Below are 144,179 nucleotides of genomic sequence, written 5' to 3'. Positions count from 1 at the left end.
AGAGACAAAGCCTTCCCTAACCCTCTAGGTGTCAACAAGACCATGGAAGTACCACGAACCAAGCCCAATTTCTTACTGTATGATGCAAGAAACTCATCACAAAGGGCTGGAACATCTGGAATCAGAGAGAGTGGAGTAGCCATAAAAGATGCAAGGCCAGCTTTTGCAGTAGGCTCAAAAGTCAGTAGGAAAGAATAATCCCTACTAACTAATGGAACATACTGAACAAGAGGAGGAGCTTGAGGTGCCATTCAGATGGAATATATACACACACCACACACAGACAATCACAATGAATGCTTGCAAAACAACATAATATCTATAAAAAAGAAATCAACCAGAATAAACACACACAGACGTGACTAACCAATTGACCACCCTAAACAATCCACATTCTAGAAAAATTCGGCATGACCCCTACACATATGCAACCGAAAGCGTCATGCTATGCAACAAGCATGCACCCAAGACCCCGTATCAGGCAGAAAAGAAAACTATAGACCGCACCCGTAATCGTATCATACAATGAAACCAGAATACCTCAATAACCCTCTCAAGACATAACCATGACTTCTATAAGCAATGACAGCTCAAAAGATTGCACATGCCCATCCCACGAAACGTATTGATTGAAAAGGGAAAAAAAGTGGAGTAAGGGAAATAATTTTAGTGAAGGGTTTGTTTTAATAAATTATTAACAATGGTGGAAATTTCATTAGGTTGTAAACCTTAATAAGAAAACGGTGATTCATTTCTAAATTTTTAGTTACAATTTATTAATGTGGAATGGTGCTTTTAACGAATCCCAGACTTTGATACCCAGACTCAGGTCTCTAAATGCATATTCATTGATTAAAAATTAAGTACGTGTTTAGCACTTTTTGTGTAGTGCGTGCACTTGTAACGGCGTGTTTATTTTTATTAAACTTAAATGTGTCTGTAATGCACGAAGTGCGTGCTAAGTGAAAGGCAAGTTTATTTTAATTTATTAGAAAAATGTGATGTTTGGTGCGAGTGCGCGTGCCATGATGGTGTTTAGGATTCATTTTAAGAATTAATCGTCAATTTTGGGGTAGCAAAAAATAAAAAATAGGAAGGAAAAAAGAAAAATACCTGGAAGTGGGTATGTGTGTATGCAATGAAATGGAATGTGTACGTCTCAATCTCAAGATGCAAGTTAGCAGTCCAAAAAGGAAAAAAACCACAAACTGAAAATGATGTGACAAGTCAAGGTAAAGTTAGTGGAGGTATATTTATTTGGTGTGTGTAGTTTATTTTTTTAAATTTTTTTAATTGTGTTTTTGGGTTGTTTAAAAACAACATATATTCTAAAGGTGATATCCGATGTTTGTTTGTTTTTAAAAAAAATGATTAAAATGGGATAAATGGGACACATGAATATATTGTAAATTTTTATGGTGAGGTTTAAGCAGTCCACCATGAGTGAAAACTAGACCATCAAGTATCAACAATGTTTCTAGATTTATCCGGTATTTTTCAGCTTATTTTTGGAATTGAAATTGATTTTTCCATGAATTTAGGTATTGAATTTAGCATTTTTGCCTTAAAATAATAGTTGAACCATTTGATAAAGCAATTTTAGCTTATGAAACATTCTAAAAATATTCAAATAAGTTGGTGGAAATTTTTAAATTTTTTTGGAATTTTTCTTTGATTTTTATTGATTTTTTAATGAATTTGTTCAATTTTCAATGGATTTCGAAGGATTTTTAATATTCGTACTTTGTTTGTAACTAATTTTCCGCATTTTAACCAGGAAAATAAACAAAAAAATTTCCCAATTTGGCAATGAATTGTTCAGATATTTTTTTGTTTTTAAATTGAATTTTTATGATTTTTAAGGAATTTTTAGAATTTTAGGTTTTTTTTTGTTGGGTTTTTAGGTTGTGTTGGTTTGTTTGTTTGTTGTTGTTGTTTTTTTTTTTTTTTTTTTTGGGGTTTTGTTTTTATTTTGGTTTTTGTTTTTGTGTATTTTGTTGTTGTTTTTGTTGTTTTTGTTTTGTTGAAAATGAAAGAAAAGAAAGGCCCGAAAAAAAAGGAATACGCCCCAATCTCGTGCATATGCACAGTGGGGGTAAACAAAATTTGCAGTTACGGGATTGAACATGGCCGGGACGTTGGGACGAAAGGGGTGAAGAGAACGAGGCGTCTCGAAGCGCGCAAATTCAGAAATGTGTGCGTTAATGCGCGAGGGAAAGCACGCGGGAATACGACAAATAATACACAGACCGTTCATTGGAACACAATGTTGTAAAAAGAAAAACTAGGCTGGAAGGCGAGGGGGAGGGGGAGGCTATGGAAAAGGACAACAGGGTGTCCGAGATCAAATCAAGGGGTTCCCATGAAAAAAATGTAAAAAATAGGCGCGAAAACCCATACAACAATTAATAGTAAGGAATCCATTTGCCAAAATGAAACACGGAAAAAAGGAAAATGGTGAGAAAAGTCAGAACATAGTTCTGACGGAGATAAGGCCCGTTCACATGGAAAAAAAAATCTAAAAATCGACCCCCATACGGAATACAGAAATATGGTCACCGGAACGAAGGGCATTAAAAAGGAAAAATATTCACGAGAAGGGGATTCACAGGGCTAGCATAATAAAACACATGGCCAAGGGAATAAGGAGAGGTTTGCATGTGAAAAAGGCGACCATTGACCCCGAAAATGCATACAGGAATTAATAGCGAAAAATCCATTAGCTAGAACGAAGTGAGGGAAGAAGGAAAAATGTGCAAAAAATTATGCCTGACAATCCTATAATATCAGAATACAGTGCTGAGCAAAAGATCCCCCGTTCGCATGGGAAAAACCCCAAAATTGTATCCGAAACGGGATTCAAAAATTAATAGTGAATGATCCGTGCACTAGAATGGAGGGCAAGAAAAAGAAAAATTGTCAGGACATATAAAATCTTCAGGATTGTCACATCAAATCTCAGTTCGGATGGGGTTAGGAGGTGTTCACATGGAAAAAAACCATAAATTAAAGCTCGATAACACCAATAAAAATTAATAACAAAAAATCAAGAGGTCAAAACAGGGCAGAGGAAAAAGAAGAATTGTGCAAAAAAGGTGGCCGGACAAGGTAAGCCAGTGAAAATTAAATTCTGAGGAGATTAGGGCAGGTTCACATGGAAAAATGTAAAAAACATACACGAGAAAGGCACGAAACCTCACAATAATTAATTACGGACAAACCGTAAGTAAAAAATGACAGTTGATTAAAAGAACAAATATCCAAAGGAAAGCATAGGATAGGGCTCGTATGTTAGATCACTGGTTCGAAGCGATAACGACGCGTTCGCATGGAAATACATCCAATTGTGTGGGAAAAACTTAAAAAATAAAGAACGCAAAAACGGTAAACCAGAACATGGAGATGTAAAAAGTAAAAGTGTGTCACTCAAAGGGACGAACTGGGCTATAAGGTTGAATGAGGAGTTTGGTGAACGTAGGGAATGTTTACATAGAAAAGGGAAAAATTAAGCAACAAAAGCAACCACAAGGAAAACGACCTCGACGACAGGGGGTATGAGGGTGGGTGGGTGAGGAAGGGACCCCATCAGAACAGAACTAGTACGAGGTAGACACACATGATTGGGTAATGACATATGCAGGGGATATGCACATTAGACGCGTAGGGACATGTCTCCACACTTAAGACCTTACCGGTTAGAGTAGATTGATCAACACGGCCACGGACTTGTTAACCGACTGGACGCTGGCGTCCCCACACTTAAAACATAACATACACTTGCAAATAGAAAAGTAGGGTTAGGAACACTTGGTCCATTTCGTAGATGGTTGAAGGGAACCGCCGTTGTTGATGCAAAAAGATTAAAGCCGTCGTCGGGTGGCAAGAGGGACCAAGGCGCACCATAGAACATGTCCAACACAATAGGGACCATGCAACAACACCTAAGGAGGTAGTTTTGTCAATAAAGTCTGTCGATTCAAGTGTCGATGATGAAGAATAGAACTCTCAGCTCATGGGCACTCAAGAGGATGATAGAACAGTCGCTCACCCCATGATGCACATCACTCAATGAATAAGCATGAAATCCCATAACTCATGGCCAATTTAGAATTGAACAAGGGAAAAGTGATTAGGAGGGAGTATGCCAGTGTGCACAATTGATAGTGCATCCGTGCGTTCCACCCATATGGCATAGGTGCAAGGAGGAAGGCCAGGGAGCCTTGTAGTGTAGTGCACAGAACAAGGTGACATGTCTCGTGCTGATGGCAGAGACCCGTCCCATGTGTGCATAGGGAAACGGAAACGTACTTGACTCCAATTGTCGTAATGTCCATCAATCTCACCTCTTAGAATAGATTGAGGAGAAATACCAGTCATACTCAGCCCACCCTCTGTCTCACACTTTGTTGAAAGATATAGAGGGCAGCCCATTCCTGAAACCCATTGATGTAATCCTCACATTCACTTTGCAAAGGTTGTATGCCTTATGCGCATTTGATGGTGCAACAGTGCATTCCGCCCTGTGCCGGCATATAGTGCAAGAAGGAAGGCCAGGGAGCCTTATGGCACAGTGCACAGGAACAGATCGTGTGTTGTGCATTGAGAGGCCCAACTCGTGTGTGCAACACTCCATTCACACATCTCATCTCTCATTTGATTTGAAGGGAAAGACAAGTCACTCACCCCGCCCTCTGTCTCACAATCTTTTGATAGATACAGAGGGTAGCCTATACTCACATCCCCATCCTGCTAGGATGAAAGCTCACATCACTCAAGGGGTTGGTGTTGAAGATCGCTCGACTGTTGTTGTCACCAGAGTGTTGAAGATGATGCACACCCAGGGAGGTAGCTAACACGTCTGGTACTTTAATGATTTGTATGGAAGGTCGTCTGTTAAGGAGGGCAGACGACCTTACAGAGACAACACACTAAGGGAGGTGGCTTCAAATTGCTTGCGGAAAGTGGTACTGATGAATCGGCTATTCTGAACTGCAGGGTGTTACCACGTTTTCCACAGTCAGCTTCTCGCCCAAGGGTGTTTTCACCTTTTCTTGGAACGAGGCCTGCTATGATAGGGAATTTCTTCCTTTTCTCCCATAACAAATTTTCTCTTTTTTTTTCCCCTCAGAAGGGAAATGGTAGAAACACCATTTGTCAGAACCATCCTCTCCACCGCAGCTGATTGAAAATAGAGGATAAGAGATCAGGGGCAGAAGGTGGACCAGAGGGGACAGAGGGTTGCATGTACCTCTTGAGGAGTGGCAAAAGAACGGCTATCAGAAGAAGTAGCATAAGAAGAATTACAGTGCCATGCCAATGGGGGAAAGGATGGGGTGATTGTGATTGTCAAGATCCCCAAGGAGAGAAGTGCTTCTTTAAGCGATAGCCATTAATCAGGAAGGGATCATCAGAGGCATCAATAGTCTACACATGGACAGAGCCATTATGGTTGACAGCAAGTACCTTGTATGGGCCCATCCACCATTGTTGAAGCTTGTCAGGAAACTTGCCAAATCTTGAATCATAGGCCAGAACCAGATCACCTTCTTTGAACTCCTTGTGCTTGATGAAACTGTCATGATAGGCCTTACGTCGCGCTTGAGTGGTTTCCATGCACTACAAGGCCATCCACCGAATCTCATCTAAACATTCCAAGTGTAGGAGGCGGCATTGCAGTGACTCATAATCTCCCAAGCGTTCTTTAACAGCCACTCGCAAAGAGGACAATTCCAGTACAACCGAAAACATAGCTTTTGTACCATACACCAGTTGGAAAGGAGTTTGTCATGTAGTAGTCTTATGGGAGGTTCTGTATGTCCAGAGGGCCTTTGTAAGTCGATCGTTCCAATCACAATGATGTGCGACAATCGTTCTTGTAAAGATCGAGGAGAGGATGCGGTTGGTGACTTCAACTTAGCCATTGGCTATGGGGTAGTAAGGAGTGGAATTACGATGGCGGATCTTATATAGCTATGTCAGCTCTTCCATGATTTTGTTATGGAAATGAGTACCTCTGTCACTTATCAGCTTGAGGGGACTGCCAAAACAGATAATAATATTCTCTACATGAACAGGGCTACGCTGTTACCATCGTCCTGCTTCAGAGCTTTAGCTTTACACCACTTTGTGACATAATCTGTACATACTAAGATGTATTTGTTCTGCTTCCATTTGGTAGGCGAATCAATGGGACCCATGAAATCAATCCCCCACTTCTCAAACGGCTTTAGGGGAAGAATAGCTTGCAGTGGCATGGCACTTGTTTTGGTGGGTTTCCCCATTCGTTACTAAGCGTCGCATCTCTTGCAGTAGTCATATGCATTCTTGTGGAGGATCGGCCACTAGTATTATGCTAACAGAGCCTTCCTGGCTGTTACTTCTCCTGTGAAGTGTCCACCACATGGTTCGTCATGGGATGCTTTCAATACTATGCTGATTTCGTCTCCTGCAACACATCTTCGCAACACTTCATCTTTGCCTTTCTTGTACAGTGCACCGCTTAGCAGGGTGTAGGGGGCTGATTCTAATAGAAGCTTCTTCTTCTCACGGCTTGAGATGCCAAGAGGATACTGTTGAGTTGCCAGGAGGTTGGCTATGTCTGTATACCAGGGAGTAATTGTTTCGACTAGAAACAAGGAAGCATTAGGAAGGTTTGGATCATCCTGTTCCTCTTCTGCAATTTGAGGGATCCGTGACATATGATCGACCGAGCTTAGTGACTACTTTAAAATCAAACTCCTGGAACAGGAGCAACCATCTCATCAGTCATCTTTTGACATATGCTTTGTTCATCAGGAAGGACAAGTCTTCATGATCCACATAGAACTTGAAATGCATTAACAGTAGATAGTGTTGAAACTTCTCCAGTACAAATACCATTGCCAAGCACTCAAGCTCTGTCACTATGTAGTTCCACTCTCTATCAATGACCTTTCAACTTGCATAATATATTGGTTGATCTAATTTAGAAGGGCCCTTTTGACATACGACAGCACCTAGATGTTGAGAAATACGGATCTAGAGCTAGTTAGCTATGGTGGACGCAAATCAAACACACGATACATTATCAAAATGAGAGATTGTAACTCAAGTGAATTAGGTTCCAAGATAGATTAGCTTGGACTCATAAACACAATCATGAGTGAATCAAATTGATAGTGCTATATATGAAATGAGTGTCAAGTACATGCCTTTATAGCTTTTTGGATAGTACCACTGTACCTCACTATGCATATGGGATTTTGGACATCTCTTCCTAGAGCTTCTAGAGCATACATCTTTGTCATATCTCTCATACAAAGCCACTTATGGGCAAGCCTCTTTTGGGCACACATTCAGCCTCTATGGGCATACATCATTTGCTATTCTCAACACCCCCCCTCAAATGATGAGTCTCTACCCTTGCTGGCTTTTGCCTCCCCTACATGTAGACATGGACCAGGAGACTAGCTCTTTGGCAGCCTAGTCAAGTTAAGGCTTGAAACTTTACATTTTTGGTAAGGGTTTTAAATCTACTATGGGAAACAAATCCACTATGGGATTTTTTTATTTTTTTTTTGCAAAAACATTTTGTTGGTTTGCAGCAGCGGAAAAATATTTTCTTCATCCTTTTTGTTTTGTTGCTTCATTGGCAACCTTTGATCTTTTTCGTCTTTTTGGACTTCTTTTTCTTCATGCTCCTTGGATTTTGTAGTGCTTCTTATCCCTTTTTCCGATGTGTGGTACTTCTCTTTTTGCTTCAATAGTCGTTTTGCTTCATGCTTTTGCACATGAGTACATTGATGGATATATGAGCTTTGTTTCTCACACATGAGATGAATTTCGGAATACATGGTTTTTGGGTTTTCATTTGGCATTGACTTTCCTTTTGAGCACTTGTGCAAGCAAATCATTTCATGCGGGAAGGTCTTACCGTGAGTATACTCGACAGTGTCTAGTCCCTTACAAGGATAGGAGTTCAATAGAGACTCTAATCACAAGTAACCTCTTAGGATTTTTGATACCTAATTATCAAGAGTATTAACAATCCGTTCTTTTAGTTCAAGCCAAGTTGAACCACATATAGTGTGAAGGCTAGTTAAATGTGAAGGCAATTTGATGATGGAGTGGTTTTGGAGAAGGAGGTGTGAATGGGCTTTATAAGCTAAGGCTTAGATTACTAAGGCCTTTATAAATTTAAATTAAAAAAAAAAAACGAAGGCAATAGCTTATTGGCGCCAATTTCCATCAATGATGCGTTGACTTGCCAAGAGACCCGCTAGATCTGGACTTCTTTCCCAGGCTTCTCTCTGGTTCGCTTTCTCGTTCTCTGTGGCTTTGCAGACTTCATCTCCCACGTAGAAGGTCTGAGAGGCAGCCCAAACAGTGTAGTTGAGGTTGACTTGAGGGCCAGCATTGGCTGGGATCTGCCAGCCATGGTTGGCTCCCAAATGTGATCGGTGGCGCTAACGAGGGGGATCAGAATTAGGAGAGAGACCGCGAAACAGAGGAAGAATACCCTACCTCCTCATTCAGCCGATGCTCTATGGAGCTCCATGGTGGTAATGGAGAGTGGAGAATAGAGTTTCTTTGCCTTGTCCATAGCAATCTTTGACCTATCCAGCAGGTTGTGCAGCTCTTTTGGCCGAGCTACATGGAGACCTGAAAATGCTGCTGGCTATCAGAGGCACATGCTGTTTGATGGATCTAAGAGTGGCCGCCCTGGTCAAAAGCTTTCAAAATTGACCTGCTACCTACGAAGATGGTCAAAAATTGTCTGCGCAGAAAGGGAAATTGCATGTTATTGCTAGAAATGTGCCATGAGCAGTAGAAGAGAAGTTGCCTATTGTAGATGAGCAATCCTTCTAGCGGAGAGCTGAAGGCCAGTAGCACCCTTTGAATCTTCCTTTATGGCTATTGCTTATTTTTTAACACAAGCTAGCCTTCAATGGCTGTAGCCTTTCTCTCTTTTCTCCCAAATGACAACTTCAGGATATGGAAATGATAATGGATCTTAATGCCTCCAATGTGAACTCCAAACAGATCTTCTTGAACAACACTGCAACACTTTCTTAAGCTTCTTCACCTCCTACACAGCAATGGATCTTGAATGGCTTGTATAGGGAGAACAAAATGAGGAGGAAATGTTGAAAGACTATTCCCACTAACTACCTAGCTCAGCCATGGCTCTGATACCATATTGAGAAACACGGATCTAGAGCTAGTTAGCTATGGTGGACACAAATCAAACACACGATACATTATCAAAATGAGAGATTGTAACTCAAGTGAATTAGGTTCCAAGATAGATTAGCTTTGACTCATAAACACAATCTTGAGTGAATCAAATTGATAGTGCTATATATGAAATGAGTGTCAAGTACATGCCTTTATAGCTTTTTGGATAGTACCACTGTACCTCACTATGCATATGGGATTTTGGACATCTCCTCATAGAGCTTCTAGAGCATACATCTTTGTCATATCTCTCATACAAAGCCACTTATGGGCAAGCCTCTTTTGGGCACACATTCAGCCTCTATGGGCATACATCATTTGCTATTCTCAACACTAGCCCTTCAACTGATGCATCTGTGTGCACATGGAAATTCTTCGTCCAGACAGGAGGCTGCAAGATAGGTGCTTGGATGAGGCATTGTTTTAGGGTATTAAAGGCTTCTTCACAGTCATCAATCCAAAGGAAATCCGCATCTTTTCTTAGTAGCTTGTGCAGAGGAGCTGCCTTGGTTGCAAAATGTGCAATAAATCATCTGTAGTAGCCCACATGGCCAAGAAATCCTCTCAGTTGCTTGAGGTTTAATGGTGCTGTCAAGGCAACAATCTTCACTCGGTTTGTTGCAATCTCTTGTGCAGAGACAATATGGCCCAAAAGAACTCCCGATGAGATGCTAAAGACACATTTGTCGAGGTTGAGAGAAATCCCATACGTGAGCTATAGGTGTCCCCAATGCTCACGTATTAAGCTATAGACACAGAAGTCATCAAGATACACCTCAATGAAATCCTGTAGATGATTTTGGAAGGTAGCCATTATTACTCGTTGGAAGGTGGCAGGAGCATTACAGAGCCCAAACGGCATCACTCTATAGGCATAGGTCCCCCATTCTGTGGTGAAGGTTGTTTTGGATTGGTCCTCTTCTGCAATTTGGACTTGGTTATATCCGTTAAATCCATCCAAGAGGGAATAGAGCTCATGGCCTGCCACTATGTCCAACAGCTGGTCTGTGAAAGGAACAGGAAAATGATCCTTCTTCATCTTCGAGTTTAGCTTACGAAAGTCCACACATATTCAAAGTTTCCCGTTCTTATTGGATACTACCACAATGGGCGAAACCCATTCACTGTTAGCCACGCGATAAATGAGCTCGGCTTCAAGAAGCTTCAATAATTTAGCCTTCACCATAGCAAAATAATTAGGATTCATATGCCTTTGTCTCTGCCTCACAGGTTTGGCATCAGGCTCTAGATCAATGTGATGTTGACATACTGTGGGATCAATCCCCTTTAGATCTTTATACGACTAAGCAAACACGTCTAAGTTCTTCTTTAGTAGGTCTTGCAGGACCACTAGTTCTTCTTCTGGAAGATTGAGACCCAGTTTCAAGTGACGTTCAGTATCGTCAGTATCCAAGAATGTCACTTGCCTTTTACCTTCTACTTTGCGGATAAATGTCCCATGGATTGCTTCTAGATAAAGGTCTAACTCCTTTAAGGGAGTAGTGTCATCGTCTGATGTTTCACTAGAACCAGTGTCCTCCTTCTGAACAGATGACTCATTTGTTTGTTGAGATTGCTGAAAGGATATCAGAGCTTTGTTTGTTTCTGTATGAGTTTCAGGTGACGTTCAGTATCGTCAGTATCCAAGAACGTTACTTGCCTTTCACCTTCTACTTTGCAGATAAATGTCCCATGGATTGCTTCTAGATAAAGGTCTAACTCCTTCAAGGGAGTAGTGTCATCGTTTGTTGTTTCACTAGAACCAGTGTCCTCCTTCTGAACAAATGACTCATTTGTTTGTTAAGATTGCTGAAAGGATATCAAAGCTTTGTTCGTTTCTATGTGAGTGGTGATTTCTTTTAGACTTAGGGATTCATCTTCAAAGGATGCGTCCAGGAATGTCACATAGCATGGACCTTCTATAAGCCATGGCTCTGATGGCTCTGGCTTTTGTTGACAAGGGGCATCATCATCATCTTTTCTCTAGAATAAATGATTAGGGCAATATGAGCCATTAGTGAACCTAATTTTTATACCTTTGATCCATTGCTTATGTAGATTCTGCATACTTTGTGATCCATTGGTCAACCCAAATGGAACCATGGCCATTCCATCCAACACCTCGAGATCTTCAGTCTCTGAGGTCTTTGTTGGGACATAAAAAAGATCATCCGCTATCAGAGAAACTTCTTCATCTGCACTTTCATAACTTGCTTCATTTTTTTTCTCATCATTTTCATCCTCTTCTTCTAGAGGCTCTGTCTTTGCTTTTGTCGAGGCTTTGTAGGAGAAGAACAGGTCCTCCGTCTCTGTGTCTGCTTCTGCTTCTGCCTCTATCTCTGGCTCTGGCTCTACTTCGACTCGGTCTCTGACTCTGCGACTGCCATGGAATAGGGAGAACAATACATCCATGCTTCTATTTCGCTGTCACAAGTGATTTCAGAAGTCACTTTGAGTTGAGGCAGGAGGTATTCTCCCATGGACAAAGACTTTGCTTCCTTTGGTAGTTGGCTTACAGTGCCCACTATTAGAGACAATGTCTTTGTTTTCTTGGGAAAGATCTATTTAATAGCTTCTTCATCTCCTGATATGCCATTTGTTACTTCATTGGAGGAGTCTGTTATGACTTCGATGGATGTGGATCCATTGCCTTTTTGTGATCCATACAATTTCAACACCACTTTGTTGGTCCTTCGCCTAGGGTTAGAGTGCCTTTGAACCATTACGTCCTGGCTCTTGCTTTGAAAAGCGAAGGTCTTCCCAAGAGCAAAGGGCATGAGGTCCCATAAGAATTTGGTTTAACCACCAAATATGTCAGCCAATAGTCTCTTTCTGCAAGGGTTGTTTTTACGTATGGGAGGATGCCCAATGGTTTAATTCTACTTTGTTTTGCCAATCTGATAAGCCACTGTGTAGGTTGAATTCCTTGTAAACCTAGATCTTTCATTGTCACATCCGTCATTATGTTTACTGATGAGTCTCCATCAATCAATGCATCTGAAATAAAGCATCCTTCTATCCATACACTAATCTTTGGAGTTCTAGGATCTAGGAAGGTGTTAGCCACATCCACTTCCTTCGCAGATTCTGAGGCTCTGTTGGACTTTGTTGTTTTTGGGGGAGCAATCCTTAGTCTGCATCTTCTTGTCAAGATGCTTTTGAATCTTTTTCGGCAACTAGGGGACAACATCAGCAACTGTTGGAATGTTAGGTTTGGTTTAAAGTGTTTAGGTCTTTTACCAAGTCATATTCTTTGATAGGATCCGCGGGCTTCTCCAGCCTGCTAGGAAATGGGGCTACATCCATTTTCATCTTTTCTTTTTCTTCTAGCAATGGCAGCATCGGCATTTCCTCTGTTTCTGGAGGTGCTTTTGTATCGTCTATCTCCTGGACCTTTGGTTCTGTTTCTGGGACTGTCTCTATGACTCTTTGTGGCATTGCAGTGCTCTGTACTGCACTGTTCTGTCATGTACTGCTCTATCCCTCTGTTGGCAAGTTGAACTTCACAGTCTTGGGAGGGGAGTTGTTCTCTTCCTGGACAACTGGTTCCTTTTTCTTGGCGCGCGTGATAGTGACAACTTCCAACTCTACCAAATTGGAGGCAGTCTCTTGTGCCTTTTACTGGCTATCAATGGCATTGGCCTTGACAGGGGCTGGACTTGGATAGTCCTTTGTAGTGTCGCCTTCTCCTTTGCATGGGCTGCATAAGGGCTTGTAATCCACATATCTTCTAGGGTTTGGACAATTCAGGGAGATACGACCATTTTCTCCACATCTGTAACATTCCACCTCTGATCTCTGACCACCGCTAGACTGTTGTCCTCTGTAACTTTGAGAGGGAAACCTCCTTGGACCAAAATTAGGACCAAACACCCTAGGCTTTGGTCCAATGTCTTGTGTTGTCATTTTGGATTCTAGCAAGTTGAATCTTGCATTTTCATCTTTTTGTCTTCGTTTGTGCATCTCTTTCAAAGAGTAGATATCCTCTGTATGGTTCTTTCACAAACAATAGGAATAGAAGGCTCTAGGAATGGTTGGTTTTTGGGTACATTCAGTGGCTAAATATCCCGATTGATGGCACTTTCCGCATCATGTATTAGAACGCATCACATCTCTCCCACCTCCCGCAGGAGTGGATATATTGGCGGTATTCACCTTCAGCGTCTGTAGTTGGATAAGTAGTCCTTCAGATTTTTACCTCTTGAAGTACTTGTCGTAGGGTTTTGGGAAGCTTCTGTAACTACTGCATAAACTAGTTGGGTTGATCCACAGGGTCCTCTATTCTAGTTCTGATTCAGAGCTCCTTTTGAGACTTGGGGTTGTTGATTCCAGTTGGTAGGGTTCCATTGTTGTTGAGTCACCATTGGAGGAATTGTTTGAGGCCACTGTTGTTGTGGTTGAACCATCATTTGAGGCACTGTCATCTGTGGCAACCACTGTGGATTAGATGCATTGTACTGCGGCACTGTTTGCATATGGGGATAGGAATAGGGAACTATCCCTGGGACTACATTTGGTGGGTGTACCATTCCCAGCAAGAAAATCTATCATATAACATCAACAAGCTTTTATTTCATTCTTTAGAGAACCACAACAAGGAAAGCATAAAATCTTCACGCAGCATCATAGTAGATATCTCCCATGGATTTGATAGAATCAACCATAATCTTCAAAACCTTCACAAAATCCATCAATAGAACAAGGAACATAAAAGAATACACCATTTTTTAATGGAAATCAATCACATAGTATTCATCTTCAATGTCTTCATAGTTTTCTCTCTCAATCTCTCATAGATGGATACATTGTTTTAATAGAATTAGCTATCTCTCTCTCTCTCTCTCTCTCTCTCTCTCTCTCTCTCTCTCTCTCTCTCTCTCTCTCAATAGCACATCATCTCCTCACTACAATACCCAAGAATGGCACTTAATAATCCTTCTTAGGTCCTGGAAGCACCTCCCAAGAGGTATGGGAGGTATGAAAGGGCACTAGAGCCACTACAGTGTCTCTTCATAGCTCACTACTATCACTGTCACTTCAGTCTTCTCTTCAGTCTTTAGCAAGCTGCTTCTTCCATTTGTTTTAGCTCTTTTAAACTTATATTCATCCTTTCCAAAAATTAGAAAACTTTTCCAAAGTCACACATACATTCTACAAAATAGTTACAGAAGATCTACATAGCAGAATAGAAATAGAGTAGAGACAAAGGCTCTACAGAAGGTCTACAGAGGGTTACAGAAGGTCACTAGAGAAAAACAGATCCTCATAACTCATACTAAAACTATTCCAAACTATCAAAAACTATTAGATAAGCTTTCAAAAGATTTCAACCTTCATCAATCATCAATCCATGCTTCATACAGAAGAAAATCAAAACAAAACAGAAGCTAAACAGAAGGTTTCAGAATCTCAACAGAACCTATCAGAACATCACAAAGCCTCATATTTCCACTAAGAATCATCATGAGCTTCCAAAACATAATCAACATCATCCAAAACACTCTCAAACACTTCCAAAAACAACCAAACGTCACTCAAAACCCATAAAAAATCAACCATTCAGACCTCAAAAACAACAAAAATCAGTCAAAAATTTAGTCTTTTTCCACTCTCAACATGCTTGTCTTTTTCTTCAACTCGAGTCCCATCCTTACTGATAAAATCACCGAGTAAACACTCAGATCAGAGTGATAGAATTTGCCTTTCCAAATGAAGGAAGAATGAGGCAAAGAAAGAAGCCTTGGTGTTGATGCTACTGCTTGAGATCTTCAAGACTTAAAAGGAATCTTCAAAGTATCCCAATTCTTGTTGAACCTTTCAAATTCAGTGCAATTAGAGTGGCAATACTCTTAGTGTACTGCAGACAATGAGAGAGTGAGATGAGAATGAGCTTGTAGTTGAAGTGGCTATGGTGGAATCAGGGTTCATCAGATAGGCAACTAAGCTTCCAAAGTCCTATGGTTGAAGGGCATCCCACAATGCATACAGGAAGCTTCGACTATACGACAATCTACTGTGGTATTTCAGGCAGTGAGCTACAATCTTTGCAATGCCGGGTGCTGTGACGCACAACATTAACATTTGATGTGACAAGGAGGAGCACTTGAAAGTAGGGAACAACTTCCTTGAAGAGAGTACGTTGAGATAGGCTTTGGTTGAGGAGATCCAAGAGCTCAAACAGAGGTGGGTGCAGATTAGCTATGGCAATCACAATGTCAAGCTGAAGGTGAAGCTAGAACTGGAGTCATGGGCTAGGTGTGAAGGAGATAGATATGACCAGAGGTGAGGAGGGACTAGGAGAGTAGTGTACGGAGCTATGCCATGCTTAGCTGAGCTCTGATACCATGTTAAAAATACGAATCTAGAGCATGGCAGGAGCTATGATTGATTACTACACTCATTGGGTCTCCTTCCTGGCGGCTATAGCCGACTCTCTTGAGCTCTTGTCACTCCTTGGCTTTCTGAGAGCACCTACCCGACCCATTTGGGCACCCTCAGGTCATTCCTTCAAAGGCATTGGAGCTCTCTTTTGTTATTTTATTTCAGTCCACATGTTTTGTGAAGCAGGGCAACCATGTCCTCTTGCTTCTTGTGATGCCTACTCTTTACCGGTGACTTTGCCCTTCAAGAGGGAGCTCCTGGGGGTCCTTGACTACTCCCCCAACCTTTCCTTGACCTTGCCCAGCCCTTCCACAGGTCCTAGATCAGTTTGGGCCAACTTGAAGACCTACAAAAAAATCGTTTTTTACTTCAGCCCTCCCTTGGCATTCATTGGCAGCTTGAAAACACTTCATTTTTGACACTTGGGAACACCCCCTTGATGCTTAACATTGGTGGTTATCATTGGCATTGATTTGTGGTTTGATTTACCTCAATCTAAGACTATTTTCCATGGTCCACAGGCAGCCACAAATAGTGTTGCATTAGCACTTTATGTTTATGCTTGGTTGGCACTGACATTAGTTGCTCGATTGGTGTGCCCCGAATGCTAAGGGAACGTATGCCTATGATATGAGATGATTTTGGGGCTGAATTTACTCAGTCATTGATTGTTTTACATAGTCCACAAGCAGCTCAAAATAGGGCAGCCCTTTGTCATTACATTTTATGCTCATGCTACATGGTCATTTGATGCCCGATTATGCCCGGTTGGTGCCTATACATATGGGAAAGTATGCCTATGGTTTGTCTATGGTTTTGAGCTTGGATTGAGACACTATTTACTTAGTTTTGGATGTTTATTTACTGTTGGAATATTCAAGGATGAAGCTTATTTGCTTATGTTTGCATATGCCTGTTGGATTCGGGCTATGTCTTGGATGTATACATTGATGTAGTGAGTCTTGGGGATCGACATAGAGCTTGGATTTGCTCTCGAAACACTGGTTGAGATTGAGCTCACTTCGCATAGCATTTGGATCTTCATATCTACTGTACTTATGGCATGTACTTTGCTTACGGTCTTGACATGCTTGGCCTATGCCACTACTACATGCCCATTACATTGTTTGGAGGTGGTTTGGAGTTGGATGCTATGGAGCCTTGCTTTGTCTTGACATTTGATTGCTTGGAGCTTACTTTGGCTATTTCTCGGCTTACTAGAGTTACATTTTGGATGTACTTGATGTCTATGGATGCTATGTATGGATGCATGGCCTATATACTCATGAGGTTTTATTGATGCTTGATCTTGGATCTTCTAGCACTAGTGCTATCATATGCCCTTGTTGAGCTTCTTTGCTTGATATTTATTGCTTTTGTGCTAGTGGGAGCGTCTTGATATGCTTGACAGACATTGAGCAAGCGGTTTATGCTATTTGAGCATTCGGATACTTGAGACCCCGACCTTCACTTGGATGTTGCATGGTTGATATGTCGTGGTCCTCACAGATGTACTTGGGCTGATTTGGGTTTTGCACTCTCTGAGCATCACTTCTTTGTGTCAGGTCTTACCAGTGTTGTGTATGCTTTGCCCTTTTAGATAGGGGGTGTACTAGCTTACTGACGGATTCATTTGACATTCTTGGGTGCTTGCTCGATGTTCATATGAGTGTCACATGCTAATTTATGCCCGCTTGATGCCGGTTATACTTTGACAGTCATTGGTTGACTTGGTGCATTCATTTTGCCTACAGCTTTCTCTCATTGTACCTAGCTATAATTTATTATAGCAAGCAGTTATGCATGGACTGATGTGGAATTTTCATGCTGAATCATCATGACTTTATATACTTTTGATGGTACTTGTGGGTAGCATCATTAGCTATCAGTTTGTGGTCATTTTGCCTTGGTTTTGGTGGTATTATGGTTGTTTACAGCAAAAAACAAGCAGTTTTGAACTGTCTGCACCGTTTTTGACTGTAGTATGGCATCTTCTTCCACTGATAATGCTATCTTCAACATCACTAAGCTTGATGGTACGAATTATGCCTATTGGAAGAGCCAAGTTTGACAGGTATTGGTGAAAAAGTCTCAGATCAAGCCATTCAGGATACATGGCGAGCAGCCTGAAACTATGACTGATGATGAATGGGATGAGGCTAATGAGTTATGCAAGTCCACCCTCATCTTGTCTCTCACTAATTAGGTGCATTACAATGTGGTTGAGGAAGCACAGAGTGCTTGGCAGCTTTGGGATAAAATTAAGAACCTCTATGTGGTTGATGCATTACAATGTGGTTGAGGAAGCAGAGAGTGCTTGGCATCTTTGGGATAAAATCAAGAACCTCTATGACAATAAAAGTCCAGTACGTTAGATGTATTGACTGAAGCAGCTTATGGACCTATGCATGAAGGATAATATGACAATGTCTGCTCACTTGAGCTAGTTCCATGCTATTCTCAAGAACTTGAGTTCGCAAGGTATTACCTTTAATGATGAGGTTACTCCATTGTTTTTCCTTGGGACTCTGAGTGAGTCATGGGATGTATTCTGGACTGCCTTATATGCTCTTGCTACTATTTTGAACTTTCTTGATGTAGAGAATGCTCTTTTATAGGAAGAGATCAAACGTAAGAACTTGGATGCCTCTCGTGTGTTGCATGCTTTGACTGTTAGAGGCAGAGATGGTAATGGTAAGAATGACCGTGGGAATGGTCGTGGCCGAGACTCGTAGAAGTATAGGTCTAAGTTGCGTGGTAAGTCATGCATCAAGTCTTGTGGAAGAAATGCTAATATGACATGTCATTATTGTGGCAAGGTCATATACGCCCACAGTGTCATGTGTTGCACAATGAGAAGCGCAAAGACAAGGGGAAGGAAAAAGTATAGGAAAAGTCTGTTGATCGCAACATGGTACCTGCAAAATCTAGTGTGAAAATCAAGGAGATAAATGTCATTCAAATTGATGACTCCGATGGGGACTACATACTTGCAACTAGTTCTTTTGATGCTACACCATTGATTGAGGTTCACTCTATGTATACACAGTGCTGGCTTTTGGATTCTGGTGCTTCATTTCATGTTACACCATGACATGAGTGATTCCATTCCTACTGCATTGTCTCTGGTTCAGTTCACTTGGGTGATGACAAGTCACTTGCTATTGTTGGTATTGGGGATGTATGGCTATAGTTCTCTACTAACATCACTTTTCTATTACAGGATGTATGTCATGTACCTGCGCTTACACGTAGTCTTATGTCTACAGGGCAGCTCGATGATAATGGATTTCATGTTTCATTTGAGGATTATACTTGGAAGATCACCCATGGTAGACTTGTGCTTGTTAGAGGTGCCAAGGCTGGCAGCCTCTATCCTCTTGTAGTTGATGGGTCCTTTGTTAGCCATGTTTTGTCAGATCAATTCCATCCCACATGTACCTCTTTGGCATGCCCATTTGGGCCATATGTCCTTGAAGAGAATGAAAATGCTTTCTGGTTTGCAGTACTTACCGCCCCTTGACTATTCATGTTTTGATTCATGTGAGCATTGTCTTTATGGTAGATAGACTAGGAATAGACATAAGAAGTCTGGTCAGACACGTATGGGTGAGCCCTTGGTATTAGTACATTCGGATGTCTGTGGGCCCATGCCTTGTCAGTCTATGGATAGTGCAAAGTATTTTGTGACATTCATTGACGATGTTTCGCGTAAATTTTGGGCTTACCCCATTAAGCTTAAGTCAAATGTATTGGCAGTGTTTTCAGTGATGGCTTACATTGGTTGAGAACCAGATTGGGCATAGGCTGAAATGCCTTAGGATTGACAATGGAAAAGAATATGTGTCACGTGCCTTTGAGTAGCTATGTGAAGAGAGGGGTATTAAGTGTTAGTTGACCGCCCCCTATATCCCACCCCAGAATGGTTTGGCTGAGCAAATGAATAGAACCATCTAGGAATGTGTACACGATATGCTTAGCCATGCAGGCCTACCACAAAACTTTTGGGCTGAGGCAGTCAATACAGTTGTGCATGCCATAAATAGATTACCTTCCAGCGGTTTGGATTTTCAGGTTGCAGAGGAGGTATGGACTAGGAAACCTCTGTCTTATGCACATCTACGTGTCTTTGGATGTGAGGCATTTTGCCATGTGCCCAAGGATAAGCAGACTAAGTTGGATCCTAAGAGTGTCAAATGCATTTTCATTGGCTATGGAGATGTAGGCAAGATGGGTTATCGCCACTGGGATTTGCAGGCATAGAAAGTCATCTGCAGCCATGATATAGTCTTCCATGAAGACAAGATGCATAGGCAGCCTGAGAAGGTGGTAGAGATACGCATAGTTATATTCTAGGAGGAGCCCCATGCTCCTGCATAGCCAATTGGACAGCCTGCAGCAGCAATTGGTACACATGGCCAGGGTGTTGGACAGGATGCTAGACATGTAGCAGAGCCTGCATTGAGACGATCTACTAGAGCTAGACGTTCACCTGATAAATTTGAGTCCTCGATGTATTATGTCTTGGTTATAGATGTAGGAGAGCCTCTCACCTATGATGAGGCTATGCATAGGGGCAACAGTCACTCCTGGGAGAGGGCTATGCAGTCTGAGATGGATTCCTTGCATAAGAATATGACTTGGGATTTGGTTGCAATACCTAACGGAAAGAAGGCTTTACCAAAGTACCCCTAGACACCCCAAGCCGGCTTATAAGGCAAGACTTGTTGCTAAGGGTTTTAAACACGACCATGGAGTTGACTTTGATGAAGTCTTTTCTCCTGTGGTCAAGATGACCATCCTACACTTGGTTTTGGCCTTAGTCGATTGGTGTTCCCATTTGGTTTCTCTCTCTTTCTTGCTCTTGCTCTCCTGCCATAGCTCTTTCAAGCAAGCTTCGATCCTTCTCACCTTTCACAAGTCTCACAGTGTTCGGTGATTGGGATACTTGGCCCCTCTTCAATGTTTGGGATCTCCTCCTACTAGTGGGTTCATTCATCTTATCTTATCTTATGTGAATTCCTTGATATTAAAAACAATCCTTAATGTTACGAGCACTTAGATGCTAGTGGTGTGCTCCTTAAAGTGTGTTGTGTGAAATCAGGCTTTCAAGTTTTCATGTGCATTTCTAATGATTAAATATTGTGATGTGCAAATACAACAAATTCAATGCAAGTCTCACTCCCCCCCTTCATTTAGTTTTTTGGCCTAATATGGCTCTAAGGCATGGATTGTGGCTGCCCTCTTGGTCTGCTCAAGGTGTCTATTTGGGCGGAGTTAGCGGTTGCTGTCACTTTTGGACTACCGAGCTCCAAGTCTTTGGGAGAATCCACTCTTTGTCCTATCTACTTGTTTGGGAGTGCACTGGGGTATCCTACGGCTAGGGTTTGGCCCCTATCTAGGTTTGGTGAGATTAGAGCAGGTCAAAATTTGTGTTCTGTTCATCTGTCCGATTTTGATAGTTTTTTTTTGTTCGATTCCCAGAAAAGGCCATCTGATTTTAGATTTCAGATTTTTGATTTTGTTGTCCGATTTCCAATTTTGATTCTGGTTTCCGATTTTGGTGTGAATGTTTGATCGGACAGATGGCTTATTCCGATTTGGATTTTGAAAATCGGATGTTCTTGATTGGATTGGACCATCTGCCCAATCTTCTGTGCAAACACACATCGCGACACTAAATCAATGCGTTTGGTTTCAATTCTCAACCCCAAGGTTCTGCAAAATCCAGACACTATCTATGACATATAAAAAATTGAGTTAGATCACTTGTAGGCATCGTATGCACTCAAATCGTGCGAATCAATGCGATCTCCACTCCCTTGGTTGGTCTCCTGCAACAACCTGTAAGCTCTCTCTCTCTGTCAAACCTTGCAAGTGAAAATGAGCTCTCTCTCCCTTTCTTAGGGTCTTAAACCCCCCTTTCCAATGCTTTGTCGATGCCCCTTTCTCTTTCTTCTCGGATTCCAACCCCGTTTTCCTCTTTTGCACCCTGATTTAGGTGTGATGTTACATCAAAATCTTAATGTGTTTTTCTTTTTTCTCCCCTTATTTTTCCTACCTAAGTGCCTATAAATGCCTACAAATCACAAGCAAATACTAAACTTCAAGAATCTAAAACACTTATTTTCAATGAAGATCAAACACTCTTTCTTCCTACCTATCTACCTCAAGCATTGGTTCAGGGAAAACCCTACTTCAATGCTCGATTCTGGCATGCAAGCACTCAAGGCTCGAATCCATTGGTCTCGACAAATGGAACCAAAATGTTAGAGCTTTTGCTAGACCGCCAAGACCCACAGACTACTTATTGCTCAAGTGTTTTGAGTCAAATGCTAATGACTAGCTCTCACATAGCCATGTGCATCCTCTACCCTACGAGTGCAGTGAGCTTATCTCCATGCTTAATCGAGTACCCTTCTCTCTTGAACCTTCCAGTAGCTCCACAATCTAAGATGCGAGCTCAAGCAACTCCAGCTTCAAGCTCCATGCTCTAGAGCCGCGTGAGACAAGAGATGAGAAGAAGAAATGAAGAAGAAGAAGAGAGGAGAAGATGGAGAGTTTCTCCACCATGGTTCCTCACCTGCATACCCTCACTCTCTCACACCCTCACTCTCTCAAGCACAAGCAAGAACAAGAAGAAGAGAAGAAGAGAAGAAGAAGAGGAAAGCCACTTTTTTCCACACACCAAGAATGAGCTTCTCTATTCACTTTTTGGCTTTTATACATGCCCTAATACCTTTTGGACACCCATCTCCCTTTTTACATGACCGACCATCTTACCTAGGTCCTCTTTTACTATTTCCTTCTATTTACACTGTCCCTTCATCTATGCCCATCTACATGTTACAAATTGCATAGGAGGGAGCTTGGCACTCTTTTACAAAAATTTAGGGGCGCTTTTGCATTTTAAAATGCACATTTTCCCTTTTGCATTGCCTTGAACTTTTAAGGTTGCCTTTGTGCTTTTGGCATTTTCTCCTCTTATTCCTTCTGTCAGTGGGCCACATTTTTCTGTATTTTTGAAATTTCTTTGCTTTTTTTTCACCATCTTGCACTAGGGCTAACAAAGAGACATATAAATTATTCGTCACTTGGATCAAGTATCTATATGACCAAATTACTAGTATTGAGATACAAAAGACTAATGAGAGGAGCTGTCTCAAAGGTGTGTTTAGATTTATCTACTAAAGTTTGATGGACTAATAATCATCTTGAATATTCAAGTGAGACCCCAAGCTTTGATGTTCAAGAAATTTTATGCACTACTAAATGGAGGAGGAGTTGCAGCTTAAAGCTTGAGAAGGCAGCAGTAGTGGAGATAATGCACTCTTTGGAAATGCGAAAGATAAAGGTGGTTCCTTTACCAATGATGACAAAAAGAAGAAGGTTGGGAAGAAAAGTTTCAAGGAGAGTGCTTCTAATACAAGGAGAAAGGCCATGCAATTAGAGGTTGTCATGTCAAAGGCTGATGAAAAGAATGGCACTGTGAAGACTAAAGGGAAGGAGACAGCCAATATGGTTGAATCAGAGAGTTGGAGTTATTCATGGTGACCATTGAGGAAGTGTTTTTCTTGGTACAAGAAATATCTACCACTAACTAATGGGTATTGGATAGTGATACCTCATGTCACATAACTAGCAAGAAATGTCCATATAGTTCTACAAAGCCTCTATAAGAATCTATCATCGTGATGATTGGGAATGGTGCAAAATGCCATGTTGAGGACATATGTACTATTTCCTTTGTTGTTGCAAATGGTGAATTAAAAAATAATTCAAATGTATTGGATGTTCAAGAGATTAAGAGAAATTTACTATTAGTTTCTTTTATAATTGATCTTGCCTATGAGGTGAGGTTCACTAAGGTGTAGAAATCATCGATAGTGCTAGCAAAGTTGTTGGTAAAGAAAAAGAAGAAACAACCTACATAAGTGCTCTTATAGCAACCGTTGGTGTGGGCACAAGGAAACTTTGGCATGAAAGATTTGGTCACATTGGTTTTATAGTGCTAAAGGAGATGCATAAGCAAGATATGGTAGCTCACCTACATGCAATAACTGAAATGAAGGAACCATGCGAAGCTTGTATGATGGGCAAGCAATAGAGAAAGACATTTGCATAAGAAAGCAAGAATAGAGTGAAGACTCCTCTAGAGTTGGTGCATGATGAATGATGCCGTAAAATGCCTACACAAGCCTTGTGAGGATTTTTTAAATCTTAAAAGTTGGTGTATTTTGTGATAAGACTCAGGCTTTTGGTAACTTTTAAGGATGGCTAAAACTTGTTAAGAATGAAATGGGGCAAAGTGTGAAGAAGTTTAGAACAAATGGCAGTAGTGAGTTCAACTCCAAGGAGTTTGAAATCTTTTGCAAGAGCAAACTGATTAAATGCCAATTGATGACACCTCATACACCTCAACATGATGGTATTGTTGAACGTTGAAATCAAATCACTTTGAAAATGGCAAGCTACATGCTTAAGGGCAAGGGATTGCCTAATTAGTTTTGGGTAGAAGCTGTTAATACTATAGTCTACATTCTCAATTAGAGTTACACAAAGTCTCTTAAGGGCAAAACTTGTCATGAGACCTATTTTAGTAAGAAACCATCTTTCTCACATTTTGGAACTTTTGGATGTGAATGTTATGTACATGTTCCAAAGGATAAGAGAAACAATTTAAAAGCAAAAAGGATAAAATGTATCTTATTGGGTTATAGTGATTAGAAAAAGGATTACAAATTGTATGACCAAGAGGCAAATAAGATCATAGTGAGTCATGATGTGTGTTCAAGGAGTAGCCACATATAGTGAAGGAGGAGAATATAAATTCTTCCACTTTATCATCCATCAAAGAAGTAGTCTCCTATGAACTTGTCCCAAGAGTTATCCCTACCCTCAAGAAGGAGGAAGCATCATCTTTGGGTGATAATAAAAAAGTTCACCAACTTGCAATCACGACACCGCTATGGTGGGTGAAGCAGCTCTATGATCGTAGTAATCCTATCCCTATCACTAATGAGAAAAATGCAGATGGACTAAGGAGGTTTTTGAGAATAGAGGAGCAAAGAAAGGATTTTGGTCACATAATAAATATGGCTGTATTGCTGAGGCTATGAGAGAAGTAAAGAAGCCAGCAAACTTGAAAGAAGTGCTTGCCGATCTAGTTGGAGAGCAGCTATGCAAGCTGAGTATAATATCATAATGAAGAATAATACTTGGGAGGTAGTGGATCGGCCAGAAAAGAGAAAGCTTACTCGCACCAAGTGGGTCTAGAAGGTAAAGTACAAGGTTGATGGAAACTTAGAAAAGTACAAAGCTAGATTAGCTGCACATGATTTTTAATAAATTGAAGGATTCGATTTCCAAGAATCATTTGCTTCAATTGCTAGAATGACCACTATTCACACAATGAATAAAGACCTCAAGGAGGAGGTGTATGTGGCTCAGTCACCTTTAGGGTTTGCGGCTCCCTACTCTAAGAACAAAGTTTGTAAGCTAAAGAAGGCATTGTATGGGTTGAAACAAGCCCATAGAACATGGTACCAATGGAGAGAGAAATCCTTTTTAAGCTTGAATTTCAAAAAATATGCCTCAAATGCTAACTTGTATATTTACAAGGATGGTGAAAATTATGTAATGGTTATTCTATGTGTGAACGACCTTCTTATTATAGGTGACTATGAAGATATGATCCATTAGACTTGAAAGGCTTTGAACTCCAAGTTTGAAATGATAGACTTGGATTGAAGCCTGTAAAAATCTTCATCTCTCAAAAGAAGTATGCTTGGGAGATCTGAAAAGCATTTGGTATAACCGAGTGTAAGGGGATACCTTCACCTATGGAGGTTAATGTTAAGTTATTTATTGAGGATACATCAACACTAATAGACATTGGGAGGTATAGGAGGTTAGTTGAAAGCCTCATCTACTTGTTTAACACCAAGCCAAATATCCGTTTTGCTGTTGATGTTTTGAGTAGGTTCTCAAACAAACCATGAGAAAGTCATTAGAAAGTTGGGATGCAAGTGCTTAGATGCTCGAAGGGAACTCTTGACTATGGTATCACATATAGTTCTAGAAGTGCTCTTATGGAAAACTATGACTTAGATTGGGTAGGTGATAGTGATACCAAAAAATTAGTTTTTGGATATTGTTTCTCTTTAGGTTTAGGAATCTTCTCTTGGATCAGTAAATAAGAAGCAACCAACTGTGCCATTGCAAAATAGAGTACAAGGTAGCTTGTTTTGCTACATATGAAGTAATATGGTTAAGGAGGAACCTATGGCATGTGGGAGTACATGATGAAGATCCAATAGTGTTAAGATATGACAGTTGGAGTTGCATCACCATTGCGAAAAATCGAGTTTTTCATGCATGTACCAAACACATTGAGATCCAATGTCACTATGTATGTGACTTGATCAAGGATGGATAATAGAGCTTATTTGTTTTCCAATAGAGGAGAATGGAGTAGATATCTTTACCAATGCTCTTACAAAGTATTTGCTTTACGTTCATCTTCAGAGACTTGATATTGAGCTAAGGATGTTATTCACTTGTGGTTGGACATTGGGGGGGGGGGGTGTTAGATATGCTCAATGCCCCACCCTTGTAAGATGCCACCAATGATTCATGGTGCTCTAAGGTTGTAAGGGCCCCAATATGAGGAGAAGCTATGTGTGAGTATGGACATTGGTAGGGGACATTGATTAGGTCTTGAATTGTATGTTAAATGAGGTCTATGTGATTGGATGGCAAAAAAGATGAACTTTGTGGATCTAGCCTTTAGGTTAGATAGAGTAGTTATGCTAGTAGCAATTTGAGGCACAATGCATCAAGTTGCAAGATACGAGAGTTATTAGGGACCCCTGGGTATTTAGGAGGCCCTTGTTTGGGGGGTCTCAAGGCGCCCTCACACACACCGGACTAGGGAATGTTCATAATATAGTCAGATACACCAACTAGACTACCTTCTTGAGCCATAAAAGGAAGACCCCTCCAAAGCAATCATTGATCTATCTTTAACCCAATCAAAGTTTTTCTAGCTAGCCTTAAGCACTTTGGCTATCATCTGTATGGATTGCCAAGCTTCACAATGGAAGCGCATGCATGGATAGAGTCATCTTTGCATTACTTTGTTTGAATTAAAATAGTTTTTGTTCTTCTTATATTTGTTGTGTATTCTCTACTCTTTGCTTAGATTTATGTCCCCACTGCACCATGCAAATTCTACAGAAAAGATGGGGGGAGAGAGAGGAAGCCTAGGGTAATAGTCTAAAAAGAATACAAGAAAGTATAATATACATAATATACAAGCAATCCATAGTGTGAACACGATAAGTAGAAAGATGACTAGATAGATAACTTGGAACTTGGGTAGGACTAACTGATGTCTAGCTGTAAAGTATCATTGGAATGGTATGCCGATGTAGGTACCAACCACATCAATGATATAAATGTGGAAATAGTCATTCAGGTATATGAGTGTTAGCTTGTGGTGAGATTGATATCTCAATAATTAATGGTGTTCTTCATATTGTACACATATGTCTCAAGGCAGTTCCTTGCATTCACTCTCTCTCTTACTTTCTTGTCTTCCTCTAGGAACTCCTTAGCCTCCTCCACCATTTTCTGAGGGTCTTGGCGGTTGAGTGAAAGCTCCCACATTTTGGTTCCATTTTGCCGGGACAAACAGATTCAAGCCTTGAGCACTTGCGCACTTCGAATCGAGCATTGAAGTAGGGTTTTCCCTGAATCGGTGCTTGAGGTAGATAGGTAAGGAGCGAGGGAGTTTGAAGAGGTATTCGATCTCCTTAGCAAGTAGGTTTTTGGTTTTTTGGATTTGGAAAAGCATGTTGGAGTAGTGTAGGTGATTGCTTTGTGATTTGTATGCATTTAGGGTAGGAAAAAACAAAGAAAAAGAAGCAAATAATAGGGTTTTCTGTTGATGTATAACATGCTAAAACAGGAAAATAGGGGCACAGATCCTTGGAGTGCCGTTTGATTCGAGCACCACAGTGATTCCAGGCATGTCTGGCATTTCCTTGTAGTGTTTTGTACCTATCTGGAAGGCGCTGGATGATTTGGTGGAGTAGACGTTGACCTAGAGGCATCACGCACAACTCGCGGGCCGTCGTCCGCGCCGTCGGACCAGGCCGTCCAAGTCCCAGAATTGGACCTCTCCGAAAATCGGACCACTTTTCCGATCCGATTCCCAAAATCGGACCAGTCCCAGAGTTGAACCGTCCGACTACTAGAATCGGACCACCTTGTCCGATCCGATTCCTAGAATCGGACCACTGCAAGAATCAGACGTGACCAAAATCGAACCACTGGGCTGATCGGACCAACCCGAAATCGGACATCCGATTTTGATAATCGGACTCCTGAAAATTGGACATCTGAGAATCAGACAGAAAACTGTCAAAATCGGATAGGTATCTAAAACACAAATTTTGACGCATCTAAATCCCGAAATTGACCCCAAAGGCTACGTAGAGCTAAAGGCACATCACAGATCCATCATTGGGCTGAAACTTAGAGCAAGTAGTTCAAAATTTGGCTATAAACGGTCCTCTAAATTGCGCATGGTGTTTACTGTAACGGCCCCCTCCGCACCTCCCCCAAGTAGGTTGGAGAGAAAACACACGCCATGATAGGTCCTCCAAATTGGACCCTAGTGTAGTAATGGCTCTACACGAGCATGGATTCTCACTTGCAAAAGAGCAACCAAAAGCCCATACCCAAACAAAGAGAAACAGAGACCCTAGAACATCAATGGGCCAATCTAGCCAATCAAGGGCAAAAAGGCCACACCACGAGAACACAAAGACATTGTGTTCAAACTGCGTCTAGTCAGAGCAAAATGCAACATCAGCAAGCTACAAATGCGAAGATGACTAGACATGACACTCTTGACGAGAGATGTACCTTGAGCAGCACTGCACAGAAGACCCAAGATATCGGTGGAGATTCCACATCTGGTCGTGCAATTGGGGACTCAAGGGCATTTGTCAGAAGGCTTAAATTTACAAGCCAAGACCCGGAAGACGAGGACATAGTACCACCTGCTTATCTTAGGGTCAAACTCACTGCGAAAAGAGAGCATACTATCGATGCTCTGATTGATGAAGGAGCAGATTTCAATATCTTGACTTACGAAGCATAGACTCTACTAGGTCAACCAGAGCTCAAACCAACTGATGCAACTCTTAATCCTTACGGGGAACACCCACAAGCACTTCTAAGGAAGTGTAGAATCCTTGTAACTATTGAAACAGAAAGCTTGTCAGTCTTGTTCTATGTTCCTCCAAATGGCGAGAATTGTGGAAAGGAAATCCTCCTAGGAAGGCCCTTCAAAAAGGCAACAAAGTGTAAAGCCGACTATATAGCACAGAGGATACACCTAACACTACCAGGTGTGAGGATAATCATGACTTTTAGCAAGGGTGGCCTCATCAAACCTCGAGGGAAGGGCAAGGAGCATTCTGACATATCAAGCAAGCCTAGTAATGAGAGTAAGGAGTTGTTGAAAGAGTTGATACAAGCGCAGGTTGAACGGAGAGAACCAGTGAGTGAAACCATACTTGAAACAAAAGGGTTAGGAGACAAGGACAAGGATAGGGTTTGGACTTACAAATATAGTAGAAGACCACGAAAGAAGCCCAAGCCTTATGGACGAAGCCATCAATGGAGAGCTACCACAACGCCGTGATGGATATCCAAGGTGTTGCTTCGCGCTCAAAGGTATTATGCAGGCAACCGAGGGATTTGGGTACCAAAACCCCCTGCTAAACCACCTCTATCGGAAGCCCAAATTATGTCAAAAGCAAAGAGGCGTAGGAGGAACCCTAAACGAGAATCCAAGTCTCGAACCAAAAATATTGGAGTGATTGATCTCCTCACAATTGAAATCAAGAAACCAAACATGACCTATCAAGAAGTAGATCCTCAGCCTAGCATGCTTAGCAAGCAGATATCAGAGGTAATTGTCGAGCATGCACAAGGTCCATTAGTGCCCAAGGAGCCTTTGACTTCCTAAGAGGATAATGAGCACCACAGCCACACCATTGCTCATGATAAGGCTGATTGCTCAACAAAGCTAATGATAGAATCGTCTAACAATCACGAGCAAATTCTCCAGTCAGTGCCAAGTCCACCTAGGAGTCCCAAATCTCCTACATCCTCTTCACCTAAATGGACACAAGAAGCACAGCAGCAGCCTCATGCCACTGCTCAACTTGCACAAGTGAATGCACAAAGGGCAAAAAAAGACACAACCACTTTTGATCTGCCTAAGGACTTGACACCACAGTCTACCGATAGTAGCCAGTCCACTGAACTAGCCACCACTACTTCCAATCAGGGACCACAGCAGTCACAACCTTTGGCCGTGACAACACCCATTGCGGAACATGTCCTTAGCAATTCACCTTTGGAAGAGATGTCGCAATAAACATCCTTGACACCTCCAATCCTTCCAAAGCACCTAAAGCCTAGGCTTGAGGATAAATCTCTCAAAGACTTGGACAAAGAAATGGTGCATCTAACCAATGAACCAGAGATGAAGTGCATAGTGAAGCTTGATCACAAGTTGATAGCCATCATATGTGCATACGTCCATGTGGAGATCGAAAGGCCAACACCAGAGCACACAAATCTCATAGCTAAACCACTGACTTGGTATGAGCAGCAACATGTTTGTTTCTACTATGCAGCTATTGTTGAAGAAGTCATGAAGGACATCCCAAAAGCCACAGCTAGAGAATTGCGCTTGACACCCTCATTTTATACAGCTCTATGTGAAACAAACAAGGAAAAGCTTGAAGCAATCAAACGAAAAGGGGAAGGACAAGGTACCTTTGCACAAAATTGGTACTCCAACCAAAGTTTGGCAGCCAAAATTGGCCACCGACTAATGACACTTGCTGAGCAAAGGAAAGCCCTTTGAACATCAATGCATGATTCCACGTACGTTGCCCCGACCTCATTGAGAGTGTTGGCAACTGTCCATGATGTCCAGCTTTCTACCACTGTCCAAAAACATCCCTTGTATGATAAAGTTCTTCTAGAAGAAGATCTACACGTGGCTAGTAGGCTAGGAGTAGGGAGCATGGTACTTGATGTCAGCGCATATGTCTTCTGCCTCACTCAAGACCCTCCAATCCTAGATCTCTATGCTTCCCATCAATACAACCCTGACTTCTTCAATTGGTTTCTTCCAAGCCTACATGATAAAAACCCTAGGCCGTCTCATGGTTCTACACTAGAGTCACCCAAACCTCCAGAGCAAGAGAACAACAGCTCTAAACACAGCAGTCACCTTGACAAGAAGCAGTGGAGACAGGTTCTAATAGATAAGGACAAAAATCTAGAGCAAATGCCTAACCAAGAGCAACTATCAACGCAATCGAATGCGGGGCTGAACAGAGGAGAATTAGCTCGACAGCTAGACTCTCCAAAAAGAGAGGTAGTTGAACCCTCGCAACCTAGCAAGGCTGTTCAGCAAAATCCCATGACGGCATGCCACAGAAGAGAATGCTAAGGCCCAACCAAGCACATCAACTACTGACCTAATTCCGGATCCTGAGTCCTTAAAGGATACACCTGTAGTGCCCAAGACAAAGAGAAGAAAACAACAAAAACAACGACAGTTGCAAGCTACTCCAGATGACAAGAAGATTGGGACCAAGAGTACTGAAGATATGATGAACAAAGCGTCTAGTTCATCCATTGATAAACCCATTGCCATCTCTCCTAACAGTGGTGAAATCTCAAACACATCCATGTGTTCTAATAAATCAAAGCAACAATTACCGTCAACTGTTACTTGCGACACTCAATCCACTGATAGAGAAACTCGCATTGATCAATCAAGAGTGGATACAACACTGTCAAAACAGGATGCTAAGACCACACCGGTCACTTCCGAGGAGAACCATGACACAACTACCATAAAGCCTCAAGAGAAATGTGAAAACCTCGAAGGCATAAGCAATCCTGGCATTGATCAATCTTGCTCATCTAGTCCTGAGCCCCCAGCTATGCTAAAGCCTAAGGAAACCCTTAGAACTTTGCATGAGATAGCAACCGAGCAAGCCCTCATAGAACATAGAGATGTCGTAGAGTGCTTGACTGAGTGAGACACTAAATTGAAATTATTCGCACGTGTCTATGTTCATGCAGACATGGGCACATTCCCTAGGGAGCAGCTTGAGGAATAATTTGCCTTATCCGCTAGCGTGGGAAGAGCAAGAATACCTTGACGGACATTATGACAAGCTCTTACATGAACGCATGCGACTCATCTCTGACAAGGAGACTGACGAACTACGCTTAACAATGACATTTAATGAAATGCTCTGCCAGCCAAATCTCTTAGAGATAGAGCAACTAAAGTGACAATCAGAGGGTAGAAGCCAATTTAAAAAACGTTGGTTTGAAAACCCCGCTACAATGGCCGAACTTAGAGCCCAAATCATGACAGTCTCAGCGGAGTGACTGGCCAAATGGCGGTCCCAAAGAGACCTAACCTATGTGGCACCAACTTCATTTTGAGTTCTAGCTACAGTTCGAGGTATGGACCTAGCTGGAACTAGCCTAGAGAGCCCTTTGATTGATAAAGTTCTCACTGAGGAGGAGCTACATGTTTCCAGTAGACTTGGACAAGGCACCATGCTACTCAATGTTGCCAAATATTTATTATTGCTAAGTAGACTACCATAGAAGTTAGATATGTGTGCCACACTTGAGTACAATCCTGAGTTCTACAATTGGTTTTTATCCTCACAGAGTGGCATGGTTTCATGAACATGTACATAAATAAACAACGTGTTTTGTGACTGTGTAAATAATACCAAAAGAAGCAAAGGCCAACACACCCCATGAGCAATGATGACCAAGTGCAAGTGATACACATCAAGTCAAAACTAAGGGATTCAGGTTGGCGATGTCTTATTTAGCTAGACATTTTCATTATAGTTGAAGCATGTGACTTACATGTGCTCTCACGCCTTTCCAAGTGACTGCAGAATGACACAGGTAAATGTCTAGAAGTGTTTAATATCCAAGTCACCACAAGACCACCAACCCCACAAAGAACCATTATGGAGGAAGTGACAGGAATACCAAGAAACAAAAGCCATGATGGAAGCGCCACTGGATGAGAACCCAAGGACACCTCTACAGAAAGCACATATTGCAACTGAGCATGGCCAAAGCATAATCATTGATTACCTCCTCCTTCTTGGCCAAACTCTATGTTTGGGCAGGAGCCACGCTCTCAACAAGGGCGAACATCTCTTCATCATCCAGGATTCAATTCGCAAGATGCTCTGCCCTTGTCCTACACAGCTCACTCCAAGTGCTACCTCAATTGTTCGATGTCTCACATGTTACAAAGAGTTTTGAAAAATCTTAAGTGTATCTCTTCATCTCAACAACGGTTCCTCTAGCATCAAGGCTGGTGACACAATCATCTCTGTAATATCCATTCTTCATAGCCTTTGGATCCCAACATTTCTCAATCCAAATGAAAGGCTAACAGCCTCAATATATGGCATTGATTGTATTCATTTTTTCCACCAAAAATAAAATAAAATAAAATAAAATAAAATAAAATAAAAAGAGAAAGAAAGAAAGAAAGAAAAAATGCACACACGATCACAGCACCGCACCTAGGGGTCCTCAAATTAGGTACGTCCAGTGACCTTGGTTGGCTGGCTCCGTCCCTAATCCCCTTGCCCTTTGCACATCCCCCACAATTTTTCAGGGCACATCAAGGGCAGGACATACCTAGGGAGCTCGCCTCGCCTATGGTTAGACCTGTCACCCTGAACCACTTGCACAATTCTTTTGCACTCCATCTCAATGCCATTACAATCAACTGTGGTAAGCAAGGCATGAAAGACAATGGAAAAGTACACCATACTTTTCAAGCACTACAAGTAGCCACTAGCTACCAGAGGCTAAGACATCAAGGAGCTCAATTATGCTACATTGCCTTGACAAGACCATAATGATGTCTCAGGCAATCTTCAAGTGTACTCCCCGTCTTCATCGACAAATTTTTCCATCAACTTAGCCCCTTGCTTCACTAACCCATTGCTATACAAGGAACCAGGCCGACAGTCTCAGTAATACCTAAATACGCACGTGTATTCACTTAATATTCACACTATAACCTATACATGGTTTGGGTCCTCAAGTGTAGGACCATACTCCAGGCTTGCTTAGAGTTCGACCTGTCTCCCAAACTAATCAAAATATGTTTTGTGCACAATAAGAAGACTAGTGCTACCCCTTAGGGAGACACCACATGAGAGGTTTTCAAATTGTAGGTATTAAAGACTCCAACGAAAGCGTCGTCAACTCTACATCAATACTCAACTCTGAACTCTTGTCCTTTACTTCATCATGCAAGACCACTAGAGAATCATCACGAGCAGAATCCACCATGAGCATCCCGAGAACACCAACACCCGTGCCAGCTATGAGTGACCATTCCCAACAAAGAGTAGCCCTATCACCACCTACAACAATCATATCACCAACCAATCAGAATAGCAAAGTACCACCAATGACCTTCATCTGCACCAATATCAAAACCCCTCCAAGGCAAACCAAAACAGTCCCTTCTACCCACGTCTTCGGTGCAAGCTCCGCATGCTACCTTTGACGAAGAGTGCCATGGGACTCGCACTTGTCTAGAAGGGGGGTAATGTTAACCCCAACATGAAGAAAGCAAAAGGAAATAAAAAAGACGTCGGGCAAAGGCGAAAAAAAGGTAGCCCGACTGAAGAAAGAAGAGGAGAAAAGGCCAAAAGCGCAAGGGAAACCTTAAACGTTCAAGGCAAATGCAAAAGGGAAAAGGTGCATTTTAAAATACAAAGGCGCACCCTGAAATCTTGTAAAAGAGTGCCAGGCTCTCTCCTGTGCAAATTGTAAAGATAGACTGGCGGTGGAGAAGAAGCAAGAAGGATAGGAAGGAAATAGGAAAAGAGGACCTGGGCCAATGGCCGGTCATGTAAAAAGGGGAAGACCACCCAAGGAGGAGTAGGGCATGTATAAAAGCCGAAAGTGGAATGAGAAGCTCATTCTTGTGTGTGGCCAAAAGTGGCTCTCCTCTTCTTCTTCTTCTTCTTCTTCTTCTTGCTTGCTTGAGCTTGTGCTTGAGAGAGGGAGTGTGAGAGTGTGAGAGAGTGAGTGTGTGAGGGTGAGGGACCGGGGAGGAGAAGCTCTCCATCTTCTCCTCTCTTCTTCTCTTCTCTTCTCTTCTCTTGTCTTACTCACGGCAATGGAGCTTGGAGCGTGGAGCTTGAGGATGGAGCGCGCTTAAAGCTTGCACTTGGATTGTGGAGCTACCGGAGTGCACGGGAGAGGAGGTAACTCGATCGGCATGGAGGTAAGCTCACTACACCCATAGATATGGATGGCGCGTCGGCTATGTGAGAGGTAGCCATTAGTGCTCAGCTTGGAACGCTTGAAACAATAAGCGGTCCGAGGGTCTTGACGGTTGAGCAAAAGCTCCCACATAAACATCAAATGCTTCATCTCCCAAGTTGTATTTCAAACCATAGGTGGTTGTTGCGATAGTAGGCAGATGATGTAGCCACATTCAATCCAATGATAACTCCTATATCCGTACTAGCTTTTCTTTGAACATAATTCAAATTAGCTCTACAAAAGTAGACAAGAGATTTAGTTCATAGATGCCTAGCTTGTCATGCAACATTTACCAGGTCACTAGATAATCACATGGAAGAGTGAACATAGCATCCTTGATGTTCTCTTAGAGAAAATCCTCCATAGGATGACACATTTGAGTTTATCTTTCTCAATATACTGTTCTTCATGGAAATAATCATCAAACTGACTGATAAAAGCAAGAATAGTTTTTTTGTCACGTAGCCGATTAAAAGTACGGAATTTCTTTTTCTGATACACTGTGCTTTGCGTGTTGCATCGATCGTACATTGAATAACATCTTCGAGTTGCGCTCCATCTTGATTGTTAATAGTGAATCATTGAAGAGTAGCCAGTTGAGCTTGCAAATTTTGACGTGCTCTTTGTTCCTCTTGAAGTTGCATCATAATTAGGTCCAATTTTTACTCCATCATTGGTTTCGATAAATCACCTTCGGCCATAAAATCTTCCATGGTTTGATCGGACATCCTGCAAAATCTCAAACAACCTCACATACTTGAAATATTGTTAGAGGGATAAGCGTAGCTCAAGTTTGGGTCTACAAGGCTTGCTTTTTTTTAAAAAAAAATGGCTTTTTATGATCTTGCTTCTTTTGCGGGTATGGTAATTGATGTCGGTCGTCTTCCAACGAATACTTCTTCCATGTAGACTGCATATGACAATTTGCTTGCTGAAAATTGTCTCTGTCAGGGTGCAGGTACGAACAGGGGCTTGTTGAAGTTACAAAGCGGATTCGGGGTTAGTTCTGTGTGAACTTCCACTATGGAGATTTAAGAATTAAATCTTTAAGTTTTAGAAAGCTTAACTTTAAGCTTTGGGAATAAAAGCTTAACAATTTGTCAAGTAAGCGTGCATGATGACGACATGTTCTTGACAATGTCGACTACAGCGAGTGTATGCTTCTGCCGCAAATGATTGAATTTGGAAGCCTTAGCTCTTTCTTAAGCTTTTATTAAGCTTAAAAGCTAATCTTAATGAAGTTTTTCTTCTATGTGTCTTCTGGAAAAAAAAATGTCTTGATACAAGAACTTGGGAAGTGGTCCTCCGTTTGCCAAAGAATGGTCCTTCGCGATCCAACAATACAGCAGGGGGTTCTTCACCGCCAGGAACACGCTTGTATTGACGATTCATTGAGAGCCTATAGAGCCCATTCGTTCTAGGAGTTTCGCCTTCACGCAAGATGATAAGCAATTGGAAGCCCTTGATCTCAGCTTCACTCTAATACCATTGATGCGCAAATTGGATGCTGGATGCATACGTAGCGAGCACCGGAAGGTCCCTAGGAACAAAGAACTCTACATGAACTCATAAAGTGAGAAGAAGGTTTTCCATGACATGAAGCAAAAATATACATTGGGTACAATCTCCCCCCATGCCTTATGTGAGTGCTTCACAAGGCATGTATTTATAATTTTATTCATCTCAAAGCTAAAAAATAACCCAATTTACAATTAGCATGCTTTTAGATTTTGTGTTTGCTTTTGTCCAAATAAAGAATAAAGCAGTTGGGTGCCCCAAAAGTCGGGGATGTGGCCAAATACAATGTCCAATAATGAAATATTTAAATCGAGCACCTATGCACATACAAAATAATAAATATTTATCAAGCACTTCAATAAATAAGCGTGCCTAAATAAATATTAGCCCCACACCTTGAATGATAATGTGTGCGCCCATCAAAAATGATAATTTCTTCTAGGTAATTTGAATGCATACTGTCGCCCAATGCTTCCCAGTGCCACCGTTGTCTGCTCTACACATCAATTGAAGCATTCACAATTGTTAGAAAATAATAAAATTAAACCGACAAAAGTGAATACCTAGCAGTCTTTAGTTATAAAATAATAAAATAGGTTAGAAATCTATCCTAACCTTAATTTAATATGAGTGTACTCTAAACTCATGAATGTCCATTAATTTAAATATGTATTTTGTAGAATCACCTGCTGTGAAATCACCCACGTGCACATTAAATTAATCCGATGCCCAAAAAGGACATGCATCCCCGTCAACCTCTCACACAAGGAATCCACCTTGTGTACAAGCCCCGGCAAATAAATATAGTTATACGAAATCCACCACAAAACCTCATGGAATCCACCGTGGAATAAAAACCTCATGAAATCCATTGTGAATTAGTAAATAGAAATTTATAAATTCTATTCAAACAAAAAAGTTGATAAGTATAAGGAAAACATAACACTAAAATATATTGCAATCATTATAGGTTAAGAGATCATGCCATTAAGAATTGTCCTAAAATAGTTATGAAAGAGGCTAAGAAACAAGATGCTAGTATGGTTGTTGCAAATACCTCTCCTTCTTGTTATGCAAGATATAGAGTGGATACTTAGTGCACAATTCAATTATGACCCTTCTTTACATGATTTTTGCCTATCTTTTGCCAATTTAGATATGTAGTGCTTTGATAGTGGTGCCACTCAATATATTACTTCTCAACATTGTCTATTCAGTTCTATTGAGCTTGCCTCTAAGGGTAGTATTGTCACACTGCCAAAAACTCTACCTATCCTATTAAAGAAGCTAGCAAAATTACATTGAATGCTACTAATGAAGTACTTTCACATTCAGAGTTGCTTTGTATGTATACAAAATCTTGGTTTGATTGTCAAATTTTTGGATGATAGATGTACCATTTGTGATCACTCATGCATTGATAAATTATTACATTTGGCTCACTATCTCATGGGCTATGATAGCTCAATAATTATGATAAATGTGTGGAAGTATGGCAAGTACAGTTGTGTTCGATAAAATGGGTAATATTGACCATAAAAGTGGAAAGATGTAGATAGCAGAACCAACATACAAAGGTAGGCAAGGTAGCAAAAGCAAAGAGAAGTACAAATCAAGCAAAAGGTGCAAGACATGCAATAACTTTTGGTCAATTTTTATCATTAATTCTAATATTATTATGAGCTGGGCATAGTGCCTATGCAAGTTGTAACTTCAAGTTGTAACTTTTCTTACTAGGAAGTAAGACCCACAACTCCACAAGGGTGTGAGCACTAGCTTTCATTCACTTTTGTGATGGTTGGTATAATCTAAATATACATATGTGAATAAGGAAATAACGACCTAGAACTAAATAGGAAAGACAGATTCCCAACTTGAGTTGAAGCCCAAACTCAAAGCCCAATGTATAAAAGCTAGAAAGTGAATGGATAAGATAATTCTTGTTTTGTGCAAACCTAAGAGCATGCTTCTCCTTCTTGCTACTACTCTATCTTCTCATGGTCTATCTTGAGAGCAAAGGAGAGTGAGAGTGAGGGACTTGAGAGCTAAAGCTTCTTCATTGTGTGCCGCTTCTCTCTTCTTTCCCTTCTATCGGATTGGAAGTTATGGAGTAGAGAAAGCAGATCAAGTAATGTTGCATGGATCGTGGAGCCACCACTAAGCTTTTCCTTCAAGGCATACTCCGAAACAGATTAGGAGTGGAGCTCGAAACGAGTGTGAAGTAGTATAAGGTGGATGAAGTAAGAGAGACAATATGATTTTGGGTTGAAAGTTTGTGTTTGAAGTAGAGTAGTGATTTATTATAACCTAATTAGGTATACTCAGTGGCTTCAATTGGTCTAATCCCCTAGCCTTGCTTTCTATACATAAACTGATGGCATATCAAGGGCAAGAAATCAAAAAGCAAATGATTCATTGTTTTTAATTTTTTGTTAAACTTGTATAAACACAATCATATTCGCATATATTAGTTATGGTTGCTATTCTTATGAAAGACAACCCCTAGGCTTAGTCTCATAGCAACAAGTAGTAAACTATCATTCCCACACCTAGGGAGTCTCAGCTTGTTGACCTGTCTCCCTAAGTCACTAATACAAGTTCTTTCAAAAATGTCCAATCTCTCATTGCCATGGAAACAATACAGGGAGGAGCATGGCAATAAATAAGTCAATTATGAATTATGCAATGTTGTAATCCTACTCAACACTGTAGTATTTGTGCATTGTTAAATTGTAAAAGAATCTTTGCCACATCACATCCATGATTGTGAGGCCAATGTATCTCATAGTAGCTCAAAGTTCTCCTCACGATTCCCCCTTGACTGCCCTATCCCTAACAAATGAACATTTGCCATCGCATCCATGATTGTGAGGCCAATGTATCTCATAGTAGCTCAAAATTCTCCTCATGATTCCCCCTTAACTCCCCTATCCCTAACAAATGATAATACTTCCCATCACCTATCCATCAACTAGTGCCCTACCACATAGATGATTGACAAATGGAAGCCATCATGCTACCTTAACTATGTAACAACTTATCTAGGCATGTGCGCTCACATAGTAATTACACCACAATCTATACATGGATTCAGTCCTCAAGTATAGGACAATACTCTAGGTTTTTTTTGAAGTACAACCCATCTTCCAATCCATAAATATGTCCTATGCACTCAAAAAAAGCTAGCACTCCTTTATTATAGAGAGAGCACCGGAGGTTTTCCCTTGTAGGTACAAGTGAATTTGATAGCTTGCAATTTTATCTTGAGGTAACATCATATATGTTGACCAGCTTTGACCATTCCACTTAGATATAGACAATCTACAGCTAGAAGATCCTAATCTTAAGAGCCCCATCTAATCCCGATTACTACTTGCTTGATGTTCAATGCTCAAAAACAGCTTTAACCCCTACATCAAGCTCCAAGAATCTTTAACATCCAAATCGACATCCAATGACAACCACTACTCTCCTCACAATAGCCTTGCAACTATCTGCAACATTCCTTACTTTGGTGAAAGCTAACACATGCTTCCTTCAACGAAGAGTGCCATGGGTCTGACATTCACAGTTGGGGGAGTAATGTTAACTGTAAAATGCGTAATATTGACCATATAATTGGAAAGATGCAAATAGTAAAAACCAACTTGCAAAGGTAGGCAAGTAGCAAAAGCAAAGAGAAGTACAAATCAAGAAAAAGGTGCGAGGCATGCAATAACTTTTGGTTAATGTCTGTAGTTAATTCTAATATTATTCTGAGTTGGGCGCACTGTATGTTCAAGTTATAGCAAATTTTGTTAGGAATTAAGATCCACATCTTAGCAAGGGTGTAGGCACTAGCTTTCATTTACTTTTGTGATAGTCACTATAATCTAAATACACATACATGAATAAGGAAAGACCAACCTAGAACTAAATAGGAAAGACGGGTACCCAACTTGAGTAGAGGAGGTAGATTGAGTACCGACACAGATATGATGGAGCACCATCATGCTTTTGCTTTGTGACATTGAGGAGAAAGTAAGGTAGTGAGTTCACTACATCCTTGTCGAATCGGTATTTTTTTTTTTCATATGGTTTGGGAGGAGAATGGATAGATTGATGAGTGCGAGAGATATATATGGTTGTGTAAGAGCTAGCTTTGTTTTACTGAATCAAGTGAAGCACATGAAACAATAGGTGTTTCATCAAGTCTAGGGTTGAGCTTATGAAAGCTTCAGCAAGTTGTGCATTCACAAGCCATTTTAGATGTAAAACTTTGGTATGCATATTTTGGTCATCTTCATTTTGCTAGTTTGCTACATCTACTAAAAATGAATATGGTGTCCTCATTGTCTACTCTTGAGCCACCTGTAAAACACATTTGTAAAATTCATATATTTACTTATTTCTAATGCAGATGTGAATGATGCACTTTTAATGAGAGAGTAGAGACTAAGTAATCCACAACTATGCCAAGATGGTTAGTGTAAACATTGTGTGATAGTTAGTTAGATGCACTTTTGTATAGTCATACTGATTTTAGCTCTCATATTGTCTCTTATGCATTAGATTTCTATGCATTGGATATTTTCAATCTTTGGATGAGATGAGCTCGTTTCTTTTGAAAAGACATAAAATTTAGAAAGTGGGTGGCTAATGCTATTGTAAAAATCAATACTAGGTTCTTATGTGACTTGACTTGTGGCAAGAAGGCAATCGATACTAAGTGGGTTGATGAGTTGAAATGTAAGTCAAATGGTATTGTTGATTGCTATAATGCTAAACTTGTGGCAAAATAGAAGGGCATTGACTTTGAAGCCTTTGCTCCCACTTGTCGCATATGGTAATATTTCATAGATTTTTTACATTAAGAGCTCATAATGGTTGGAATGTACATCAATTGGATATTAACTATATTTTTGAATGATGATTTGTTTAAGGAAATATATGTTTTCCACTCTCCCGATTTTGTATAAAAGGGTCAAGAAAACAAAGTCCATAGATTGAAGAAGGCATTGTATGGTTTGAAATAAGTATCTCAGGCTTGGTACGAGAATATGTATACTTGACTACACTTGGGTTTGTACGCTATATATTAGACATGAGGGTGATGTGCCTCGAATGATTATGGTTTATGTCATATAACAATTGGATTTGACTACACATGGTTTTCAAAATAGTCCAACTTAGAGTACATTATATATTAGACATTAGGATGATGTTCATCTAATCATTGTGGTTTACATAAAATATAGGCTACTCCGTGATTCTATAAAGATACATAATAGGATTTTAAGCTTAAGTTAAATTCATCTTATGACATGTTTGATTTTGGTCTATTACATCATTATTTGGTCATTGAGTTCAAGCAATGTGATGGAGGATTGCTTTGTGCCTAAACAAAATATACTAAGACATTATTGTAGAGATTTGGTCTTGCTTTGTGTGATGGAGGTATTATTATAGAGATTCGATCTTACTTTGTGTGGTGGAGGTATTACTTTGTGCACCTAACAAAGTACTTTGAGACATTATTGTAGAGGTTTGGTCTTAAGGACTGCAAGCCTATTTCTACTCTTATGGAGATATGTTTGAAGCTGAGTCTTTAGAGATTGCTTTGATGCCTTTATCTATCAACAACTGTTGGATCCTTGATTTATGTATGCATTATAAGGTTTGACATTCATTTTGTAATTTCAAAGATAAGCAAGTTTATGCATGGCCTAGGCACCAAGCATTGGTATATGGTAAAACATGTTTTTTACTATTTGAGTACTTGTGGGACCTTGGGTTGTCTTGTCCCAAAGGGATATTATTACTACTAGATTTATATGCTTTTTCAGCTTCTAATTGGGCAAGTTGTTATGATACTTATGTATCCACAAATGGTTTTTGTTTCATGCTTAGTAACTCACATATATAGAAGTGGCCCATTGTGGCCACTTCTACTTGTGAAGTTGAGTAGTAGAGGATAGTTTTCATAGCTATGGTTGAGTGTGTTTGGCTTGAAAGCCTTGTGGCTTATTTGGGTGTTGAATACTCATCTCCCACCACTATCTCCACTAACAATCAAAGTGCATTGGTAGTTGCATAGAACCCGATATTCCATTCTTGTATAGAGAGATCAACTTGTCCTAAATGCCAACACAAGATAATGTTGAACAGTTTTCACGAAGGCTTCTCCTTGTGATAAGTTCAAAGCTTTCGTAAAGCTTTGGGTTTACTCCCCATTATGGATTGATCATAGTCCACTAGGCTTGGCACTTCCTATATATGAGTGCCACCTTTTGGTCATTGCATCACTTCATGAGGGAAGATTTGTTACCATATTTTGGTAATAATATATATGAACATACTTAGGACGGTTAGGATGTTGTCGTGCCACTACGCGGACATAGTGTGAAAAACTCTGAAGTGCATCATCATCCGGCTTTCTTATTGATATAGAGAGTCAATGTGATCAGAGTCATTAAAGCTAGTGTCTGTGGCATAGCTGGTCCAAAAATACTAGATTTTTGGATGATTTTAACCTATTTTTTATATTATTTATCCGAAAAAGCTAGGAAAGCTTCTAGATTAGGATGGCATGCAAAAAGCAAGCTGCTTTTTCAATCAGTTATTGGATTTTTCATAAAAAAAAGAAAGAGGGACAAAATCGCAGGCGTCACGATGGCTGTTGTCAGGCTGAAAACTGCACTTTGAATTGGAAGAAGAATAAGAAGTGATCATGGAGATCCCTGAGCAGGTGTCCTGAAGTTTTACCCCCCTTCCGAAGCCAACAGAGCCATCAAATTTGGGTTCCGAGCAGCAGAGAAGGAGCTATTATTTTGATACACATTTTTATTCTACGAAGGAGCTCCAGGAGATCTAATGCCTGGAGATTGCTTCTGAGTAGTGCCAGAGAAAGGATTTCAGGTTCTGTCAATACATATTGATTCAATTCATTGTGCTTTGTCTTTGTCGTGTTTACCTCTTGTTCTCTTCCATCTCCTATCTCTACTTCCTTCTATCTCTGATCCTCCGTGGATTCGATCTTTCGACAAAAGCCCCTTTGACAACGTTTCTTCCCTTGGCCTTGTATATATGCCTTTTTCACTCTAGGATATCCTTAGACTTGTAATCTTCTACTTTAATACCACTCACTACACTTTATATTGTGTGCTTTTAAGCTTCTTCTTCTCCAAGCTTTGTGTATACATTCTTGCAATCCTAAATCTAACAATAATGTGATAAGCCCATATTTTATTAAAGAACTCCCACCTCCCTCCATAAGTACATTTTTGTAAATTGTACAAAGTTAAAATTTCTTTTTTTTCTTGTGAACTCACGCAATAGGTACATCACATTGAGTGAAACCCCCACCCCCTTAGAGGATCTTGGATATCCAGAGCATGAACCTCTCATCATGGTTTGCAAAGAGGCCTTCTCGTCCTTCACTTTATCTCGTCTCTCACACACCCTGGTCAAATAGTAAGTATATTTTGCATGCTCAAAATTTCCATTGAGTCGAATCTTACCTTTTGGGATATCACTTTACTAGACACTCCCTTTAATTTGCAACATGACAAGGTGGCCATTTAAAACATTCTTGAATTTTAAGGTCACTAATAGATTTTTTTCCTATCTTAATAAGGGAAAGTATTGGCCTCCCAAATAACGAATGTCGTGGGGGAAATTCCAAGTATTAGCATTTCAAAATCCATGTGTGCAAAGTACTAATCTTTCAAATAATGGTACTTGTAAGAAAATATATTTGCATTATCCTTGGCCTTGTATATATGCCTTTTTCACTCTAGGATATCCTTAGACTTGCAATCTTCTACTTTAATACCACTCATTACACTTTATATTGTGTGCTCTTAAGCTTCTTCTTCTCCAAGATTTGTGTGTACATTCTTGCAATCCTAAATCTAACAATAATATGATAAGCCCATATCTTATTAACGAACTCCCACACTCCTCCATAAGTACATTTTTGTAAATTGTATAAAGTTAAAATTTCCTTTTTTTCTTGTGAACTCACGCAATAGGCACATCGCATTGAGTGAAACCCCCACCCCCTTAGAGGATCTTGGGATATCCAGAGCATGAATCTCTCATCATGGTTTGCAAAAAGGCCTTCTCTTCCTTCACTTTATCTTGTCTCTCACACACCCTTGTCAAATAGGAAGTATATTTTGCATGCTCAAAATTCCATTGAGTTGAATCTTACCTTTTGGGATATAACTTTACTAGACGCTCCCTTTAATTTGCAACACGACAAGGTGGCCATTTAAAACATTCTTGAATTTTAAGGTCGCTAATAGATTTTTTCCTATCTTAATAAAGGGAAAGTATTGGCCTCCCAAATAACGAATATTTTGGGGAAATTTCCAATTATTAGCATTTCAAAATCCATGTGTGCAAAGTACTAATCTTTCAAATAAGGGTAGTTGTAAGAAAATATAGTTGCATTATCTTTGCCAAACATTTAGGCTTTAAACATTTGTAGGAAATTTTCCTTGTATGGCCTTTTCAACATGTATAGTTTATAACTAATTAGAAGTGCTAATGCTAAACTACTCTTCAAAATCCTAGGCTACCCTTGAGATATGAAAGCTAATTTAAAACATGAAAATGAATAGTTTAATTAGAAGCAGTATTTAGAATCACCCTTCAAAATTGTAAGTCCTATTGTGGCATTGCCCTTGAAAATGGGAATAACATTGAAATGTGAGAGCTACTTTAAAGATCAGACTTAATTAAAAGTGCTAATCTAGAATTATCATTAGAACGGGACTCGATGTTCAAAAGATAAAATGTAATTGATTAATGAAAATAGATTTACCTAAAGGTTTGAGTAATTCCTTCAAAAGACCAAATGTAATTGATTAATGAAGATAGATTTGCCTAAAGGTTTGAGTAATTCCTTCAAAGAGGTGGCCACCCCTTCCCTAAATCACGACCCCTCTCTCTCTCTCTCTCTCTCTCTCTCGGGGGCAGAGCGATTACACTGAAACGAACTAACCCCTGAGCAGGCCAGATGATCAGACTCGCCATATTCTCAGGATGGACTGATAATAATGTCGATGATGATGCAGAAGATGGAGAGCGACAAGGAGAATGCAGACCCTTTGTCTACCCCCAGCAAACCCCATCTGCATCACAAACTGAGGCCCACCCCCTCGCCCAACCAGCAAATTAGCCTCACTGATCATCACCCTGAGCAGCATTGCCACCTTGTCGGTGATGGCGCGGTCGATTTCCATGGAAATCCTGCCTCCAAATCAAGAACTGGCAACTGGAAAGCCTGCATTCTCATATTTGGTATTGCATACAATCATCTAAAAAACCCATCAGCCGCTAAATTCAATGATGATTCAATGCAAAGAGACCATAGCTGATTCAAATCAGGAACTTGCAGTTGAAAAGCTTGCATTCTCATTTTTGGAATCACTTACATCTGTCTAAGAAACCCATCGGCCGCCGAATTCGATGATGATTCAATGCAAATGGACCACAACTAATCCAAATCAAGAATTGGCACATGGAAAGCTTGCATTTTCATCTTTCGTATCGCATACATCCATCTGGGAAACCTGTTGGCCGCATGATGATTCAATGCAAACAGACCTTTGCGGCTCCTATCCTTGACATACAGACAGACGTATGACAGTGGCAATCGCACTTGCCATAATGTCATTCCCTTTTCACTGAGAAAATGTCAGACAAAACGATGACCATTAATGTGCTTGGCAAGCTTGCTCCATATCCTCAACACACAGACAGAAGCATGACGATGGCAATCACCCCTGTCCTTATGACAATCACACAGAAGTATGACAATGGCAATCACACCTTTCATTATGTTATTCATTCATTTTCGTTAAGAAAAATGTAAGACAAAACAATGAGCATTGCAAGCGCATCTGTAAGAATGGTACTTCCATTCAAAATGATGTCAGATGCCATAAAGCTCTTTGTACCTGGATTCACATACAGTTGTCTGTCTAGAGAGAAACAGAGCACAGTCAGCAAACAATGAGCATGGAAAGCACACTTGTAAGAATGGTACTTCCATTCAAAAATAATGTCAGATGCCACAAAGCTCTTTGTACCTGGATTCACATACAGTTGTGTGTCTAGAGAGAAACAGAGCACAGTCAGCAAATGGTTTCATAGTTTCTGAAGCAAATTTGTAACCACAAGTTCCTTTTAGACACTTGTATTGAGTTCGTAATCTGCGCATACCATGTCATTGATGGACATTATGTTGTGGGAGCTCAGTGGGAACACCTGTAAATTCTGAAATTCTTATGAGATCAATATTCTCCAATGCTGAAATAGCATATGATTATGTTAATTATGTTGACAAACATGAACTGATCTTGTATATGATTGAATTGATTAGGCTGTGAAGTGTGTGAGAGGGTGGCTTTCTATGCTATCTCCTCCAACCTGGTTATGTATTTGACCAGGGAGCTGCATGAGGGCATAGCTGAGTCTGCCAGAAATGTCAACAACTGGACTGGCACAACCTTTCTGACCCCTCTCATTGGTGCTTTCCTTGCTGACGCTTTGTTGGGCCGCTATTGGACCCTCGCCACCTTCTCATGTGGCTACTTTCTGGTGGGTATCATCATTCAATAACTTCAACTTATCGCACATAACATCATTACAATGTACAAAACATGCCTCAAATAAGACTATTTTCTAGAATGGTCATTGTTCTCTGGAGTTTCAATGTGATCAAAATTTTTTTAAAAGCTGGCTGCAAACAAACAATATGCACAATAAAGAAAACTTCAAAAGCCTCTCTCTCTCTCTCTCTCTCTCTCTCTCTCTCTCTCTCTCTCTCTCTCTCATGCATTCACACATCAACATAATAGGAATGTAGATATCCACAAGTTCTAAGAGAGAGGAAGGTACCTTCTAGCTAGCTAAATTCAAAATTTCACTGTAACATGCCTCCATATTTTTGAAGATGAAGCTCAAAGTTTTCTCATCCAAAAACCAAAACAGATCATCTGCATAAACACACAACCTCCAATTTGACAGCATCCGGGGATCCATATTATGTTAATATTAGCATACCTCACATTATTAATACTTGAAAGACACACAGTAGCCACCTCAGAACTATGGAAAAAGCTGCCTCTTTACCTCAGTAGGCCTTTATTATATGGGTGATGCAGATGCACTTCATTGCTTCCATTTTTCTCCTTCAAGTTCTGTGTTTTCATTATTCATTGCTGTTTAACTTCAAATTTCTGTTTTCACAGGCTCTCGTTTTTGTTACCTTGGCAGTGTCCCTGCCTTCCCTTCGACCACCAACATGTCAGAAACTCGCCAGCAACAAGATGTTTTGTCCACCTGCCTCAGCAGGCCAAGTGGGGTTCTTTTATTTTGCGCTATATTTGATGGCATTGGGTGCAGGAGGGATAAAATCCAATGTGTCATCTTTTGCTGGGGACCAGTTTGATGAGATGGATCCAGTAGAGGGCAGGAGAAAGACCTCCTTTTTGAATTGGTGGTTTGTAAGTATCAGTTTTGGAACCATGCTTTCAGTGAGCATATTGGTGTATGTGGAGGACAACATAGGCTGGTCATGTGGTTATGCAGCTGCAATGGTGGTGACTGGCATTGCCACAGCCGCCTTCTTCTTTGGCACACCTGTCTATAGACATCAGCTGCCTTCAGGAAGCCCATTGACCAGAGTTATGCAAGTCATTGTGGCAGCTGCATGCAAATGGAGAGCTCCTGTACCTGCTAAGGAGGAACTGCTGTATGAGGTGGATAACAAGGACTCACTGCTCTCCCACAGAAACAAGCTCCCTCACAGCAAGGAGTTTGTGTAAGTGCCACAATTGAAGTAATATTTCCACATCGTGCCTTCTAGAAAGTCTAGCACAAGAACTCTGCAGAGTACCCTCCTGCAAAGTCAAAGAATGCTCCTTCAGTCTGCTTGGTTTTCAGAGAGCTAGTAGTACTGTCTTTAATCCTCACATACTCCTTATAGAGGCTAACAGATTGGAACCTGTGAGCACACAAAGTAAAACATTGACAAAATGAGACAGTAATGCCTCTCATGCACTCTGATTATGAAGAGTCTAAATAAGCATCAATTACAGTACAGAAAGGTCACATTTTTCCATTTTACGACATGAAGGCGAAGGCTGTATGGTGATAATGGAGAAATTAACCTTTCACTGCTTGGTAGACCAAAAAGAAACATCATCAAAGCATTAAAAAGCAGAATGTGTTCTGTCTGATGCTCTTGGAACTATTCTCTGTTTTTCCTTACTAATGCAGGTTCCTAGACAAAGCAGCTGTGGTGTTGGTCACTGATCGACCCGGCCAAGGCAGCACGTCAAACCCATGGTGTTTGTGCACAGTCACACAGGTGGAGGAGGTGAAACTGCTGCTCAGAATGATGCCCATCTGGTGCACAAACCTTGTGTTCTCAGCTGTCTTTGCCCAGGTGGGCACTTTTTTTCTTGCTCAGGGGGCCACCATGGACAGACACATGGGCCCTCATTTTGAGATACCTGCTGCTTCTTTCCCTCTTTTCATCACCCTCACCATCTGCATCCTGCTGCCGCTGTATGACAAGTACTTCGTGCCGTTCGCGAGGCGAATTTCTGGAAATGAAAGAGGATTAACTATCCTGCAAAGGATTGGGGTTGGACAGGTAATATCCACACTGTCCATTGGGTCAGCCGCATTGGTGGAGATAAGGCGGCTGCACATTGCAAAGGATGAGGGGCTGTTAGATAAGCCAGGGGAGGTGGTACCTATGACCATCTTTTGGCTGCTGCCTCAATATGTGTTAACAGGGGTATGTGAGGTATTTATATCGGTAGGACAGCTTGAATTTTTCTATGACCAGGCCCCCGACTCGATGCGCAGTGTGGGTACTGCTCTATATTTGAGCACAATAGCAATTGGGAGCTTCATCAGTGGTCTATTGGTGACGATTGTGTGCAAGGTTACACAGAGAGATGGAAGTGATGGCTGGATAGGGAACAATCTCAACAAAAGTCATCTTGATTACTTCTATTGGCTGCTTACTGCCATGAGCACACTCAACTTTATACTGTATGTGGCTTGTGCAAACTGGTATACATACAAGTGCGTGAATGGAGCAAGAAGCCCATCTTCTTCTCCTTCTACAGCATCCTCCTCCTCCTCATCTGATGAAGATGGCAGACCCAACTGTGTAACACCATTGACACCCGAATTGCTGAGTTACAAAGAGCTTCAACCATAAAATTGTAGTATCAAGACAGCTAACCATGTCTTGCTTTCTCCAGAGGAGAAGGTATGTTTTCAATTCAATTATTTGTTTACTAGTAATTATGTACTGATTTTGAAGAGCGCGTAGAATAAGCAGCCCAAGAGACCACTTTCCATGACTATGGACTAATATAGCACCACTGGTGCAGCCGGAGGCCAAAATTTTCCCATCTTCAGGCCGCAGAGAGTTTCTTACATTTCAAGTGTAATTCCAACAAAGGAGAAGGAAAAACCAGATTTGCACTAGGGGGATAATATCATGTCTATGATTGTGCAAAATTTTATGTCATTTCCTCCACTGGATTTGAAAAACTCAGATTGTCATCAGTTTGTAGTTCTCTTGCAAAATTCTCAGCTTATTAACCTCATATAATCAGATTTTAAGTTTTATGTTGATTACTGCGCATATTTGGTATTCACAAGAGCTTGTGAACCATTTTATACTTTGACAGTCTGTTTATATGCATATGTGAGCTTGTTGAAATGAAATGAACCCATGTATATCTGAGCTTATTAAGTAACTTACATAGTGCAAAAGTAAAAATATTGTTTGAGGTTTGGCATATAGTTCTCTAATAGTTTTGATTGTAGGCAAATGTCCTATTTCTCTGTTGGAAACCACTTCAATGAAGTGGAAGCATCGCTTGTGCGGTAAAGTGTTGAAATGAAGAGTCTGCTTATTTTATGTCTCATTCTCAGCACTACCATGCCCAAGCTTCTTGTCTCCATTTGTGTTGTTACACATGAATGACATGCACAACAACTACAAAACCTCACCTTGATGAGACAGATGTGAAAGACTTGTAAACCTTTGTGCTCATAATATACTCATTGACAGGCAAATCAACTTGGATGCAATAATTGAAATAGAAATAATACATGATAGCACTGGTCCAATGTATATAATTCTGAATGGTAAAGGAAAAGAGCATACTGTATGTGGACGGAGCAATATAGGGAGGGTACCAATCCCCACTACACTTCCAGATCACAAAGATGACTCACTTATCGAAAGTGCGAGGAAACTAAAGCTTGAGATTGGAAACATTGTGTGCAGCTTAACCATCACTATTTTGCAATGGGTCAATCTCATGACACCTTGAAAATGTTGCAGCCACCACTCTTATCTGCATCATGTCAAGTCCAAAAGTAAGTGCCGAGGACAGAAGATCCACTGGAGATTCAAGTGGCCCTCAGAGCTAGTGCTTGATAACAAAAGGCTTGAGAAAAGAGCACAGCTGTGGTTAGTTAGAGCATATACTACTTGGCCCATTCAACTTGTTTTTTCACAGCCATGTTAAACTTTTATAATGCAAACAAGAACAAAATGAATGAAAAGACAAAATCCAGATCAAAATGAGGCCTTGACATGCCATCTATCACTCACTTTCATGCCTATAATTTGAAGGTCCTGGCTAGAAAACAAACAACAGGGTCAAGAAAAGGGTATGCTCTCCTCTTCTCACAGGACAAAGAAAGGCCCTCTGACACTCAGAAATGTGAAGGTTCTCAATATTCCACATCCTCCCTGAAGGTGCCTACAGCTGTGCCAAATGACCTCTGAAGGGGTGGATGATGCGCAGGCAAATGGCCCTAATCGCTTTTGCTAGGCATATTGTATGCTGCTCAATCATCTGATTGCATTGCATTTCCAGACATGCCAAGCTATTCATTGCTGATAATCTCTTGCCCACATCCCTAACCTTCAGTTTTTTTCAAGCACATCATGGGCCATGACGACCCCAACAAACACCTCCTGAACTCCTCCATTCAATTAGCAACCCATATTTTGAAGACGTATCTGCCACCGTACCATTGCCAACAGAACAGCATCTTTTTGCAGCAAAGCCTCTTGCATGACCACCGCATATTCCTTGGCTCTTCACACATTGCTCTTCAAAGTGCAAACCCTCATCATAAAAGGAGGGCTCTACAGTTACATAAGCTCAAAGCATTCACTTGTTTGCTGCTCAGAATCAGAAAGCCTGCTCCATACATACACATAAACGTACCGTCGGTAAAGTTTCTCAAATACTTTCTTGCAGTTCTGTGAGGAGCATGAAATCTGCATCTTGTATGTTTTGGACGATCCTTCTCATACACCGACGACCCACATGCTGGTGAATATGGAAGGACAGGCCCTCTATCACTATTTGTTCATTCCTGGCATGATCCAAAAGGTTCGTACTTGCGATAACCACTTCACTGCTTCTGCATCAATACCGCCACTGAGCGCTTCTGTGCAACAGAACAGGCCATCTTTCATATGCATACCTGCAACTGTCTGGTATCCACCAGCTCACTCGTTCATCAACCCTCCTCTCACATGAACTCCCGGATCAATTCCCATTATAATACCCAAATTTGTTTTACATAAATACCCACATTGTGAATTATGGCATCATCATGAGCTCCTACGAGGGAGAGAACCAGGAGGGAACACATACCTAGCCACATGCGGTTGGGAGGAGGGGGTTTGCCAGCCCACAACCCCTTAGACGAAGTTTAGGACAAAACTGCCATTACAATTCTTACATTGTAAATTGTGATAACATTATGAGCTTCTGCACGGGAGACATCGCGTGCCTCTCTCTCCCCCCCTAGATTTATGAAATGAATTTTTTAAATTAGATATATGAAATTAGATTTATGAAATGAAATTTTTAATTAGATATATGAAATTATATGATATTTTAATGGTTAAACATGTGTATACAATGTGTACATAGTACATACTCTAAAAACATCCACAAATATACATATACCATTTTTAAAATTTTGATTTTTTTAAATTGAACATATGGGATGAGATAATAGTTTTAATGGTTGAACATTCATGCAATGTAAACATGCTCTAAAACCATACATAAATGCACATAGACTAAAAAAATACATAAGCAGTACATGTACACATACACATATACAAGTGCACATACATACACACATGTATGAATGTATATATATGTATGCATACATGCTCACAATGCATAAACATATATGAGTTAGAGAAAAAATGGAGAGAGAGAGAGAGAGAGAATGGATACACACATCTAAAATATACACTTACATACATGCACAGACACATACACATATGTAGACACATATATCTATGCACAAATATATATATGTAATTTATACATGCATGCGCATGCACACATATACACATGCGTACATATATGCACACTTCCGGTGAAAAAATATGAGAGACAAAATGAAGAAAAAGAAAGGAGAGAAAATAAAAATGACGAGAGGGAGAAAGAGGACATACATTTTTAAGATCACATAAATAGACATACACGTATTAAACATATATATACATACATACACATATACACTTATATGTGCATGTGCATATACACAGAGCATAGAAAAAACAAGAAGATACAAAAAGAAAAAAATGAGTATGTGCATGTGTGTGTGTGTGTGTGTGTGTGTGTGTGTGATTTGCATTACATACATACATGCATCCATTCTGCACACTAAAGGGTCTTCTACTATACATCTAGGAAGGATATTCCTTTTTCCATGAAAAGGGTGTTCTACTACGCATTTGGAACGGGTGCTTACTTGCAACCTGGTTAATGATACAATATTAGATATAGAGTGGTATATGATAATGAGTGTACTTGCATAAAGACGCATTGGGTGTGCCAGTGGTGACAAATGCAAGACATCTCAACTAAATAGCCTATGGTACAATAATATCAATAAACAATGGTTGGTGGCATGATTCTTACCCACATTGAATAAATAGTATTTGGTCTCCCCTGTAAGAAGATTTCCAATCTGTTGAGGATGTAAACATGGTGGTTCTTATCGGCAGGTCTTGGTTACTTCTTGAAATCTGTACCTCTTATGGTTAGCAATCCTATTCGAATATGTCTATTGCAATCACCAATATTTATACAGCACAAATTGGTGTACTACATCATAATACATAAGCCCCACTAACAATGGGCTTGTACTATAGGATGGAATAAAAACCATTATATATTCTCATTCCTTGGTAATTTCATTCCCAAACCATACAAAATATCTATTGTGCTTCATGGACCTACCATGCTAATTGCCTATCCTCACCCACTCCATTTTGGATGTTCTTGACTTTCTAGTAATTACTTTACCAATCAATAGTCTCTCCTTGCTCTCCAACAATCTCTTTCTCTCTCACAATGGCTAGAATAAACTTCCACTAGCCCCTAAAAACGTTTTTCTTACTTGCATGGGCAAGTTTTGCCAAGTGACAGCTCTCAAATTTTATTTTTTAACATTATCTAGCTAATAATTAATTAGCTAGATCGATTTGTTTTCCAAGTATCCCTAAGTGGGTATTAACTCTTAGACTAGCATTAATTAATGAATTAATACCTAGTCTCTAATGTCCATCGATATTAGTGGCTAGTAAATTGGTCCAAGCTAAAATATGACACCAAGTACCACCTAGTACCTGTCAAACATAACTTATTCTAACTTTGGCCTTTAACACCCACTACATCCTCAAGATCCTTTACCATGAAATAATTACTATGTGCATCACATGTGCTAAACAACCTTGCAAATTTGATTAATATCTTAATCAAATATTATCGATAAATTAGATCATCTCAAAATGTCACGTCCCTGTGACACCATTGAGGGTATGGATGCTAGCAAATTGCAAGAAATTAAGAACTTGTGTGCTGATAGATGGTACATATTGCATTCTCCTTTATATGTGGTTGTTTATATTAAGCCATTGTCTTTCTCTAGAGTAGAATGTTGGACTAACCATTTATTGGTGAATGTCCTTCACTTGCTTTGATTAGCACCTATGCTCTAATCTCCTACCTCAGAACTATGATGCCCAACTCCCACATGCTGTAAATTTGGTACAAAAAGTTGGACTCTCCAAGGCTGGTGGTCTCCTATGAATATTTCATTATAGATCAATTACTTGGTACAATAGTGGGTGATCTTATTGCTTATGTATGATCCTTGTACTTGGCCATAATAACTATTATGAGCTTGTCCAACCAATGCATAGCCACTTGGACATGGACTCCTAGCTTGCATCATGCTACAATAGATCATTCATATCCATCATCCATCTCCTACACACTACTGCTATTAGATGGAACAAGTTTGGTGTAAAGTGTATGGCGAGTTGCCAAATGATAACCACGTACATGCATGGGCTCAACTTCTTCTCTCTGCTAAGCTCATTATTGCACAAGTGTATGCTTCTCCCTTTCACCAATAAGCTTATTGCTATGAAATGAAAGATCTCTCACCAAGGATGAGACAACTTCAAGTGGGTGAAGTTGGATGTGCTCCTCCATGGCTAGAGAAAGATGATATTGTGTTAGCATATATGGATATGAATGATAAGATAACCAAACATGTTGTAGTATGTGAAGTGGATAGAGAAAAAAATGAACGTAAATTAGCATGGTTAGAGAAATATCACAATCAAAATAACTTATGGAAAGTTTCTATAGAGGATAATTGCACGAGGGAATGGAATTATTGTATCACAATAGTATATTGATGGTTGATAAATAAAAAGAAAGAGATAAATATTACATTGTAGAGAATTATGCAGTAGGTTGTAAAAGTAGGTTTTAAATTTCTCTAACCATGCTAATTTAAAAGTAGGTTGTAAAATTAGCATGGTTAGAGTTTTGTAAAAGTGGAAAGAGAAAAAAATAATGTAAATTAGCATGGTTAAAATTATAATGCAATGTATTTTGTAGAAATCAAGTACTTTTGTAGTTGGAGAAGATACTAAAGATGATCAAGAAGAAGTATAACAAGTTTATTTGAAAACTTTTATTTTCTTTTTGGAGTTACAATGTTTTCTTGAATTATGATCCCAAGCTTTTATCAATGAAAAAAATAATGGTTTCGATCATAATGCATGTTGACACGTTAAGGTTTGTCAATAAAACTATGATGCATGTTGCTAATCATTATTTTCTAGAATATTCATGCTTTTTATTTGAATACTGAGTTTTCTTTTAAACAAGATGGAGATAGAGGATGTTTATAATTGAGAATTACCTTCGCATACACATCATGATTCAAATCACATTGAAAATGATAAGAATTTTGATATAGTGCATATGATATTTATAATTATTTTTAACAAAAATTATTATATCATTTTATCGATATGTTTCATTTTCTTTTAAAAATGATATGCTCAATAACTATAGATCATTTACCGACCTTCTTATACATGCTACACGGGTTAGTTATCTTTCAATGATTTTTAAAAATTAAATATTAATACATATCATATTGTAATTTAATATTATTAATATTTTTAAAAATTATAGATTGAGGAGAACACTATGTTGGCAAATAATGTTATAGTTCATCAAAAAAGCAAACGAATCTCAAAGATAATAAGATATTTCTCATTCTTTTAGTCTTTATAATTTGTATTAAATATTATCTTTATTTCATTTATTTATTTTTATCTTTTAGTGGAGCGAAAAGATGAAAGATAACATGAAGAAAAAGAAGAAAAAAGCTTCAAGGGATATTGAGAATCATAGTAAATCCAAGCTATTATGAGTATCTCTTAAGATAAATATGCTTAAATATTATGGATGTCTTTTTTTTTATAACTTAGCCCTTTTATGATGCTTAATAGGGATTGAAAACTCTAATGTACTTATTATGAGCCATGCCAAGACACTTGATAAAGGCCAATCATCTTAAGTTATATGTGTTGTGTTTATTTAGTGCATGCGTGTATTGCTAAATATGTAAATATAACTTATTTTTACTAAAACTATTTTTTTGGAATTGCAGAGTATGTTGCATGAGGTGGATGAAGAAACAATCTTGTTAAATTTTTTGGATATTGCTATAGTGGTCGGGATGAAATATATACATCATTAAAATCAACTTTTAACATGATCAAGAGAGATCCCACTTTCACTATGAAAGAATCATATAGAGCATAATGTGGATGCCATGAGAAAGGCTATAGTATAGTGGCTTGTGGTGCAAAAACAAGTTATAATAAAAAATACAATCATTGGAAGTTTAAGCCTAGATGATGTTCATGTAGTAAGTTGTATGATAAAGTTACTACATATATGTTAAATGTTATAATTTACTATATAGTAACTTTTTAAAATAAAGTTAGTATAAAGATAATGTCTATTTATGAAGTTACTATATAGCAACTTTTTTGATAAAGTAATTATATAGATAATTATGATAATAAACTTCCTATATAGTAAGTTAACCAAAAAAGCTTTCTATATAGTAAGTTAACTAGAAAAATCTTTTTATATTGGAAACTATCTTTAGAGGTTAACAATCTAGTAAAGTTTGATTGTTCCAATATTAGACTCTTTCTAGCTATGTGGAAATATAACTAGCAAATTCTATTCTTTTTCCTATATAGAAAGTGGTTTAGAGTTTCTTGTGTACAACAATTGTTATGGGCTAGTCTAACATTGACCTCCCAAGAAATGCACATGCTCCTAGATGGGCACTTATAGCATGCATCATGGTTATACTAAAGTATTTATGCAAATCATCTGTCTTCTATTCACTACTATAGGTAAAAGGAACAAGTTTTGGTCAAGACATTTGGCGAGTTGCCAAAAGAAGACCGATGATGACCATGGACTCAACTTCTCCTCTCTATTGACCATTTCTACATGATATTGTAGCTGAATATTATCTATGGAGGGATATTAAATGGATAGTGGTTGGATATCCCTAGTACTCACAATAGACATTTTTAGTTTTCTAGAAAGTGATTGTAGTCCTTAGAGATATTCTTGCCATGGAGTGCTTATCCATGAATAGCCTTCTTGCTTCATGTCTATATGAGACAACCCTCTATGGAGGAATCCTCCCACTAACTTATATAATTGCTTAGAGATACAATATGCCTCTCATGTTATATGGAATTTTGCATATAATTATACATACATTCTTTTTTGATACGGTAGGAATTGAACCTATTGTGTATAAAGATAATGGGGGAATGTTTGATGTTACTAGAATTTTATGCTTAGCATGCATCTTTTGTACTCACAAGTATACTTTAAATACTAAAGGGAACATTTTTGGAGAGCCATGCAACCCAACCTTTTCAGTTGACCTCAAAACATATGCTTTGATGCCAACTTAACTTTCCTACCTTCTTATGATTCCAAAATAAGTCCGGTGGATGGACATGTTGGTTATTTTTACATAAAGATTTTATAACTATTTGAAGGTCATAACTGGTGTATACCATGGGACTACCTGAATGTCTAAAGGTGGTCCCCTCTAATTCCACCTCCCCTAGATATAGATCCTAGTAGGTATGGGTTGATTTGGTGGGTTTAACCATTCTGCAGATGAAAAGGTGTTCTACTATACATATAAGAAGGATATTCCTTTATCCATGAAAAGGGTGTTCTAATATGCATCCAAAGTGGATGCTTACTTACCACTTGGCTAATGATACAATATTGGATATAGAATGGTATCTGATCATGAGGGTACTTGCATAAAGATGCATTGGGTGTGCTAATCACTAGGCTAGTGACAAATGCAAGACATATTAACTAAATAGCATATGGTGCAACAATACCAATAAAAAATGGTTGGTGGCATGACCCTTACCCAGATCCAATAATGGTATTTGGTCTCCTTTACAAGAGCATTCCAATCGATTGAGTATGTAAACATGGTGGTTGTTATTGGCAAGTCTTGGTTACTTCTTAATATCTGTACCTAGTCACAATATAACTAAAACCCAAGACTTCAAGAGTCTGCTAAGTTTGGTTCTCTTATGGTTAGAAATCCTATTCGAAGATGGCTATTGCAATAGCCAACCACCAATATTTATATAGTACAAATTGGTGTATCATGTGCAATCCATGTGAATTTATGACAAACTCTAGTGGTGGCATGTCATTCTAAATCCCCATCTCAAGCCCAAATTTATTTTGGTACTTCCGCATGTTATCATGCTGGGTACCTCATGCCTGAATACATAAGCTTGACTGATAGTACAATTGTGCTATAGGGTGGAATAAAAACCATTATATTATTGGGAGTGAAGGTGCATATGCCTATGCTGCCCATGTATTACTACAATGATAGTACCCACACACCTATACACTACAAGTAGCAGATGCCCATTATTGTCACTTCATTCTTTATTCTTTCAGTGACATTTGGATAAGGGAAGGCCGATCACACATTGTGACTATCGAAGTTTCCACATCTTGAATCTCTCTCTTTTGTTCTCTTACTCTATCCACCATAGGTGACTCCTCCATTACTTTTGCTTGCACATGCTCTCAATTGAGTCTCTCCTTTCAATTGGTATCAAAGCATTGATTCGAGAATCTTCTCTTCAGCATGCTTCAACCAACATTTGAAACCTCAAACTCAAGGTTTAATGGTTGCCCCTCAAGAAGGTATGCATTAGCCCTGTGCTTCATAGTCAATTTCTCATCTTGTATGGGCTCCTTCTCGACATCAAGTAGACTCAATTGAGCTTCACAAGTACTCGAGTGTGGCCAGTAATAGCAACAAACAAGATAAACTTGATGTGTACTCTATGCAGGATAGACCTACTATTTACTATGTGCAAGACAAACTTGCTATCTATTCTTTGAAAGACAAACTTGCTATCTACTCTATGCAGGATAGACCTATTGTTCACTTTATGTAGGATAGATGTGTTGTTCATTGTGTTGCATGATAGACCTATTGTTCACTACATTGAGGACATACCTACTATTTATTGTGTTCAAGACAAACCTATTGTTAACTACTGTTTAGGATATACCTGGTGCATATTGTCACATCAAGCTAATTGACTGTGAAAGTTTATGCCTATTGCCATTTGAAGATGTTCGGGTACTTAAGTGCATGTATTGATATATGACATTGATATTGGACTCGATTGAGTTATGTCTATGCTCTCTAGATGCTATTTAGATGCAATTGTTGCCTAGTGGGTTGATTTGATTCATGATTTGATGCAATACCTATCGCTATCACGTTGTTGTCAGTGATATAGTCATCCTAATTGGCTATGTATTGAGCTTCTTTACACTTGCTTAGTCAGTTGTGTGTTTAGCAGATCTCTTTCATTATCTGAGACCTATTATATGCATGATAGTTATGCCTATTGGATGTATCCCACTTTGACACATTGATTTTGATAGTTCTCGATACGAGTTGCATGCTTAGTGACTTCAATGCTGGACTAAACATTTATTGGTGTATGTTCTTCACCTACTTTGATTAGCACCTATGCTCTAATCTCCCACCTCAGAAGTATGATGCTCAACTCCCACATATTGCAAATTTGGTACAAAATGTCAGACTCTCCATGGATCTCACCCTGACAACATGAACAAAGGTATCTTGTATTTGTTGAGCTATGGCGACAGGGATGGTAACCAAGTGGCTCCATTGACACCTGCAATATAGGATAGTTGAATTAGTCCTTACTAATCAACCTCTTGGTTGGATTTGCAAGTATTGGGAACTGCCTTTTCACATCTTCACATATACCGAGTTCTTTAAATTGTTGCGGATAAATTCATTGTATTAATTTAGTCTCTCATCATGGACTCACTCGCATGCCTTGTAAATTTCAACATCAATTGAGCTATCACAAATTAATATTCAAATGTTATGCCTTGCAAAAATTACTTTCTTAAGGGTCTTTTGGTCTTGCTTCTACTTTCTTTTAACATGTGTGCACACACATACACATACATATACATATACATATGCATATACATATACATATACACATGCATACATGTATGCATACATGCTCATACACATATAAACATATGTGAGTGAAAGAAAAATGGAGAGAGAGAGAGAGAGCAAAGGAGAGAGAATGGTACATATAAAACACCCACTTACATATATCCACACATGCACATATACATACAACACACATTCACACACAAATATATACATGTACATAGACGTGTAATGTATACACACATGTGCATACACACATATGCACATTTATACACATGTATACACATACAATGAAGAAAGTTGAGAGACATGAGAAAGAAAAACATGATAGAAAGTAAAAATGATGAGGGAGAGAGAGGGTACACATTTGTGAGACTACACAAACAGACACACATGTACTAAACACATATATCCATATTTATGAGATGACATACATAGACATACACATATTAAACACACATATACATATGTACATAAAGACACACATACACACACACACACATATATGCATGTGTATACACACATAGAGAGCATAGGAAAGACAAGAAGATGTGAAAATGAAAAAATATGTGTGTATATGTATTATTCACTCACACATGTGCATGCGTGCTCACACACACACACACACACACACACACACACACACACACGAGAGAGAGAGAGAGAGGAGAGAGAGGAGAGAAAAAATGAGAGTGATATAATAATGTAATTGATTAGATATAAATAATTAATTATTAATAAGTCAATTCACTATTAATAAAAGATGTATAATTGTATTTGAATTAACATATTATACGTATATAACAATGCACATATGTTATTTATTATTAATTAGGAGAGAGTGTGTGAATAATAATAATAATAATAATAATAATAATAAATTCTCAATATAATTTGTGGATTGTCAAATTTATAGCTACATAAAATACGTTTTTGAATCCTAACACGAAGCATTGGGAGAACATCGACACGAAGCACTAGGAGAATCTAGGCCTCGAAGTGCCAATTTGAACATAATAGGGTACTTGTTATTTTTCAAATAGCCTTGCTATATTAAAATCTCAATTTTTATCAAACCTTCCTTGATCCCACATGCTTAATGGGGTGGATTACAACTTCAATGGGTCTCATTTGAGCATAGTTCACGTGGGCACATGTTGTGATCGAGAGTAACTTTGAGAGCTAGCCATTGTGAAATCAAAAAATTGTTTTTTGAGAACATTATCAATGTCTTTTTAATTTGACATTTTCTTATTATTTGTGATAGGGCTTCATTCCAAGTTGTGCACCCCTATGGGTAAGGCAGCAGCATAGAGCCGTTCGATTGTAGGTTTTGAACTTTTGACCTCCCATTACTAACACGCCTATCCAACCAATTGAACTACCATTTGTTGGTAAAATTATCAAATTGCCTCTCAATACCTACAATTTTAAACAATAGCAAAATGTCAATCTCCTTTTTTCTTACAACTAACTCTTGTTGCACCATCTACTACTTCTCCTATTTCTTAGCCTGTATCTATGCCTATGCCTATTCTTGTTGCAGTTTTCAGACCGTTTGCAAAACCGATTATCGAAGATATAGTGGAGGAGATTTCAAAGAACTTAAAAGACCTACAAATCAAGAAGATTAGAATGGAGCAACAGTCGCTTGGTCTAGCTCTGGTTACAGCCTCAACTTCTTCTACTCCTGCAAATTCTTCCTAGCATTATTGCATGTGGTGTGATAGTCCAGATCATGAGTAGAAAAATTGTCAAGATTTTGAAGAGGCGAGAAGGTTGAAGTTAGTAGTGTGGAAAGACAAGATTATATGTTTTGGAGATACAGAGTAGCCGATCAAGCCAAATTTTTGTAAGGGGTGGAATGAGGAAATTGTTAGAGGAGTCTCTTTTGTGCTCTTCTTATGTGATGCTCATGGCCGTCAAATTCCCCCAGGTTGCAGCTAAGCTTATTGCTAGCGGTGAAGTCTCAAAGGAGCAAGCAATCATCGACAGGATGCTGACCTCATACCGAAAGCTTACCGACTCTGCACCAATCCAAGAGCTTGAAGAGCTCCTGAGTCTTGCAAACTCTACCTCTTCATTCTTACAACAATGGTACGCTTTATGCCTCTAATGGGAGCGAAAAGGTTGCCAAATTATGACGAATGCCAAGAAGAGACGCACAATCAAGGCTGCGAAATATGACCCCACGTACATGGCTCCTACTTCTTTTAGGGTTATGGCCATCCTGTGTAATAAACTGCTTGACGACCATTTATTGGCCCATCCTTACATCGGCCAAGTCCTTACAGAAGAAGAGCTACACGTTGCTAGCCGCCTCAAATCTAGTGATGTGCTACACGATGTCCTAACATATATCACGCAAGCATCCATTAGACCGCATGAACTTGACCATCATGCCCAATGGGAATACAACCCAAATTTCTACCATTTCTATTGTTAAATTAAACACACCACACTGTGCTTTACCGCCCTTGCCTTGTCCTATTCAATCCTAGGAAGGATCTTCATCTTCCCACAAGGCGGAGGGGGTAAGGTGATCAGGAAAACATAACACAAAGGAAAAACATAATGAAGAGTTGAATTGTGCATAAAAACATAAGAGCAAAGCTACTGGCTGGAATACGCCGTGCAGTCTACGCAGAATGAACATCATCATGGGGGTCGTCCCTCTACAACAAGCACTGCATGCCCCACCGCACCCCTCGTCATATGCGCTTGATAATCCACTATTTAATCCCTGTTATGCGAATAATTCTGTCCTGCCTTAGGGCCTAACCCTTGGTTCACATTTTTCAAGTTCCCCACCAGTAGCCTTCATGAAGCACATAGTGCAACTGGCGTGCAAGGAAGCTCTCCACTGTCGGAGGGAGCATAATGCACTAGCACCTCCACCAGAACGCTGCGTGCCTACTCTAAAGAGGTACGCGCCGAAAAGAGGCCCCAAGAGACACTGCCTAGAACGCAGGCCGAAAACTCCCCAAGCCAAGAGAACGAAGGCTCAAGGGAGCACTCGGGGCGTAGCAACACTGGCCGTGCAGACCCCCACTAGACGCTCGGGCACCAAGTGCTCGAAAGAGGAGAAGGCAGCTACAAACAAGCAAGAATTTGATGAATTGTTTAAAAGCATTCTTGAAATAGTTGCGGCCATGGACTACACCATCTAGGTCCCGACCTATATCTTCCCCGGCCAGCCTGACAGGAGCCCACCACCGGCACAGCCCCAATCGTCTAATCACCCAAATTCACCATGCCTCATACAAATAGAATAGGCTCTATGTTGTATAAGCTGCTTGCCAAATGCCATTTTGCCATAACTTTTTGTCAAGTGGTTAAAGGGGCAGGCTCCCTAACTGTGCAAACCTCCTGTACCTACTATTAATACATGCCACGTCTTTAACAAGCACCGATGATATGCATCGCAGTCAGCACCATAGGATTTTGATAAAGTAATATATTTTTAAGATTTTGATAAATTGATATCTTTTTGTGTTGCATCTGTTCATTATAATCGATACATGTGACTTGCATATACTCTCACGAAGTATCAAGTGAATGCAGGACAACATAGGTCTTTGTACGAAAGTGTTCAATGCCCAAGTCACCACAAGACCACCAACCTCACAAAGAGCCATGATGAAGCCACACCGTCAAAGGTGAAAATCACCCTGGCCAATTGCCCACATTATATGGCCCAAAACATGATCAGTGGCCACTCTCTCCTTCCGGGTCAAACTCTACACCTGGCACTTACGGTAGCTGTTACTGAATTGTACCAACATTGCACGTTTCAAAGAGGTTTTGCAAAATCTCCAGTGTCTCTCTCCATCTCAACAACTGTTCCTCTAGCAACACGGCTAAGACACAATCATCGCTGTAATATCCAGTTTCACAGCCTTTGAATCTCGATATTTCCCAATCCAATTGAAAGGCTGATAGCCTCAAAGTATTGCAATGGTTGTACTTATGTTATTCTTTATAATTTTTTTAAAAAAGCACCTACCATCACAACACAACACCTAGGGGTTCTCAAATTAGGTACGCCCAATGACCTTGGTCAGCTGGCTCCATCATCCCTAGTCCCCTAGCCCTCTACACACCCCCCACAATTGTTCAGGGCACATCAAGGGCAAGACATACCTTGGGAGCTTGTCTCGCCTATGGTTAGACATGTCACCCTGATCCATTTGCACGATTCCTTTTTGTACTCTGCCTTAATACCATTGCAATCGATCGTGGTAAGCACTACACGGATGGCCCTGATAAGTATACTGTCGTCGAGCAAGCCCAGTAGCTACCAGCTATTGAAAGTTCAAATCAATGTGTTCAATTATGCTACATCATGTTGTCACAATGGAAATGATGTCTCATACATCTTCATGTGTACTTCTCCTCAAGATGAATGACTTTGCTTCACAACGGAAAGGATGTCTCATACATCTTCATGTGTACTTCTCCTCAAGATGGTCAACTTTGCTTCATCCACACATTGTTACGAGGAACCAAACCCGCGGTCTTCTAGCTACGTAATATGTAAGTATGCACGACCACTCACATAATATCTGCACCGAAATATATACACAGTTTGGGTCCTCAAGTGCAGGACAATACTCTCAGCTTGCTTAGAGTTCGACCTGTCTCCCAAACTCATCGAACTATATCTTGTGCACGATAAAAAAACTATCACTACCTCGAGGGAGAGACCACATATGAGAGGTTTTCAGTTGCAAGTATTGAATACTCCAACAAAAGGGTCGTTCGCTCTTCATCGACACTCACCTCTGAATTCTTATCCTTTATCATCCTGCAAGCCCGCCAAGAATCATCATGTGCAGAATCCCCAAACACCAGTACCTGTGCTAGCCATCACTGCAATCCCCAACAAAGAACAGCCCTATCACCAACTCAAAAGGCCACCCGGCCACCAACCCTACCACCTTCCAAGCTACCACCCATTAGTGCCATGGGATTGGCACTCGGCTAGGAGGGGGGTAATGTTCACTACAACACCAGCAACAGGAAAAAGCGAGAAAATAGAAAAAATCTAAGAAGCAGGAAAAGGTGTAGGGCAAGCATGGAAAAGACGCCCAGAAGAATAATAAGCCTAAAAAAATCCAAAAGCATAGAAACAACCGCCAAAATTTCAAGGCACAGCCGTCGAAGCCTAGAGGAGTTAAAAGCAAGAAAGCACACCTTTAAATGCAAAGGCGCTCTCAAATCCTTGTAAAAGAGCACCAGGCTCCCTCCTATGCAAATTGTGAACTTAGAAGGGTGGTAGGACTAGCTAGGAAGTGAAAGAATGGAGAAAAAGGGCCTAGGCCATGGCCAACCATGTAAAACTTGAGGATGATCGCCTGTGGGAAGTAGGGCATATATATAAACTTGAAAAGTGAATGAGAAGCTCATTCTAATGTGTGAAAAAAAGCTTCTTCTTCTTCTTCTTCTCTTCTTCTTGCCTTCTTACTTGTGCTTGAGAGAGGGAGTGAGTGAGTGTAAGGGAGTGAGGGAGTGAGTGTGTGAGAGTGAGGAATCGAGGAGAAGAAGCTCCCCATCTCCTCTCTTCATCTTCTTCTCTTCTCTTGTCTCGCGTGGCTATGGAGGATGGAGCTTGTTGGAGAGGGATTGAGGTTGCTTGAGCTTGCCTTAAGGATCGTGGAGCTACCGGCGTGCACGGGAGAGGAGGATACTCGATTGGGCATCAAGGTAAGCTCACTACACCCTATAGGTAGGGAGGGTGTGTCGGCTATGTGAGAGGTAGCCATGGCCGCTCGGCTTGAAACACTTGACCAATAAGCGGTCCGTAGGTCTCGGGGGTTGAGCTTATAGCTCCCCTTCATCATGCATGTATTCTGTGCGACAATGTGCACATAAACCCATCTGCATTTCCATCAACTCATTCATCTTGGCATCAAGATTTTTAAAGTCCGAATAACTTGAAGTAGTCCTCGCGTTTCTCCGAATCTTTGTAGTTCTTGTACATTTAGCAACATGCATTCCTTGTCCTCTTGCCACATCTTTCAGTTTTTGCACATTCATTCTATTAGGGCCCATACGTTGGCTGCAACGAATATATAAATGACCATCTCCAAAAATATATATAGTACTTTGATGCAAGCACAATTAAAGCAACTATCTTCCATACCTATGCAAATGGCTCCAAGCCGGCAAGCGTCGAAGAGATGATGCCGTCACCATTTTGTTTAATTCAACTAAATCCACTACATTCAATGGAGTCGAAAGCACTACATCGAGAATATCTCCCATGGATTCGCTTTGTTCCATGTCTGCACCAAATTTTAAAGAGAATATAAGAGTCACACAACAAATAAATCTCAAAGCTATTCAAGTCATAAGAGAAAATAACATGTCCTACATGGGAAGGTGTCCTAAGTTTCAAAATACTTATTGGTGCCAATCCCATATGACTATATTTTGATATGACTTACAATAACTTACCAACTCACAGTAACGAAGATAGAACATGCTAACCTAACTACCCAATCAACTTACCCACTAAGAGAGAGAGAGAGAGAGAGAGAGAGAGAGAGAGAGAGAGAGAGAGAGAGAGAGAGAGAGAGAGAGAAGAGGAGGAAGAGAAGCACGAAGAAGAATGAGACGAGTGTGTGTGTTTGTATGTGTGTAGCGGAAGAGCCACACATGAGTCGCCCACATGATATATATATGTACCCTAATTGCAAAACCAAACTATACAAAGTGTACCAACATGTCAAAGCTTCAACCATTCCACGTATCTAATCTAATCTAAGTCACGAAAGCACATCAGTAAAATTGTATAGTAATCGAGATGGAGACAAAGAGAAAGAGGGACTATTAAAATGATTTAAAAATAGTTTTATAATTTGCAAGAGACAACAATGCGTTTCAAAATGGAGATTTCCATCAAACAACTCATTTAAGAAGTCTTGTAGGGATTATATATACCAAGAAAACTATTGCAAAGAAGCATGGGTTAGCATTGCTAAAAACCTATTGTGATAAATTTTCAAAGAAGCAAGTTGCATATCACATCAAGGGCGATGTTCTCTAGTGCAAGAAGATAAGCCTGCACAGCAATTCATATGCATTAACATTGCTAAAAATCTATTAAGATAAACTTTCAAAGAAGTAAGTTGCACATCAAGAGCAACGTTCTCTAGTGCAACCAAGCTCTCATTCTTGTGAGCAATTAACTCACATACTCCATCCTCTATACGACCCGCACAATTAAGAAGGTCTTTCAACTTCTCTTCTTGATCATCCGAAGATCCAGCACGCAACCACCAAATTTTTTGGGTATGTTCATAAATGTCACCTATATAACCCCTAATTTTTTCTAACTCTCCCTATGTCCTTACTCCATAGGCAAGGTGCCCGTCATATTTCTCTTCCAACATTCTCTCAATCCTCTGTGACGGTCACCAATGTTCTCACAAAGAGATATTGAAGCTTTTTGACACCAAAATAGTGTCTTCACTTACTTTTCAATCCCATCCAATTGACGAATAAACCTCAAGAAACCAACGGAGCTATCATGGCCTCCAACATGCTTAAGTGCATGACAATTTGCCTTCTTCCTTGTGACCTCCTTCATTTTACATACATTCATTTGCACGTTAAGAGTGCACTATATAATATCTTCTACATACATATTCTTGTTTGTTGCAGAAGCCTCCATACTAGACAAAAAGTATGCATTAATCTTGAGGGATATATTAAATATTCTCAAAATTTAGAAATAGCAAAAACTCCTAGATCTAATACCAACAAAGTTCAACTAACCCTCTCTCTCCCTCTCCCTCTCTTCTCTCTACACCTAACCAACCAATTAATGCACTAACTAACTAACAAAACCAACCTACTCTCTCTCTCTCTCTCTCTCTCTCTCTCTCTCTCTCTCCCTAACTAACCAACTAATGTAACCAACATAACTAACCTACTCTCTCTCTCTCTCTCTCTCTCTCTCTCTCTCTCTCTCTCTCTCTCTCTACCTAACTAACCAACTAATGTAACCACCATAACTAACCTACTCTCTCTCTCTCTCTACCTAACTAACCAACTAATGTAACCACCATAACTAACCTACTCTCTCTCTCTCTCTCTCTCTCTCTCTCTCTCTCTCTCTCTCTCTAACTAATATACAAACTAACCAACTAATCAACATAGAACAATCTATTACTAATAGATAACCAACGTAGAGAGAGAGAGAGAATAAAAGAGAACCTACTAATAGCTAACCAACCAACTAATATAAACACAAACTAACATAATAAAACAAACCAACTAATAACAACTAAACACAAACATAAACCAATCTACTCTCTTACTAATATAACCAATATATAACTAATCCACACACACACACACTCTCCCCCGTTTCCCTCCCTCCCTATCTCTCTCCCTCCCTCCCTCTCTCCCTCTCTCTCTCTCCCTCCCTCTCTCTCTCTCTCTCTCTCTCTCTCTCTCTCTCTCTCCACCCAACCAACCAACATAAAAATGCAAACTTAAAATAACTCGCTAACTCACAGTAAAGAAGACAGAACCTACTAACCTAACCAACCAACCCACTAACTAACCAACCTACACACCAAACCAATAACAATAACAAATAAAATAACAAACACAGTAAAATAAAATTACAACCCAGAAGAGAGAGAGAGAGAGAGAGAGAGAGAGAGAGAGAGAGAGAGAGAGAGAGAGAGAGAGAGAGAGAGAGAGAGAGAGAGAGAGAGAGAGAGAGAGAGAGAGAGATCACCAACTTGAATAATAATCATCAAGATTTGCCCCAATGACCAATCCGGTAAACAAAATTATACCAAGCAAACCAAAACACCAATAAATTAAATTGCACCAAGCAAACCAACCTACCTCTCTCCCTCCCTCCCTCCCTCTCTCTAACTAAACAAACTAAATAATAAACCCTAAAATAAATAACTAATATATAAATTAAAATTGTTTAAACTAATCCTAAACAACTAAAGTAAATAAACAATTTAAATAATATAAACTTACTAACTTACTAATTAAACTAACTAACCAACCCTAAACCAAATAAAAAAATCAATATCTAAACTAACTAACTAACTAAATAAACAATTAAAAAAACATGTTCTCTCTCTCTCTCTCTCTCTCTCTCAAAACTCACCCTAAACTTACACACATAAAATGAAAAATTAACTAAATAAACAAACCAATATCCAAACTAATTAAATAACCAAATATTAATAGACAATAATAAAGTAAATTACTAAACTAACCGACTAACTAACTAAACAAACAATTTAAATAACATAAACTTGCATACCTAAACTAACCCTAAATTCTCTCTCTCTCTCTCTCTCTCTACACACACACACACACACACACACACACACACACACACACACACACAACTGACCCTAGACTCACACACATAAAATGAACAATTAACTAATATTAGTCTATACTAACTACATAACTAAACTCTCTCTCTCTCTCTCTAGCAAAACTCACCCTAAACTAACACACAAAATGAACAAATAACTAATATTAATTTATACTATTTAAATAACTAAACTAACTAACTAAACCTCAACTAACCAACTAACTAAACAAACAATTAAAATAACATAAACTTGCACACCTAAACTAACCCTAAACTCTCTCTCTCTCTCTCTCTCTCTCTCTCTCTCTAACAAAACTCACCCTAAACTCACACACATAAGGCAAATAATTAACTAATATTAATATTAATACAAACCAACTAAATAACAAAATATTAATAGACAATAATAAAATAAATAACTAAACTAACCAACTAAGCCTAAACTAACTAACTAACTAAACAAACAATTAAAATAACATAAACTTGCACACCTAAAGTAACCCTAAACTTTCTCTCTCTCCCTCCCTCTCTCTCTCTCTCTCTCTCTCTCTCTCTCCCTCTCTCTCTCTCTCTAACAAAACTCACCCTAAACTCACACACATAAGGCAAATAATTAACTAATATTAATATTAATACAAACCAACTAAATAACAAAATATTAATAGACAATAATAAAATAAATAACTAAACTAACCAACTAAGCCTAAACTAACTAACTAACTAAACAAACAATTAAAATAACATAAACTTGCACACCTAAACTAACCCTAAACTTTCTCTCTCTCCCTCCCTCCCTCTCTCTCTCTCTCTCTCTCTCTCTCTCTCTCTCTCTCTCTCTCTCTCTCTCTCTCTCTCTCTCTCTCTTTCTAACAAAACTCACCCTAAACTCACATAAAATGAACAATCAACTAATATTAATAACAAATAATTAAAACAAAATAAACTTGCACATATAAACTAACCCTAAATTAAATAAACAATTAAAATAACATTCTTTCTCCCCCCTCTCTCTCTCTAACAAAACTCACCCACTAATCAACCAACTAACCCTAAACTAACAAACAAACTAAACAAATAATTAAAATAACATAAACCTAGACAAACTAACTCACCCATGAACCAACCGCTAACTCACACACACTCTTTCTCTAACAAAACTCACCCACTAACTAAATATTAATAGATAATAATAAACTAGATAACTAACTCTAAACTAATTGACAAAACAAACCAATTAACTGAGAGAGAGAGAGAGAGAGAGAGAGAGAGAGAGAGAGAGAGAGAGAGAGAGAGAGAGAGAGAGAGAGAGAGAGAGAGAGAGAGAGAGAGAGAGAGAATAAATAAACACATCTACACGCTCTCTCTCTCTCTCTCCAAAACTAACTAGACTAACCCTAAACTAATTAACTCTCTCTCTCTAACAAAACTCACCCACTAACTAACCAATCGATAAACTCACCCATTAACTAAATATTAATAGACAATAATAAACTAACTAACTAACTCTAAACTAAATAACAAAACAATTGACAAAACAAACCAATTAACTAATAAAGAGAAAGAGAGACAATAACTAAATAAACACATCTATACTCTCTCTCTCTCTCTCACGTGCCACTCCTCTGACAAGTTGCGATGAGCAAACTTGTCAGAGGAGTGGCACGAGAGAGAGAGAGAGAGAGAGAGAGAGAGAGAGAGAGAGAGAGAGAGAGAGAGAGAGAGAGAGAGAGAGAGAGAGAGAGAGAGAGAGAGAGAGAGAGAGAGAGAGGGAGGGAGAGAGGGAGGGAGGGAGGGAGGGATGGAGAGAGAGAGAGAGAGAGAGAGAGAGAGAGAGAGAGAGAGAGAGAGAGAGAGAGAGAGAGAGAGAGAGAGAGAGATCTCAAAGCCCCTGCCACCTCTCTCTCAAACTAAAGAGAACAAACTTGTCAGAGGAGTGGCACGAGAGAGAGAGAGAGAGAGAGAGAGAGAGAGAGAGAGAGAGAGAGAGAGAGCTCTCAAAGCCCCTGCCACCTCAAGCTCCCGCCCCCATAGCCTCGTCCTGTCCCTGCTCCTCTCGACAGCAACCCTCGCCACCTTGGGCTCTTGCCATGCCTGCCATAGTCGGGCACCTCGGGCTTTCGCCATGCTCGCCATAGCTTGGCACCTCAGGCTCTTGCCATGCCTGCCACAACTTCAGCCTGTCCCACTCCTCTTGATTGCCACCCTTGCCACATAGGCCCCCCACCACGTTCGCCTACGGCCCTTGCCACCTCAGGCCGCTCCTCTCGGCTCCCACTGCAGCCCCGACCATGTCGGCATGCAACCCTCGCCAACTTGGGTCCCTATCGAATCCCTAGCATCTTGCTCCTCTCGGCTCCTAGCTCTCGCTAGCTGAAGCCCTACCACCTCGGGCCCTTGTCGGCTCCCCACTCCTAGTCGACATCCATGAGAGAGAGAGAGAGGGAGAGGGAGAGGGAGAGGGAGAGGGAGAGGGAGAGCACATACGTTTCTTTGCCCCCCATCATAAGCAATCAATGAGCACATTGGAATAAGCACCTTGGTTTGGTTTGGGAGCCAGGTTCAAGAGCTCTTTGGTGCTTCGACACCTCCCGAACCTGTAACTCAAATAATAAAGTAATATAGATAATAAAGTAGTATAGATATAGATTCCTTCCGTCTACAATTCTATTTTTTGAGGAACCATCTATTTTGTGAGGGTCCACTTTAGTGAGAGAGAGTGCAAAGTACGTGTGTTCGAGGTTTGGGTCTTATGATGCTGCCATGTACGTTTGGGTCTTGTAAATAGCTTTATAGATTTTCTGATTTTGGAGGAGCATATAAGATTGGGTCTCTTATTGATATAGGGTCCCCTTGGGCCATATGATTGTGGTCTATGATTTCCTTTTTAAATTTCAATTTTCCTGAATTTGGAAGTCTTGGCAACTATATGAGCTCTCCTCTCTCTCTCCTCGCCCCCGGTGTATCTGTTCAATCCTTCGTTTAGAATTCCCTACTTGCGTCAAACGAATGCCTCAGTTCACAGACGATGGGAAACCTGCAAGGAACGTATTACCCTGCCCTAATGGATCGCCAATGAAGCGCGTTGATGGGTACTCACGCTTACTTGACGCGGATGAATGAGCAATGGCTGCTATGTGCCAGGCAAGCTTCTCATCCCTTGAAGATTTGCAGGATTTTCTTTTACTTATTTAAGGAAACTGAAGCAATCGAGCAATCATCCCTCAGAAAATCAGTCTGGTTTGGTAGGTGTGAAAGTGTAATGAAGATAAACTTTGATCACGCTCAAGCGATCTATGCATCCCCTTTGAATCTTTTTAGCTCTTAATGCACCACAGAATTTTTGGGTATCAAATGCTCTGGGCATCTAAACCTTCCACCTGATTGCATGCACTGGCAATGTGAAGTGTTGGTATCGTTATCGCACCGTCTCCTGTTTGACTTGGGCACATTGGTTTGTGTTGATTGAAGATTAGTTGGCCATAATTGTATTTCAAAACCTGCATCTTCTTACATAGCTGGAGATGCTGATGTTAATGGAGATGGAGATGCAGAACATTCAGTCGGTAGGTTTTGATTTTACATTGTCATGGGTCACTTTGATGTGAATGGGGATGCAGAGCATTCAGTCAGTAGTTATGGGGACACTTTCATCATGCAGGTATTGTTTAGCAGATGCATAAGACCACGGTCAGTGCATGTGGGTTCTTAACATCACCTAGGCTTCAACTTTACAGTTTGAGTCGTTAGGTTCAGACTTGCGAAGCATGTTTAGGTTACTGTATTGTGTGGTTTTCCAACTATGGGTCTGAAGTGGATCTTTGCCAAGTTCTTTATTGAGGAATGCTATGAACATTCAAGGCAATAACTTGCTTATTGGAGATTCATGTAGAAAGAACAGTAGCATTATGGCAATGGGTGTATCTCTTAGAGGGTGGTTGGTTGGGTGGGCCCAGTGAAGTTTTGCATACATTGTTTGCATTCACCATGTTATTATCAAAATGTACAAGGTCTGTGCATATTGAGTGGACAAGGTTGCAAAGCTGTTAATTGGAATGTTCATTTCCATGTTGTGTCCCGCTATATTTTCCACTGAAATTTTGGTATGACTGGATTTTGTTATGTGATTTCTGGCTTGGCAGGGGCCTCAGCTGCAGGATTTAAAACACCAACACAACAGGATTCTATCTTTGAGAGGAAGCCTAACAGGGCCAACTTCACCAGGTGGATTGTCAGTGGGAGCAGGGTTTATTGCATCTCCACCTACATCATGGCTTCCAGAGATCAAGCAATCCCCGGTCATTGTATTCAGGCCTGTTCAACCATCAGATCTAGATGTGTTGAAGGAGATGCATGAGATTTTATTCCCAGTCAAGTAACAAATTTCTTCCTTATGTGAATAAACCTCCTCGTGAGAATAATTTTCAATCCTTGTTGATGATATGTGTGATAATCAGTAATGCTAAGCATTTATGTTTGGCAGGTATGAACCAGAGTTTTTCTTGAATGTGGTCAATCGGCGTGGTATTGTCTCTTGGGCTGCAATTGACACAAGCAGGGCTGGTCTCCAATGTGATGAAATAATTGGCTTTGTTACTACACGATTGGTGTCAACTGCAGATATTGATGTAATGATCACCATGAATTGTTTCTCATTTGATGAAAATCTGAACTTTTATTTATGTAATTTGAATTTGTTTCTTGGGTTTCTGCCTGTGCTTGCATGCACTTGTGGTGGTATGGCTACAGACCACTGGAATGCTTGGTTACGAAATTGCAAAAACTGATAGGCACCTTGTATATATCCTCACACTGGGTGTAAACAAACTTTACAGAAATCTTGGAATAGGTAAACATAGCACAGAATTTTGATTCATTTCTTGTTTATTTAGTCAGTCACCTGTTAGACATCTTCAAGTCTGAATGAAAGTATTTAAGCTCTTCATTGTCCTTCTGCAGCATCATCACTTATCCAAAAGGTACTGGAGTATGCAACAAGTATTCCGACCTGCAGAGCAGTGTATTTGCATGTAATATCATATAACCTGAGTGCTATTCAATTTTATGAGAAAAATGCTTTTCGGTGTCTCCAGCGACTGGAAAATTTTTACTATATCAATGAGCATCACTTTGATGCTTACCTTTACATCCTCTATGTAAATGGTGGCAGGTCTCCATGTTCAGCACTGTGAGTATACTTTTTAGACCTGGTGCCCTACTTTTCTATATTTTGTCTGCTCATACTGCACAACTCACACCTCCAAATTTTTTTGGATAATATCATTGCTCTGATGTTTATAACTGGGCAGGACTTAAATGCACAATGTGCACAGGGGCATGCACATCCATTTCTTCTGTAGTACTTTATATAAGCCTGTGGAAATCTGAAAAGGGTTGGAAAGCCACCCTGGAGTACAACGTAAAAACCCCACCCATACCAAAGGGCAAAGGTTAATATAAAACCTTGCTTTACTTAAGAGAGTGAGCAAGTAGCAGTGGGAATTTTACAGGCTAGTAGTTGCGTATGGTTAAAATATATTCAAAAAACTGTCCTATCACAGCCATATTGGTCATTTGCTAGGTCTCCTTTGGTGGCAGTTGAGCACCATTGAGTACACGAGTCTTCTTACTAGGGATGATCTGGCTCTCTGGTGTGTTGCCATATCTTCAGTCACTTTATGTGATACTTAGTTGCCATGTGACTTTCTATGCACCCTACTCCATTTTTTAAAGGGATTTTGTGAGGAAATTTAAGGGGATTGACTAATGGCTATCATCATTGCCTTTCCAACTTGTTCCTTTGTCACTTGTTTGGTAGCCATTGTACATTGGTTGGGACAGACATCTAGTTGTTGACACTTCTAATAAGCATTTGTAAAGGATTAGAAGTGGAGTCTGTACAGGCAAGTATAAGCAACACCCACGTCCACATCCACATCCATCAAGGCATCCAAGCTTGCTATATCCCATAGTATAAGCACTTTGCTCTCTCTTCTTGGAAGAAAGAAATTGCTTTTTGCCAAGAGTCATGCATGTTGGGCAAAATGTCATAAACTCCTCATAGGATCAAAATTGGGTTCCAAAGATATTATATATGCAAATTGCATAGATCCTATTGTATTGGATTAAAGAGAGGTTGAGAGAGAGAGAGAGAGAGAGAGAGAGAGAGAGAGAGAGAGAGAGAGAGAGAGAGAGAGAGAGAGAGAGAGAGAGAGAGAGAGAGAGAGAGTATTTATAGCATCATAACTTGGTAATAAAAGAGTGAAAAAGCAATGTACCATTACAGATGTGGGGTATCAAATAGGGTGCCTTTATATAGAGTCACCATGAACAAGAGCCAAGGGTCTTACCATGAGTACCTCACTAGAGGAATAGCAAAAGTAGTTACAAAAGTAGCATATGGATTTCTAACACCTTCATAGCATACAAATTTGTAACGCTCTCTCTTGATACTCAATAATTGCGGAGCAATAAGAGAATATAGTGTTACAAAGAAGTCAACAAAAAGTGGGAACCATGGATACCCTATGTGAAGATATGCTAGGGTTTCTAAACGCAAATTGCAAAACGCAAAATGCAAAAACTCAAAACTCAAACTCAGAGACAAACATAGAGAGAAGAAACTCTGAAGTGAATGAATGCAGTAAGTGAATGTAAGAGTGTACTGAATGTCCAAGGGTAAAGCAATGCAGTATCAGAGAGTGATGTCCATCAGAGAGGGATCCCAAGTGTTGTGACCACTAGTCGGAGTGTGGGAAACACCAAACATTGATTACTAGAGTGTCAGGGAATTGAGGCGACCGCATAAGAGGTGTTTGCTGATGTAGATAGCCTACTAGATAGCAAAAACGTAGGTACTGCAGTAGTTGCTTGGTAGGAGAGATGGCAGTAGCTTGTCACCTGGCACCAAATGTTGAAAACGCAGGCTGATCAGGTGCTATGATGATGCAGCAGATGGAGACCTCCAAACAACAAGATGATGGTTGAAAACATGCTACCTAGGGCTGGATAATGATAGGCTGTAGTCGGTGATGGTTGGACAGTAGTTGGTAGGTGGTTGATACCTGAAATTTGCACAGTAGAGTGAGAAACCTGCACAAAAGGATAAGACTAAAGGGTGGGCTGCCCGTCTATTTATAGATGTTGAAGGGTGTCCTTAAAAATTAGGGTTTTGGGATTTGCATTTTTCATTAATTAAGTGTGTTTTGGGGCTGTTTAAAAATGCTAATAAGTTCTAAACCATTTTTTAACTCAATACCCTACACCTATGTATGAACTGGATGTACCTTGGGGATAGCACAACACAAACAAGACTTCTCAAGGATGAAGCATGGGGCAAAGATTTGTAGGTATTAGCTCACCAATGTCTAAGGTAGTCCAAGTAAGAGCTACTCCAAGGCCTTCCCACAATTTTCAGCCATATGTGGCATATGGAAGGCCACACAATATTGAAGAAGTCCCAAGTTATTGATCATGATAAGGCCTAGACTCACGAATTACCTCTTTAGTACTAGTATTGGATTTTTGAGGAAACGAACAAAAGGTACACTCAAGAGACACCGACTACAAAGCACTCTCAAGTGGACCAGGAAGTTACCGCCATGATGCTTAGAGAAGTCCACATTGGCAAATGGTCCCTTCACCCAAGATTACTTTCAAACAAATGGATCCTCCCAATGGACATCCTCATGTAGATCTCCAACTTGCACACGACTTGACACAACCCATGTAAACACTAAGGGCAACATAAAGAGACGGATATTAGACTCACCTCTTGACTATAGAGCCAAATGGGCTCACCTTGGAGTCTAGGAGCTAGGAACAAACGGGCTAGGCATCTACCGCAAGTTTTCATGTCCTATACCACCAACCTACACCAATATTTCTGTGCGGGTAGAAGAGTCCAAGATTGCCACCAAAATGTGCACAAATGAGCCCTTAGTTTTATGAAACCTATTCGCCTTAATTCTAAAGTGCCTCGAATGCATTTGCTATATGAGATATTTATCTAACCCTTAAGTTCCTTGAGCACATTTATACTATAAGATCTTCATTGACCATTTGGTTAGCAGTTAAAAGACAATGTTGTGGGCACCTATCCATGATGTAACACTTGTTTCCTTTTAAATGATTGCTGAAACTAAACTCCCTTCTCTGAGTGAAATTCAAGTCTCTAGGCCTTCAATTTTTCAGCACACTTCTCAAGGTGGTTGTCAAATCCTAATTTCTAATGATTGACCAAAATCTCCACCTTCAATGGTTGAATCTGTTGTAAATTGCTAAGGAAGGATGAAAATAGGTTGGAGGATGAGAGAGAATGTTGAGGAGAGAGAAAATTTAGACTTCCGTTATGAGAAAATGGATGAAATCAACTTCTTCCCTATCTAGACATCCATGAAAGTTGTTTCCATCGATGAAACACATTGAATATGATATTGCTTGGCTGAAACAACCCTCACATGGCTGCCACCTACTATTGTATTGTGAACTCTTTAGTGAAATCCTGGCAGATCAATGTTGGTGCTAAAACAAGTAGTTTTTAAAGCTCATTCAAGCTCTTCTCCGTTATGGCATCCCAAATGAATGCCTCTTTCTTTAACCGGTCGGTAAGGGGTGCCACTACATGTGCATAATTCTTGATGAACTGATGGTAGGAAGATGAGAGCCAAGGAGTCCCCTCAAGTTAGTTGTGTTGGTTGGAGTAGGCCAATCCTTCATGCATTGAATCTTCCTTGGATCTACCATAATACCCTTTCTCACTTACAATATGGCCTAGGTACTCCACCTCTTTTGCCATGAAAGTACACTTGGACTCCTTTGCAAGCAACGTATGCTACCTCAAGAGCTCAAACACTTCCTTTACGTGTTGCAAATAGTCTTCTTTGTTTTTATTGAAATGCCGTTTTGTATTCATCCCCTTCTTTCATTCGTATTTGATGATAGCCCAAATGAAGATCAATCTCTGTAAACACCTTGGTATCTTTAAGCTCATCAACAATGTTATCTATGCAAGGGATGGGATATCGGTTCTTGATTGTACTCATATGGAGGTGTCTATAATTAATACACTTGTAGAAGGATCCATTTTTCTTTCAACTAGAAGCACTAGAGAAGTGAAAGGGGATTGACTTGGCTGAATAAGCTCCGTTTCTAGCAACTCTTTTACTTGTTTTTTCACTTTTTCCCTTTTATACTTTGACAATCTATATGGTGGCTTATTGATGGGTTTAATGTCAGGAGCCAAATCAATAGAATGATCCACTTCATGCTTGGGTGGTAGAGAAGGATGCTAAAAAATATCTTTATATTCTTTCAATAATTTGCGAAGATAAGGGTTCATCTTGTTGAAAGAGTTAGAGAACTGTTTTTAATTCACTTTTGACAAGAAAAGTGTGAAAATGCATGACATAGTATTAATCTCTTTTCAAATCTTTTTTGGGCTGTTTAGTTTCACTCATCTTTTCAATTCCATGTAATATTGCATGTTGTTCTTCCCAGAGAAATTCCATTTGTTTTTTCTCTAAGTCCATAGAGAACTTTCTAAGAAATTTAAGCCAATCGTAGCAAACACTACATCAATGGGTTCCATATCCAAAGTAATAAGATTGATTTGAGTGGTGTTGAGAGTCATCTCTTGCCTCGTCAGCAGTGCCTGGCTATTTCGGGCATTTTTTCAGGCATTCTTTTCAGCCTTTTTAAGGCTGAGTTTCTATACTTGTATTCGACTAATTTCAGCCTGTTGGTGACAGGGATAGCACTCGGGGCCGACGGAGATCGAGGCCCTCAAGGCGGAGACATACACATATATTCTCTCTACACCTGTGTATAATTCTGCATCCTTATACATCATTCTTCATTGCAGATTTTCTGCGTTTCACTCTCTTTCTCTCTCTCTCTCTCTCTCTCTCTCTCCTCTCTCTGTTTACTCTTTGTCACGGTCATTCGCTTCTGCATTGCTTCACTTTGACATGATATCAGAGCATTGAAAAATTGACCTAGGGTGGACCTATCTGAAGAGGTGCGTTTTCAGCGTTCAAGTGCAAGCAGGTGGGCTATGCATTAGAACAAGGCTGAGGCGAGTGTGGGCGTGCGAGAAAAGAGAAGATTTGCTGAAGCCACTGCTGTTTTTCTGCTGTTAGAGAAGGAAGAAGGCTGTGTTTTTGGCCTTTAAGTATATATTTTACATTTTCATCGCTTTAAGCGGCTGAAGAAGGTTCGGGACACAGAGACAAGAGCCCTAGCAGACTGCGTTTTCACAATTAGAGGGGGTTTCTTTTGCGTTTGAGCAGGCATTGCAGGTGAAGATGTCTATAGAGACTGATGTGGAGTTCTAGGCGATCATGGACTGGAAGATGCCTGTCTTATCGACTCTTCCATCAGATCAAAAGCTCGATGGCGACAATTACCATATTTGGCGTGTGATGATGTTGGCCATATTGGAGTCTTATGATTTGGTAGAGCTTGTGATGGAGAAGATCAACCGGCCCTCGGTGAGAGATGAGTCCAAACTCTCTTCAAGTGCTCGTGCGAAGTTGACCAAAGCTCAGTCTCATTGGGATAAGCTGAATGCCCAGATCCATTCTTTTCTTTTTTTGTCTTGTACAACAACCGTGATAGCCCATATAGAGCACTTGACAGTGGCTCGGGAGATATGACTGGAGCTTGACCATATGTACAATCGGATGACCCTTATGAAGCGGGTTTCTTTGTAGGTGTAGATGCGGACCCTGTTCGTGAATAAGTCTTCTTCGCTTTAGGAACACATCAACAAGCTTCGGTAGCTTCAGATGCAGGTTCAAAATGCGGGGAAGCCCATTTCCTCTGAAGACACGACGATCACTTTATTGTCCAATTGCCTTCACGATTCAGTACTTTTTATTCCACTCTTATTGCTTTAGGGTGGGATTTGACTCTTCGATGGGAAGAGTTGGTTCCTATGGTCTTGGACCAAGAGGAACAGTTGAAGAGACAGAATGCTTCCAAATCAAAGGCATTGATTGGTCAAGCCTCTCAGAAGAAGGGGAAGGACCAAAAGAAGAAGGAGGACAACAAATCTAAGAAGGATAAAGAGAAAGAATCGACATGCCATATTTGTGGTAAGACCGGCCATTGGAAGAAGGATTGCCCTGACAAGGACAAGGACACCAAGAAGAAGGACACAAAGGATTATGGAGCGGTGGTTGCACCCTCATCAGCTGCTTTTCTACACTTATCGGTTATTGAGGACTCTACACCGAAGACTTCTGATGCTGCGATGACAGCTCCCCAGACTCGAGAGTGGATCGTGGACAGTGATGCCTCACGGCATGACTCCTTTGATAGTTGGTGTTGCCTATTTGCGACCCTCGCATGGGCAGATTCTCATAGGAGATAGCTCTTTTGTGCCTATTGCTACACGGGGTGAGATGCAGTTGATTCCAGATGGACATGGTGGTACCCACACATCCGAGGTGTTGCATGTGCCATGTTTAGGGTATTATTTGCTTTCGGTACATAAGATTTATTCTCTTGGTCTCTTGGTGGAGTTTGATAGTGATGCTGTTCGCATTCTTGATCGTGGATCGAGGAAGGTTCTCTCTTTAGAGTATGAGGAGAATGGCATCTACAAATTGAAGTATTTTTCTGCTCTTACCTCTCTTCTTGTTACCTCTTAGACTCTGTCCGAGCTATGGCATGCTCGGTTTGGCCACTTGAACTATGAGTATCTTCGGAAGGCGTCGCGAGGATCGCTTGTTCAAGTTTTGTCGGACATAGTGGTGAGCCAACAGCCATGTGTCTCTTGCATTCATGGGAAGCAGCATACGGATGCGATTTCCAACAAAGCTTCAAGGCGGTCTACTTCACCTATGGAGCTTGTATCTACGGATCTTTGTGGCCCAATGAGGAATGAGTCCTTGAAGGGGAGCTTGTACTTCATGTTGATCGTAGATGACTACAGTAGGACGACATGGGCCTAATTCTTGACGTTGAAGTCGGAGGCTTTCTTCCACTTCGAGGATTGGCTTCTCTTCGAGGAGAACCAATCGAACTAGAGATTGAAGACCTTGCGATCAGACAAGGGTAGTGAATTTGTTTCTAATGAGTTTGCTCGTTTTTGTGCAGATAAAGGCATTCACTAGGAGTTTGCTAATACCAACACTCCTCAAGAGAATGGCATTTTGGAGTGGAAGAACCGAAGTGTGATTGAGATGGCATGCACCATGATGGAGCACTGATAGACACCTCAGTTTTTGTGGGCCAAGGCAATGGCTACGACAGTCCACATCCTAAATCGATCCCCCACTTCAGCCGTTGATAGGATAACACCTTTTGAGGCTTACTTTGGGACTAAGCATGATGTCTCTTATTTCAGGATCTTTGGGTGTGACGCCTATGTGTACATCCCGAAGACGCAACATGAAAAATTTGAGATGGCTTCTCGATGATAAGTCTTTGTTGGCTACAGCCCCCAGTCCCAAGGTTATGGCTTGTATGATCTCGTAAAGCGAGATGTCTATACAAGCCGAGATGTGCGGTTCGTGGAAGTTTCGGCCACAGAGAGGGGTGAGGAGCACCCCGTACTTGGAGATCTAGGGGAGAGTTGGGCTCCCAAGACAATTCCTTTGGGGCTAGAGTCTCTCGATGGAGATTCTTCTTTAGATTTCGAGTCTTCTCTTCCACCGGCTACCCTAGTGGAGAACCTGTCGATGGATATACCCGAATCTTCAATAGATGGGGAGGGCCGAGGAGAGATCCGCCTCCTCCTCGTTGGGCCCATGGCACACTTCATAATTCAGGGATCGAGGGGGTCCCTGAGGAGTGGGAACCGCAGGATGGACTGTGGAGGTCACGGAGGCACCAGGTACATTCTACGAAGCTTGTTTGCTCTAACTACTGTTTGATGTCCCATGTTATGCAAGATAGAGAACCTATATCAATGAAGGAGGCTTTACAGTCATATCATTGGTGGAAGGCGATGGAAGCCGAGTTGGAGGCTATTGGGCGAAATGGCACTTGGTTCCTTGTGCCTCGTCCCTCTCATAAGAAGGTAATTGGTGTCAAATGGGTCTTCAAGACCAAGTGCCATAGTGATGGCTCGTTGGACAAGGACAAGGCTCGCCTTGTGGCTAAAGGTTTTGCACAGCCCCTAGGTGTTGACTTCCATGATACTTTTGCCCTACAGCTTGCATGGCGAATATTTGTGTTGTTCTCACCTTGGTTGGTCATAGGAAATGGCTTGTTTTTTAGTTGGATGTGAAGTCTGCCTTCTTGAATGGTGATTTGAAGGAGGAGATCTATGTAGAGCAGCCTCCTAGCTTTGGTTCCTTAGATGGGTAGGTTTATAGGTTAAAGAAGGCCTTGTATGGCTTGAAGTAGGCTCTGCGTGCTTGGAACGAGAAGATTAATTTGTTTCTCCAGGCCAAGTTGGAATATCGGCACTCTAGGGCCAATCCGCAGCTTTATGTGCACACTTTCGAGGGAGGTCGTGTGTTGTTTGTTTTGTATGTTGATGACTTGATTATTGTAGGTGCTCATACCCAGAAGGTTGAAGAGACGAAGGCAACCCCACACCAAAAGGTCAAGATGACAGATTTAGGACTTCTCCATTTTTTTTTGGGCCACGAGATTTATGAGTCTTAGAGGGGGATTTTCATCTCTCAACAGAGATATGTACAGGAGCTCTTGGTGACTTTTGAGATGGAGGATTGTTGGTCCATTTCTACTCCTATGAATCCGAACTGGAAGGCCACTTCACACGCAGATTCTCCTTTGGTGGATACTACTCGCTACCTCAGTTGATTGGATCATTCATTTGGCTTCTCAACACACAGGTTGATCTATATTTTATTGTAGGTCTCTTGGTTGGGTTCATGAGTGCACCTCAACAGGTGCATTGGCAGGTTGCTTAGAGGATACTTTGGTTTTTGAGGGGGACCTCCGACCTCGGGATTTTCTATCCAGTAGGCATTGGTGCTTCTGATCTTATTCTTGCAAGTTGGAGTGATTCAGATTGGGTTGGCGATGTGGATCAAAGGCGATCTACTATAGGTTATTGTTTTACCTTGGGTGCTGGTGCTATCTCTTGGAGTAGCAAGAAGCAGCCCACGGTAGCGTCTTCTACCACATGTGAGACTGTGTGGCTTCGGTAGTTGTTGGAGGAGCTTGGTTGCCCCCATACTTGTCCTACTATCTTGCGGTGCGATAATGAGAGTTGCATTGCCTTGGTACGGAATCCCGTATTCCATGCCCGAAAGCACATAGAGATCCAATATCACTTCATTAGGGAAAAGCTTCTAGATGCAACCATTGATGTGGAGTACTGTAAGACTAAAGACAATCTTGCAGATCTATTTACGAAGGCACTTTCCCATGCTTTACTTCATCGACATTCCAGATTCCTCAGTCTGCTGCCTTGTGTAGGATCTGAGAGGAGGTATTGAGAGGAGGTATTGAGAGTCATCTCTTGCCATGTCAACAGTGCCACGTGGCAGCAGTCGGATTGTCTGTTGCATTAAATGCAACTGACCTAGCTATTTCGGGCATTTTTTAAAGGCATTTTTTTCAATCTTTTTAAGGGTGAGTTTCCAGCAGACTTCTATACTTGTATCTGACAGATTTCGGCCTGCTAGTGACGGAGACAACACTCAGGGCTGATGGAGATCGAGGTTCTCAAGGCGGAGACATATGCATATATTCTCTTTGCACCCGTGCATAATTCTGCATCCTTATATAACATTCTTCACTGCAGATTTTTTGCGTTTCACTGTCTCTTTCTCTCTCTGTTTACTCTTTGTCATAGTCATTCACCTCCGCATTGCTTCACTTTGACAAGTGGTACATGTCGATGATAAGACAATGGGAATCCGTGGACACACTTATTTGTTGATTTCATGAGCCCCATTAGCTACTTGCACACGTAAGAAAGACACTATTTCTTGAGGAAACATCTTCAGCTCTTCAAGAGATTTGGGATTTACAAAACTATGAGTGCTCCTCGTATCTATAAGAATACGAGTAACTCTTTCATTTATTATAATCCCTTGAGTCTTAAGTATGTTATTTCCTGAGTAACTTATCTATGCATCATGTGAAATGGAGTGCAAATTTGGAGAATATTACTCATTTCAAAAATCATCAATGTAATAGTTATTGAGGTCGAAGGAAAACCCATCCATGGGATCGTGGACTCTTCATTGTTGTCCACTTCATTTACATTTGTTTCTTCGTAAATAGGGCCATTCTCTATTGGAAAAACATTGCTATTGTGTAACAAACCTTTTATATATCAATTGTTATGAAGACATATTGGCTCAATGATTCGAAATTAATTTGATGCTCATGTACTTTGAAAGGCAATTTGTATTGTTTAAGTGTTTCAAAATATTATTAAATGTTTATCTTTCTATTTAAGAGTGGTCAATGGCTAGAATGCCCTTTAATTATACTTGGGTTGTCATTGACAAGATGCCCAAGAGAAATTAAAAGTTTAGTCGAGCGATCAGATCAACCAAAAAGCTCAAATGACTAAGAATTTTATACTTAAATAGTCACATTGATGAGAAGCTCATATAATGAGTGGTTTTAGAAAGTGAAACCATATGCCCATGATCAAAGAAATAAACCGTGAACCGGTGAACCTATGTAATGAAGCTCTCCAGAAGCTAAATTTGGCGACTCCTAAAATTTACGGGGTCACTATTTTTGGAAGCTAAAATGGAAATATTATTCATGTCAAAGGCTCTGGAATTTCATAAGGAATAATTTTGTCTCTAGTAGATATCTTAAATTCTCAACCATTTGAGAGATTAAGAGTAGAAGGTTTGGAAGTTTCTTTCTCTAGAAAAGTGACATGAGGCATCTAGAAGAGAATATGTGTCATTTTGAAGAGAAAAGTGTCCCCATACTTGTCATTTGTAGCCTCTACTTTTCCCTTTTGAGTACCCAATCCCCACACCTTATCAGAGTGTAACAATGCAGAAGCGTGGGACCAAGACTGAGAGAGTGAACACAAAGAGAAGAGAGAGAGAGAGGAGACAATGAAACATAGAAAATTTGCAGTGTAGAATGCTATATAGGAGTGCATAAATATACATGGGTGCAGAGAGAATATTTGCGTATGTCTCCGCCCTGAGGACCTCGATCTCCGTCAGCTTGCGTGCTGTCTGTCACTAGCAGGCTGTCTTTGTCAGATACAAGTGATCAAGTGCTGGACAGGACTGCTATAAATAGCAGAGGAAATACCACAAAAAATAGCCAGAATCAGGTTGGCTGCATTTAATGCAGCCGATTGTATAAAAACTGTCGTTCGATTACTGCTGCCAGTCCGACTGCACCTGCCACGTGGCATCTGATCCGACTGTTGACGTGGCTCCTGTGCCGTATTGGCAGTATTGCTTGCTGCTTTGCAACACTTGTCCAGGGAATGACATCTCTAACACCCCCTCTCAGATCATGGACAGGTCAAAAGACTGAGGGATCTAACATGTCTTTGAAGAAGAGCCTGGGGAAGCGCCTTGGTGAACAAATCTGCAAGATTATCCTCTGTCTTGCAGTATTCCACATCAATGGTCCCATCCAGAAGCTTCTTCTTGAGGAGTGTTGGTGTTAGCAAACTCTGGTGAATGCCCCTATCTGCACAAAAATGAGCAAACTCATTAGACACAAATTCACCACCCTTGTCTAAGCGCAAGGTCTTTAGTCTCCGGCCAGATCGGTTCTTCTCAAAGAGAAACCAATCTTTGAAGTGGGAGAAAGCCTTCGACTTCAATGTCAAGAAATAGGCCCATGTCATCCTATTGTAGCCATCTACGATCAACATGAAGTATAAGCTCCCCTTCAGGGTCTCGGTCCTCATCGGGCCACAAAGATCTGTAGATACAAGCTCCATAGGTGAAGTAGACCGCCTCGAAGCTTTGTTGGGAATTGTATTCCGATGCAGTTTTCCACGAATGCAGGAGACACATGGCTGGTGGCTCATCACTATGTCTGGAAAACCTTAGACAAACGATCCTCGCGATGCTTTGCAAAGACACTCATAGTTCAGGTGGCCAAACCGAGTAGGCCATAGCTCAGACTGTGTGTGAGAGGTAAAAAGAAGAGAAGTAAGAGCTGTAGAACACTTCAATTTGTAAATGTTGTTCTCCTCATATCCTAAAGAGAGAACCTTCCTCAATCCACGATCAAGAACTCGAACAGCATCACTGTCAAACTCCATCAAGAGACCAAGAGAACAAATCTTATGGACCGAAAGCAAATGATACTCTAAACCTGACACATGCAACACCTCGGATGTGTGGGGTACCACCACGTCCATTTGGAATCAGTTGCATCTCACCCCATGCAGCAATAGACACAAAAGAGTTATTTCCAATGAGAATCTGCCCACGCGAAGGTCGCAAATGGGCAACACCAACGGGAGGAGTCATGTACCGTGAGGCATCACTGTCCACGATCCACTCTCGAGCCTGGGGAGCTGTCATCGCAGCATCAGAAGTCTTTGGTGTAGGGTCCTCAATGACCGCTAAGTGTAGAAAAGTAGCTGATGAGGGTGCAGCCACCGCTCCAGAATCCTTTGGGTCCTTCTTCTTGGTGTCCTTCTTGTCTTTGTTGGGGCAATCCTTCTTTCAATGACCGGTCTTATCACAAATATGGTAGGTCGATTCCTTCTCCTTATTCTTCTTGGATTTGTTGTTCTCCTTCTTCGTCTTTTGGTCCTTCCCCTTCTTCTGAGAGGCTTGACCAACCAATGCCTTTGATTTGGAAGTATTCTGTTCCTTCAAGTGTTCCTCTTGGTCCAAGACCATAGGAATCAATTCTTTCCATTGAAGAGTCGATTCCCGCTTTGATGCAATAAGAGCGGAATAAAAAGTACCGAATCGTGGCAGCAACTGGGACAATAAAGTGATCGCCATGTCTTTGGAGGAAATGGGCTTCTCTACATTTTGAACTTGCATCTGAAGCTGCTAAAGCTTGTTGATGTGTTTCCGAAGCGAAGAAGACTTATTCACGGACAAGGTCCGTATCTGCATCTCCAAAGAAACCCTCTTCATGAGGGTCATCCAGTCATACATCTAGTTGAGCTCCAGCTATATCTCTCGAGCCACCGTCAAGTGCTTGATGTGAGCTATCACGGTTGTAGTACAAGACAAAAAAAGAAAAGAACGAATCTTGGCATTCAGTTTATCCCAATGAGATTGGGCCTTGGCCAACTCTGCACGAGCATTGGAAGAGAGTTTGGACTCATCTCTCATCGAGGGCCGGTTAATCTCCTCCATCACAAGCTCCGCCAAATCATAAGACTCTAGAATGGCCAATATCATCACGTGCCAGATGCAGTAATTGTCACCATCAAGCTTCTGATCTGATGGAAGAGCCATAGGACATGCACCTTCCTGTCCATGATTGCCTGGAACTCCCAAGTCAGTCTCTGTAGACATGTTCATGTGCAATGCCTGCACAAATGCAAAAGTAGCTCTCCTTGACTGTGAAAACGCAGCCTGTTAGGGCTCTTCCTCCGCTTCCCGAACCTTCTTTAGCCGCTGAAGGCGATGAAAAGGTAAAATCTGCAATTGAAGGCTGTAAACGCAGCTTCCTCCTCTTTAAACAGCAGCAAACAGGAGCAAATTCACCAACTGGACTCATTTTCTGCTCGCCCACGCTCACTTCAGCCTTGTTCCGATGGGCAGCCCTCCTGCTTGCCCTCGAACGCTGGAAACACAGCCTTGTGTCGCGATGAAATCTCCTCTTTAGATAGGTTCTTCACTTCGTCAGTCCGTCTTCACCGCTTTGATACCATGTTAGAGTGTAGTGATGCGGAAGCGTGGGACCAAGATTGAGAGAGAGTGGACACAGAGAGGAGAGAGAGAGAGGAGAGTGAAACACAAAAAATCTGCAGTGTAGAATGCTGTATAGGAGTGCAAAAATATACACGGGTGCAGAGAGAATATCTGTGTATGTCCCCGCCTTGAGGACCTCGATCTCCATCAGCTCGCGTGCTGTCTGTCACCAGTAGGCTGTCTTTGTCAGATACAAGTAATCAAGTGCTGGATAGGATTGCCATAAATAGCAGAGGAAATACCACGAAAAATAGCCAAAATCAGGTCGGCTGCATTCAATGTAGTTGATTGCATAAAATCTGTTCGATTGCTACTACCAATCCGACTGCACCTGCCACGTGGTATTTGATCCAATTGCTGACGTGGCTCTTGCGCTGCGATTGCTGATGTGGCTCCTGTGCTGTACTGGCCGTACTGTCTGCTGCTTTGCAACACTGCTGTCCAGGGAATGACATCTCTAACACACCTATATATTGGAGGTCTCTCTCTTCATTTGGAATAAGCTCTCATGCTGAAATTTCAACCACATGCTTTGTATTCTCCTATCTATCTCTCATCTAAGAAGCACTTTCTACTTAGCTTGATTAATCTCAGCACTATAGAAGAAAATCAGATTGTTGCTCGGAGTTTGCAGAAATTAGGATTTTGAAACCCTAATTTTCAGAATGTCAGGGAATTAGCCCTTTTGTATATGGTTCAGGCACTTGGTGCCTATGGTTTTATTCTTATAAAGGGGGAGGGGCTGGTTCCCCTCTCAACCTGGTATCGACCCCTCTCTCTCTCTCTCTCTATATATATATATATATATATATATATATTCTAATTTTCATGGTGATAATTGATTGAGTTGGTTAAGTTCAAAGTATTGCCATTCACACATTTTTCCCAATGCTCACATATTGTGTGTCTCTTCTTCCAATTCTTCTTCAATTATTATGCTCACCCTAGCATTCTTTGCCTTGCATTTTGACTTACAATTGGAAGTCCACTCCTCTGCACATTTAAAGCATAAACCCTTAGCAAACATTTTCTTCAGCTTATCATTTGGGACATACTTTCCTTGAGCATTATTTGCTGAAGCTTTGGTACCAAAATTTGCCCTCTTTTGATCCATTATTACTTCAGTATTAGGTCTAAAATTTGAATCTTGTTTTGATGCATAGATGTAGAAAATGTTGGTATCTTGCTATAGGTATTTTATGGTCTTCCGTCTTGCGTGATTCTTTCCTTTAGCTGTCCAAAAGATGGTCCAGTTCTTATTGGCTGATTGTGCTGAATTGCACCCCTCGTTTTTGGTTGAAAGCTTGTGTACTTTTGACCATATCTCTTTGCATATTGAATTGTAGAATGGACTGAAGTGGGTTGCATGACTCCAACTTTAGATGAGAGGGTAGGGTCAAGCTAAAAAATGTGTATTTGTTGAGTTTAGCTCCATTAGAAATGCCATCCACATACATAGATAAGTTGAGAAATTGGTTAGAATAATCTCGAATTGATTGGCCTCGCTATTGAAGAGAAATTGGCCGTTTCAATTTCTCTTTTTCCAAGGGTGAAATTAAAACATCAATCATTACTTTCTTTAAAGATTTCCATGTTAAGAAAACTTGCTTGATCTTTGTCATGTATCTCTACCATGTATGAGTATATCCTTCTAAGTGAAGAGCTGTATAACAAACCTTTGCCTCCTCTACACATGGATACAAGGTGAAATACATCTCTATTTTATCAAACCATTCCTCTAATTTTGTTTGGTGATGGATTATTACCCTTGAAGCTAGGGATATTGATATTTTCTTTGTATTCTTGATTAAAATGATATTGTTGTCTATTCATGACTGGTTGTGCATTATTGTGCATCCCAATAGATAGTCGTCTATGCATATCACTATTTCAAGATCCTTGTCCTATGGGAGGCTGCCCAAAAGAATTGTTCATCCCACCATATACTTGAGGTTGTCCAAAGTAATTAGGTGTCATTGATAGCTTTCCAAAGTGGTTGTGGGAGTTTCCTTGAACTTGGGGATGGCCAAATGCTGCTGTCCATATGAATTAGGGCCTCCATTTGCATGATTGTTACTAAAAGAATGTTGTTGCCTAAAAGAATGGCGAGCATGTGAAAACCTTCCTCTTCAAAATTTTCTTCATGTGGAGGTTGATTATTAATCTCTACTCTCTTAGGCACATTGGGTGGCAGTCCATAGTAGGATTTGTAAACAGGGTCACATCCATGGTAGTCTTCTTCTTGCCTTGGACTCACATGTACTTCAAATTGATTGTGTTCCTTAAGAGTTGATCGGCCCTTGTTACTTGTACTTGGATTGATAAGAATGATTATATTCTCTTATCTATGGAGGCTTCCCAACTTCAAAAATCACACCATTTGTTTGATTGGTAGTCCTAGGAACATGACTTTCAATGTTAGAAGAACCTTGTGCATTAGGGGCTATTGCAGGAATCATCTTTTCCCCAAGCAAAGTAATTAGCTTGTCAAGTTTGGTATCTAGACCCATGCATAATTGGAATTCAAGAAGCTTGTCAAGTTTGGTGTCTAGATTCATGCTTGAATGCTGAATGCCATCCTTCATGCCCTGAATGTTGTTAGACAACTATTGGTAGTTGTTAGAATTAAGAGATGCATGAGTGGCATTGATCTCTTCAACTTGATTGGCTTTGTGTACTTTATGAGCATTAGTCGCTCTCATCTCTCCTTCATGTTTTTGATTCATAGCTTCTTGAGTAAGATGAGCATTGCGATAGGCCCTTAATTCTTCTTGAACAGTATTTGTTAGAGTGCAGTGGATGCGGAAGCGTATGAACAAGATTGAAAGAAAATGGACACGATAGAAAGGGAGAGAGAAAAGAGATAGAAGAATGCAGAAATCTATAGTTAATGAATGCTGAAATGAAGAGGGCTGATAGACAAGGGCTGTAGACATATCTCGTTGAGCCGAGTCTCTCCCACTAGCACTTGGAAAACAAGTGTGTGGGCCACGCTGCCAAGTGAGCCTGAGTAGGAGAAAAGAATGCAATAAAATAATGAAGTTGGCCAGCAAAAACTGGCCAACCTGATCAAAAACTGCCGATTACAACATAAATGAATAAAATAATTAGCGATTAGTCCTCCACTTGCCATGTGGCACCATCGCCTACCCAACAAATTGCCCATACACTATGTCTGTTGAAAATGCCCTAATGCCCTCCAAGAGTGCCTTTGAGAGAACTGACTACACCAATGGTAACTAGAGAAATGCTAGTCCAAGGGATGAATAATTTCTAACACTCCCTCTCAGATCGTGGATGTGGCATAAGGCTTAGGGATCTGGAATGCTATCATAGAAGAAGTTGAGGAAGTGCCTTTATAAACAAATTTGCAAGATTATCCTCTATCTTGTAGTAAACCACACCAATGGTCTCATCCAAGATATTCTCTCGAATGAAATGGCACTGAGTCTCAATGTGCTTTGACCTAGCATGAAACATTGGGTTTCTGTTGGGTGTAAAGTCCCTTCGTCTCCGTGTAAATAGACTTACGAGTGTGAACACACCCTTAATGTACCCTAACATATAAATACATTCTTTTTATTCTTTGTGTACCGTCACATTAGTACACCTATCTTTGAGTTTACTCTTCCTCTAACTCTCAGCTTAGCTCAGCTCTTCAGCTAATGCTTTGACCTTGCACGCCATTGCGCACTCTCACCCCTTCAAACTGGTATCAGAGCGCGACGGTCCAAGCTCACAGATGAGACAGGTGCAAGCAGGTGTAGGCGATAGCTACAGCTACATGAGAGAGGAAGTAGTCGCAGGCGAGGGGAAATAGTTGCAAGCAACATCGACATTCGGAGAGGACCATGGCAGGTCCAGCGTGGACCAGTGACCAGGCTCAACACGATCAGTGTGACGGCAGAAAGGCAGTCGACTTCTCGTCTAGTAGTGACACGCCAACGACACCAGGCACAGTGCGACCAGCACGGGTGGCAGTTTGGCAGGCGTCACGTTGCCTAACAGGTCACGGACTTAAATGTCGGGTCAACGGACCCATATTCCATTTTTTTTCCGGAAATATTTGAGATTATTTTTACCTCCTCTCTTCCGGGTGTTCCCACGCGCAAGCACAGTGCGCAGACTTAGGCCCAGAAATTTGGGGCTTTCCAGATTGAGTGCTGCTCATGCAAGATCGAGGCATCTGCGTCAGAAATCGCAGACATTGTGCGCGTTTGAATTGGGGATTTTGCCAAATTTACTGAAATTTTGCTCATCCGAGTGAAATTTCTCAATTTGGGGCTTTTGCAAAATTTTGTGAAAATTTGCTAAATTTGCCCATTTTATGCTTTCGGGAACATGTATTATTGCAATCGGGGTAGATTGGTTAGTGAAATTTTGCAGTTTTTACTGAAATCTATGGATTTTGGCAAAGTTAATGCGTGAAATGCACTTTGGGAATATTTCTGAAGCAATCTTGTTGCCATAAGCAGAGTGATTTGAGAATTTTTATCTCCCGCTTGTGCGATTTTGGAGAAATTGCAGAGAATTCTTGGTGTTTTGGAGTATCACAAGTTGATACGAGCACACATGTATGCAGTACACATGTCGGGTAGCTCCCATTGAGTTGATGTATTGCTGATTATTCATGTTGCAGTAGTATTAGTGATCATTTGCAGATCTGGGATTGGTGCAGATGTATTTTTGGTGATATTGTTGAAGTGGGAGTTATCTAGTAGTGATGTATGCATTTATTGTATGCTGAAATTGCAGTCATATTGCTGAAAGTCATTCATTCTACTGCTGTACATGTACTTGGACTGAATCTTGCTATTATTTGCTGAAAAATTGGGCTGAAATCAGCTGAATATTCAGCTCATTTTTGCTGTCATAAATTGCAGCACTGAATTTCTAGTGTATTGCTGAAAAATGGCTGCAAATGCTTCTAGCAGCAGTGACACAAAGTCCCTCTTTGAAATCAAGAGGTTTGATGGCACTGGCTTTGACTTGTTGAAGGATAGGATGCAAGGCATTTTGTTTCTAAAGGACAGTGAAGATGCTCTCTTGGAGACTAAGCCTGCAGCTATGACAGATGTGGATTGGGCTAGACTTAATAATAAGGCCATTGCGTACATTAAGATGGCAGTGTCTGATGATGTACTTACAGACATCAAGCATCTTGATACAGGTTATGCTATATGGAAAAAGCTTAAGAACACTTATGAAAATACAACTCCTGTGAATCAAGTGCATCTTATGCGTAAACTTGTGAACATGGAGTTGGATGAGTCTAAGCCAGCATCTGAGCATTTGAGTACTTTCATAGGGGTTTTGAGTCAGTTGCAGGACTCTGGTTTAACGGCTTTTGATGATAAATTGAAAGCTATTTTCTTATTGATGACTTTGGCTGACAGTTGGGAATCTTTGGTTGTGTCACTTAGCAACAACCTCGCTTTGACTTTTGATGGTGTTAGAGGTTCAATTCTCAATGAAGAAATTAGAAGAAAGTCTAGTGGAGAAAGCAGTGGCTCAGCTTACCATATAAGAGGCAGATTTGAAAAGAGGGATAATGCAACCAGTAAAGGTAAAAGCAGAAGCAAAAGCGAGGGCAAACAACAGGATGTCACATGCTATTAGTGTGGGCGTAAAGGGCATAAAAAGCCTGATTGTCGGTACTTCAAGAAAGAGCAAGAAAGAAAGAAACATCAGGGTAAGAAAAAGAAAAATGATAAGAAAGATGATGACAACTCTTTCTCAAAAGAAGTTGCAAAGGCAAATGTTGTATCCAGTGTGGTCATTGAAGAGCTTCTTGACACCGAAGAGATACTTGTTGTAGCCTCATCTAATGATTCAGATATTATGGCAGCAACAGGTGATATGCACATCATCAAAAAGGAGGTAATTGATGCCTTACTTTCAGCTCATGATGGGCTGTCACAATCATGGATAGTGGACAGCGGTGCTTCTTTTCATGTTACCCCCTCTTTGGAGTCATTTTCTGAATACACTGCAGGTTTTCTAGGCAAGGTTTACTTGTGTAATAACTATGCATGTGAGATAGAGGGTGTTGGCACCATTCACTTGGCTCTTGAAAATGGCCAAGTGCTGATTTTGCAGGATGTCAGATTTGTACCTGGCATAAAGAAGAGTCTACTATCAGTTGGGCAGCTTGATGCTAAAGGGTACTTTACTACATTTGGTGGTGGATCTTGGAAGGTCCATAAGGGCTTTATGCTGGTTGTTAAAGGCAGCAAAAGGGGGGACTTTATATTACTTGCATTGTAAAGCATTACCTGGCAAGTTCTTGGTTGTGGCTGAAGTCCATTCACAAATGGAGCTTTGACACAAAAGACTTGGTCATATGAGCCAGAAAGGCCTTCAAGATCTCTCTTCTTTAGGGAGATTTGATGTAAAAGGCTTTGGTCTCGAATTTTGTAATGATTGCTTATATGGAAAACATGTGAAGTCTCCTTATTACTCTGATGTCGTTAAGAAGTCTAATGCTATTGAATTAGTACACTTTGATGTGTGCCCTATGCTTGTTAATTCATATGGGGGTGCACGGTACTTTGTTACTTTCATTGATGATTTCAGTAGAAAGTCATGGGTGTATGTACTTAAGAGCAAAAAGGAAGTGTTGGATTCTTTTAAAAAATTTCATGCTTTTGTTACCACACAAAAAGGACTTAAGTTGAAAGCCATAAGAACAAATAATGGGGGTGAGTATGTCTCAAAAGAATTTAACAAGTTTTGTGAGATGCATGGCATTAAGAGGGAGTTGACAGCCCCTTATAATCCTGCATCAAAAGGATTCGCAGTATGTCAAGCCCTGGTAAGGTTCTTCGTGTTGCATCGAATTAAACCACATGGTCCACCGCTTGTGCGGGCCCCTGTCAATTCCTCATGCTGTCCACACCTAATCTCTCGGAGCAGTTTTGGGGAGAGGCTCTTAAAACTGCAGTTCATGTATATAATCACTCTCCCAATTGTGCATTGGAAAATGGCATTCCTGAAGAGGTTTGGTCTGGCAAACCTGCTTCATATGACCATTTGCGTGTCTTTGGCTGTGATGCCTTTGTGCATGTACCTGTAGAAGAGAGGACCAAACTAGACATGAAATCCATCAAGGGCATCCTCATGGGATATGGAGATGAGGGAGAGATGGGTTATAGAGTTTGGCTTCCTCAGGGCAGGAAGATAATATGCAGCCGAGATGTAGTATTTAATGAGGCAAAGTTGCTGAAAAATGCTACACATGGTGATCTTGATAAAAAGAAGGTCAAATTTCAGAATGAACAGCCAGCCATTCAGCAGCCATTAGCTGAAAATTCTGTCCCTTTTGATGCTGAAAATGAATAACAACCTATTGTGCTACAGCCAGAAGATCATGGACAGCAAATAGATGCACAAGATGAAATAGGACATCAAGAAGAACATGCTGAAAACAGATTACAGCAGCAAGAAAATGCTGAATATCAGCCACCTAGTGATGGTGTGCACATTTCTCAAGATGTAGGCCCATTGCCAGATAATACAGATTATGGGGTAAGACGGTTTACACGTGTCAGAAGGCAGCCACAGAGGTTTCAGCCGTCTTTGGATTGCATTTTGTTGACTGATGAGGGTGAGCCTCTGACATTTAAAGAGGCACAATCATGTGAAAACAAGAGAAAGTGGGAGCTTGCTATGCAAGAAGGATGAAGTCTCTATATGCAAATAACACATTGGGAGCTTGTACCTTTACCCAAGGATAGGAAAGCTATTCCTAATAAATGGGTTTACAAAGTGAAATGTATTGATGGGAAGCCCAAGTATAAGGCACGGCTGGTTGCTAAGGGCTATACACAAAAGGAAGGCATAGACTTCCAGGAGGTCTTTTCACCAGTGGTGAAGATGACTACGCTTCGTGTTTTGTTTGCTCTCACTGCATCCTTGGATTTAGAGTTGGATCAGATGGATGTGAAGATTGCTTTTCTTCATGGTGACTTGGATGAAGAGCTGTACATGAAACAGCCAAAAGGATTTGCTATTCCAGAAAAAGAGCATTTGGTTTGTAAGCTGAAATGCAGCTTATATGGGCTGAAACAAGCCCCTAGACAATGGTACAAAAAATTTGATACCTTTATGCTCAACCATGGATTTAAACGCAGTCATGCAGATCATTGCTTATACACTAAAAAGGCTGATGATGGCAGCCTTATTGTGGTGGTTTTATATGTGGATGACATGCTGATTGCAGGACAACATAAGAGTGCTTTGAATGCTCTTAAAAGGTAGCCAAGTTCAGCCTTCTCTATGAAAGATTTGGGGGCAGCTGAACACATTTTGGGCATGCGCATTAAAAGAGATAGAGGGCAGCATTTGTTGTTTCTCTCACAGGACAAGCATATCAGCAAAGTACTTGACAGGTTTAATATGGCTGATGCTAAGCCTCTTGGTGTGCTTTTACCGCCACATACAAAGCTTAGCAAAGCTGATTGCCCTAAGGATGATGCAACTGCTAGTGCCATTAAGGGTATACCTTATGCATCAACTTGTGGATCTTTGATGTATGCCATGGTTGCAACTTGCCTTGACATTGCTTATGCAGTGGGAGTCGTTAGCAGATTTATGTCTAACCCTGGCAAGCCACATTGGGAAGCAGTGAAATGTATCTTCAGATACTTGAAAGGTACACAAGAAAAGTGTATATGCTATGGAAAGGGTACATTAGAGTTGCAGGGATTTTGTGATTCAGACATGGCAGGAGATCTTGACACTAGGAAATCTACCAGTGGGTATGTTTTTACTTTGGATGGTGGGGCTATCTCTTGGTGTTCAAGATTGCAGAAAATTGTGGCACCGAGTACTACAGAGGCTGAAATTTCAGCCACAGAAGCTTCTAAGGAAGCTATTTGGCTTGGCCGTTTGGTCAAGGATTTTGGTCTTTCTTCACATACTCCAGTGCTTGGTTGTGATAGCCAGAGTGCAGTATGTCTGGCTAAGAATGCCATGTTCCATGCACGTATTGAAACCAGCCTTCCTTCTCGGATAGGGTGGTGATAACTTGATTTAAGAGTTAATTACAGCAATAAATAAATGCACATAAAATGACATACACACTTTACCATAACATTCTTGGACAGTAGATTCGCTGTTGGCCCCAAAACTGGCGCCCCTTGCGGTATTTCTTTAGCTTTCATTCAATTGGAAGGAGTACAACTTGAGATTCTTCAACCTTCTTTTGCTAACCAATTGCTCTTGCTGTCATAAATGACCAGCAAGCCTTTTGGGTCATTTGCCCCTTGATTCACCCAGGACTTCTTCTCCAATTTGACCCTTGGCTGGCCAAATGTTGCCCCAAATCAATTTGGGATGGGCTGGCTCCTGAAATCCCTTGATAATCTTCAATTATCAGCTGCTGATTTCAGTCCTTTGAACCTTCAATCTCTGGCACGGATCCCAAGGTGGCTGCTAAACCCTAATTTCTGTTGTAAATTAGGGTTTACTGCAGAAATTACAGATCAGCCCACCAAAAATGACTGAAATCTCCTCCAAATGATTGAGAATTGCTGAGAATGGCTGAGCATAGGCTGAAAGAGATGAGATAATGTTGTAGAGAGAAAATTCTGAGATTTGTTGCGAAGAACTGATCAAAATCAGCTGCTGCCCTGCTGTACCAGCCCCAAACGGATGCACCAACAACAATAGGAGCATCAGAGATTGTGATCTTCAGGAGAAAGTGCATCAGCAGCAATTGCCAGCTTTCCAAGGTCAAGAATATGCAATCTTTCCGGGTCAAATGTCATTGTTATGCATGAACTGCATCAAGTCTGGGAAAAGCCCCAAATTTTGGGCACAAATTTGCACAAATCTTTGAACTGTGCTTATATGTGCAAACCCCCCTCAGGGAGTAGGGGGTTTGGTTGCAAAAATATTTAAAAGAAAAGACAAACTATCTTAAAAAACGTGACACACATAGCCTTTGACCTATTGTCTGATTTGCATCCCCAAATTCTGCCTGTGACTGATGGACGTGACTTGTGCTGACTTGCGTGAGCTGTTTGTGACTTGTCACTTTGCTTGGAAACAATCGCCTAACCTGTCACTGCTTGGAAACAGTTGCTTGACTTCTTGTTGTCGGCCCTTGACTTGTCAATTGCTTGGAAGTTGTCGAGTGACATGTCAACAACTTGATAGGCTGTCACCTGTACTCACATTGGCTTGAATTGACGTTTCTTCATACGGACAAGCTGAAGTTGACACGCATGGACTTTGGGAAGCACACACACCTTAGCGGTAGCTCTAATATTAGTTTGAAGGGAAGAGCGTGTGATGGGAGTACAAGTCAAGTGGAGCAGCAGTGTTGAGAGTGAGAGAGAGTGAACGCAAAGATGGCTGTACCAGATTGTGATGGTACACAAAGAATAAAGAATGTATTTATATGTTAGGGCACAAATAAGGGTGTATTCACACTGTATAACTTTACATGGAGACAAGGGACTTTACACCCAGCAATGAGTACGATTTGTTGATCTTATAGCTTGAATAGACACCATAAGCTTCTCATACAACATGGAATAAATATACCTCTCCTCCGAGGGGATAGTTGTTAGAGATCAGATCAGGGCAGCAGGGCAGGCCTGGTGCAGTCGGACTGCATGCAGTCGGACTGCCACATGGCAGTCCGACCTGCAGTAGCCAGTCGGCTGCTGCCTGACTATTTCTGGCGCCCTCTTTTGCCCCGTTTCTCGGCTATTTATACCTGGCAGTTTCAGCAGTCTGGCACACTTCTCTGCTCGCAGATTACAGACCGGTGACGCGCAGATTCTGTCTCTGTTCACAGATTTCAGACAGCAGACAGTGCAGACTGCAGCGGACTTCGAGGTGGACAGCAGGTTGCATCGTCGAGGTGGAGACACGCAGTCCAGCACACTGCGCCCGTGTATATATCTGCATATCTTTGTATTCAGCATTCTTTATACAGCAGATCTTCATCGTCCACTGTCTCTTTCTCTCCCTTCTCTCTCTGCGTTCTCTCTCTCTCAGTCCTACGCTTCCGCACCGCTGCACTCTGACATGGTATCAGAGCAGTGTTTGAGGGTTGACTGAGCGCAGAATCAACCTGAAGAGGAGTTTCCATCGCGACACAAATTTGCGTTTTTTGCGTTTAAGGACAGACAGGAGGGCTGCGCCTTGGAACAAGGCTGAAACGAGTGTGGGCGCACAGGAAAGGAGTACAGGTGGTGGATTTGCTGCTGTTTGACGCGGAGGAAGTTTGAGTTTTCAGCCTACAAGTGCAGGTTTTGCTTTTTCATTGCCTCCGGCGGGTGAAGAAGGATCAGGACGCGGAAGAGCCTTAGCAGGCTGAGTTTTCCCAGTCAGAGGGGGCTGCTTTTGCGTTTGTGAAGGCATTGCAGGTGAAGATGTCTACAGAGGTTGACTTGGAGTTCCAGGCGATTATGGACCGGAAGGTGCCTGTCTTACCGGCTCTTCCTACAGATCAGAAGCTCGACGGCGACAACTACCGCATTTGGCGCGTCATGATGTTGGCCATTCTTGAGTCCTATGATTTGGCGGAGTTGGTACAGGAGGAGATTGACCGGCCCTCGGTAAGAGATGAGTCCAAACTCTCTTCCGATGCTCGTGCGGAGTTGGCCAAGGCCCAGTCTCATTGGGACAAATTGAATGCCAGGATTCGATCCTTTCTCTTTCTATCATGCACTACAGCCGTGATCGCTCACATCGAGCACTTGACGGTGGCTCGGGAGATATGGCTGGAGCTTGATCAGATGTACAATCGGATGATCCTAATGAAGCAGGTTTCTTTGGAGGTACAGATGCGGACCTTGTCCGTAAATAAGTCTTCTTCGCTACGGGAGCACATTAACAAGCTAAGGCAGCTACAGATGCAGGTTCAGAATGCGGGGAAGCCGATTTCCTTCGAAGACATGGCGATCACACTATTGTCCCAGTTGTCGCCACGATTCGGTACATTTTACTCTGTCCTTATTGCTTCGGGGCGAGAGTCTACTCTTCGGTGGGAAGAGTTGGTTCCTATGGTCTTGGACCAAGAGGAACAGTTAAAGGGACAAAATGCTTCCAAGTCGGAGGCGCTGACAGGTCAAGCCTCTCAGAAGAAGGGGAAGGACCAAAAGAAGAAGAAGGGGGATAACAAGTCCAAGAAGGACAAGGAGAAGGACAAGGACAAAGACTCCACATGCCATATTTGTGGAAAGACTGGCCATTGGAAGAAAGATTGCCCTGACAAAGACACGAAGGACAGCAAGAAGAAGGACACCAAGGATTCTGGAGCGGTGGCTGCACCCTCATCAGCTGCATTTCTTCATCTAGCTGTCATTGAGGACGCTTCACCGAATGCTTCTGATGCTGCGATGACGGCTCTCCAGGCTCGAGAGTGGATTGTTGATAGTGGTGTCTCACGGCACATGACTCCTTCATCAGATGGTGTTGCCCAGTTGCGACCCTCGCGTGGGTAGATTCTCATTGGAGATAGCTCTTCAGTTTTTGTTGCAGGTCGGGGTAAGATGCAGCTCATTCCGGATGGACGAGATGGTACCCATACCTCAGAGGTTTTGGATGTACCAGGATTAGGGTACCATCTCCTTTCAGTTCATAAGATTTGCTCCCTTGGTCTTCTGGTGGAGTTTGACAGTACGACGGTGCGAGTCCTTGATCGTGGATCGAGGAAGGTTCTCTCATCCGGATATGAGGAGAACGGCATTTACAAACTGAAGTCTTCCACCGCCCTCTCTACTCTTTTTCTTACCTCTCAGTCAGAGTCAGAGTTATGGCATGCTCGGTTTGGTCGCCTGAACTATGACTATCTTCGGAGGGCGTCACGTGGACAGCTTGTTCGAGGGTTGCCGGATATAGTGGTGAGCCAGTAGCCATGTGTCTCCTGCATACGGGGGAAGCAGCATAGGGATGCCATTCCCCACAGAGCTTCGCGGCGGTCTACTTCACCGATGGAGCTAGTATCTACGGATCTATGTGGCCCTATGAGGAGTGAGTCCCTGCGTGGGAGCTCGTACTTCATGCTGATCGTGGATGACTACAACAGGATGACATGGGCCTATTTTTTGGCACTAAAGTCAGAAGCTTTTTCGCACTTCAAGGATTGGCTTCTCTTTGAGGAGAACCGATCAGGCCGGAAGTTGAAGACCTTGCGATCCGACAAGGGAAGTGAATTTGTGTCTAATGAGTTTGCTCGGTTTTGTGCAGATAGAGGAATTCACCAGGAGTTTGCCAATACCAACACTCCTCAAGAAAATGGTATTCTTGAACGGAAGAACCGCAGTGTGATCGAGATGGCGCACACCATGATGGAGCACCGACAGATCCCTCAGGTTCTGTGGGCCGAGGCTGTGGCTACTGCAGTCCACATCCTTAATCGATCCCCTACTTCGGCCGTGGAAGGGATGACCCCATTTGAGGCTTATTTTGGGACGAAGCCAGATGTTTCTTACTTTCGGGTCTTTGGGTATGATGCCTATGTTCACATCCCCAAGGCTCACCGTGATAAATTTGACGCAGCTTCTCGAAAACAGGTATTTGTTGGCTACAGCTCCCAGTCCCAAGGCTACCGACTGTATGATCCCGTCAAGCGGGATGTGTACACTAGCCGTGATGTGCGGTTTGTGGAGGTTCTGGCTACTTCAACGGGTGAAGAGCATCCCGTTCTTGGAGATCCAAGGGAGAGTTGGGCTCCTTCGACAGTTCCACTGGAGCCCGTGCCTTTTGATTATGATTCTGTTTCTGACACAGAGTCTATTGTTCCACCGGACGCCTCTGAGGAGTTACCGCCGGGGGATATTCCAGAGTCTTCTGCTGATGGAGAAAGACGAGGGGAGGTTCGGCCTCCTCCTCGTTGGGCCCGTGACACACTCCGTGATTCAGGGATCGAGGGGGTTCCTGAGGAGTGGGGACCGCAGGATGGTCCGCGGCGGTCACGGAGGCACCAGGCACATTCTACGGAGCTTGTTTGCTCCAACTATTGTTTGATGACCCATGTTATGCAGGATCGAGAGCCCACCTCCGTGAAGGAGGCTTTACAGTCCGCATCATGGAAGAAAGCTATGGAAGCTGAGTTGGAGGCTATTGAGAGAAATGACACTTGGTTACTCGTGCCCCACCCCCCGAAGAAGAAGGTGATTGGAGTCAAGTGGGTCTTCAAGACCAAATACCTAAGCGATGGTACTTTGGATAAGCACAAGGCTCGCCTTGTTGCTAAAGGTTTTGCACAGCGCCCAGGGATTGACTGTCATGACACTTTTGCCCCCACAGCTCGTATGGCGACCATTAGAGCTGTTCTTGCTTTGGCTAGCCATAGGAGATGGCCTGTTTATCAGTTGGATGTGAAGTCGGCCTTCCTCAATGGTGATTTGAAGGAGGAGATCTATGTTGAGCAGCCTCCCGGCTTTGGATCTTCAGATGGGAAAGTCTACAGGTTGAAGAAGGCCTTGTATGGCCTCAAGCAGGCTCCGCGTGCGTGGAACGAGAAGATTGACTCGTTCCTTCAGTCTCAGTTGGGATATCGGCGGTCCAAGGCCGATCCGCAGCTGTATGTTCACACTTCCGAGGATGGTTGTGTGCTGTTTGTATTATATGTTGATGATTTGATTGGCACAGGTGATGCTGCACAGCAGGTCCAAGAGACGAAGTCAGCTTTACATCGGACGTTCGAGATGACGGACTTGGGTCTACTCCACTTCTTTTTAGGCCATGAGATTTATCAGTCTCAGAGGGGGATCTTTATCTCTCAACAGAGATATGTACAGGAGCTCTTGGTGTCTTTTGAGATGGAGGATTGTCGGGCCCTATCTACTCCTATGGATCCGAATTGGAAGGCCACTTCCCATTCAGCTTCTCCTTTGGCGGATGCGTCCCGCTATCGACAGTTGATTGGATCTTTGATTTGGCTTCTCAACACCAGGGTTGATCTAAGTTTTGCTGTTGGGCTCTTGGCAGGGTTCATGAGTGAACCTAAGACGGTGCATTGGCAGGCTGCTCAGAGGATACTTCGGTATCTGAGGGGGGCGTCTGATTTAGGGATTCATTACCCCCCAGGGACAGATGGGTCAGATCTTATACTTGTAAGTTGGAGCGACTCGGATTGGGCCGGTGACGTGGACCACAGGCGGTCTACTTCAGGTTACTGTTTTACTTTGGGTGCAGGTGTTATTTAATGGAGTAGCAAGAAGCAGCCCACGGTAGCCCTTTCGTCTACTGAGGCGGAGTATCGGGCCGCGTCTTCCACCACATGCGAGGTTGTGTGGCTTCGGAGATTATTGGAGGAGCTTGGGTGCCCCCAGACTCGTCCTACATTGCTGCGATGTGACAATGAGAGTTGCATTGCCTTGGCAAGGAACCCTGTTTTTCATGCCCGGACGAAGCACATTGAGATCCAGTACCACTTCATCCGAGAAAAGCTTCTGGATGAGACCATCACTGTGGAGTATTGCAAGATGGAGGACAATCTTGCGGATTTGTTTACGAAGGCGCTTCCTCAGGCTCTACTTCGGAGACATTCCAGATCCCTCAGGCTTCTGCCCTGCCCAGGCTCTGAGAGGGGGTGTTAGAGATCAGATTAGGGCAGCAGGGCAGGCCTGGTGCAGTCGGACTGCACAGTCGGACTGCCACGTGGCAGTCCGACCTGCAGCAGCCAGTCGGTTGCATTTAATGCAGCCGCTTGGCTATTTCTGGCGCCCTCTTTTGCCCCGTTTCTCGGCTATTTATACCTGGCAGTTTCAGCAGTCTGGCACACTTCTCTGCTCGCAGATTACAGACCGGTGACGCGCAGATTCTGTCTCTGTTCACAGATTTCAGACAGCAGACAGTGCAGACTGCAGCGAACTTCGAGGTGGACAGCAGGTTGCATCGTCGAGGTGGAGACACGCAGTCCAGCACACTGCGCCCGTGTATATATCTGCATATCTTTGTATTCAGCATTCTTTATACAGCAGATCTTCATCGTCCACTGTCTCTTTCTCTCCCTTCTCTCTCTGCGTTCTCTCTCTCTCAGTCCTACGCTTCCGCACCGCTGCACTCTGACAATAGTAGGAACATCTTTTGTCTTTTTAATGTTGATTTTGTCAACATTCACCATCAACTTTAAGTTACAATGGCAAAATATAAGTCTCTCTAATGAGCAATCCCAAGGTTAGACTGTTATAGATTGACATTGTACGGGTTGTCACAAATCCCAATGCACGTTTATAGGAGAGAAAATGTTGCTTTTAGTTACTTTCAGGAGAAAAAACATTACTTTCATGATGGGTCACAGATTTGGGGACAAAAACATCACCTTCCAAACACCTAGTAAAAAAAAAAGAATAAGAAATGCCTATTTGTTAACTTGGAACTTCTACCAATGCATTGAATCTGTCAGAGGAAACTTTGAATGTCATCATGGGCACTGTTTGCTATCAGAAACTTGGCCTTTGAGGCACTACCACATTTTATGTTCTAGAAGGTGCATCTTCATTCATTGCATAGCAAGTGACATTTGTATTGCCCATTCTTTGCTGCCCTGCTGTTCATGCCATGTAAATTTAAACCAACCGAGAGTGCAACCCTTTAAAACCTCATAATGAGAGTACTTTTGAAGAGATGAGAATCGAAGGCTAATTGTTAGCGTTTCTCCTTATGACTTGATGCAAACTATTGGATAAACATTGCCTAGGTGGGTAGCTTGAGGATCCGAAAATAATTTCTTTCAGCCATTGTTGCATGGGTGCAGGTTAGCTACTGTAAGAAGCTAGGAAGAATAAGGATTTAGTGTGCAAATAATATTGATGCCATGTCACATTGACATTGGTATAAAAGGAGAGGACATGTAATTTTTCTCATCTTTTGACACATTAATACATTACCGTCCTTCTCTTCACCTTGCTCTCTCTCTCTCTCTCTCTCTCTCTCTCTTGTCGCCACTCTATTTCTCTCTCTTTTGCACTCTTTCTTCCATCTCTTCTGCAGTCGTCTCTCTCCTCTTTCTCTCTGTCTAGTTCACTTCTTGACAGCTACTTAGTCACCATATTGCATCGTGAAAGTTGCTTGTGTTTCTTCAGTATTATGTTATATTACTCCTCAATGCAGCTGCACAATTGCCTTCAGCTTTATGTGCTTGCTTCTCTGGCCTTTGCCTTGCAAATTTGATCGTATGCACAATGGAATTTCCATTCCTGGCAGTGTTACTGTCTTAATGATTTATGTTTGTTGGTCTCTATTCCATGTACAATGCTGGAACCATTGAAATGACTAGCAACACTGCATTTTAAGCATGTGCAGCATGGAACATTGTGTAGCTGCATCTTTTGATGTTCTGAAGGATGTCTGCCCTATATCTGCACCTCAATATGATATCGTTATATTGCTAATGCATATGATTTTGGTTTCAGTGACTTTTTGGTGTCCATGAGTGGTTTTGTTCGGAGCTTTTTCACATCCATAGCAGGACGCTTTTGGCCAAAGGAAGCCAAGAAGACTGCCAAGTGGTCGAAGTATAAAAATTTAGGTGGTGTTTTCAGTCCATTCCGACGAATTCATGGGCATGCTGATGGTATTACCATTTCCGGTGTGTAGTAATTCATTGTTGACGTTAGCATTTTCCTATGAAGCAAATCCAAAAAGAACAAAGTGGTTTGATTTTTGGCGTATAGTAGTTCAGAACCCTACCTTTGGGTTCCACAATCGATTTATTCTTTTAGGAAGATTTCAGACTCTCGGAATAAATACATGCATTGTACAGGCTTTACCGTGATGCCATAACCTGAGATTTTATTTTGAATTTGTGGTTCATGTAATGAATGCTTTTAGCAAGCAAAGGTGAGCTGCATTAGAAATCACAATGCTCGCATCTCTCTTGATGGTGTGGTTTCTGCTAGTTTAGATCGTGTTGATCCTGTCCTATTTTCCTATGTTGCCTGCATGCAATATTCATGGTATGACTTTCAATAAGGCAAATACAAGTTTGGAGGCCACATTACTTTCTTGAAGAGATTGATTTTTAAGCTTTTTGTAGTCAAACTGACAGGCAAACATGACATCGTCAATAGATGCTCAAGAAAATCGAACGTGCTTCTAGCTCATCTGCATTTAAAGTTGGTGGCAATGTTGCCTAGATCAGTTTATTTCTAGTGAACTGAGATATCTAAACTGAAACTTGAGGGAGATAAGGAAGGCAGTTCATGCTATAAACCATGATTTCAGTGTGGGTTCATAATGTGGAAAGATTCTGGCAGGAATTAGAACAAGCTGAATGACTCCACTTTCATTTCTTAGGCTGACATTTAATTCAGAATAATGGATATGGTATTTCAAAGTGTATCAAATGGTTGTGGTTACCTGGCATACATGGATAACATTAGCATTGCCATCTTGTTTTTTTATTGAGCCAGGCTGCAAAATCTGGCTACTATGCTTGTTATGAAAGTCAGTGCAAAAGTCATCAACACTATTTACATGATTGAGAGTCGTGTCATCAAAAAATTGTTTTACATGATTAACATTTTAGTGGCATGGCACTCTGGGAAATTCATATGGGTTGCAAGCACTCATATTTACCATTCAAGACTCAGGTGGACACTTTTCAAGTAGATCAGTCTGTCTTTTATTTTGGAAAATGCTAAACTGCTTTTGATCCTGCCAAATGGTGCATGGGGTTGAATTTGACCATAACACTATCATATAAGCAAAGTGCATAAATCAATAGATGGATGTATTTGAGTCTAGCAAAGTCAAGATAGTTTCACAATTTCAAACATTAATTCTTCCATGCACATTTCATAACAAAAAATGCGGTTCCACCTTCCTTTAATATAAAATATTTAGTACCAACTTAGTACAAATTCGAAAGATTCAAAATGCCTCGACCTTGTATCCAAGCTTTGAACTCATACCACACTCAAACCACTTGTGCTACAAACTATTGGTGGCTTGTCATTTTCTTGTTGTCCAATAAGTTGGGGTCACCTTGAATTTTATGAACTTATTGTAATTGTTATAATGGTTGCATCATTAAATTTTATGAATTTGGCTCAGGATTGTCAACTCTTCGGACATATGCATGAGAAAATTGCTATCCAAGGCAGGTGCCTTTCTTGTGTTGGCTCAGTCTACTTTGTAGCTTTGGCCTTCACTTGCTTTTCAAATTCTCACCTTGATATAGTGACCCTCGAACCTATTCTGGAGAATGTGTAAATGTTTTGGTTTGCACATTGATCAATTAAAGACCATTTTAATTTTAAAATTTCACTTGCTAAAATGAAAAATGAACATGCTATCCCTTCCCCCCTGTGATGGGCCTCACAAGCATGGAGAAAGTTAAGTCTAAATGCCAAATCTATTGTCCTTGTATCAATGTGCATGATTGTAAGGGAGGGTAACTAATAGGTGAGTCTAGTATGCTTGGCATTAGAAAAAGTGATCAAACAACACCCTCTATTTGGACTTGGGGAATAAGTTTATAAGGTGAGATCAAGCACTTTTGGGTATCATTTAGAAGGTATGTTTGCGATTAGTGTTAGATTACTTTGGGTGCTCAATGCATGCATTAGAAATTCTTTAATGGCTAGCCTAGTTATTTAACATCTAGTAGTACAACCAAACCATAAAATCACTAATAAAAGGGCAATACTTCCTAACATGTTAGATTAGCTCTATATAGTATGTTTTTTCTAGAAGAAATTGATGACTTGAAGCCATACACCCCAATAAGTTGGTGAGGTTAAAGATTGAAATAGACTAGATGTCATTGGACCAAAAATTCCATTTAAATAGCTAGTATTGAAACTTATGACCGTCACAAGCTTACATCATACTCTAATTGATTGCTCCTAAACCCTTGTTTGACTTCTTGATTAGTGAACACAATGTTAGCCAAGTAGTCCCTTGCCATGTCTATCATTGTTGCTTATGAAGTGTAGGGAACATGTTCACTATGTGTTAGTTTTTGCCTTGTAGATTGATTCCAACCACCCTTGTGTTGAGATATAGGCATGTGAACCCATTGCATTCAAGGGTGGATAAGGGTAGACGAGTGTGAATGGTTGGATAGGACATGGAAAACCCTAACCCTAGCCATCTAGAGGCTATTTAAACAACCCTAAAGGTCACTCTCAATGTGAGAGAGTGTACCATTTGTAGATGTGAGTAACTAAGTAAGATCTTGTACTTGAGCTCTCTCTCCCTTGTGTACACACTTTTCCATGCTATCATTCTGATATTCCAACATGGTATCAGAGCCATTTGTGATCCACCGAGCTTCCTTCAACTCCATCTTACACTAAGTGCACATGAATGTGTCATTTCTTCATCATACCTCAATCTCCATAGTTACTTGCTATACCCACCTTTGTTGGAGGATCTAGGGAGAGCAAAAGAGAGCATATCAGGTCCTAATTTCTTTTGGAGACCTCTTCTCTGGCTCAGGGCACAATGGCCTAGCACTTCAAACCCCAACATAGTGGTGTACGGAGCTCGACATTGCACTAGGAGCAGATTTTGTCGCAGATTTCGTAGCGTGCAATTTGGCTTGATGGCACGCTTTGCTGAAGGCATAATCAGGGAAGCTACCATAGGGCATTTGTAGCCCCCAAGTGGGCTATCTTCACATCAGAGGGTTTCTTGAAATTTGATCTCTACTGCTTACACAGAGAAAAACCCTAATTGTGTGTTTGCTAGTAGCCATAGTTGTTGCTCTTGTTCCATTTCTTTTAAGTCTAGATCGAGTGTGAGAGCTCTTTGAGTGTGAGAGGGCTCCTCTATGTTTGATTTGAGTGAGAAGTGTAGTCTTGTGGTTATACACCCAATATTATGAAGAAGTAGAGTGACAATAGATTACATGCAGAATAAAGCTCACGTCGATCGAAGGGGTATATGGTGAGGAGAGAGCATTTTATCTATGCAAAGAAGCCTTGCAACAATAATGTTTGGAGGAGCATACCACATTAGACACCACATACAATTCAAAGAGGGGCCATGATGATGGATAGATTGGGTTTATAGATTTTCTGGCTATTCAAGTCCCAAGCCCATCACATGAACCAGACAAACAAAGAAGCATGCCAAGCTTGCAAGCTAGGGAAGAACAATTTGTGGACACCCACTTGGGCTCCAAATAGACCAAAGTGATGCAAGCCACAAGCCATTGATACCGAAGAGGAAGGAGCCTTAAGAGAGGCAAGGCTAAAGGTATGGCTACCAAGAATCACTTGGCACAACCCTAGTTTTATATGCATAGGCTCAAAGTGACGCAAGTGTTACTTGTTTCGCTAAAGAGTGGAAATGCACCCTTTTGCTTTTCCCTCAAATATTATCTTAGCTATTTCTCTTCCCTCCCTCTCTCTCTCTCTCTCTCTCTCTCTCTCTATGTGTCTCTCTCTTTTGAGGCCTCTCTCTAAGATGTGCATAACAACTCCTAGTGACATTGCTCCAACTTTTCTCTCCATCAATTGCTCTACTCCCTTAGTGTGTTCTTTTAGGGTTGTGTTCATTTCATTCAACACCACCTTGAACTTCTTATAATACCTTTGCTATGTCATGTTGCTTTTCCTTTTCTCATTTTACTATTGCTTCTTCAAATGTATCCTAAAACGTGTCCAATTCCTTTCTCACCTTGATGAGTTTAATAGGACTTTATCTTAATTCCTTTGAGGATGGCCTTTTGACTCAAGTTGGTGTTATGTCTATTTGTCTTGTTGAGGATGATGAGACTGAGTTATTCAAGTCTCTCATGTCATGTGATGCAACTTTTTGGGCCATGAACCAATGTTCACAAAAAATATTTTTGATACAAGATACAAAACCTTTAGCTCAAAATTTTGATGGGATTTTTGAATAAAATTAAATGTATTTGTCATTTTTATAATTAAAAACTTTTTTTTTTGTTAAGTCTATGGTTTTAAACATTTTTCTTTAACATTTAAAATATTTTTTAAAATTTTGCAGTTCATTTTACATTAAACCTCAATTTTGGGTAAATAGTGCCATGAACTCTTGCAATGAGAGGGGGAGTTGGAACATGATAGATTACCCTTCTATGTAGGTTCCTTGAGTAACATCATAGGTTACCCTTCTAGTGTAGGTTCCTTTGCTTTACTCAAGGCATCTTGGTTGGATTTTGCATCAAGGTCTATTTAGGTTGCCAAGAGTTGGGCTTCATTGTCTTTTTTGCATTTTAAGTTCCCTTTGTCTAAGTTCTTCCAATGATCTTCTTTTTGTTTCATTGTTTAGGTGTTTTTCCATTGTGCATTGCCTTTTTATAGCTTCTTTCTACATCTTGGTCTTTTGAATGGTCGTCATATATAATCACTAGTGATGGAGTTCTTGTTTTCCTTGCCTAGAGTGAATGATTTCTTCTTATTGGTTCTCATTTTAGTGTAAAGGATCTAGTAAAATGAATGGGTCCAATAATTTAACATTTTTTTGGTTTAGAGTGTCACACTACATGTCATAGAGGATTGGTGAATTGGTTGACCTCATACATATAAACACCCCAAACTAGCTAGGACATGTTCAAATCTTGTAAAACTTCTCATCGAGGCATGTCAAATTTTAAAAGCACCTCACTTTTAGCTATTAAAGAGGCATTTTTGGTTAACATGAATTTTGGCATGAGTCCCAAACCAGTGTTTGTAACTACTTGTTGAAGCCTGCTCATGGCATCTATGAGAAGCTCTTCCATTCATTTATTTGGAAATTTGGACATGCGTGAGGCTCGTTGAATGGCCAAAAGATTGCACGTATGAACAATATTGAGTTCTAACTCTAGATCTTTTGATGTCCTTGAGTAAACTCCATCATGGTTTGCATGTAGAAATTTAGAAGTACCTATAGGGAGTCCTAATGTGTGCATGACCATGTGTTTGGTCAGGTAGATTGTAACCTCTTGGGTATGCTAGATGTTTCCACTATCACTATGCCTAATTATGTTCCTTATTAAATGTTTCTGTGAATTACATACACTTTGGAAAGTCCATCAGTTTCTCAAAGGATGCCAACTACTTTCTTAGCTTGCACATGTAAATAAGCTCATTAGTTGAGGCTCACTTTTATAAGACTTAGGTAGTGTAGTCCTAGTATTGCACAAGTTTGACTTTTGATTCATAATTTGTTTGGTCTATGTTGCCAAAAGGGAATTTTCTATGACCATAAAGCTTGACAAAAATATTTGTCTTCATCTACATTCTTGTAAAAAAGGGTGGGAACATTCATATCTATATAATCTCTTAGACAACACTTAGAATGTTGCTATTTGCATTGCATGAGCCCTCAAGTATGCACAATTTTCTCTAGCTTGCAAGTCCCATTTTAGCTATCTACAAGGGTGTCTTTAATGCATTTATTTTGTTTATACTTGACAGTGAGCTCTACCCATGTTTTGGCACGAATTTTTGATAGAATTTTGGAATTATATTGTAGTTGTACTAGGATATCTAGTGGATTTTGCTTGACATAGAAAATATTTATGCATGTGAGGATGCATTGAATTGTTGTTGGCTCCCCCACTCTACTTGCAATGTGTAGCTTTTCTTTCAAAGGGACTCTATCAAATAGTGGGTGATGATTAAACATCACTTGAGGAATTTCTTTGTTGTGTGCTTTATCGTGAGTTGAATAACCATTGGGTCTACATAAATAGGATCATAAGTCATGGTATTTTCCACCCTATGTTACATAGAGTTGGTGGTTATGTGGCCTCCTACGAATTTGAGAGATATTCTAATGCGCAAACCATCTTTTGAGAAAGGGTTGGTGTGATAGTGCTTTTGTTCTAAGATAGTTCTTTTCCTTGTTTGTTGATTTGTGGAGGATCCTTTTGGCAAGATGGTGTCACGTTGAGCAAACAAGCTTCAATAGTATTGATCTTCTTGATTGGTGCTTCCATGATATTAGATTGGCTTATACAAGGGAGTTCAAATAATCTCATGTGATAGACAATGCTTTAGTAATAAACTTCTCATTTTCATTGTTGATTGTGTTGATATGATTTAGTTTATAGGCCCTAGCTAGTACGCAATATAACTTGTTTAACTCAATGGCATGTTCGTTTGCTAGTTGTGTCTATTTTAGTTTACTATTCTTTTCCAAGATGTGTTTATTTTCATTGGGCTTTCTTATAATAGGGGGATTAAGTAAGATATTCGTAACTTGTTTACTTAGTTATTACCTTTCAAATTGATCAACCTAAGGATGGATCTAGTTTTGGACTTGTAGTGATTGGTATTAGTGATTGTTCCTTCATTGGTTATTTTTTGGTTGATTGGTCATGCACTTTATTTTCTTTGAGTTTTTTAGTAGATGCTATGGTCATCATCTCCATTAATGATGGTGGATCTTTCTTTGGGATGTACACTGTCCTTGGCTTTAGCAAGCTCTTTCTTTCTTGTTTCTTGGGATCAACATTTACTTTGGTTTGGACACCCTTTGGAGGAGTCTTCAAGTTCTTGCCTTTGAGGATTATCATTTCTTGTTTGGGGTTCTTTTGGCACCATTTTACTAAAAGAGAAATTGATTGTTTGGGTTTGGGAAGACATATGGTTCTATTACCTTTGTAGTACCCTTGGTTCTTGAGGGTTGGTTTGGACTCCCATCTATGTTTTTTTAACGTGCTCTTCTATCACCTAGCTTTGCAAGTATTTTTGTTGGGTTGCTTGTTGTGTGAACTGCTCTTCCTCAATTGTCATGGTTTGGTTTCTTTGTATTAGGTGGAGTTTTGACTAGACTCAATACTAGTGTATTTGTCCTCCAATTCTATTTCTAGTTTCCTTAACAAGTCTTAACCTCCTCTTACCAAATTGTTTATTGGGTTAGGGGTTATTTTGTAGGCTCTCTTGCTTGAGTGGATGTACTTGACTTAAGGATGTCACTATTCTTACTTTTGGCAAAGTGAGATGTATTCCTTTTTGATGCATAGTTGACATTATAGTTTGTTTGTAGCTTGAAATGTATGCCAAGTAGGAAGTATTTTCCAAGGACCTCATGGTTAGGAAGTATAAAGAACATAATTTTTACTTTTTCTATTTCATTGGTCATTAGACCATGAACTTAGCTAATGGTAAGTAGTTACCATTGAAGAATCCACCCAACCACGGAAGAACCATTGTCATTACCCCTCATACTTCAAATAGATTGAGAATAGGAAGAACATGAGCAAAAACTATCCCCATCTCTAGGAACTACCATACAAATAGAAAGGACACCCAATCCTCTAGAAGGAATCATAGAATCCATGCAAAGAAGAAGGGAAAGTGTGGAGAAAGTAGAAGAAAACTCATAGCCACATCTCAGCTAGTACCAGATCTACCCTTTCCATAGAGAGCGGAGTATGTCTCAATTATTTGGGATAGGGAACTTAATACTTGGGAGTAGTGGGAAGCTAAAGAATTTTCCATGCAGTTTGCCTTCAATTTCCCTTGCAGACTTCAGTGTTACCATTAACAGTGATGCAAAACATAATTTGAATGTTGTCAAGACTAGGGAAGAAATGGTTAGAGTAGAAGACTCAAAACCACGGATTGTGGTAGCGACAAGAACTATTAGACTATTGATATGACACAATATTCAAGGTATTAAAGACCGTAAAGAGGTATGAATCTCAACCAGCTCAGAGAAGAAACATCTTGGATGACAACATGGAAGCATGGGTAGCCTTTTGCAGCTCACTACCTTTTGAATAGGCCAATCCCACCTACAAGCCTTATTTTAGAAAGCACGGAGTTGATTATGCATGTGCAAAACATGGTAGGTATGATTTTCCTTTAATATTCAATATCAATGCTGATAAGTCACAAGATAGCGAAGGATTTGATTCCTTTTCCAAATGGTTCGTAGAGGATTTCTTAGCCTTCCTCAACCGTAGTTTCATTACCACATGTAATTATTTATGGTTGCTTTTTCAACTTCTCAACCAAAAAAATGCAACAGAAGAAGAGGGTCTACACCACTCTTCTTCGACGTGAACATAGGGATAGATAGGTAAGCCATGGTAAGGTTACTCCTTAGTGCTATAGTGCTATTGACACATTTTTGAATTATCAGAGGACATGAATTCTAGCCAATTCACCAATCATAGCCATCCTTTCTTGCCACATCAACACCCCTAGTTGCAAGATTTGCACTAAAAACCTACATGATGAATAGAGTACGCTTAGAATGATTGATGCGGCCACTCATCCAATCGAGACAGTGAAATCAAAGAATGACACAATGAAGTTATCATAATTTATTTATACCTCAATTTTTGTTTCATAAAAGAGAGAGAGAAAATATATAAATAAAAAGGAAAAAGAACAAGAAAAAGAAAAAGAAAGCAAAAGAAAAGAGAGCCTCACATATAATCACAATACCTAGGGGCCCTAACCCCTAGCCCTTATCCACCTCATAGACTCACACACCTCAAGGGCAGGACATCTCGAGAGCATTGGTAGACCTATCACCATGAGCTTTGTATCACACCTCCCTTAGTAGCAACTAGGTCCTCAAGTGTGGGACAACACTCTATGCTTCCTTGGGGTTTGACCCATCTCCTAGTTGCAATTGTACGTATACATCAATTCGCAGGATGATAAGGTAGATACCCCCTTATGAAGTGCACATATTCTTCTATGATGAGAACTCAGCTTGAAGATTAGCTTGAATAAACCAATAACATCATTGGCCCACATCACCCTATTCTCTCTCTCTCTCTCTCTCTCCCCTCTACCTCAATAGCAAGCCGACCCCTAAAGACTAAATAAGGGCTAATCCCATTCCCACCAATAGTGGCATAACATCACAATGTTACTAGTGGTTACCCTCTATAATACCAACCAATATCGGCTACACATAGACCCCACCAGATTATAAAGTGCCATGGGATTGGTATAACTCCAGGAGGGAGGTAATGTTAACCCCCTTTTAGGAAGTCACAACAAAGAAAGCACATAAAAGAAGGAAAACATTTAGAAAATGTAGAAGGACAAGAGAAGTTGAAAATAGAGCAGTTATCCAGTGCATACAATTTTGGATAAGAAAATTATTTGGAATTATTTTTGTAAAAGAGAGTTGGACTCTCTTCCATGCAAATTGTAATGTCCAAGTGAGACATGAGCTCAAAGGGTTTTGATCAAAAAAGTAAAAAAATAGTTGTAAAATAAATTATGTGTGCAAGATGAGAGAAGGCCAATCTAAGCTAATGTAATGGGGGAGGGTGCCCAAGGAATTTGAAGCCATGTATAAAAAACTAGAAGTTAATGGATAAGCTTATTCTTGTGGTGTGCAATCTTGTTAGCCCTCTTCTTTCTTCTTGAGAGAGAGAGAGAGAGAGAGAGAGAGAGAGAGAGAGAGAGAGAGAGAGAGAGAGAGAGAGAGAGAGAGAGAGAGAGAGAGAGAGAGAGAGAGAGAGAGAGAGAGAGAGAGAGAGAGAGAGAGAGAGAGAGAGAGAGAGAGAGAGAGAGAGAGAGAGAGAGAGAGAGAGAGAGAGAGAGAGAGAGAGAGAGAGAGAGAGAGAGAGAGAGAGAGAGAGAGAGAGAGAGAGAGTGTGTGTGTGTGTGTGTGTGTGTGAGGTAGAGCGAGGGACCCAGTGTGGAGAAGCTCTTGTTTTCTCACCTTCTTTTTCTTCTTCATGGAGCTTGTGCGACGATTGAGATAATGGAGATGGAGCTTGCTTGAGGCGCATTACAAGGATCCTGGAGCCATTGATGACCCTTTTGCGGACGGACTATAAGGAGAAGGTATATTGGTGAGTTCACTATATTTGTTTGAAGAGTTTATAGTGGTTATGTGAGAGCTAGCCATAGCTTGTTTCTCATAACGCTTGAAACAATAGGCATTTTATTGAGTTTGGCATGCATAGCTTGTGAAAGTGATGACACTATAACAAACAAAGGTATTACATTTATGTAGGGAAATAAATTGGATAATACTATGACTTTTGAAATGAGGTGTACTTGGAAATTTTCCTATTTTGTAGATCCTTAATTGCTAGATAAACTTTATGTATGGTCTTCACATATCAAATTTTTGTTTACTGAAAGGTGACAAAATTCATAAAGATAAAGATATTGTGTGATTATGATGCAAGCTAAGTGTGATTGGCCTTTGTCAAATTTTAGAAAAAAATTAGTTTCTCTATGTTAGATCAATTGAATAGTTTCTAATCACAATAGATGCAAGATCACCAGAGCAAATAAGAAATTACCACCATTCCTAGGATAGTAAAAAAGGCTCATTGTGCATTAGATATCATTGAACCTAAATTATTATCTTAACCTCTTTAGTAAAATAATACAAATGAGAAATATAGCTTCATATTGTTTGCAATGCCCCTAAAAACTTTCTTTACTTTAACAAGCTTAGAATTATTTTTCATGTTGTAAGGTCAAAACAAAAGCTTTTTTATGATCAATATTGATGATTAAGTTAAAGATTAGGTTTAGAGTCCATTTAAATGGATCATATAGAGTTCATTATTGATTAAGGGATTTCTTTTTTCATTCGAACCTTTCACACTCTAGTTTCTTTGTTTCCTATCTTGCTCTCCATCCAACTTTTCTCCCTTCATTCTCCAGTTAATATGTCTTATCAACATTGGTATTCACATGCATTTTGTTGCTAATACAAAATTTCTTGTTAGAGTGAGATTATTTCACTCAAACAATGTTCATTTGGTAAACTCTCTTGATGTTTACAATCTAAGGCTTCTTAGATCACAAACTTTGAGGCTATATGGGTTTCATTACACTTCTTACAATCATTGAAGAGTTGAGATAAACATATGAGATCATAGAATTTTAAGATCAATCATGAAAATGGAAAAGTTAATAACAGAGAAAAGGATTATATTCAAGGGCTCTACTAGGGCATGTTAATGCCATCTTTAGCACTTTACACCTCATGAGTATACACTCAAAATTTCCATCATGGTAGGCATGAATTATGCATTTGAAGTTGAGGGACATTAGTTTATTTTAGGACTTAAAAAAAATCATGCAATGTATATATGACCTCATTAAAGAACACATTTAAAGATTATCTAATCTCGCGACCTCTTCTTGTACCTTAACAATAGTAGTTTGTGTAGACTACTGGGACATGAAGTTACACAATACTCTTGATGTTGATGTCAAATGCATTGTATCATAGTTAATGTTGAGGTCAAATGCATTGTGGCATAGTTAAAGAATATCTCATCATAATTGCCAATAAGCAAGAATGAGACCTCCTCCTTTATTTCCAACACATCATGCAACATAAGGGTGCTCCAAACAACCAATGGTGAATGGTGATGTGGTTGCATTTTGGGGCCACTCCATAACTTCAAAGCATGATGAAAATGTTTCTAGAGTGTGGCCTTGTTAAGGGATTGATGGACCTAAATCTCCTCAAACTCCTCATTATAGTGATGCTATTTTGGATTCTTTTTAATATGCATCCAAAGAAAAAAATATGTATTAGCTAGCTAGGTGTCCAAACATGCATAAGGATCAATGTTGATAGGATATGTAGGATTACACACACACACACACACACACACACACACACACACACACACACACGCACGCACGCACGCACGCACGCACGCACGCACGCACGCACGCATGCGCCCTCACACGTGCATGCACGTGCATGCACGTGCACACACGTGCATGCCCCCCCCCCCCCCCCCCCCCCCCCCAACACACACACATAGAGACAGATGCACGCGCGCGCGCGTGCATACACGCACTCATGCACGCGCGCGTGCGCACGCACGCACGCACCCACCCACACACACACACACACACACACACACACACACACACACACACACACACACACACACACACACACACACACACACACACACACACACACACACACACACACACACACACACACACACACACACACACACACACACACACACACACACACACACACACACACACACACACACACACACACACACACACACACACACACACACAAGGAGGTAGAGATCAATAACTAGAATAGGACAATTAGGATGGATAACAAGGACATCTGAGTTGTATGGAGACCAAGATACAAACTAGAGGAGGTAGATTGAGAGGGATGAATAAATTTTTGCTAGGAACAATAGAGTTAGCATGGAATTTCACATTCCACAATAAATTTCCAAAGCCAATAGGACATGATTAAGAAGATATATGGTGATTTGAAAACAATGACTTGGATTCTAGGGACAATATACATACAAATGAATATGTTAATGTAGTGTGGATGTTTAGGATTGTCCAAGAAATTCATAGTCATATCAAGAATGGAATGAAGAAGACCATGGATCCTTTTAAATGATTGCATGGGAAGTGAGTCATATGAAGAGACATGATCTTAGAGACCATAAGTGTTCATCAATAGGTCACTCAAATAATAAGACAATAATGGGCTTTTAAAAATGTGAAGAATGTGAAAGAAAGAAAGAGAACAATGCTAATAACTGCACGTTAAATTTGACATATTATCAGTGTACACAAAAAAATAAGATGCTAGAAAATATGTAAAATGATGGAAAATGTTGACACGAAGCAACCTAAGAAATGGACATTGCTGCCAAAAGGGCAACTCCTCCAACATCCTACTTTCCAAAGTTTGCACCCCACAACCTTGCATGTTGAAAAGGCAATCATATTAGATATCCAAAAAATATTTGTTCAACTTTTGGGAGCCTTAGGATTAGTACTCTTAGTCCATCTACTACTAAACTATAAATTGCAATGCACTTAAGAAATCATAATCCTATATTAACATAAGGTCAATAATTACAATTCAAGTTCAATGAAAGGAAAATTTACATTCATGGATCAATAAGTGAAGTATTCTAAAGGCTAAGTTATATAAATCAAAATGTATATGCTTTTACCTCCTTGCATTATGCATCTTATTTAAGATGCCTAACATTTAGGCATTAAAGAAATTGCCTAATTATAATTATTACCTAACTTTAGATACAACATTTTCAAGAGACTTACAAATCTAGTAAAGTTGTCTGGGAATGGCTTGCCTTAAGCTTGAGATCTATGTCTCAAGCATGCTTGACCCAATGGATATCAAGGTTCGTGGTAAATACCCAATATTTACATGGAGCTTGGCATTTATATCCCATGTCTTATAAAATTTTCATTTAGGGATACTAAGATTTAATGCATTCATGTCTTGGCCCAAATATTTTCCTTGCCTTTAAGCTTGATGTCTAGGTCTTGAGTTTACCATAGCACAAAGAGAGACTAAAGTTCAAGGTAAGTATCTAATACAAGCATGATATGAAAGTCTAATGACCTGCTAAATTCTTGAATTGATTTTGGTATAATTAATGGGACTTGGAATTTAAACATGTCCTTTTTGTGAGTGGATAGATTAGAGGTCAAGCTTTGATGTCAAATATGTACCATATCTCAAGTCAAAGGCACAAATTAATTTATGAAGGAGCTTTGGCCTTGCAAGGAAGATGCACTTTTGTGATATACTTTGCCTTCACTATGGTATTTTTCTTTCCCTTAAGCAAGGTAAAGTAATATACATGCTATGTATGTGTCAGGATCTCAAACTAATTTGTAATCATACAATAAATAGAATATAGGGAAATTTTCTTAACATTTTCTATCTTTATGTGCTTTGTAAAATGTTTACTTTGTTAGTAATAAAGCTTTTAAAATTGTAAAAATATTTAGCTCATTTTCTAATCTTAAACTTGAAGGTTTAACCATCCATACTATAATTTAAAAACATTAGAGTTGGACCTTAAAGTCATCCATGTTAATGGAGCAAAAAATAAATCAATATATGCATTGGTAGCTTTAGAAATCACCATCCTAGTACACATATTGTATGCTCATGTAGAATCAAATGGTGTAAAAAAATTCATACACTTGTTTATTTTTGACAATAAAAAACACGAAACTATTTTTGTGAAATATGTTTTCCACAATACATGGTTGAAAATCCAAGATTTGGCTAAAGTAATATTGGGTATGGTTTGATGGATATGCCATTAAGTTCAAAGCCACAATAGTTTTCTTCTTTCTTTCCAAAAATAAACAAGTATACCTACCTTAGTTATATTTATAATGTACCCAACTTCTAGAGCATATTGTACATGGGTTCAATCACAAGCATTGTCAAATTTCTCTTATTAATTGACCTTATCAAGTCCTGGGTAATTTAATTGAAATCATTGAGGCCAATTTTGATGTTTCAATATGGACAAAAGTTGAGACATGAGCTACATTTGAACAACTCATATAAATAATAATAATAAAATAATAAAGTTAAATAAACTTGAAGCCTTATTTAAAAGGCTAATAGCCAAAAATAGGTAATTAATGATAAAATAATAAAGTTAAATAATCTTGAAGCCTTATTTAAAGGGCTAATAGAAAAAAATAGGCAATAAATGATATCTGGGACAATGAGTCAGTCATATATGGTATCAAAGTGAAGTTAGAAAGTACGAATTGTTTCCTGCATTGTTTGTATTGATTTAGTTTAAATTTTAAAGTTAGGGATTAGTTCTTGACCTTGGATTTCAGGACCCATATGAGGAATGAATGGGGAATTTAATTGTCTAGGCGATTATGAAAACCTATCCATGAAAAAACTATTGATTCTAATGTTTGATCATCTTTCTCATTGATAATATGATCATGCCTTAGGTCTTGTATGCCAAGCAAAGATGGAAGGACTTATTTGGAATACATGTGAATGACAAAGATTTTCTCAAAAGTGTCAACAATTTTGAGTAACTTAGAAGAGATCTAAAGTGGATTGAGGTAATTGAAAGACTACATATTGTTTTAACATTCTAGTTATTTGAAACCCAAAATTCCCAATGCATAGATTAATTCAAATGGTCAATTGATGTCCAAGAACTAAATTTTATGCTTTATTCTAACCAAAGAAAAACTTGTTGAATAGAGTATACACCATCAATTCAAATAGGAATACCACAATGTATTAATAATACTCAAGGAATGGCCTATGGTGTTGGGTATCTCCTAGAATGACACACCTTAGTTTTTGAAAAATTGATTCATTATATACATATTAAGATGTTTTTCATAAGAATTTTATTTGTGCAAATCAAGTTTCTTTTCCACAAATTCTATCTTGTGCACATAGGCATTTTGAATCATGAAGCTAGAAACATAGTACTTATTTTAGCCATAGGATTATTGTTTGAACAATGGTGGAGTTCTTGTCCAAGTAAACAAATATTCTCAGTCACAATTCTTTTTTTAAATCTATATGTGTACATCTACCTTCCACTTATTTGACTATGATTGGTGGGATGAGCTTATGAGAAATCTTAAAAAATCTATTGCCCACCATGTCCCTCTTTGTAGTGTAGTTGAAGTACTGAGATTTTTACTTGTTTTTGTTTGAAGAAAAAATGATTCACTCTAATTTACTTAGTGATTCCCAATTGATTCTTGAAATTTTTTATGTTTATAATCATGTGGCTAATGTTATTCCTCTAAAAAGATGTAATTATTATAGGGACAAGGAGATGTAATAACTATCACACAATTGATGCATCAAGATTTCATGGTCAAGTAAATTTTATGAGTCATTGTATAGACTATAAATAAGTATTCCTTGTAAATAAATCTTGAAATGATATTGATCAATCTTTATTTCCTTGTTCAATTGTTGTTTAAGTATCCTTCTCTTAAAAAAAGAAACTAGGCACATTTACTACTTGGTAGCACCTGTATTAAGGTATAGGAGGAAAAGTTTCTCTTGAAGTAGATCAAACATCCAAAGCTTAATGGAGAGGGGTCAATGTTTAAAACTTTCATCAAAATATGGATTGAGATAATGAATGATTATTTCCTTGCAACCAAATACATTATAGACAATTAGGATATGATAGTTATTCTTTATTAACCTATGAAGAAGCAAGTTAATGGTGGAAGTAATAGTGCTGAGACAATGAGGTCTTTGAGATCTCACAAACATGGGAGTAGTTTAAAAAGGCTATTAAAGGAAGATGTTTGCCACCTTTGAGTCTATAAATATGCATGTAATGCTTTAGACTTTGACAATTCTAGTTGTCTCTTGGCATTTACTACTCTTGCTTTGTGACTCTCCAAAAATATTCTGCTCCTAGGACCATTTCATAATGGGTAGCAATTTATACCAAGGGCTAAAGCCATCGCAAAACGTTTGACTTGAAGAAATATGGCCCACATACTAAAGAAACCTTACTAAGGGCTTAACATTTAGTCAAGATAAGCAACAAGGGAAGCCCACACCTCTATGAAAAGGAAAATTAGAGGATGTTCTTCAAAAAAGTACAACCAAATAATCAAGATGGGAATCACAAAGGCCCAAAATAATATGTATCTGCACACTAATGCTATGGGATTCTAGCATTGTTGGCTATACACACTACCATGAACTCGACTACATGAAGATCAGGGTCTTCATTGTACTCTTCCTTAAAAATTGGCACAATAAGACTACATTCATTGGCCTGTCATGAACATTTTCAAGATGGATTTGACTTAGAAGGGGACCTTGAGTTGCCATTGGGACTTTTGTAAAGAGTGCCACAAGTATGTCAAAGGAAGCTTATGTTGCTAGCTTATTCTTGGCTTTGATTTTGTTCTTATCTCTTCTCATGTATCTCTAGATTTATTCTAGTGCTTGCCTCTTGATTACATCATTCATCAGGGAGTTGGCTCCACTCGATTTTTTTGTACTTAATATAAGGGAATCAGAAGGACTTTAAACTTTGGAGGACTCTCTTACCAACATTTATTCTACTTTCTTCTTTTCAATGTCTTTGAATTTTATATATTCATTTTTGAAGGTATCGAAATTCATTCTTCTAAGGATCGCCAAAGTGCCATTGTCTTGATAATACTAAATTCAGAGGGTTTCAATAGCATAGGTTGTGAAGAACACTTTGTCTACTAGCTTCTAGTGAGTTGTCAGTTGGACAAACATAGAAGGTAGTTAGTGCACAAAGCATCCCATGTATCTTGCTATTGGGCATCCACGAACAGATTCCAACTCTTTTCCTTCTTATTCTTGTGAACCTCCACTAACCACGACTCCTATAGCTTCTTCATAATGTCCCACTTGATGATGTCTGGAAGCTCTTTAATGAAGGCCAAATGCTCCATTGATACTTGTTCTGTCTGTTTTGCTGTTCAATTTTGTGGAAAACAATTGGCTATAGTGATATAACTTTATGTAGATTCAGAAGATAGTGGGATTAGTTTGTCACATAGAGTCTGCATCAAGATAGTGATATGTCTTCGCCATTGAGGAATGCACTTCTTATAGAAAGTGGCTTTGGTAATGAAGCTATGCAATTCTTTAATAGTAGTAGGAATTCTACAATCTTTCATTGCTTTTCTTCCTATTCAATCGTGCATTTTCTTCCATTTTAAGCCTTTGCAAGTGTTTGTTGATGGCAATATTCCTTGGGTGCACACTAAAAAAATGGAGCTCCAAGAGGAACACAAAGAAAAATACTACAAGAAAATCTATCTTATCACACCAATAAGCATGTTCTTCATACTTTAATCAACCATAAGAAGAAAAAGAACACTAAGTACCACAAATCTTCACGCAACATCATATAATGAATCTTCCACATATTTATCACAACAAATATTCAACATATTCTTCATAGAAACCATCCGAGAACCAAAAGAACACAAAGAAATGATCAAATTTGAATGGAATTCATCACACGATATTCATGTTACATCATCTTCACAATCTTTCTCTCCATCTCTCTCATAGTGTCACTCATAGATACATTGTTTTTCATAGAAAATTGGCTATCTCTCATACACTATCTCTCACACACATGATCTCTCCTAGTAGTACATGAGAATAAATAATAATAATAATCAATAATCCTCTCTTGGTCATGGATGCCCCTCCCACAAGGTATGCGTGATATGAAGAGTCACAAGAGCCATGATAGTGGCCCTTGGAAGCTCATGAGTGTAACTATCACTTCAATCTTCACATCAAGCATTCATGAGCTACTTCTTCTACTTCTTTGAGCTATTTCAAGCTTGTACTTCTCCTCTTCCAAGATCTAAAAGCATCCCCAAGCTAAATATCCATCCATTAGAACACATATAGAATTTGCAAATAGAGGCTTACAGACCACATAAAGAAGCTCTATAAAACACTATAGAAGGTCAACAAAAGGCATACAAACCATACAGCTCAAAGAAAAACCAATTTAAACCATAAAAAATCTTTTGACACACTCTCAATCATTCACAATCTCAACCTCTCAAATAGAAAGAAAATAAATCAAAACAGAGGCAAAATAGACCATATTAGAACCGAATATACAATTCATAGAACCTATCAAAATATCATATCTCAACCAAAAACCATCATGAGCTTCTTAAACCTACTCAACCTAATCTAAAACACTTCAAAAAACTTTCAAACTCAATAGAAACCAATCATTCCATCACAAAATCAATCGTTCAGCTTACAAAAACAACCAAAATCAGCTAAAAAAATAAGTCAATTCTCATTAACATATTCTTACATGATGAGTTTTGTATTTTTTGAGTTTTAATTGGCTTTCTTCCTTCAATGCGTCCATAATCAATCAACCATAATAAGTATGATGCATCTATAATATTAATGCATGGATTATTTAAGCAATAAGTTTTGAGTTTTGAGTTTTGCATTTTGCATTTTTGTGTTGTTTATGCTTAAATACATACATAACCCAGTTATCATGACAAGCATGATGCACTCTCAATCCACAATAATGTCACAAAGTTTGTTTAAATAAGAAAAGTTTGAGGTTTGAGTTTTGAGTTTTGCATTTTTGAGTTTGTATTGATTTTTGAGTTTTATTTTATTTGTAAGATTTTTTATTTACATCTAGTTTAAGAATTAATCCAATCTTTTCAATCTCAATCCAAAGAACCGATTCCTCCTAATTCGGCCTTCTTAAACTAGTCGCATGTGTTTCAGAGTATGCAGTTGTAAGTGTAGATGATTGATACCCCATCAACCCCATCCACACAAAGTGGACAAGCCTCCTATTTTGCCACATAGTAGGAGTGTGAGAATCTTGGTGGTTGCATTGTCCTTTGTCTTCCACATTGTCCTTTCCAAGATGAAACTTTATTTCAAAGTCGAATGCTTGGAGGAGTTCAATCCATATTCTATGTCTCATGTTGAGATCAAGTTGGGTAAAAATTCACTTGAGAGTTGTGTTGTCTGTCACAAGAGTGAATATTCTCCCAATCAAGTAGTGATGCCACCATTTTAGGGTGTAGATGAGTTCTAAAAGCTCAAGGTCATGTGTAAAACTGGATGCCCTTCTTGAGTAAGAACACGCCCAAGTGTTATGATCTTGGCATTGGTAATAACCTCAAACTCCTTCGTAAAATGGCAACTTCAAGATGGGGATAGTAGTAAGATATTACTTCAATTTGTCAAATCTCTCTTGCTCTTGAGACATCCATTTGACACTCAAAAAATGGAAATTTCTAGTTTGCACAATTAGTTGGCTGACACTAAAACCCAAGTGGTTAATGTGACTGAGGAAAGAGATAGATTGTTGAAGGAATCTCAAGAGCTTCAAGCTTTCCTATAGCTGCCCAGACAGAGGAGCTTAAGATAGCAAATACCACCCTAGAACAGAGTAGAATCGAAGTTCAGCAACTTAACGATCAACTAGTTCAGTCACGTTCTTTTTCACAGAGTTCTATTGTACATCCAATTCCTTCTTTGTCCCTCGCGGACTTGGCAAATCTCCAAGGAAAGGCCACGTTATGCCCTTTGTTCTAAGCTAAAGTGGAAAGGCTTCAGTCTAGGATGGACTTATTATGGTCTTCACTTGAGCAATTTCAGGAGTATGTTTCTCCTGATCATTCCTTTTTTGTCCACTATCAGTTATAGAAGTTGGCCTTCTATATCAAACTCTCAAGACGGATCTACCTCTTCATGAGGATGGTTGGAGTGGTCTAGTCTTCTGATTTGCTGATCGAAGTAATCCGAATGGTCTTTGAAGACTTTGTGACTTTGGATACAATGCTAATGTCTTATACGTATTTAAGAGGTGATCTATTGATTCTAAATGATGAAGATCTAGCTTGGTATGTAGGGGATGCGGTCTTACAAGCTGCCTTGTATGTCAAACATTTGTAGTTGAGGATCGATAAAATGTTCTAGTGTTATTCTTCCAAAGTGGCTGCTTGCCTTGACACTTTATGGCATATAATGATTGATTTTGTAGTCCTGAACCAAAGAAAAAATAAAGCCTCTACTCATATGCAGCACACTAACCAACTGAGGGTGGATCTTTTAGCTTATCTTTCCAAGAACCATCCATTTGATTCATCCTTCTTGATACTTACCATTGCCGATCTGCTTTAGGTCCAATCGTTCCTAGCTTATCTTATTATCAACAAATGGCCCATCGATATGATGCTTATTTTTCCCTTTATCAATCCAACTCAACAGTCATCTTACCTCTCCTTTTCCAACCGTAGGGTGCTCCTCAAATTTCAATCTTTACCTATTGTTCTTTCATAGAAGATCAAGTATTTTTCCCTTCTCCGTCTTGTCCTTCCCCATCTATACATATTCCTTCCACTTTTCCTACTTATCAATTAACACCTTTCTTAACCGATTTGCCTAAGTTTTTAGCTAATCATTCTTTAGCTTATTCCTCGTTTTATGATTTTGCCTACCCATCTTTTCATCCTCTTTTACCCGTTCCTCTTCCATCTCCTACCACTTCTATTTCTCAGTCCCCTCAGTTGGTTAGTAGGTATGACGAGTTTGATCAGAAGATTCCAAGAAAACGAGGATGGAGATCACAATATCCAGATCCTTCAATGAGATTGATAGCCCACTTTGCTTGGTGTCAAGATTGTGGGAGAGAAGGAAGGAGTCTCACTTGTAGCTTTCTTGCTTGCACAATGGGGGAATACACACAAAGGTGGAGGTTGAAAACAATTTTCCTCTTCTTAGTTGTGTAAGCCAAAAGAACTCAAGTACATAGAAATAGAAGAACCCTATATATGGGTCTCAAACCAAACTCAACTAACTAAGGTGGTATACTAACTGAGACAGAAATAGAGTAGATAAGAATAGCTGTCATCTAGCTATTATTCATGGGCGGTGTACCAACCGCATCTGCATGACAAGTCGATGACATAAATGCACAACGGTCACCCTGGCATATCACGAGTGGAGCTCGATATCTCAACACTCCCCCTCGAGTTCAATCCCAATTCCTGCATACCAAGCAGGTCTTTGAACCTGCGCAGCTTCTCTGCGCCCAATGCTTTCGTAAATATGTCAGCTACCTCCTCCTCTATGCTGATATAAACTAGATCAATAAGACCTAGTAAAACCCTCTCCCGCACATAGTGATAATGCACCTCAATGTGCTTTGTTCTAGCATGATAGACTGGGTTATTTGCCAAGTGTATACTACTCATGTTGTCACAATAAATGACAACTGGCCCATCTATAGACTGATGCATATCATAAAGTAGCTTATGCAACCAAGCTACCTCACATGCAGCCATTGCTGCACCCTTGTACGCAGCCTCTGTGCTCGACAAGGCAATTGTAGGCTGTTTCTTGCTGCTCCAAGTGACTGCAGCACTCCCAAAAGAGAATACATATCCACTGGTAGATCGTCTATCAGAAATACTACCAGCCCAATCAGCATTAGTGTATCCATGCAACTGTATCTGAACCCCAGTCTCATAAAGTAGTCCATACTGCAATGTGGACTTCACATACCTGAGTATGCGTCTAGCCGCATCCAAATGCGGTTTCCTTGGAGCCTGCATAAACTGACTCCACGGGCTGAATTAGAGAAGCATGGGTTCTTGATTCGGGCAACCTACCACCACTTCTTCAAGCATGTCTGAGGTATGTCTCATAGTTATTGAACTCTCTCTTTATCCATTTTTTGAGCTCCATCCTCTTGTTTGAGAGAGATTAGAGAATCATCCCTCTCTTGGCATTGATTGAGTTAAGGGAATGAATTGACCTACGTCTTCATCCACTCAATCATTTATGAATGCATTCATGTATGTAGTTCAATTAATCCCTCTCTTAGTATAGCTAAGCATCATAATCCTAACCGTAACCATCTTGTTGGCTATGATTTTGAAAGTAAACAATTTTTTTTAAATTGAGCGATCAGTGAGTCACTAAATTGCTAAGGTAACACCCTTCCCCATCTAAATTCTCTATTATACCTTGCATCTCATCAAAACTAAAAGTCTATTTCCAAAATATGCATTTTATGCTAGTTGATTAGCTTAGAATGTTCTTGCCATGTCTCTATTGGTGGTTGATGTAATCAAGGCCAATGCCATGATTAAATGTTGGTTGATTAGCTTAGAATTCTCTTGCCATGTCTCTTCTCGTTGATATAGTCAAGGGCGATGCCAAGTGTATGAGATTGCAAGACAATAGTGGGGCGATGCCAGGTATTATGTGTCCTTAATTGATGATTTCAGCAGATACACATGGCTACATATTTTGAAGCACAAGGATGAGGTGCTTCATGTCTTTAAGGACTTTAAGAAGCATGCTGAAAATGAATTGGGCTGTTATATCTCATATTTGAGATCTAATGGAGGTGGAGAATATGTCTCTAGAGAGTTTTGATAGGTACCTTGCTAAATATGGCATAAAAAGGCAGCTCACATGTAGTTGCACACCTCAGCAAAACGGTGTGCCAGAGAGAAAAAATCGAGTGCTTATGGAAGCTACCAAGGCAATGCTTAATGAAAAGAATTTAATGTTTATTGGGCTGAAGCAGTGGTTACTATAGTTTATGTGCTAAACCGAACACCTATAGCTGGGATTCATGATTTGACTCCGTATGAGAAACTGTATGGGCACAAGCCCAACATTAGTCACCTAAAAGTATTTGGTTGCATTGCCTATGTACATATGATCGATGAAAAGAGAAAGAAGTTAGACCTGAAAGCTGTCAAAAGTGTTTTTCTTGGCTATGCATAGGAGAGAAAGGCTTACAAATGCTATGATCCATCCACTCGGGAAACCTTGATAAGCAGGGATGTAGTTTTTGATGAGCTGGCCTCATGGTATGGTAATCCGAATGTTGTGGTCTTTGATGGATGAGTCAACCCTACTTATGCTAAAAATTATCCTTCAACTAGTATGTCTATGAGTGGACTGACAAGTGTTGGTTTATCTACTATTAGTCCTTGGACAGAACGACTCCGCAGCCGTGCTACTGCACCCACTAACACGGGTACATCAATGAGGGGGAGATTGGATAAAGGCAAAAGAAAAGATGTTTGATGATGCGATTGGCCTGCTTACATCTGGATATGAGTCACCTGGTAGTGATAGTGAATTGGGCATACCATCAATTATGATGCCTCGTGCGAGGCAAAGCAAGTATGTGCCGCCTCATGAGAGGCAAGTCCAGACTGCATCGTAGTTGAGGAGGTCTGAAGAGGTCGAAAAACCAGTTGATAGGTTGACATACAAAGGGTATTCAACTAGACATTATTCATATATGACTAAAGTGTTAGGCTACGAAGAGCCTACACAGTTCAGTGAGGCAATTACAGATGAGAATTGGTATGCCGCTATGGATGATGAATACGCAGCATTGGAATTGGTCTGTTTGGCCTGAAGGCAAAGTACCCATTGGCTACAAATGGGTTTATAAAGTGAAATGCAAGTCAGATGGTTCATTGGAAAGGTATAAATCTTGGATGGTTGCAAAGGGATATGGATAGCTGTATAGCCTAGATTATGAGGAGACTTTGAGCCCGGTTGCCAAGATAGCAATGTTGAGAATAGTTATTGCATTAGCGGCTTCTAAGGGCTAGAAATTATGGCAAATGGACGTCAAAAATGCATTCTTGAATGGTGACTTGCTTGAAGAGGTGTATATGGAGTAGCCTGAAGGTTATGTACACCCTAATTATCTGACATATGTGTGTAAGTTGAAAAAGGCCTTGTATGGACTAAAACAAGCACCGAGAGCATGGAATGTTGGCATAAGCACTTGTTTGCAGCAACTTGGTTTTCAGATAGGTTATGCAGATTACAACCTATTTACAAAGAAGATAGAGCATGGTTATGCTTTTCTGGTGGTTTATCTCGATGATTTGATCATCACTAGAGATGATGATCATGGGATTGTTGAAATTAAAACAATGTTACATGCTGAATTCAAAGTCAAGGATCTTGGTGAGTTGAAGTACTTTCTCAGTATTGAGGTTGCATCTACATCTCAAGGTATATGGCTATCACAAAAACAATATGCTCATGATATGTTGGTGAAATATGGCATGATGCAGTGTAAAGCCATGGAAACACCATTGGATTAGAATGTCAAACTTGCAGTTGATGTTGGGACTAAGATCGACAATGTCACTATGTACAGACAGATGGTGGGTAGCTTGATTTACCTTACTATTACCCGTCTTGACTTGAGTTATTCAATGGGGCTGATTAGCCAGTTTATGCAAAAACCTCATAAGCCACGCTTAGATGCACTTAGGAAGATTATGCGGTACGTGAAGGGTACTACTGATTGTGGGGTGTTTTATGAGCATGGAAAATCATTCGACTTGACAAGTTATACAAATGCTTATTGGGCTGGTTGTCTCTATGATGACAGGAGGTCAACCAATGATTATGCTTTCAGTTTGGGTAGTAGTATGATTAGCTGGAGTAGTAAGAAGCAGCCGACCATTGCTTTATTTAGTACAGAGGAAGAATATAGGGGTGTAGCCTTAGCGGCATGCGAAGCAATTTGGCTTGTGAAACTGCTACATGACTTGGGTATGCAGTTAGATAGGAAGGTCACATTGCAATGTGACAATCTCAATAGTGTAATGTTGGCTAGCAACTCCGTTTATCATGCTAGATCCAAACACATAGAAGTTCATTACTATTTTATCAAGGAGATGGTACTTGCTGGAAAGATTGATCTACTGCATGTGAAGACAGAAGACCAGGTAGCAAATATCTTTACCAAATCACTTGGTGTAAAGAGAAGTTGTGCATTTTAGGGAGCTACTTGGAGTACAATAGTTAGCTTGAGCTTGAGGGGGAGTGTTGAGAATCAAGCTCGTGATCAGTATCGCTGACATAGCTAACCTTATCTGGATAGTTTTCATCTTAGCTATCTCTCTACATGTGTGGTGTAATAACTGAGTTGGTTAGACTCAACCACAATTAGTGTTTTTGTCACTTGTATGCCGGCTTGGGGTGTCCAGGGTGATGGGACCTGAAACGGGCCGGCACTGGCTCATGCACTAACTGGACCTCTATCATGCGCTCAACAACCCCACGGCCTCGCGGCCAGGAGCGTGGATGACACATACATCATCTTCCTAAACATCTTGCATTTGTATCACGTCTCGTAGTCCAACTCTAACCCAATTAGCACTCCTCAGAGGGAGTCCCTAGCACATTGCCAAATAGCACGAAGCACAAACATAGGAGGTCCTCCCACGGCTGACTGCCGCTACCTCATTGCGACTCACCTACACCTTGGGGATTGGCCTCTCGATGCATCGCTAAACATATATAACACAATGTCGCACATATATCCACTCAGGGTACCAATTGATCGTATCCAGGAATATACCATTTTCCTCCTTTTCTTTCCCCTAAACCCAACGCCTAGCCTACAGCTTAGAACAACCTTACTCACTCAACGTTGGTCATATCCCTCTAGAAAGCAATTGCCATGCATCCAGGAGGTATTGTCTGATACCTTTTAAACTTCATGCTTCATGCAAATTGTGAATGCCCATGTGCTCAAACAATGAAAAATCAGCATTGTGCACATGTGGAAAACATTTCTTTCAATGATTTCAACTATCGCTCGTATGCGGCGCTGCATGAACCTAGCATCGAGAAACCCTCGTGCTACTAGATCCGTAATTTCTAATTATCGACCAGCCTAAATGGTATGCATAACAACCAGCAAGATTTTCATCATTTCATTCAGCATTTAAACACCTTTTATACACTCTACCCCCTCACCCGTTTAGGTTGTGTATTATTGCATCAGTTTAGGGTTCATTTTCCACATTTTCATTGTATGAAAAGCCATAAAAACTCACTAGAACATAAAGGTAGGGCTAAACTGAGGCTAAACCTCATACTTTAGATCCCCCAAACATCCACAAACACGGTTCTTATTTTTTCTTAATTTTCGGCACTCAAAATCCATTTTTTCCTTATTTTTCTCCATTTTTCCTATTTTTTTGTATTTTTTTCCAATATTAAATGACTGAAAATACAAAATGAGTTGTGGGTTGTGGCCCTTAGGTTCATTTGCAGCAAAAGCACAAGTTTAGTTGGTGTGTCTTATTATATTTTCCATTTATATCTCAAAAACACCCAATTTTGCCATATTTCACGTGTTTTATGGGTTTTACACTATTAATTTCATCCACAACACTTATGATTTTCTGATTTTCTGATTTCAAACAGTTGGAAGACATTGCAAACAACATTATAATGCATAATCATCCCATGGGAACAAGTATCCATGAAGCAACTTGCATAAAACATCAATTTCCTTTGTAAAAATGAGATTACCGTTCTTTGCGGGTTGCGGGTTTTTATTTATCATATCTCGGGACTGATTTCCAGCCACCATTAATGCTCATGACAGTCCACAATCAGCAATCTTCCTTCCTCTTGCACCACGGAGCAATCCGGTCTTCATTGGACAAGCATCCGTCATCCATTCTTCTTCTTCTTCTTCACCACATGAATCTGCCCTTAGAAGAGAGAGAGGGAGGAGAGAGAAATACTGAAATCAGAATTCTTCATAGAGACTGCCATTGGAGGAGCGAAGCACGGCGATAAGACCAGCAGGCAGGGGGGATTCAAGCCCCATGATCAATTGGGGGGGTTGTTTGCAGCAGCCATGATGCCTCCTCCACCCAAGAAGCGCGAATTTCAGGCGCCTATTTCTCCACGCCTCCTCCACGATTTGATGCATGCTCCCTCCTCCAAACTTTCATGTGACATTAAATTTTGGTCTCGCAAAGGTCACTTGCCCATTTTGGCCAAAGTTTGTCCACCCCTTCACATCTTGACCGGTTTCTTGGCCATTTTCCCGTCTGGACTTCAAATTGAGCTCTGAAAAATCATGGGTGTCTGGCTTGGCATCCCGCATTGGCCGGTAACTCTTGTCAACCCGCACGATAGTCTGAAAAATTATGAAAAATCAACAAGTGTCGCTCGGGCGCCTTTAAAGCACTTTGGCGCTTAAAATCGTCCTAGATCGAGCCGCCGCCTTCGACGTTGAATATTTTTTCCTTGATATTCGTAATTTTTAGCTATTTTTAAGCACTTCTCGGCACCAAAATTCCGCTCTCACAGGGGTACTTCTCAACTTGTACACCCACTTGCATGGCAGAGCCTTCTTGCCCTTAGGCAAGGAAACCAAATCCCAAGTCTCATTCTTATGCAAGGAGTCTATCTTAGACTGCATAGCCCTCTCCCAGGAGTGACTATCACCTTTGCGTATAGCCTCATCATAAGTGAAAGGCTCTCCTGTATCTATAACCAAGACATAATGCATTGAGGGCTGAAATCTATCAGGTGGATGTTTGTCTCTAGCAGACCTCACGGCAGGCTCTGCTACCTGCCTAGCTACCTGTCCAACACCCTGACCATGAGCATCTGCTGCAGCTGTAGGCTGTCCAACTGGCTGTGCGGGAGCTCTCGGCTCCTCCTGAAATATGACCCTGCGGATCTCAACAACTCTCTCAGGCTGCCTATGCATCTTGTCTTCATGGAATACTACATCATGAGTGCAGATGACTTTCCGCGCCTGTGAATCCCAGAGATGGTAAACCATCTCGCCTATATCCCCATAACCAAGGAAAATGCCTTTGACACTCTAAGGATCTAGCTTACTTCTCTTGTCCCTGGGCAGATGGCAAAATGCCTCATATCCAAAGACACGGAGATGCACATAAGAGGGAGGTTTTCCAGTCCATACCTCCTCTGCAACCTAGAAATCCAAACCGCTAGAAGTTGATCTGTTTATGATATGCATAGCTGTACTAATTGCCTCAAAAGCCCAAAAGTTGATCTGTTTATGATATGCATAGCCCAAAAGCTCTGTGTGGTAGGCCTGCATGGCTAAGCATACTGCATACACGCTCTTGGATGGTTCTATTCATTCGCTCAGCCAAACCATTCTGGGGGGTGTAGGGGGCAGTCAACTGACGCTTAATACCCCTCTCATCACATAACTGCTCAAAAGCACGTGAGACATACTCGACATGCTCACCCCCATTATCTGTCCTTAGGCATTTTATCCTATACCCAGACTGGTTCTCAACCAATGCAAGCCAGCTCTGAAACACAGCCAAGACATCGGATTTCAACTTAATGGGATAAGCCCAAACTTCTGTGAAAAATCATCTATGAAAGTAATAAAATACTTTGCACCACCCATAGAATGACAAGGCATGGGCCCACAGACATCGAATGCACCATTGCCAAGGGTTCACTCATGCGTGGCCTACCAGACTTCTTATGCGTAGACCTAGTTTGCCTGCCATAAAGACAATGCTCACATGAATCAAAACATGCATAATCAAGGGGCGGTAAGTACTGCAAACCAGAAAGCATTTTCATTTTCTTCAAAGACATATGGTCCAAACGGGCATGCCAAAGACATACATGTGGGATAGAACCCACAGACAAAACATGATCAATGGAAAAAGCGGATACAATCAAGGGATAGAGGCTGCCAGCCTTGGCACCTCTCGCAATCACAAGTCTGCCACGAGTGATCTTCCATGCATAGTCTCCAAAAGATACATGATAACTTACATCATTAAGCTGTCCAGCTGACATGAGACTACGTGTCAAAGCAGGTACATGACGTACATCCTACATAACAAAACTGTTGCCAGAAGGAAACTGCAGCCTAACATCACTAATGCCCACAATATCAAGAGACCTGTCATCACCCAAGCGCACAGAACCCAAAACAGTATGGTATGAATGAAAGCACTCTCGGTAAGGTGTCACATGAAAGGACGCACCTGAGTCCAAGAGACAACATTGTGCATACATAGAGTGTATCTCTGTCATCTGCGAAGCACTAGAAGAAGCTACAAGGATATAATCATCATCAATATCCTCAAGCTGCATAACATTGGTCTCCTCAATTTTAACATTGGACTTTGCAGGCACTATGCTGCAATCAGAAGACTTATCCTACACTTTGTCTTTCCCCTTATCTTTGCGCCTTTCATTGCGTAGTTCATGGCATTGTGGTCTAATATGGCCCTTTTTCCCACAATGGTGACAAGTAATATCTACATTCCTGCCACGGGATTTGCTACGGACTTTCCACGAGACTTGGATCGAGATTTTTAAGAATCCCGTCCACATGGCCACTACCACTGCCATGCTTTCCATATCCATCATTCCTGCCTCTAACTGTCATAGCATGCGACACACGAGAGGCATCCAAATTCTTATGGTTAACATGCAAAAGTGCACTCTCAACATCAGATAATTTCAAGGTAGTAGTAAAGGCACATAATGCAGTACGGAATACATCCCATGACTCATTAAGAGTACCAAGTAAGAAAAGAGGAGTGACATCCTCTGCAAAAGTGATGTCCTGCGAAGTCAAGTTCTTGAGTATAGCATGGAACTGGCTCAAGTGAGCAAACATACTCACATTCTCCTTCATGCGCAGATCCATAAGCTGCTTCAACCAATACATCTGACTCGCTGAACTTTTCTTGTCATAGAGATTCTTGATTTTATCCCACAACTACCATGCACTCTGTTCTTCCTCAAATACATTGTAATGAACCTGTTCTGTGAGAGATAATATAATAGTAGACTTGCGTAACTCATCAAGCTCAAGCCATTCCTCATCTAACATAGTTGCAGGCGGATGCCCGCTCAACCTCAATGGTTTGATCTGCGATTTCTGCACCAATACCTGCCAAATCTGACTCTTCCAATAAAAGTAATTCGTACCATCAAGCTTAGTGATGTTGAAAATAGCATGATCAGTGGATGAACTCACCATAATGCAGGTTGGAAGACTGCAGACAGTTCAAAAACTGCTTGCTGTTTACTGCAGAAAATGACAAAAAATTTACCAAAATCGAGAAAAAAGTGGCGAGAAAAGTGTAACCAAAGCTACTGCCCACCAAGTACTAGTGAAAGTACATCATTTCAAAATATTTCAGCATGAAAAATCCATGTCAATCCGGAGTTATATGCTTGCTGTAATAAATGACAACCAAGACATGATTAGCCATAAACAGGCATAAATCAGTACCAAACAATTCATCAAGACCCTGAGCAAACACCCAAACGTGTCACCAAAGCATCTGTCAGTGAGTAGGGATACCCCCTGGTGGACAGAAGGGCAAAGTATACATAACACTGGCAAGACCTGACACCAGCAGGTGTATGCTCATAAGAGTGCAAAGCCTAAGCTCAGGCCAAAAGCAACTTCAAGATATCAGTGCATGAAGCATGCAACACTTAAGTGTAAGAGATCCCAAAGTCTCAAGTATCTACAAAATGCTCAAATAGCATAAACCTCTTGCTCAATGTTGGTCAAGCATACAAGATGCTCCCACTAGCACAAAAGGCAAATAAACGAGTTCAACAGCTCAATCAAACCAAGTCAAAGTACCAAAGACAGGTAGGCAAGTGTTAACCCCAACACGAAGAAAGCAAAAGGAAATAAAAAAGACGCAGGGCAAAGGCGGAAAAAAGGTAGCTCGACTAAAGAAAGAAGAGGAGGAAAAGCCAAAAGCGCAAGGGCAACCTTAAAAGTCCAAGGCAAATGCAAAAGGGGAAAGGTGCATTTTAAAATACAAAGGTGCACCCTGAAATCTTGTAAAAGAGTGCCAAGCGGTGGAAAATCCAGAAAGCTAAGACAGAAGACAAAGACAAAGGCCAAGGCAAAGAGAAATGAAAGACAAAGGCGTAGAAGGAAAAGCACAAGTCAAAACTTTTGTAAAAGAGCACAAGCACATCATGGTTTAATTCAAGGAGCGCCGGGCTCCTGCACGGGCTCTCACCTGTGCAATTTGTAAATGTAGACGGGCGGTGGAAAGGAAGCTAGGATGATAGAAGGACAATGGGAAAAAGAGCCTAGGCCGGCCATGTAAAAAAGGGGAAAAGGGGATGATCGCCCAATAGGGGTTTAGGGTTTTGTATATAAAGTTGAAAAGTGAATGAGAAGCTCATTCTTGTGTGTGGCCAAAAGCTCCTCCTCCTCTTCTTCTTCTTCTTCTTCTTCTTACTTGCTTGAGCTTGTGCTTGAGAGAGGGAGTGTGAGAGTGTGAGGGAGTGATTGTGTGAGGGTGAGGGACCGGGGAGGAGAAGCTCTCCATCTTCTCCTCTCTTCTTCTCTTCTCTTCTCTTCTCTTGTCTTGCTTGCGGCAATGGAGCTTGGAGCATGGAGCTTGGGGATGGAGCTTGCTTGAAGCTTGCACTTGGATCGTGGAACTACCGGAGTGCGCAAGACAGGAGGTAACTCAATCGGCATGGAGGTAAGCTCACTATACCCGTAGATATGGATGGTGCATCGGCTATGTGAGAGGTAGCCATTAGTGCTCGGCTTGGAACGCTTGAACAATAAGTGATCCGTGGGTCTTGGCGGTTGAGCGAAAGCTCCCACATTTTGGTTCCGTTTGTAGGGACCAACGGATTCAAGCCTTGAGCACTTGCGCGCTTCGAATCGAGCATTGGAGTAGGGTTTTTCCCAAACCGGTGCTTGAGGTAGATAGGTAGGAAGCGAGGGAGTTGGAAGAGGTATTCGATCTCCTTAGCAAGTAGGTTTTTGGTTTTTTGGATTTGGAAAAGCATGTTGGAGTAGTGTAGGTGATTGCTTTGTGATTTTATGCATTTAGGATAGGAAAAAACAAAGAAAAAGAAGCAAACATTAGGGTTTTCTATTGCTGTATAACAGGCTAAAACAAGGAAATAGGGGCACAGATCCTTGGAGTGCCATTTGATTCGAGCACCATAGTGATTCCAGGCATGTCTGGCATTTCCTTGTAGTGTTTTGTACCTATTTGGAAGGTACTGGATGATTCGGTGGAGTAGATGTTGACCTAGAGGCATCGCGCACAACTCGCGGGCCGCCGTCCGCACCGTTGGACCAGGCCGTCCAAGTCCTAGAATCGGACCACTCCAAAAATCGGACCACCCTCCCGATCCAATTCCCAAAATCGGACCAGCCCATAATCAAACCACCCAGAATCCAGTCCAGAATTGGATCAGTCCACCCAAAATCGGACAGTCCATAATAGGACCACCCGGATTCAGACCAATAGTCCAGAATCGGACCACTCCAAAAATCAGACCACTCTGAAAATCGGACCACTTTTCTGATCGGATTCCGAGAATCGGACATGAGCAAAATTGGACCATTGGGCCGATCGGACCAACCCAAAATCGGACGTCTGATTTTGATAATCAGACTCCTGAAAATCGAATATCTGAGAATCGGACAAAAAAATTGTCAAAATCGGACAGGTATCTAGAACACAAATTTTGACGCATCTAAACCCCGAAATTGACCCCAAAGGCTACGTAGAGCTAAAGGCACATCACAGATCCATCACTGGGTTGAAACTTAGAGCAAGTAGTTCAAAATTTGGCTATAAACAATCCTCCAAATTATGCATGGTATTTACCGTAACGGCCCTGCGGGCCGGGGGGACTACCCCCCAGACCCCCACAGAGGGGGCTCTGCCCCCTCCGCACCTCCCCCAAGTAGGTTGGAGGGAAAACGCGTGTCGTGACAGGTCCTCCAAATTAGACCCTAGTGTAGTAATGACTCTACACGAGCATGGATCCTCACTTGCAAAAGAGCAACCAAAAGCCCATACCCGAATAGAGAGAAACAGAGAACCTAGAACCTCAATGGGCCAATCTAGCCATCTAGAGCAAAAAGGCCACACCACAAGAACACATGTACATTGTGTTCAAACTGCATCTAGTCAAAGCAGAATGCAACATCATCAAGCTATCAATGTGAGGATGACTAGATATGACAATCCTGACGATAGATGTACCTTGAGCAGCGCTGCACAAACGACCCAAGACCTCAATAGAGAATCCACGTCTGACTGTGCTGTTAGGGACTCAAAGGCATCTATCAGAAGGCTTAAATTTACAAGCCAAGACCCGGAAGATGAAGACGTAGTACCACCTGCTTATCTTAGGGTCAAACTCACCGCGAAAAGAGAGCATACTATCAATGCTCTGATTGATGAAGAAGCAGATTTTAACATCTTGACCTATGAATCATGGACCCTACTAGGCCAACCAGAGCTCACACTGACTAGTGCAACTCTTAGCCCTTATGGGGGACACCCACAAGCACTCATAAGGGAAGTGCAAAATCCTTGCGACAATTGAACGAAAAGCTTGCCTATCCTATTTCATGTTCCTCCAAATAGTGCTAGCTGTGGGAAAGAAACCCTCCTAGGAAGACCCTTCAAAAGGGCGACCAAGTGTGAGGCCGACTATGTAGCACAGAGGATACACCTGATACTACCGGGTGTGAGGATAGTCACAACCTTTAGCAAGGGTGACCTCATCAAACCTCGAGGGAAAGACAAGCAAGGTGCTGACATAACAGTCAAGCTTGCTGACGAGAGCAAGGACTTGTTGGAAGAGTTAATACAAGCACATGTCGAACAATGAGAACCAGTGAGTGAGGCTATGCCTGAAACAAGAAGGTCAAGAGACAATGCCAAGGACGGGCTTTGGACTTACAAATATCGTAGAAGACCCCAAAAGAAGCCCAAGCCTTATAGACGTAGACATCGATGGAGGGTCAGCACAACGCCGTGATGGATATCCAAAGCATTGCTACGTGCTCAAGGGTACTACGTAGGTAACCGATGGATTTGGGTACCAAAATCCCCTGCTAAACCACCTCCATCAGCTGAAGGCCAGAGTGCATCAAAAGCAATGAAGCACACGAGGAAATCTAAGAGAAACTCTAGGTCTCGAGGCAACAAACGAGACATGATTGTTCGAAAGAAAGAGCCTCAGCCTAGCATGCTAAATAGACAGATGTCATATGTAGCCATTGAGCATGCAAAAAAATCATTAGTGCCCAAAGAGCCTTTGATTTCCCAAGGGGAGAACAAGCATCATAGGCACAACATTGCTCATGGCAATGCTGCTCGCTCAACAAAGAAAATGGCAAAATCGTCTAATAGCCTTGAGCAAATCATTCAGCTAGTGCCATGCCCACCTATGAGTCCTAGATCTCCTAGGCTCTCTTTTTCCAAATAGACACAGGAAGAACTTCAGCAGTTGTGAAGGGCGACTGCTCAATTCCAATCTCTATCTCCATCTAAGCTTACAAATTTCCAAGAGGAGGGACATGACGCCATCTGTAACTCTCGACCCAAGGGTATGCCTGAGCAACCTAATGTGACTAGATCAACTCATGCTCGATCTACATAGATGAGTGCTCAAAGGGCAAAAAAAGACACGACCACTTCCGATCGCCCCAGGGACTTGACACCACAATCCACCAAGGGTAGCCATCCCACTAAACTTGCTGCTACTACTTCCAATCAGGGATCACAACAGTCACAACCCTTGGCCATGACAATGCCCCTTGCAGAACGTGTCCTTAGCAGTTTACCTGTGGAGGAGGTGTCGCAACCAACTTCATTGGCAACTCCAACACTTCCAAAGCGCCTAAAGCCTAGGCTAGAGGAGTTGAACAAAAGGGAAGAGCTAGACTCTCCAAAAAGGGAGGCACTTGTATCCTCACATCCTAGCGAGGCTATTCAGCAGGCCATAGCTATGTCCCATAAGGACACGCTAGAGAAAGATAATGCTGAGGCCCAACCAAGCACACCAACAGTTGACCCAGTCCAAGGTCCTGAGTCGTTGAGATATGCACCTTCATTGACCAAGAAAAAGAGGAGAAAACAACGAAAAAAATAGCAGCTATAGGTGGTTGTGAACCCCAAGGACATTGAGACGAAGAGCGTTGAAGAGCTGATGAATAAAGCATCGAGTCCATCCACCAATGAACCCATTGATGCCTCTCCTAATAGCAGTGAAACCTCAGACACATCCATGTGTTCTGATAAATCAAAGCAATAATTACCGTCAACTGTTGCTTGCAACACTCAATCCATCGATAGAGAAACTCGCATTGATCAAACAAGAGTGGATACAACACTGTCACAACAGGATGCTAAGACTACGCCGGTCACATCTAAGGAGAACCATGACACAACTACCATAAAGCCTTAGGAGAAACATAAAAACCTCGAAGGCATATAATCCTGGCATTGATCAATCTTGCTCATGTAGGCCTAAGCCCCCAGCTATGCTAAAGCCTAAGGAAACCCTTAGAACTTTGCATGAGATAGCAACCAAGCAAGCCCTCATAGAACATAGAGATGTCGCAGAGTGCTTGACAGAGTGGGACACTAAACTGAAATTATTCGCACGTGTCTATGCTCATGCAGACATGGGCACATTCCCTAGGGAGCAGCTTGAGGAATATTTGTCTTATCCGCTATCGTGGGAAGAGCAAGAATATCTTGACGGACATTATGACAAGATCTTACATGAACGCATGCGACTCATCTCCGACAAGGAGGCTGACGAACTACGCTTAACCGTGACATTTAATGAAATGCTTTGCCAGCCGAATCTCTTAGAGATAGAGCAACTAAAGTGACAATCAGAGGGTAGAAGCCAATTTGAAAAACGCTGGTTTGAAAACCGCGCTACAATGGCCGAACTTGGAGCCCAAATCATGACAAGTCTTAGAGAAGCGACTGGCCAAATGGCGGTCCCAAAGAGACCCGACCTATGTGGCACCAACTTCATTTCGAGTTCTAGCTACAGTTGGAGGTATGGACCTAGCTGGAACTAGCCTAGAGAGCCCTTTGATTGATAAAGTTCTCACTGAGGAGGAGCTACATGTTTCCAGTAGACTCGGACAAGGCACCATGCTACTCAATGTTGCCAAATAATTATTATTGCTAAGTAGGCTACCACAGAAGCTAGATATGTGTGCCACACTCGAGTACAATCCTGAGTTCTACAATTGGTTTTTATCCTCATGGAGTGACATGGTTTCATGAACATGTACATAAATAAACAATGTTTTTTGTGACTATGTAAATAATACCAAAAGAAGCAAAGGCCAACACACCCCATGAGCAATGATGACCAAGTGCAGGTGATACACATCAAGTCAAAACTAAGGGATTCAGGTTGGCGATGTCTTGTTTAGCTGGACATTCTCATTATGGTTGAAGCATGTGACTTGCATGTACTCTCATGCCTTTCCAAGTAAATGCCGAATGACACAGGTCAATGTCTAGAAGCATTTAATATCCAAGTCACCACAAGACCACCAACCCCACAAAGAACCATTATGGAGGAAGTGACAGGAATACCAAGAAACAAAAGCCATGACGAAAACGCAACTGGATGAGAACCCAAGGAACACCTCTGCAGAAAGCACATATTGCAACTGAGCATGGCCAAAGCATAATCATCGATTACCTTCCCCTTCTTGGCCAAACTCTATGTTCGGGCAGGAGCCACGCTCTCAACAAGGGCGATCGTCTCTTCATTATCCAGGATTCAATTCACAAGATGCTCTGCTCTTGTCCTACACAGCTCACTCCAAGTGCTATCTCAATTATTCGATGTCTCACATGTTACAAAGAGGTTTGAAAAATCTCAAGTGTATCTCTTCATCTCAACAATAGTTCCTCTAGCATCAAGGCTGGTGATACAATCATCTCTATAATATCCATTCTTCATAGCCTTTGGATCCCAATATTTCTCAATCCAAGTGAAAGGCTAACAGCCTCAACGTATGGCATTGATTGTATTCATTTTTTCCAACAAAAAAAAAAAGAAAAGAAAAGAAAGAAAGAAAGAAAAGAAAAGAAAAAAAAGCACACACGATCACAGCACCGCACCTAGGGGTCCTCAAATTAGGTACATCCAGTGACCTTGGTCTGCTGGCCCAGTCCCTAATCCCCTAGCCCTTTGCACATCCCCCACAATTGTTCAGGGCACATTAAGGGCAGGACATACCTAGGGAGCTCGCCTCGCCTATGGTTAGACCTATCACCCTGAACCACCTGCACAATTCTTTTGGACTCCATCTCAATGCCATTACAATCAATAGTGGTAAAGCAAGGCATGAAAGACAATGGAAAAGTACACCATACTTTTCAAGCACTACAAGTAGCCACTAACTACCAAAAGCTAAGACATCAAGGAGCTCAATTATGCTGCATTGCCTTGACAAGACCATAATGATGTCTGAAGCAATCTTCAAGTGTACTGGAAACTCCATTTTCTTGAGCCTTCAGGCTCTCAAGGTCATTCCTTCATGTTCCACACTCTAAACTGAAAAGCACACACAATACAAAGATAAAGTGACCTAGTGTAAGTGTAGACTA

The 144,179-nt window shown here is 40.6% G+C and overlaps 3 protein-coding genes across 13 annotated transcripts; 2 read left to right on the top strand and 1 right to left on the bottom strand.

Annotated features, from left to right (window-relative positions):
- Nucleotides 1-45,328: 45,328 nt before the first annotated feature.
- On the bottom strand, nt 45,329-52,253 carry LOC148026771 (uncharacterized). Of its 8 annotated transcripts, XR_015692895.1 has the most exons (6): nt 51,831-52,253; nt 50,753-50,945; nt 46,774-48,559; nt 46,641-46,664; nt 46,509-46,532; nt 45,329-46,235 (listed from the first exon to the last, which is right to left on the bottom strand). XR_015692895.1 is itself a non-coding variant. In XM_087691262.1 (4 exons), the coding sequence occupies exons 2-4, from the start codon at nt 46,769-46,771 to the stop codon at nt 46,046-46,048; spliced, it is 345 nt and encodes a 114-aa protein (XP_087547388.1). In that variant the 5' UTR covers nt 46,772-46,818; nt 46,981-47,096; the 3' UTR covers nt 45,329-46,045. The 8 variants fall into 8 exon arrangements, 2 of the variants coding, with proteins under 2 accessions (XP_087547388.1, XP_087547387.1); XR_015692894.1 differs by having other exon boundaries at nt 46,509-46,528; nt 46,641-48,559; XR_015692893.1 differs by having other exon boundaries at nt 45,329-46,664; nt 46,774-46,818; nt 46,981-48,559.
- On the top strand, nt 45,476-50,584 carry LOC148026772 (protein NRT1/ PTR FAMILY 8.2-like). 3 transcript variants are annotated; one of them, XR_015692888.1, is made up of 5 exons: nt 45,476-45,849; nt 46,934-47,151; nt 47,805-48,376; nt 48,835-49,843; nt 49,968-50,580. XR_015692888.1 is itself a non-coding variant. In XM_087691260.1 (4 exons), the coding sequence occupies exons 1-4, from the start codon at nt 45,606-45,608 to the stop codon at nt 49,790-49,792; spliced, it is 1,992 nt and encodes a 663-aa protein (XP_087547386.1). In that variant the 5' UTR covers nt 45,476-45,605; the 3' UTR covers nt 49,793-50,584. The 3 variants fall into 3 exon arrangements, 1 of the variants encoding a protein (XP_087547386.1); XR_015692889.1 differs by lacking the exon at nt 45,476-45,849 and adding an exon at nt 46,239-46,359 and having other exon boundaries at nt 49,968-50,582; XM_087691260.1 differs by having other exon boundaries at nt 48,835-50,584.
- A 20,550-nt stretch (nt 52,254-72,803) lies between the features above and the next one.
- Nucleotides 72,804-106,707, top strand: LOC148026770 (histone acetyltransferase MCC1-like). Of its 2 annotated transcripts, XM_087691259.1 has the most exons (7): nt 72,804-73,057; nt 74,056-74,288; nt 74,397-74,541; nt 74,663-74,762; nt 74,873-74,892; nt 75,007-75,101; nt 106,110-106,707. In XM_087691259.1, exons 1-7 carry the CDS (start codon nt 73,040-73,042, stop codon nt 106,291-106,293), a joined length of 795 nt encoding a protein of 264 aa, XP_087547385.1. In that variant the 5' UTR covers nt 72,804-73,039; the 3' UTR covers nt 106,294-106,707. The 2 variants fall into 2 exon arrangements, with proteins under 2 accessions (XP_087547385.1, XP_087547384.1); XM_087691258.1 differs by having other exon boundaries at nt 72,807-73,057; nt 74,873-75,101; nt 106,110-106,702.
- Nucleotides 106,708-144,179: the final 37,472 nt, after the last annotated feature.

The sequence above is a fragment of the Lygodium microphyllum genome, chromosome 13 (genome assembly GCF_053477565.2).
Source record: "Lygodium microphyllum isolate KBCC chromosome 13, Lygodium_microphyllum_v1.1.10, whole genome shotgun sequence".
Classification (NCBI taxonomy): domain Eukaryota; kingdom Viridiplantae; phylum Streptophyta; class Polypodiopsida; order Schizaeales; family Lygodiaceae; genus Lygodium; species Lygodium microphyllum.
This window is presented reverse-complemented; position numbering and strand designations above follow the sequence as displayed.

Coding starts and splice junctions, on each gene's coding strand:
- LOC148026772 (XM_087691260.1), top strand. CDS start 45,606: ATGTCGATGATGATGCAGAAGATGGAGAGCGACAAGGAGAATGCAGAC. Junction 45,850..46,933: donor AGCCTGCATTCTCATATTTG/GTATTGCATACA, acceptor TGAATTGATTAG/GCTGTGAAGTGTGTGAGAGG. Junction 48,377..48,834: donor CCTCACAGCAAGGAGTTTGT/GTAAGTGCCACA, acceptor TTACTAATGCAG/GTTCCTAGACAAAGCAGCTG.
- LOC148026771 (XM_087691262.1), bottom strand. CDS start 46,771: ATGCGCAGATTACGAACTCAATACAAGTGTCTAAAAGGAACTTGTGGT. Junction 46,533..46,640: donor ACAACTGTATGTGAATCCAG/GTACAAAGAGCT, acceptor GTTTCTCTCTAG/ACAGACAACTGTATGTGAAT. Junction 46,236..46,508: donor ACAACTGTATGTGAATCCAG/GTACAAAGAGCT, acceptor ACATTTTCTCAG/TGAAAAGGGAATGACATTAT.
- LOC148026770 (XM_087691258.1), top strand. Junction 74,289..74,396: donor GAGATTTTATTCCCAGTCAA/GTAACAAATTTC, acceptor TATGTTTGGCAG/GTATGAACCAGAGTTTTTCT. Junction 75,102..106,109: donor AGGTCTCCATGTTCAGCACT/GTGAGTATACTT, acceptor TTTTGGTTTCAG/TGACTTTTTGGTGTCCATGA.